The following is a 121896-nucleotide window of genomic DNA, read 5'->3' on the forward strand; positions in this document are numbered from 1 at the left end:
TGCCTAGGAAGTCCCTGGGACTTAGTTCCCAGGACACACACCAGAGCGTTCCACCAGCTTCCCCCATTTCAGCCTGACAGCTTTCTTTTTTTTTTTTTTTTTTGGGGGGGGGGGACAGGGTCTTACTCTGTTGCCCAGGCTGCAGTACATGGCGCGACCTCCACTCACGGCAACCTCTGCCTCCTGGATTCCAGCGATTCTCCTGCCGCAGCCTCCCGAGTAGCTGGGATTACAGGCACCTCTCACCACGCCCAGCTAATGTTTTGTATTTTTAGTAGAGATGGGATTTCACTATGTTGGCCAGGCTGGTCTTGAATTCCTGACCTCATAATCCACCCACCTCAGCCTCCCAAACTGCTGGGATTATAAATGTGAGCCACCGCGCCTGGCTGAGCCTGACGGTTTTCTAAACACCCAGTGGGGGAGGCACAACCTCCAGGAAATCAGGCTGCACATGGTTCAATGTTTGTGACGAGGTCTAATTTCATCAAGGAAATTGGTCAAGACAGATTGCAGGATGTCAGAAAAGTTTCCTCAAAGATCGTGTAGCAAGGGAGGTAGCAACGGGGGCGCTACACCCACCAGAGACAGGGCCTGCAGGAAGGCGGCCGGCAGAGCCAGAGGACCCTGAGTGCAGGAAAATGTTAACACTGCGCTGTTGACGGTCACAGGGAATTTGCACACAGCCCAGCCATGCTACACTCAGCTGACATGGGGATGTACACTTCGGTCGAAGGACAGGTGGAATAATAATAATAGCAATTTATGGTGCCTGTGTTAGCTTCCCATGTCTACTGTAAGAAATCACCACAAAGTAGGTTGCTTGAAACCTATTATCTCACAGTTCTGGAGGCCAGAAGTCCACCATGAAGGTGTAGACAGAGTCACATTCCCTCCAGAGGCTCTTAGGGAGGATCCTTCCTGGGCTCTTCCAGCTTCTGGGGACTCCAGGTGTCCCAGGCTTGTGACCCCATTGCTCCAGTCTCTGCCTGTGACTTCAGTAGGCTGCTCCTGTGTGTGTCTCCTCTTCTCTTCTCTCCTAAGGACACTTGTCATTTGGTCTTGGGGCCACATTACTCCAGGGGAATTTCATCCTGAGATCCTAAATTATATCTGCAAAGACACTTTTCCCAAATACAGTCACATTCGTAGGTTCCAGGGGACCAAAACCAATCCCCATCACCCTCCCTCAGAGTGAACCACAGGGGTCCCTTTGGCGTGGGGACCTCCATGACTCTGAGATTGAGTGAGACAGACTGCAGGGTAGTGCGATGTTACCATCTTACCACATATGATGGCTGAGATACAGATACACATCCCATAAGAAATAAGCAGTACCGCTGATATTTCCAGAATTTCTTAAAAGTAAAAACAAGGCCATGTGGGTATCATGTACCCTCTACTGATACGATGTGACAGAAACCCATCATCCTGGTCTCACCATGATGAAAACATCAGATTGGAGGGCATTTCGCAAAACATCTGAGTTGTACTCCCCAAAACGGTCAAGTTCATCAAAAGCAAGGAATGGTAAGAAAGTCTCACAGACCAGAGCAGCCTAAGAAGACGTGATGACTGAATGGTGTGTGGTGCCTGGGATGGGATCCTGGAACAGAAAGAGGACATTAGGGAGAAACTGGTCAACTCCAGATAAAGTCTGGAATTCAGTGAATCGTAATGTAGCAATGTTGATTTCTTCGTCTGGACAAGCGTACCCTGGTCATCGAGTAGGATGATAACATTGTGGGAAATTCAATGGAAGTGAGGCACAAACGAGGATTCTCTTTACTGCCTTTCGACTCCTCTTCAAAGTTCAAGGTCACCCCTTGAACTGCTCAAGGAGCCCCAGGGCGCTCAGAGATACAGAAGTATAGAAGGCAAAAAATGGAAACTTCCTTTCCAGTCTTTCTTCCCCAAATGCCACTTCTCTGTGACTAAACTGTGGTGTGTGTTTTTCCTCACCTTTGGGGAGCTCTTTTGAAAGCTTCTTCCAGTGTCAGACGGTGTGTCCTTTGGAAGGAGTCCTGAATTGAGGGGTCTCTGGAAAGATCCCAACTTGGCTATATTTCAAGTAACAGAGAAACCCTGAGGTCTGAGCTTCCATGGGCACAGGCCCTCTGCCTCCTCACACCGAGCAAGAACTGTCAGTAGCCCCACTTTCAAGAGGAGAAAGGCAAGGTCCTGCGTCCCAGCCAGAGCAGAGCTAGGATTTGGGCCAGGACTAATCCCCTTCCACTGGGTAAAAACCCTTTCTCTTTCTCTCCCTCTCTTCCTCTCCCTGTCTTCTATCACAAAAGTCATGTACAGTCAGTCCTCACTTACCATCTTTGACAGGTTCTTGGAAACTTGGACTTTAAGTGAAAGACTGGACTCAAGGCCATCTGGGTCTCAGGCCTCAGCCAGGCACTTCATTGGTGTCCTCCTCTTTCCGGACCAGGAAGTGGTTTTAAAAAGCTCCCTTAGAACCCAGCCCTGGGAACCCTGGCACAGTCAGTCCCTCCTGTCCCCAGGGAGGCCAGGAGGGGATGTATGCCAAGGTCCAGGCCAGATCCTGGCACTAACCATGTGTGGTCCCCACCGAGGCATCCCTGTGGATGGCCACCCCCCATCCCAAGCACTTTGGGGACTTATACTGTCTAGGGAGGGGAAGAGGATGTGGGCACAGCACACTCTGTCCTCTCCTTGCCCCCTTAGAAGGAACCTCTGCCCTTTGTGGACTAGGAGGTTCTGGGCTCTGCAGCCTGGGTTCAGGACTGACTCTGAACCAGAATGGATGAACTGCCCCCAGCAGGCCACAACAAGGGGCATCACTTGGGAGAAAACAGACATTCCCGAATTGTGGGGATTCCCGTGGTGGGGGCCGCTCAGGGCCAGGACTGGCTGTGTAATTTGCAGGGCCCAGTGCAAAATGAAAAAGAAAGGCCCCTGTTCAAAGGGAGCCTTAAACCAATAGCGACCAGTAGGGCATTAAACCAGCCATGAGGTCCTTTGGCACGTGGGGCCCTTCTGGAGTGCAGGTGTCTATATGACCACCCAAGTCACATGCCCACAAAGCCGGCCTCACTCAGGCATCTCTTGGCTTTCAGACAGTGCAACCCAGAGATGGCTTTCAACAGATGCCTTCACCCCAGGCCTGGCTTCTCCAGCCTCCCCCGGGGTTCCCCTTTGGTCAAAGTGCAAATCAATCAAGAGGTCAGAGTGACCCACCCCATTGTCAAGAAGGACAGTGGGAGGAGCTCTGGGAAAAGTCAAATTGTCACCAGGCACCTATGGGAGATAAGCTAGTCACTGGCCTGCGGTCAGCACACTGTCAGCCATTCCCCATGGTACTTCTCTGCATCTCGCAGTCCCAGAAGAGAATCAGCTCCCAGCCAGGCCATGTCCACTCTGTTATGGGCAGCAGCTGGGCACGCTGTGCCTTCTACACGCCCATTAACCACGCTGTAGGATGGAACCCAGCACTGGAAGGACCCTGCTGTTCCGGGGACATTCCCAGGACAACCCTGTGACGCCTCTGACCAATGGCGGCCAGGACAGGCCCCTGCCCACAGACTCAGGGATGTGCGCTGGGGAAGGTTCCTGCCCGATTACTCCTGGGGACCCACAGGACGCCTTCAGATTGGGCACATAGGGGAGGGGGAGGTGGCAGGATCCCCCCAGCACAAAGCAAAGGGACCCTGGTGACAGCAGGGAAGCAGTCAGGGGCTGGTGGTGGGGAGGCAGGTGGCAAGAGAAGCGAGGGAACCTAGGGTGGGGGTTTAACTCCTCACCTCACACCGGAGCCAGCCTAGACAGCTGCAGACGAGGACCAGGCCCCATCACAGGGCGCCCAGACTGCAGAGTGATTACAGAGTGGCCGCAACCCCCATGAAGTACACCCAGGCCGTGCAGAAGTTCTCCTAACACCTGGTGGGTGCCAGGCAGCGCCCACCCAATGCTGCTCCACAGGCGGAACAGCTGCTGACCCACAGCAACAGCAGGGTCTGAACCCAGGTTCACGTCCAGCTCAGGTTCGTTTGTCTGAAACGACGGCTTTGGGCTCCTCCTGGCCAGGCCAGCAAGGTTGCGTGTGTCTCCTCTTACCTCAGTGCCAGGAGGGCAGGAGCCCAGGAGAAGTGCCCAGGGTAAAAAGGACACCCCAGTGAGGGCAGGAGTCATCACTTGACTGTTTTTTAAGCCAAATGAAGCTTGATTTCCCACAGGGAAGTGCCAGGCAGCCTCACAGGCCCTGCGCTCAGAGTGCCGCCTTGTTCTGAGGCTCTGCTGCCCCGGCCTCGAAATCCTCCATCGTTTTGAACCAGAGGCTCTGCATTTTCATTCTGCCCTGGGCCTTACAAATCACACAGCCAGGCCTGCCCCACCGCCCCCAGGTAATGTAGAGACTCCCGGTCCTGCCCCAGGTGGAACACTGCAGGTGCTGGCTGGTCTTCAGTTCACACTGTCCACCTTGAAGTGCTCATTGTCAAAGGCTGGTGACCCCCAGACAGGGCGGATCTGCAGCTTCTGGCTGAGCTGAGGCTGGAGAACTTGGTGGTACCCAGAGTCCCTGAGACTGAGGGAAGCCAGTGCCCCTGGGAGACATTGCCCCCGGGAAACAGTCTCCCCAGGCATAGACTCCCTCCTCTTCCCAGTCTTGGGAAGACTCCTTCTTCCCCTGAGACCATTGCATTTCTGTTGCCCCTCCCTCTATTCACCCACCTCAGGGAGGGGCTACTAGTTCCCCCTCCCCGCCCACCCCATCCCCCGCCCACAGCCCCACTAGCTTCATAATCCCCTCAGTCACCTCTGGCCCCTGCATGGTGTGGGATGGGGAGGTGCTTACACCACTCCACTTTCTCGCCATATTGGGGAAGACAACTGTTGTTTCTGTCACCCGCACCCCCAGTATGCATCACCACGTTTTCCGGAAAACAGCACTCAGGATTTTCTGAGAGGACCCCCCACCAACACCACAACTTGAATTCCTGCAGTCTGGGCAGGGAAAACCTCACTCTCAAAGTCCAAGCTAGACATGTGACTCAGTCCTGGCCAATCAGATTATTTCATCCCACAGGCCTCAGTGATTGGCTTAGGGATGGGAACATGACTGACATCAGTCCAACAGGAGTTAATTCTGTGCCCCTATTGGGAAGAAAGAATCTGACTTTCTATTGGAAGGGGAGGTGGGAGGAGGTAAGCCCTGGGCTGCCAGGGGCTGACTGAAAAAGATGGGAGAGTAAGAGATGGAGAAAAATCAAGTCCTGATGACAGCATTTGAGCCCCTGGATCCATCTGTGCCTGAAGCCAGCCAGCACCTAGACCATTTCAGTTACACACAAATCGTTTTTCTTAAGTCAGTTGAGTCTGGTTTTGTGTCACTCAAGACAGAAAGAGCCCTTAGCAGTGTGCTACCTCCCTCTCTTGCAAAGGTTACAGCCACACAGGAGCTGAATCCACACTTGATTGCCAAACACAGTGCCCAAGACTTGGAGAAATTCCCAAAGCCGGCTGAGGGGAGGCTTTGGAAAGGGGCCCATGCCTCTTGCTAACTTACTTTTCTTTCTGAGGCACTGTGGCTGGGAATCCTTCCAGAGAGAACCCTTGTCTTCCTTCACAGCACAGAAAGGCCCCCATCCCTTGTGGGAGGCAGAATTCTAAGATGGCCCAGAATCCCAGCCCCTGCTGTAGTATAACTGCCTTCCCTGAAATGTGGGCCGGACTGTAGATATGGTGGCATATCATGCCATGAGAAAATTACTACTTAGTTGACTTGGAGTTGCTAAAAAGGGAGGTGAACCACCCTTTTTAAGCCAGGGTGGGCCTGGCTTAAGCAGGTGAGGTCTTAAAAGGAACTGAACCTTTCTTGAAGTCAGAGATTGGAAGTGTGAAAGGGTCCCAGGAGGGGTCATGTGATAAGGACCTGTGAGTGGTCTCTGGAAACTGACAGCAGTCCCAGCCAACACTGGACAAACCACAGGGACCTCAGTCCTAAGCTGCAGGGAAATGAACCCTGCCATCAGCCAGAGGGAGCTTGAAAGTGCGTTTTTCCCACTTGAGCCTCCAAATGAGAATGCAGCCCAGCCACCACCTGGACTGCAGCCTTGTCAGGTCCTGGGCAGTGGACCCAGCTAGAACGTGCCAGACTCGTGACTCATTAAAACAGATAACGAATGGGTGTTGTCGAAGCCACTAAGCTTGTGATAATTTGTTACACATCATAGAAACCAATATAACTCTCACCACCAGAACCTAGGAGAGCCTGTCGGCCGGGGTCAGAGGACAGAATAGTCCACTAAACAGCATGGTGCAGTGGTGAGCTCTCGGCTCCTGCAGGCGGGCTTCCTGGGCTCCCATTCCAATCTGACTGCTTGCTAGCCTCAGTTTCCTCATTTGCAAAATGGGATCTGAAAGAGCACTTCTTTCATGGGGTGGTCATCGTGGTTCCCATGGAGCACTTAGGACAATGCCTGGCACACGGCAAACACCCAGTCACTGTTATTTGTCATTGTTGACGTTGTTGTCATGGTTCTAGCAAGAATGTTTTGGTGCTCAGGGTCGAGTATGCCACATGCCTGGGTTGGAGGTTTCGCTCCTCCACTCACTAGCTGTGACCACGGGCATCCCTTTCGCCACGGTGAGCCTTGGTTTCCTCCCTGGAAAATGGGACAATAAAGGGATGTAGTCCCAGAGAACTTGCTGAGTGGAGTCCTGAGCCACTGTGTCATGTGCTGAGCTCACTGCCAACTAGGTCAGTCACTGAACCGAACTGGGTCTATTGCCCACATGCAGTAAAAAGCCAAACACCAAGGCACTGAGTTTTTGCAGCGAGAAAGGTTTATTGTGAGTCCAATGGCAAGGAGACAGGAGGAAACACTCAAATCTGTCTCCCAACTGAGGGTTAGGTCAGGTTTTATAAGCATAGGATAATGAGGTGTGATCTGATTGGTTGTTCCCATCAGGTGATGCCAGGAGGTGTGATCTGACTGGATCCTGCCCTGGGGTGACACCAGGGCTCAATCTGATTGGATCCTGGATCCTGCCATGCAATATCCACTTCTTAATTCCATCCCCGCATCCTGGCTCAAGCACTTAGGTTCCGTCCCTGGCTGCATGCTTGGTTATCTGGGCATGCCCAGGTTATGCGACCTTCAACCTGGGGGTTCACGGCAACTGAAAACAACTCATAACTTTGTTACATAAAAGTTGAACCAGATTGGTCTGGTGCAGTTACAGAGTTACAATCCCAGGATTCAATCTAGGACTTCCAGTTCAAGGAGCTACCCTCTCCCTGGAACATGGCTGGCTGCAATGCAAAGCACCCAGAAAGCCTCAATTCTGTAGAGAATCACAACGAGAGATGAGAAATGACTTTCCACAAGAAATATTGAACTTCATCCCCCTGGAGCATCTGCAGGGAACATGCAGGGACAGAAAGTTCCCATCTGGAAGCTTCATACATTTTTTCCTTTCTAGAATAAAGGGCAAACTCCGCAAACCCATCCACTCTTCCCAGCGGACAAAACACCTTCACCTGCCTTGACCTTAGCCTTGATGACAGCCTCCCACTGTGACCCTGGCTAAATTGGAAACCGGGGCCCCGAGAGAGTCCCTCACCCAGGTCGCACACATAAAAAGTGGCGAGGCTGGGATTTGAACCTAGGTCTCCCAGACTCCACAGACCGTGCTCATGGCCCCTCTTCGAGCCATGTTCCCTATATTCTAGTGAGGAAAGAAAGTCAATCAAGAGTAAGAAAGGGCTGGGCGCAGTGGCTCCCACCAGTAATCTCAGCACTTTGGGAGACCAAGGCAGGAGGATCACACGAGACCAGGAGTTCAGGACCAGCCTGGGCAACACAGTGAGACCCTCCCATCTCTACAAGAAAAAAAAAAAAGAGTCAAGTATGTCAGATGGGGATGCAAATGATGGGGAGAAGTCAAGTGTTCATGGGGGAAAATTAAGTTTATAAGTGGTGGGAGGGGTGGTCAGTGTACACCTCATTGAAAAGAGAACTAATTTGTTTTTCTAAGACCACCAGAGCGGGCACAAAAGAACCAGCAACTAGGCAAGGGTAGGAGCAAAACTGCAAGTTTATTTTGGTCACCTAGCTTCAGGGGAAGAAGGTGGGTAGGGAGAGGTCTGTTGGCCTCCGGCGAATGAGGCCAACAGAGTCACCTGTGGAGCTCTCGGACGGGGTTCCAACAGTCCCGACCGCAGTGGGGAAGCTGGGAAGTCCGTGCGTGGCGTTCATCCGGAGCCGCTTTTCTAGGAGTGGGAGGGCAATAGGCAGGGCACGGGCGTGTCGGGGGGCGTTCCGCAGGTGCGACCAGGTAAATCTTGGTCTCTTCGGATTGACATCACCTGGTGCATGCCTAGTTGGTCTGCACCTTCCCGGGTCGCCGGCTGCATTTTCACACGCACGGGAAAAGTTGGGGGGATGAAGAACCCGGAAGTGCACCATCTTGCCTCCCTTCATCCAAACAAGAACATGAGAACAAAGACCTAGGAGGTGAGGGTGAGAGCCATGCAGCCACGGGAAGAGCCTTCCAGGCAGTGCAAAGGCCCTGGGGCTGCAATGTGCCTGGCATGCCTGGGGAGAACCAAGAAGGTGGCCAACATGTCCTGCCTGGCTTGCCTCTGCCCCAGAAACCGTCAGCGTCACACCCTGCTATCATCTCGTCACCTGCATTCTATTCCCAGGGTTTCTTAAATCCCTAAGAGACTTTGGATTGGCTCAGGTCATCTGTTGGTGCCAATGATTGGCTACCCCTAGGTCAGATGCCCACTCACGGTTCAATATCTGCACCATAGGGGCGGGATTAAGTCTTCACACACATGGCCACCCTGAGTGAGCTGCCCCTCCTGCAATGGCTGTGGACGTGGTGGCAGTGACTGAGATGTCCAGTGGTCCAACTGGCTGGTTTATTTTCTGTATCAGATGCTGCGGCCTCTCTCAAATAGCTGTGCCACGATCAGGAATATCCCCTGACCCCAGGGCACTGAACCAAACCTTCCCCTCCAGCCAGACCCACCCCTCCACCGGGTCTGGATGTTAGTGACCAGCTACTATGAGTCACACCCTATCATAGGTGCTGGGGGCGACATGGCAGGCAAGACAGGCAAGGTCCCTGTATCCTAGCAACAGAGACGTGCAATTGACAAATAACTGCAGAAATAATTATTTAAACAGATTCTGATGTGTGCAATGATGGGAAAGCATTAGAACTATGAGAACTTATAACAGGGGACAAGCCCAAGCTTCAGGGTCAGGGGGAAGAGCAATCACGGAAGGCTTCTTGGAGAAAGTGACAATGAAGCTGAGAACTGACTGGTGGATCCAAGTCAGCCAGAGAGGAATAGGGGAAGAAAACAGGATTCCCAGAAAAAGGAAAGAATGCATTCAAAGGCCACCAAAGTTGAAAGGAGTTCAACATGTTTGAGACAACCCAAGAAAGCCTGTGGCCAAGGTGTTGTGGGGGATGGGGGTGAGGAAGTAGCACAAGGCCAGGCTGGAGGGTAATGGAGGTTCAAAGAACACTTCTCCTTGTCATCTGATTGACAAAGCCCATTCAAGTCAGGGCCCAGCAGCCCTGGTGAGCTGAGAGAACAAATTTGAATGTCAAATTGCTATCCTGCCCATTGTATGCACACACAATCTCTGGCTACCAGGAGTTCCAAGGGCCCTGCCAACAGTGAGGAGATCCAGGAGGCAAGCACAGCCCTGCGAGACCCTGCTCTGAGGAGGAAGAGGCTCATCAGAATCAATGGCAAGAGCCACTCAGGCCTGTCCTTTTGGGAGGCACTGATCTACTTCTATGAAACAGCCATCAGAGCGCCACTGGGTCCCACACACAACCCAGCTTTAATCAGGGGTGCTCATGCAAGTTGCACCCCCACATGCCCTGGGGAGCTCTTACCACCTCAAAATCCCCAGGTGCTTCTGACAGGTGCCTGGGGAGGCCCCGGACTCTAACTTCTTGCCTATTCTCTGTGCACCCTCCCTCCTCGGTGTCACATCCAGGACAGTGGCTAAGACAATGACTCCCAATTTCGATTTCCAGCCTAGACCACCTGCTGACCTCCAGCTCAGGGCCCACCGCCTTCTCAGCAGCGTCAGGCGGGCTCATCCTCGCATCTTAATCTTACCACATCTGCACCGCGTGCAACGGTGTCCCCCAGAATTCATGTTCATCCAGAACCTCCGAATGTGACCTTCTCTGGAAATAGGGGCTTTGCAGATGGAATTAGCTCAGATGAGGTCATATAGGATTAGGTTGGGCACTAAATCCAATAACTGGTATCTTTATAGGAGAAAGAAGAGACTCCGAGACGCAGGGAGAAGGCCGTGTGAAGGCGGCGGCAGGGATTAGAGTGACGCGGCCACAGGCCAAGGAGCTCCAGAGATCTCTGGTGCCCACAGAGGCTGGAAGAGAGGCTGGAACGGATTCTCCCTCAGAGCCTCCAGAAGCAAACAGCCCTGCCCACACCTTGATTTGGGATTTAAATTTCTGCTGCTTTAAGCCGCGCCATTTTCAGGAATTAGCTAGCAGTCTTGCAGACGAATGCAACATCGAAAGCAGGACTCAGAATTCTCTCCCTCATACCTGCTCTTCTCCCATCTCCCATCTCCACAGGTGGGCCCTCCGTGCCCCTCACTGCTCAGGCTGAAATCTTTGCAGCCTACCTGCCTGCCTTCCTCCCTCCCTCCCTTCCTTCCCTTCTCTCTATCTGTTTTTCTTTCTCTCTCTCTCTCTCTCTCTCTTTCTTCTTTATTGATGGGATCTCACTCTGTCCCCCAGCCTGGAGGGCAGTGGCATGATCATGGCTCACTACAGTCTCCACCTCCTGGGCTCAAGTGGAAACAACAACGGGCTGGAGCGGGTGGCGGCAGGGCAGCCTTGGGCATCTGCTGGCATGGAAGAGGGCAGGACAGGAGCTTGGAGGCTGGAGACGCGGCTGCGCAGGTTCTCTTCCAGTCACACTCGTTCGCCTCCTACCCCCCTGGAGTTTTTGGTTCTCCAACCTCTCTGCCAGTCCGATGACCCCATGTCGTCACATGTCACCAACTCCTACCTGACAATCAGCCACTCACCCAAAATCACACTTTGCTTTTTAGACAGAGTCTCGCTCTGTTGCAACCTCTGCTTCCTGGATTCAAGCGATTTTCCTGCCTCAGCCTGGGATTACAGGCACGCACCACCAAGCCCGGCTAATTTTTGTATTTTTAGTAGAGACAGGATTTCACCATGTTGGCCAGGCTAGTCTCAAACTCCTGACCTCAAGTAATCCACCTGCCTCGGCCTCCTAAAGTGCTGGGATTACAGGCGTGAACCACCATGACCGACCTTTTTTTTTTTTAAAGATGGAGTCTTGCTCTGTGGCCCAGGCTGGAGTGCAATGGTGCCATCACAGCTCACTGCAGCCTCGACCTTCTGGACTCAAGTGTTCCTCCCACCTCAGCCTCCTGAGTAGCTGGGACTATAGGTGCAGACTACCATGCCTGCCTAATTTTTTCTTTTTTTGTAGAAACGGGGTCTCACTATGTTGCCCAGGCTGCTCTCAAACTCCTGGGTTCAAGCATTTCTCCCACTTCGGCCTCCCAAAGTGCTGGGATTATAGGCATGACCCACTGCACCCAGCTACTTTATTTTTTAAGTTTTTTTGTAGAGATTGGGTCTCACTGTGTTGCCCAGGCTGGAGAGTCATTTTAACTCCATCAAGTGTCCTGCCTTCCACATGCATTCCTTTGTCAAAGTCAGAATCAAGCCCTGAGGTTGTACCGTCACATCACCCTGCATCTAGTCACTTCTCACAGCCTCCTGCCCCCGTCATGTGAAGCCACTGACGTCTCTCTCCTCCTCACTTCCTCCCTTTTTCTGCCCTTACACCCTAGTCTTTATTTATTTATCGAGACACAGTTTCACTCCTTTTGCCCAGGCTAGAGTGCAATGGCATGATCTCTGCTCACTGCAACCTCCGCCTCCCGGGTTCAAGCAATTCTCCTGCCTCAGCCTCTCCAGCAACTGGGATTACAGGCACACACCACCATGCCCGGCCCCACCCTAGTCTTTAAAACACAAGGCAGAGCAATCTTATGGGCCCTCTTGTCCCCCGTCTCACTCAGTCAAGTCCAAAGCCCTCAGTGCGGCATAGGCCCATCCTGACCTGACCATCCCTCCCCATGACAGCCCCTCCAGCCTCATCCCGCCACACTCCCTCTTGTTCACTGCCTCCAGCCGCACTGGCCGTCCTGCTGCCGCCCCTGCCTCCAGGCCTTTGCACTGATTGTTCCCTCCGTTTGGCACATCCTGCGCCCAGGTCCTGGCTCATTCTCTCCATTCAGATCTCTGCTCAAATGTCACCTCCCCCGAGGCCTTCTCTGACTGCCCTGCCTAAGGCAGGCTCCTGTCCCATCCTCCTCCTGCCCTTTATCCACTTTACCTGTCTCTGGCGTCCTTCCAGTTGGCCCAGCATGGACAGCACATGCGTGTGGGTTTATCTCCAGTGTGGCTGTGCAGCTGGCCCAGAACTTGGTCTCAGAAGGCCTCAATAAACATTGGCTGAACAAACGAAAGAGTCAGTGAATGAATGATTGAGTGAACGAGTAAGCAGATGGATACCCATCCTGAGGACTCAGCCAACCCTAATGGCTCATGAGTGTTGCCAAGCTGCAGCTCTTGTGAGGGGCAGGTAAGAATGTGGTTTCCAAAGTTCCGGTTCCTCTTGAGCCGTGGAAGGGCTCCCCTGTGACCTCTGCAGCGGGGGCAGCAGCATCCCCTCTCACAGCCCCGCAAAGACAAGTCTCGTGGGCCTCCTTCTAAGGGGCAGCGGGACTCGGGGCGCCTGGGGAGGTCAGGCCTGCATCCCAACACCAGCACTGTCCCCACGGGCTGTGTGGCCCCAGGCTGGTTACCTGACCTCTCTGTGCCTTGGTGTTCTTATCTACAAGATGGGTACAGGGAGGATTCACATGGCTGCAAGGCTGTTGTGAGAACTGAATGCATTCATACGCAGCAGACTGAGGATGGCCCCCCGTGAGTGCTCAGTAAGCAAGAGCAAGCGTCACCGCATGGCCCCATGGAGAAGGGTGGTCTTCCATCATCTCCTTCTCCTTCTTGGGACAAGGTGGGGCATGTGATTGTCCCTATCTGGAGCTTGGCCAAGCCAGAGCAGGGACTGTGACAGAGTCCTCAGCATGGTGACATCCCGGAGTTTTGACTATGGGGCTGCAGTAGCCACAAGTGCACGCTGTGCCTTGCGGATGTTTCACCTTCGGGGTCTGCCTGGGACGAGCTGTCATCCCCCTTCCTTTGCTGCTGAGGCAGTCAGACCTGAATTGTCTCCACCTCACCGCCAGCTTCGCTGAGGAGGAAAGAGAAAGAAACGGAATGCCAAGGCCCCCAATCAGGAGGCCAAAGATACACAGCCCTCTGGGAAGGGGGGAGGCAGAGGTCCAGAGGTGAGGAGTGCTGCCCTGGGGGACTCCTTCGGGGGGCTTCTAGCTGTGGGTGCTGGGCCCATCCCTGGGCTTGTGTCCCCACAGGGACTGCACCTTCCCCGTGAGGGGACGTGACCAAGGGGCTGCAATCTCACACCTCCCGGCCGGGGCTCAACAAAGCAAGATGGTCATGCATATTTCTCACAGAACGTGAAATGTGCAAACACAGTGCCATCTCCAGGCCCCTCCAAGTCACCTCCTCCATCCTTTCTCAGGCCGGGTCCACCCTAGAAATCCAGTGTATCGGCAGCAGTTTGCCCCAGATGGTCCCTGCTGCTCCCAGCACCTCAGCTCACCCGGCCACGGCCCAGCCACCAGTGCACCTCATCACCTGCCCTAGAAGCAAAATGCTGAGACCTTGAAGGCTGCGCTCAGCACCCTCAGAGCAAAATACTCGCAACTCATGTGCCAGCAAATTTCCCAAAGCCGAGTAAAACTTAGGAGCCAGCAACCCTCCAGTGACTCCCGAGCAAGGGGTTTGATGATGTGGTTTTGCTCTCCCTCCTCTCAGGCCACTCTGGGCAGGCAGTCTGTCACCAGGAGAGATGACTGCCCCCCGCCAATGGAGCAGGGCTGGTGACCACACTGGCAGCCAGATGTCGGCCCAGCGTCGTAAATGATGCAGGACGGCTTATTGGCCACAGGAAGCTGGAGAGCCAAGCTGCAGCCACACAGAGTGAAGAAACAGGCCTGTGGGAGAGGAAGCTGCCCGGCCTCGGTTATGCAAAACATATGGGGGTGCGGGGTGGTGGGGCCCTCTTCCTTTATTGTGTAATTATCTCTGCATCCCTGCTGGAGAGAGGCTTGCACCTCAGCTGCACTTCCGAGTCACCTGGGGTGTAGAGTGCCACCCTAGAGATTCTGGCACAGTTGGTCTGGAGCATGACCCGGGCAGGAGGATTTTTTAAGCCCTCTGGATGATTCTATGGGCAGCCAAGGTTATAAACACAGGCTCCAGATTTAGAACACAGGCTCAGGTTCAGGAGCAGAGCTTTAGCCTACAGGTCCTGAAGGACCCCACCCAACTGCGAGGATCACAGAGACTAAGGTGCAAATAGTGCCCTGGACTTGTGCAGTTTACAACCTGTGCAACTGGACACAGCAGACCTGATGGGGGTAGGGGAGAAACCGAGCATCCAAACCACTTTGTTGGTGAAGAATGACATGGAGGTGCAGGTTCGGGCCCCAGTGCTGTTACCTATTCAGGGAATTTGTAATCAGTGCCTCCTGTGTATGGGCATTATGTACCCCACTCGAGTCATGCAGATGATATTTATGGGAGGGAGACAGAGAGAAAACAAATAATCCAGCACATGAATATATAATGACACATTTAGTAAGAACAGGTGGCAGGAAAGAGCAAGGGAAGTGTGGTGGGCAGAATAATGCCCTCACCCCAGTCTCAGAACCTGTAACTACTCTAGGCTGCTCGGTGAGGGGGAATTCGGGCAGCAGACGGAACAGAGGTTGCAAAACAGCTGACCTGGAGATGGGGAGATCATCCTGGACCATTGGAGTGGGTCCAGTGTCCTCACAGGAACCCTTCAGAGTGCAAGAGGGAACGGGAAGAGGGGCGGCAGAGGGAAGACTCACCCTGAGGCTGCTGCCTTGGAGAGGGAGGAACCAAGGACCTGGATCCTGCCAACCACACCAATGAGCAGGAAACAGGTGCCCCCCAGAACTTCCAGAAGGGGGCGAGTCTGCTGACACCTTGACTTGGGTTCACTGAGAACCCGGACAGAGGGTCAGTGGAGCCCACCCAGATGCCTGACTCAAGGAGCCAGTGAGCTAATCAAAAGGTGCTTCAGGCCATGGCACTGGGGGTCATGTGTGATACCAGCAAACAGAAAACCTACAGTCAAAGCCTCAAGCGAGAGTATGGTCTAGTTTGGGGGTCAGAGAAACCTTCCTGAAGAAATGGCATTTGGGGTAAGACCACGAAGAAGAAGAGAAATGAACTTGGCGAAGTAGGGAGGCAGAGAGAACAAAGTGGGCCAGGGCCCTGGGGCAGGAAGGAAGCCAGCATGAGCAAGGGAGGCAGAGAAGTCCAGTGTGAGGAGCCATTGCACTCTACCAGCCTCAGCTTCCTCGTGTGTGAAAAGGGATTATAGCAGCATACCCTCACTGGGAGAATGAAGTGGGCTGGGAAGTCGTACAGCAAAGTAGCTACAGTTCCACAGTCAGGGATCAAACCCTAGGTCTTCTGGTTACTGCATGGGTGACCTTGGACAGGCTATTTTCCCTATCCGAGCCTCCATTTCCCGGGAGCCTGCTGTGAGTCTTAGATAAGACTGTATCCACAGCATCCTTAATAAACATGGACTGTTGTTTTTGTTAGGGGAATAAAGTCCAGAGACAGCAAGAGACCTGGTAGTTGAGCCAGGTGAAAAATAAGTCTCCTGTCTCCAGCCTCGACTTCGTGCAGCTTCTCAATTTGCAGGGCCAGGGTCAACTGAGGAAAGCAAACTTCAAGCCAGGTGAGTTGCGGCCCAGGGTGGCTCAGGAGAGGGGTGTGTGTGTGTGCGCGCGCATGCATGTGTGTGTGTGTGTGCATGTGTGTGTGTGTGCATGTGTGGGTGTGAGACTGCAAGAAGTGGCATGCATGATGTAGAAGTGTAGCTGGGCATACTGGCTCACGCCTGAAATCCCAGGACTTTGGGAGGCCAAGGTGGGAGGATGGCTAGAGCCTAGGAGGTCCAGGCTGCAGTGAGAGGTGTTCATGCCACTGCACTCCAGCCTGGTCAATGAGCAAGACCCTGTCTCAAAAGAAAAAAAAAAGAAACAGAAAGAAAGACCTGCCCTGGGGCCAGCATTTAGTAACCACTCAATACAAGTGTGCTATTAAGGACACTTGGATGTTATTATTAGCAACTAGAATATGAGACAGCTTGAGGTTAAGCTCCCCACCCAGCCTAGTGGAATAGGGATCCAATCACAACTCTGTTGATCGTAAGAAAAATAAACCAATGCCATATTTATTGAGTATCTGGATTGTGACCTGAAGTTCTTACCTTATTACAGGGACATAGACCTGAACTGGCGTGTGTTGCTGTCATTAGTTAACTGTTGGCTCCTTGAGAGCAACGACTGTGTTGTCTTTTGCTACCACTGTGTCCTCCGGTACTTAATACAGCACCTGGCACACAGTAGGTGCTTGATGTTGTTGAATGAAAGAGCGAAGACACCTTAATGGCCTGAAGGACAGAAAGACAGCAGTCAGTGTGTCCTTAATGCCTGATAAACTTTGATCCTGCTTAACTGGGACTTTGCATTTCTATCACTGAAGCAGAGAGTGAAAGAAATATTTACCAAAAGGCTCCCGGTCCTGGTGGGTTTCTTGCAACTACAGATTGTCTTTTTAGGCAGTGTTTCTCCAGAGAGCAGCTGATCTCCTAGGTCATGTTTCACAGGGACAGTGGGGTAGGGGGTGACAAGAAGGAATCAACACTTACTCTGCATGAGGCACTATGCAGGCGACTTTACATACCTCACCTTATTTAGTTCTCACAAACATTGATAGCTTATCTTCATAGGGGCAGTCACCCCTGCCTGCCAGACACATATGCGTATCTGATTGCTCCTCTACCCCGTTTTGTCTGTGTTCTCTCATGTAAAAATGCAGATCCCCCCATCTTTCCTTTATCCCTTTTGTTTATGTGAAAACTGTGTGTTTCTCAATATCCCACCCTTTCTCCTTTAAATTTGGAACCCCCAAAATCATCTTCAGAGAAAGGCACAGACCTGTTTCCCAGGTGCGTCCTTAACTTTGGCAAATAAATCTCCAAAAATGATTGAGACTTGTCTCATCGTTTTCTCTGATTGACAAGCCAAATCATTCACATGTCACAATTGAGGAAACTGAGGCTCAGAGAGGTATATAGGTACCCAGTGTGGTACACAGATTTTTATAAAATGACCTCAATTCATCCCTCCTTGTATCCATGTCCTTTGCAAAAAGGTTTTGCAGCTCTTCCCATCAAAAGGCAGAGGTGATTTCCAAACTCTTGAGTTGGGTTGGTCTTGTGACTTACTTTGGCCAAAGAATTGCTGGAAGTGATACTGTGCCAAATCTAAGACCCCAAACTGCCTTGCAGGTTTCTTCTCTCTCTCTCTCGGACCCCTGTCTCCATCAGGAGAATGAGAGACCAGTTGTTCCCATCACCCTAGATGATAGTCAGAACTTCCTGCAGACCTGGCAGCTGACCACAAAAATGCATGAGGGATCCCAGCCCACACCAGAACCATCCATCTGATGGTTCAGACTAAACTGTCAACTCATAGAATCATGTTCTAAGCAACTAGGTTTTGGGATGATTTGTTACATAGCAGTAGCTAACTGATACACTCAAAGTCACACAACTATTAAAGGCTGAGTCAGGACTCAAGGCAGGAGTTGGGTTTGTGGGACACCAGAATCCATGCTCTCAACCTCTGTATTTTACTGCCTCCCAGAAGGAAAATGAGGATAACAGGGCCGGAGCTGCTAAAGATCCCTTCTCTTGCCTCCCAACATTCAGTTACGTCTTCTGGGGAACGTGCCTAATCCCTGCTCTCTCCTGCCCTGGCACCTCCTGTCTGAGCTGTGCTCTTTCATCCCCTACCCTTACAAGGGTCTGGGTGGGCACAAAGCACTGGCTGCCACTTCAGGTTTCCCTGAGCACCTACTTTGATCTGCTCCAACCCTGCTCATTTTCAAGGTTTGTTCAGAATGCTGGCAAGAGCTAATGTTTCTACAAGTACATATCAGCAGCCACGATGAAAACCAGCTGTGAGGTTTAAAAATAACCCCCAAGGGCTGCCAAAAATGCCAGGTCCCTGACTCGGAGAGGAGAAGCCAACCCCAAGGTGGGGCCACCATTGTCAGGGAATAGTCCTAGCCACCACATGCCCAGGAGTCTTAGATGCCAGTCCCACAGGGCTTGCCACAGGAGCTCAACTGAGTCCAAGTCCCTAGGAGCAAAAGCCCCCAGAGAAGTGGGGATGGAGTTCGAGACCAGCCTGGTTGACATGGTGAAACCCCATCTCTACTGAAAATACAAAAATGAGCTAGGTACTCCCAGCTACTCAGGACGATAAGGCAGGAGAATTGCTTGAACCCGGGAGGCAGAGGTGGCAGTGAGCCGAGATCACACCACTGCACTCCAGCCTGGGCAACAGAGCAAGGCTCTGTCTCAGCCGGGCACGGTGGCTCACGCCTGTAATCCCAGCACTTTGGGAGGCTGAGACGGGCGGATCACGAGGTCAGGAGATCGAGACCATCCTGGCTAACACGGTGAAACCCCATCTCTACTAAAAATACAAAAATTAGCTGGGCGCGGTGGCAGACGCCTGTAGTCCCAGCTACACGGGAGGCTGAGGCAGGAGAATGGCATGAACTCGGGAGGCGGAGCTTGCAGTGAGTGGAGATCGAGCCACTGCACTCCAGCCTGGGCGACAGAGCAAGACTCCATCTCTCAAAAAAAAAAAAAAAAAAGACTCTGTCTCAAACAAGAAGGAGGAGGAAGAGGAGAAGAAGGAGGGAGGGAAAAATAAGGCAGGGCCCAGAAAGCCCCCCAAGGGCCACTTCCCCCTCCTGTTTCCCACACTTCCTGTTGCCCCTCCCTCCAGCCCCCTCCCATCGTTCTCTCCCCTTCCTTCTTGTTGCCTCTGAAGGGAAGAGACTGGGCTATCGAGGGAGATTGCCTGGGTCCCCCTCGGGAATTCTGTGATCCTAGGCAAGTGACGTCACCCTTGAGCCTCAGTTTCCTCATCTGTCAAATGGAGGCCTGCCTTGCTGGGTGTCCTAAGGACCTACTAGGACAATGAGTCGGTGAGAGCACGATGCTGTCATTTCTTCTTTGGAGAAGGATGAGGATGAGGAGGGCGCCCTCCTCTCTTCTCCCTCTTTCTCCCTCCTTCCTGCCCCCCATCCTCTTTCGTCTCTCACATGCTCCTGGCCTGGCCCCCATATGATGGCCGCCAGGGCCAGGGATCTGCCAAGCTGAGTCTACCTGCAGTGAGCCCTGTTGCCCTCGCTGAGGGAGCCCAGGCCAGGCCCGCTGCACCACCGCACCAACTCCCACATCAGCCCTGTGCTGGATGTTTGGCTCACAGCTGTATCTCAGTGCCTACAATGCTGCATGGCACATAGTAGGTGCTTAACAAATATTTGTTGAGTGACTGCAGGAACCAGCAGTAATTGTTCCAAATGAGGAACTGAGGCTCCAAGAAGTTGGCTAGCTTGTAGCAGAGCACAGGCCTTAAGGCTTGAGGGACCCACAGAAACAAAAGGGATAAAGGAAAGATGGGGAATCTGCATTTTACATGGGATAATACAGACAAAATGGGATATGGGAACAATCAGATATGCATTTGTGTCAGGCAGGCAGGTCCCACCCAAGTTCCCAGAGGCGGATTTGAACCCAGCTTTGCTGGTGAATGACACCCCATTCTCTCATCTCTTCTAGCCAGCTTTCCTTCCCCTTGTCACACAGGCACTGTGTGGCCTTAGATGGTTCACACACCCTCTCTGAGCCTTGGTTCCTGCATTTGTAAAACAGAAAACTGACCTAGCTGCACTCAGGCAGAATTCCCCTAGGCTCATTTCTCCTCTGTTCTCAGCATCCAGGACAGGCTCTGGCATGAGGTCCACACCAGATAAATCTCTGTTAACTAATTAATGAAAAGGACAAGTTTACTTTAGAGTATAAAAGTCTGCTCCAAAGCTCTCCAGTTAATGTTTCTGGGAGAATATTCCTTCTCTCTTCCATTTCAAAGAAAGAGAAACTGCAAAGGCACAAGATACACTGGAGATGCGGGTGATGCAAGGAAGATGAGGCGACCACCCCCAGCAGCAGAGCCCCCCTCACTCTGAAAGACCTTTTTCCTCCATCAGAAAATAGGTGAATGAATGGAAAATGCCAGTCTTTCCACTGAAATGTAATCTTGAGGGTCAAGTATCTCACAGGTCATGGTCTGGCCTTGGTGCTGACTTTGACTCACACCAGCCGCTGGTCCTGAACGCGTCAGGGGGGAAATGCCCTGCTTCTCCAGCTTTGCAGGATGGTTGTTCACAGCTTTCATGCCAGTGCTGTTCCAGGTTCTGGGAGACCCCGATGAGCAGCCAAACTCCGTCCACCCCCAAGGGAGCGGATGTCATGTGAGGCATCGGAAGGCTCTGAGCAATTCTGCTCAGAATCTCAGAGGTTCCAACAGAACAGCTGCAAGTTCCCAGCTGACACGTTCAAGCACCTGGGTGGGTGGTCAGTTTCTGGAGATCCCAGAGAACTTTCTGGAAATGTGGGGCTGCCTCTAGCAGTGTGTGCCCCTAGGGCAAGAGTCAAAGGTGGTGGTCACCCAGGGAGCCCCAAGGAGAGGTTCTGAGGCTCTCAGGATGTCCAGGCCACAGCAGTCTTCCAGGCAAGCCCCCTCCACTTCCAGGCACACCAGCTGTGCCCAGGCTGTCCATCCCGTATATGTCCCGGTCATGGCCATCGTCACGCACAGCATCACAGGCGTCCTGGCCAGCACCTGCCTCCTGCTAAAATGCTAAAAACAGCTGCATTACCTTACCGGCCTCCAGTCCCTGAGAACAAACTCACCTGGCTTAAATAGAGTGGCTGGAAGAGCACTTTCATTAGGGGCCGTACATCCTGACGTAGGGCTCCTGGCTGCTCCCCAGGCTGGGGGCTGGGGGGGGTGTCACTTTTATAAACTTCCACAGACCCTTCTTGTCAAGCTTACTAAACACCGGAGACTATAATGAATCCAGGCTGACTGGTGGGTCCTGGCACTACTCGCTCCAGAGTCTGAGGCCAGGCTGGAGTGACCAGGCTGGAGTGGCCAGGCCCCGCCCACCTGAGCTGCAGAGCTGGAGAGGGGACAGGGCCGGCTGCATGGGGTGTGACCTGTGCAGTTGCAGAGGGACCCTGACACTCAGAAGGGCCCCCTGTTGGTTTAATGCTCTGCTATTGTCTTGAAAGTCTTCGTCCCTTTTGAATGGGGGGGCCACATCTTTACTTTGCACTGAGCGCCTTGGAGGCACTCGTAAGTGGGCCCCATCCCCCCAGGAGTCCCAGAACTCATGAAGGGGCTTCAGAAATGGGCAGCAGCAGAACCACAGACATCCACAGGCCGGGGCCACCCTCTCGAGTATCCCGTGGGCTGCACGGTCACGTTCCCATGGCTGTGCTGATAGGGGTTGGGAGGGCCCCACATGCGCACACACACAGCCATGTAGTCACATATGCAATAGCTGGTCACCCCACGCCTGCACTTCCAGCATTGGGAGTGGCTGGGAGGCCTCACCATGCCCCCATCACCCCTAAGATAATGAGGAGGAGCTGAGGAGGGGGTGTCAGGGACAGAAGGAGAGCTTTTGCCTCCCCCATCTCCCAGGAAAGGAGAGATCCCTCCCTCGCCCTGCTGTCAACCTTCCAGGAACTCCCTGCAGGGCCCTGTGAGGTGTGCACCTTGTCCCCTTAAACTCCCACTGCCACCCTGAGATAGCGTTTGTATCACACCCATTTTAAGGATGGCAAAACTGAGGCTCCAAGAACCAAAGCTGCTGGCTGGAACCAAGATGAGCAGACACAGGAGCCCCATGCCCCATAGTGGCTCCTGAGAGAGGACCTGCACCCTGGACCCCTGGACCCCTGGGCCCCCAGTCTGCCTGCCCCTCCACCTGCCCATTCCTCTGCCCACACTGGTTCACGGTCATGGGGGTCTTCCCTCCTCAACCAGCACACACGCCCCTTCCTCATCATAGCCACAGTTGGAGAGCAGGACACTGCCCAGGGGCCCTCAGTGTGCTCCTGAGCCCCAGGCCCCCTTCCCAAACCACTCGGCCAGCCTTGCCCTTTGGCCTCAAAGACCAGGCACCAGGAAGGGGCTGAGTGGTGGGACAAGCAACATCCAAATTGGAACAGCCTGGGGGATGTGGTGGGGGGCGGGGTCCTGGGGGAGGGACGGGCCATTTCTTGGCCTGGCTCAGGGCTCCCATTGCAGTAGCGGGAGTCCTGGGAATGTTTCTCCACCTTGCCTTCTCTTAAGGTTCCCGATGGAACTTTCCCAGAGGTTCCGCATGGCAACGCCTCTGGAAGGAGATCTGGGACTGTCCATCCAGGCTTCTTAGGGTAGAGCTCTCCCTTGAGTCGAGGGGACCACAGTTTGCAGAGTCTTTGCTGGGCAGGCAGGGCAGCGCAGGAGGAGGAGGAGACAGGCAGGCCTGCTGCCGCTGGCCCAGCTGCCGGTATCCAAGCCTGGCCAAGCCCCACTGCCCAGGCCTTATTTGGTAAGAGCCTGTGCTGGCCTAGCCGTTCCGGCTGCCAGCCGATGGGACACCCAGAGCCCTGCGCAGGCCTGTGCGCATGCCGGGCCTCTCACCCAGCCCCTTGGCCAGAGATGGCCGCTTGGGAGGCGGGAGATCCCGGGGTCAGGCCAAGGCTGAGGCAGCTTCCATCAGATCCCAGCCCAGGGTGGGACAGGGATTCCCCAGCTTTTGCCTATATAAGGCCGAGGAGAGGCAGCGGACGCTGAGCAGGCCTGCAGGCCCCGGAGGTATCGTCTTAAGAGGGTGTTTGGCATTGGGCGCGAGGCCTTGGATTCTTGCAAAAACCTGGCAGGGAAATTGTTTGACAGCTTTGACAATGTGCTGAAGTCTCCCGAGGGAAGCCCGCCCCCCGGAGAGGGCTGGCCAAGGGCATGTGACGCTTCTGCTGCCTCTAGCCTGAGAGCTTGGGCAGCCAGGCCAGACCTGTGGCCTTAGGAGAGGCCAGCCATGAGCAGTGGTGCCCGGGAGAAGGCACTGGCGGTGGCCCCAAGCTTGACTTCCTGGTCTGTGTGGAGTGTGGAGCAGCGCCCACTGCCAATGAGGTCCTGAGGGCTCAGGGAGGAAACAGTGGGGAGGGGTGACCCCAGGGTGCCATTAGCAGAGTTGCCAGGCCCTGAGCCCTGCTGCGTGCCAAGTGCACGGAACAGATTTTGTCTCTGTTCCCTCATTCATGCCTCACAGAGATCAAGGACTCAGACGCTCCTCTCATGCCTGCTGACAGACGAGGAAACCGAGGTTCAGAAGAGGAAAGGGATTTAAGATGCTGGGGTCTTTCTCCAGCCCACTGGGACCTCTGCAGGCCAATATTCATTTATTCTTCCATTCCATGACCACATCCTGAGCTTTGATCTGGGTGGGGCACCATCCCAGGCCCTGGGCAGCCACTCAACCAGCTAAGAGATGACCAGTCCCCAAGGAGACAGATATTCCTTCAAATAAGAGGGACAGAGAAGGCCTCTCTGTGTAGTGACCTTGAAGCTGAGACCCAAAGATGAGAGGGGAAGAGCATGGTGCTCCAGGCAGAGGAAACAGCGTGTGCAAAGGCCCTGGGGCAGGGCAAGGCCCAGCCCAATCTAGGGCAGCCAGGAGGCCCACGAGGCTAGAGCAGAGTGAGCAGTGGAGTTGGGCGAGATTCGGTCCGAGATTGCAGGAGCTTCCAGGGTCTATGGGGAGTCATGTTTTATTCTGAGCAGCGGGAAGCTGGGTTTGAAGCCGGAGACTTAATAATGTGATCTCCCATGAATCACATGTTTGCATCTGCTAAGTGCTCTAGGCTCATTTTCTCACCTGGTTCCCCATCCCTCATCCCTGTGAGGTGGGGAATCTCTAGCCTCAGTTTACCAAAGAGGAAACTGAGGCTCCCAGAATCAGTGATGTGGGATGGGACAGGGATCCTCCCTTGGTTCTGTCTGGTGCTGGAGGGGCAGCACATCGTCTCGGGTGGCTGATCTTGGCCCTGACCCCCTGCTGTCCCTTCTACTGCCCACCCCCACCCCACTCAGGTTTTCTGCTGCCATGGTGACCAATTCACCCGGCTTTGCCCGGGACTTTCCCAGTTTTAGAACTGAAAGTCAGGCTTCCCAGGAAAGCCCTCAATGCTGGTCAAACTAGATGCTGGCCAGCACCACCGGGAGCTCAGGGAGAGGAGAAAGACAGCCAGGTGCCCTCCCCACCACGCGCCTGGCCCCATGCCACCTCTGCCCAGACCAGGCGGGGCCATGGAGTGGAAGGCAAATAGCAACCAGTGCCCACTGTGCAGCCCGGCCCCAACTCCTGCCAGCGCCTAGGCAACACCTTCTGCGAGGGGCTCAACATGACAAAGCCAGGGCCGAGTCCGGCCGGGGGCGGGGGTGGGGGGCAGGGCAGAGAGGTGGGGGGGCAGGACACAGGGGTCAGGGGGTGGGGGGATGGGGGCAGGGCAGAGGGGTCAGGGGGTGGGAGGGTGGGAGGTGGGGGGCAGGGCACAGGGGTCAGGGGGTGGGAGGGTGGGGGGACAGGACACAGGGGTCAGGGGGTGGGGCAGGGGGCAGCCAGGGAAGCCAGAAGAGTGCAGGAGCTGCCAGGAACTGGCCACACCAGGGGAGCTCTTCCTCCAGCAGGAGACACACATGGGCCTACCTTTGAACCCACAGGCTCTGTGACTGTGAACACCTTCTGGTTGCTCCTTGGTTGCCCACCCTATCACACGGGAGAGCAACAACAGCCAGCAATCGCCAGGCAGCTGCTGGGTGCTAGACTGTTAGGAGCTGTGCTAGCGACCACCTCCTGCAATGCACATGCATCCTTAAGCGGAAAGGCTTGCTTCTCTCTGTGCAGACAAGAAGCAATCCCAGAGAGGGAACTGCCCTGGGTCACACAGCTGGTCACTGCAGAGCAAGAATTTGCGCCTAGAACCACCAACTTCAGCTCCCAGCCTAGCAGGAGAGGCAGAGCTCTGCAGGCCGGAGTGCATGAGCTCCGGGGCCAGCTCCCCAAGGGCTCAACTCTAGGCTGCATCAGTTAGAGGTCCCTGTGTCCCTAGCAAGTTGCCGAACCTTTCTGGGCCTGTTTCACAACTAGAAAGCAGGGCTAACAGGGGTACCCACCTCATAGGGTTGGCCATTTACTCCACAAATACTTATTAGGCATCTACACGGTGCCAGGCAAGGTTGTAGATCTTGAAGATACAGCAGAGAACAAAAGAGACAAAATTTCCTGCCTAGAATGTCTATTCTGAGGGTGGGGGATGCCAACAAAAAAATAAATATCTGTCAGTGGGAGGTGCACAGATTTTTTTTCTTTTTTTCTTTTTTTTTTTTTTGAGATGGAGTCTTGCTCTGTTGCCCAGGCTGGAGTGCAGTGGCACAATCTCGGCTCACTCCAGCCTCCACCTCCTGGGTTCCTGCCTCAGCCTCCCGAGTAGCTAGGATTACAGGCGCCTGCCACCACGCCTGGCTAATTATTGTTATTTTAGTAGAGATGGGGTTTCACTGTGTTGGCCATACTGGTCTTGATTTCCTGACCTCAAGTGATCCACACGCTCCTTGACCCAAAGTTCTGGGATTACAGGCGCGAGCCACCGCGCCTGGCCAGCATATAGATATTTATGTCTCCTTGTCACATTCATTCTTGGCTGCACTCTCAAAAGCTGTTTCTTATTTCTTCCTTTGCTACCAAAATAGCAGTTCTGTTGGGCCAGCCGCATGCCTAGCCCTAAGGATGAATCAGGACGGGCCTAATCACAGGCATCCCACTGCCCTCTGCCCGAGACTTGACTTTCAGCCTTCCTTGCAGCTGGCAGGAGCCATGTGACCCAGTCATAGCCACTGAGATGCAAGCCCTCTCCCTGCTGTCCTGCTGGTGCAGCTGCTGTGATGTCAGGAGCCTCCCAGCAGCCGCAGCCACTTCGTGACCATGAAGCAACTAAAAGACACCACACTGAGGGTGACCGAGCAGAAGTGTGGAAGGAACCTGGGTCCTTCTGGAATGAACCAAGGCGGTAAAGCCAGGGCCCAGGTTTGCGCAGCTGGATGAGAGTCCTTCAGGGAAGCAGAGCTGGGCTTCTATGCTCTGCAGCCATTGTTCATCCACCTGAAAATGAGCCCCAGGGCGACAGGGACAGGGAAACACTCCTCCCATCAGGCCAGGCTCCTTGAAGGAGAGAGTTGTTAGGATGTCCCAGATGGGAGTGACAAATGCCAGCCGGGGACTGTCAGCACCTCCCAATCACACAGTGCGGACTGGGGTTGAAGGAGATCTATTCACAGGAGCAGGGTCCTGGCCAGGAGGAGGGGGAGCCAGACTTCCAGGGGAAGAAGCCAGGGTGGTGCTTTGCCCTTGCCCAGGAAGCCTCCTTCTAGAGGCCTTGAAGGATTTTGAGGAGGAGCAGGGACCCCAGGATCCCCCAAGGAAGACCTTCATCTATTTCTCTTTCTTTTCACATCTCTCCAACCCTTTTCCTCAGGGCCCTTATCCCCTTACCCTAAGCAGATAAACTAAATCATCCAATGAATGAAAAACTTTTTAGCCCTTGTGTTCAACCTTTCATCAACCCTGGGAGGCAGGGACTGTAACAGAGAGAGACTGAGTAGTTCCTTCTAGAACAGCTAAGTGGGGAAACTGAGGCTGAAAGAGCTTCAGTGATGCTGTGGTCAGGTAACATAGATGCTGCAATCACACGAGCTGGGTTTGGGCCCTGGCCTTAGCCTTTGCCGGCTGTGTGGTCTGGGGCAACTGGCTCCCCCTCTCTGATCCCTAGCTTGCTCATATGCATCCCAGGGAAGGCAATCGTGGTCTGCAGCACTGGGCTGCTAAGGGTGGAGAGATGATGCCCCCAAATGCCTACCACAGGAGAGGGTGGTCTATACCAGGGCTCCCTAGACTATGGGCCGATCCTGGCCCGCATCTCAATTTATAAACAAAGTTTTACTAGAACACAGCCAAACCTATCACGTATATGTTGTCTATGTGTACCCTGAATTTACTGTCTGGCTCAAACAGAAGACGTTTGCCAACCACCAGTCTATACTCTCGCCACCCCAAGTATGGTCCATAGACTGGCAGCATTGACACCATGGTTAAAAATGCAGAGTCTGGCCAGGCACGGTGGCTCATGCCTGGAATCCCAGCACTTTGGGAAGCCAAGGCAGGTAGATTGCTTGATCCCAGGAGTTCGAGACCAGCCTGGGCAATATGGCGAAACCTCATCTATACAAAAGATACACAAATTAGCCAGGTGTGGTGGCACATGCCTGTAATCCCAGGTACTTGAGAGGCTGAAGGGAGAGGACTGCCTGACCTTGAGAGGTTGAGACTGCAGTAAGCCATGATTGCACCACTGCACTCCAGCCTAGGCACCAGAGCAAGACCCTGTCTCAAAAAAAAAAAAAAAAAAAAGCAGAGTCTCAGGCCCACCCAGGACTGGCATCAGAGCATTTTAACAAGATGGCCATGGTGGAGGAGACACGGCCAGCTATTGAAGGGTCTGCAGGGGCAGAGTGGAGGAAGCATAGAAAGGTCAAGAGAGGTAGCCCTTGCCTCCACCAGGGATTCCAACTCAACTGGTCAGGTGGTTAGGCCGGCGCATCTTGGAAGAGCCCCTCAGGTGACTCTGATGAGCAGTCTCGGTGCACTGGGCAGATGAAGGAAGATACAAGCAGGATCCAGTGGGGAAGTGGAGACTCCACACTCAGGACAGGCCAACCCTGTCCCATGAGAAAACCCTCAAAGCGAGATGGGATGGGAGGGGTCTGCAGTGGACCTGCTGGGTGCTTCCTGAGCTTGATTGGCGAGGAAGGAGAAGGAGGAACGAGGATAGAAAGAGGGAGAAGCAGAGGGGAGGGCAAAGATCCCAGAGACTCAAGAATCTGCCACCCAGGCCCTGGGGACTAAAACAAGGCCAGGATGAGGAGAGGCTGGTAAGACCCACACCATCTGGAGTGACTTTGCCAGGGGCTAAGGAGGGCCCTTGCCCAGGGTTCCCAAACTTCACACATTCCGAGGCTCCCTCTGTGACCCTGACCATCTCATCTGGTCTATCATTTGTTTCATACTTTTCATACTTTTCTTTGAAATGACTTAGTTGTTTTTTTTTTTTTTTTTCTTAAATGTTTATTTTAGTCCTTTGGGAGGCCAAGGTCAGTGGATCACTTGAGGTTAGGAGTTCGAGACCAGCCTGGCCAACATGGTGAAACCCCATCTCTATCAAAAATACAAAAATTAGCTTGGCATGGTGGCACATGCCTGTAGTCCCAGCTACTTGGGAGGCTGAGGCCAGAGGATCACTTGAACCCGGGAGGTGGAGGTTGCAATGAGCCAAGATTGCACCACTGTACTCCAACTTGGGGGACAGAGTGAGACCCTGTCTCAAAAAAATAAAATAAAATAAATAAATAAATAAATAAATGTTTATTTTAAAAGGAAATTCTGTTGCACCAATGTACATAGAAAATCAGTATCACTTGCTTTGCAGATGACTCTGAAAATAAGCACAGTGGACATCAGTCATGTTTAGCATTGACCAGGATTTCAGATGCCATCACAGTGTGTTCGTGAACTGCCACCTGCACACACCAGGAGCCTGGGGCCTGCTCTCTCAGATGGAGAGGGTAAGCAGGAGTTGGCCAGTATTAAAGACACATGAGCCCCCAGCTCAGCTGAGAAGGAGAGAACAATCACTGGAGAGAAACAGCTATTCCCCTGGGCACTGTGCCTACCACATTGGGCACCCGGTGGACTATGATGGCCGGAGTCCCATTTCTGGCACACTCATCCAGGCCAGCCCCATTCCTTAGAGTTGGGGAGGCTGGACCCCAACAGCAGAGGTCACATCAACACCCACACCAGCCTCAGGTGCGTCCCTTTGCCCCCCTTGTCCTCTCCTCACAGGCAAGAGATCCCCAACCTCTGCCCTGTGCCAAGAGCATCTCTGAAATCTCACAACTGCCTTTAGGTGGCAGGTGCCTGGAGCTGGAGCTATCCTTCCAGCACCTACAACCACGAGGCCCCGGGCGTCTTCCCAGAGGGAAACACTGGGTTTAAGGGCATCCGTTCAACTGTTCAACTCCCACGAAGGCAGCATGAATGGTCTGACTCTGTTCCTGGGCAAGCACAAGAGTATGTGCCAGTTGGGTATGTGGGCCGGCCTGGCCACCAACACAGGTCTCTGGGGACGGTGGCTCGCCCGCATTCCAGAACCACAGGCCGGGGCATGCCTGCCAGGCGGCGGGCTCTCTTTACCGCCAGGCAGAAGGGGAAAGAAGCCCTTTGTCTTCGGGTCACATCCACGTGTTGGCACGTCCCCAGGAGCTGCGGTCACCTCCTCTTTCGTGGACAAGGTTGCCTCATGTTGCTGAGGAACAGCTTGGAGGGAGGGGAACCCAAGCTCCAGGTGGCACTGCCTGGGTTCAAACCTCAGCTCTGAGCCCCTGAGCGGCTGTGGAGGAAGGGCTGGCCTCTGTGTGTCCCCCGCTTATTGTAAAACGGGATGCTCATAAAGCACAAGTCACAGAGCAGTGGAAAGGATCAAAGAGCGAATGCGTGTCCGGCACCTCGAATAGTGTGAGCGCTCCACAACTGCCAGCAAGGGAAGTCTGAGTTTTTTGGGTTTTCTTCCACCTCTCATTTTAAATAACGCCGTTGCGAAAGCTTTTGCTGCTGAGGGTTATTTCCTTGGATACAGAACCCCGCCTCAAGATTACGTTCGAGGTTGGGGGGCCATGTAGCTGCGTGGGGCTTTTTCCATGCAGACAGAAGCATCTTCAAAATCGGAATCTGTGTACAGCAAAGGGATGTTATTTTCCCCGCATCCTTTGCAGCACTGGGCTTTACTGTTTTATCAATTTTTGTTTTTCTCATTTGATCAGCAAGGCTGTGCCGTCTTCCGTGTACCGGTTAACGGTCTATATTTCCTCGGGGATGAATGGTTTGTTCACCACTTTTGATTGTTTTTCAGGTGGTGTCTGGGACAGTGCCTGGTGCTGTCAGCTGGAGCTGGCAGGCCCACACTGGAAGCATCTTCTAAGTAGGAAGGGGAGAGAGGGGCTTGAAGCTGGGGGAGATGGGGAAAGCCTCCTGTCCCATCGACACCATGCCTGCCTTCCCTTCATCCGGGGTATTTTGGAGCCTGACAGCTGAGGGGTGCTCTCCCAGGATCCGGACTGCAGGCGCCTGACAAACTGAAGAGCACTGAAGCTGGAGATGCAGAGAAGAGGGAGCATTGACTATGTTCTTGGAGCAATGAGCAAGTCAGCGAGGCACATGAGTGACAGGTGCCTTTCCTGAACCCAGCAATCCTCCTCCCCTTTCCTTGGCTCTCCTGGGAACCCCTAATGAAGTCAGAATAAGCCACTCCACGAATTTATGATCCCCGTATGACTGTGTCCCTTTGCTCCTTAATCACTCAGGCACCCAGATTCTCTATTAGCAAGAAGCCCAGAACCCCCTTCTCAAATCCTCTCTCATTTTCAATCTTCCAAGGGCACCAAGGTCTTCTTTAACCCACTGCTGGGGATCAACTGCCAAAGGTCACTGCTGCCAGGGCATCTTGCCACCACATGGCACTGCCAAAGATGCATCCAGAATAGTCCTGCAGACACTGCACTTGGCAGGGGAGCCCATGCTAGGCAGACCTTTGCCTGGGTATTGGAGGTCACCCACACTTGAGACTTGAGTTTACAGTTCTCATGGTCACTCTTAAATACTCAGAGCAGAAAGTGACTCCTCATCCATCCTCCATGCACCCTGGATCCCAGAACCTGGCATATCACTCTCCTCCACCACTGTTGCCCTGGTCACTACCACCTCCGCCTGCTAGGCTGGGTGTTTTCAACCGCTGCCCTTTCGACATTTGGGGCTGGATCTTTCTCTGCTGTGGGGACATGGCAGAATGCTCGGCAGCACCCCTGGCCTCTGCCCCTCAGATGCCCATAGCACACCCACCACTATGACAAGAAAAAATGTCTCCAGACATTGCCCAGTGTCCCCTGAGGAGCAGAATGGCCCCAGTGGAGAGCCAGTGCCCTAGACTATTGGGGTACCACCTCTCCACGCTGGCCTGGACCCCATTCACGCTGGCCTGGACTCCCTCCCCTCGCCCCTTGCTTCCTTTTCTTGACATCACAGTAGGGGTGAGCTTTAAAAAAAACCACACAGCTCGTGATGCGTGTCATGCTAGGTTCAAAAGCGCTGGGTGGTTTCTCTTGGTATTTGAGATCCACACCTGTGCCTTGGCCCCTGGGTCCCGCAGGGCCTGACCTCACCCCTGTCTCCAGTTTGCCTGGCTCCCACCACGCCAGGCACAGAGCCCTGCCTCTGACATCAGCACCCTCTGTCCTCCACCTTAAGCTCTGTTCAGTCCACTGCATTCCAGGCCCTTCCACACCCCAGAGGCCCGCAGAGGCCCCGGGACCCTGCCCCTGGTGTTGCCCACTCTCTGCTACGCCTCTCGGTCCACCTGATTTATGCCTTCGTTACCTTTCCTTCGTTATCCGGTTTCTGTTTATTAATTTATTTTTATTGTATTTACTTCTGTCATCCCCACTAGACTGTCAGCTCAGTGAGGGCAGGGGCCTGTCTTGTTCCCTGCCATATCCCCAGAGTCTAGAATGGCACCTGGGTTGTGGGAGGCACCCAGGAAAGACCGGGTTCCTGAAGGAATGAATGAAATGGAAGTGGGCTTCTCTTGTTCTGGAAATGGGCCTTGTCCCCCACATGGCTGCAGAGTTGCAGAGGGGAAGGCTGGAGCTACCCTCCTGTGGGCCCCTGTGGGCTCAAGCATCCTGCACTCAGCCGAGGACCTGCAGACTTCATGCCTCCGGCTCTTGGGAAACAGGTGGAAACTTCCTTCCCGAGGGCCGGAAGCAGCCGCAGGCCCCGCCACACCCAGCCTGGCCCAGCTCAAGGCGAGGTCCCGGGTCTAAATATAGAAAGTGGGTTGTGAGAGGGCGGGTTTCTTCTCTGGTGAGAGGAAGTGGCTGCTCTGATTAAAACCGGGGTTTGTTCACCCCTCATTGAGACAGTTCTCCTCACTGGCCAGGAGAAGGGAAATGTGGCAAACAGAACGCAGCCGATGGGGCCTTCCAAAAAGGCCCGGAGAAAGCACCCGAGGGCAGGTGGTCTCTGGTTCCTCCCTAGGGAATTGCTGGAAACCCTGCACTGAGACACAGGGGCTGCATCTCCCTGAGCCAACCCTACCGCTCTGGGTCTCGGTTTGAAAAAAAAGGGATTGGCCAGATTTGATTTTCAAAGCCGGTGTTACCTGGTATTGCCTGAATCAGGAGCTCTCTGAGTCTCAGTTTCCCCATCTGCAGAATGGGTTGACGATGACCATGCCTGTAACAGAATGGCTGGTAAGATTCAAGGAGGCAATGTGTGTGGCTGGCCTAGGACAGAGCCCAGCACATGACGAGGGCTCCGAAGGCGCTTGCTGTTGTCAGATGTCCACATGAAGTTTGACAAAATGAATGCAGAGCCCCTTGTTGAAACGTTACCAAGAATTTCAAGATGGGCTGGGCACAGTGGTTCAAGCTTATAATCCCAGTACTTTAGGAGACCGAGGCAGGCGGATCGCTTGAGGTCAGGAGTTCGAGACCAGCCTGGCCAACATGGTGAGCCCCCCCCCCCCAATCTGTACTAAAAATTCAAAAATTAACCAGGAATGTGGTGCACGCCTGTAATCCCAGCTACTTGGGAGGCTGAGGCAGGAGAATCACTTGAACCTGGGAGGCGGAGGTTGTAGTGAGTGGAGATCATGCCCTTGGGTGACAGAGTGAAAACTCTGTCTCAAAAAAAAAAAAGAGAGAGAATAATTTCAAGATGGTAACAGCAGAGCATGAAACCCTGTGCGAGGCCCTTCTGAGCCCTGCATGACTGTCCTGGCTGCCATAACTAGGACGACTTCTATCAGAAGAGCCTCGGGGAGCCCACAGAGCAGTGCACAGCCCCCAAACCCACCCCCAGCCCAGGCCCACGCTTCCCCCACCCCTGACCCACTGCCCATGGGTGGGCCCGTTTGAAGAAGGTGATGAAAGTAGCAAAAAGGGGCCGGGCGCGGAGGCTCAAGCCTGTAATCCCAGCACTTTGGGATGCCGAGGCAGGCGGATCACGAGGTCAGGGTTTGAGACCATCCTGGCTAACACGGTGAAACCCTGTCTGTACTAAAAACACAAAAAATTAGCCGGGTGTGGTGGCCGGCGCCTGTAGTCCCAGCTACTCAGGAGGCTGAGGCAGGAGAATGGCGTGAACCCAGGAGGTGGAGCTTGCAGTGAGTCGAGATGGCGCCACTGCACTCCAGCCTGGGTCACAGAGTGAGACTCCGTCTCAAAAAAAAAAAAAAAAAAAGAAAGGAAGAAAGTAGTGAAAAGGTGATGATGCCCAAATGCCAGTCCTCAGGGGACAGGTGTGACAGGGCTGAGCCTGGGGGTGGGGGTGGGGCTGCTCTTCCAAGAATGGGCCTCACCTATACTCCTCCTCCCTGGATCTCAACGTGTCATCAGTGGAAAACACAAAATCGAAGCCCTATGCACAGCACAGATCATTCTCATGGGAGCTGTTTCACTGGCGCACACAAAACTATGGTCCTGCAAACTGCTGTAATCATCATAAACAGGCAGGTGAGGCCGGGCGCGGTGGTTCATGCCTGTAATCCCACTCAAGCCCTGAGCTTGGCTCTAGGGAACCAGGACCACCATCTCCAGAAAGAAAGAAAAGGTGCAAAGGCAGTAAGTACAGAGAGTTCCCAGGCGCCCTTCACCCAACTTCTTTCACATTAGCATTTTACAAAACCACAGGACAATCAGCAACACTAAGGCATTCACATTGATGCATTTTTTTTTTTCTCTTTTTTTTTGAGACTAATTCTTGCTTTGTCATCCAGGCTGGAGTGCAGTGGCACAATCTCGGCTCTCTGCAGCCTTCGCCTCCCAGGTTCAAGCAATTCTCCTGCCTTAGCCTCCCAAGTAGCTGGGATTATAGGCACTTGCCACCACGTCCTCCTAATTTTTTGTATTTTCAGTAGACAGGGTTTTACTATGTTGGCCAGGCTGATCCCAAACTCCTGGCTTCAGATGGTCCACCTGCCTTGGCCTCCCAAAGTGCTGGGATTACAGGCGTGAGCCACCGTGCCCAGCCGATGCAACAATATTAATCAGACCATAGGTCATATTCAGGCCTCACGGCTTCTTCCTGATGTCCATTTTCTGCTCCAGGATCTCACGTCACACTGCAACCACCCAGGAGCCTTTCCTTGGGCTTTGTCTTTTGTGACCTTGACATAGTGAAGAGTATTAAGTATTTTGCAGAGTGTGCCTCAGTTCAGGTTTGCCTGATGTCCCCTTGTGTTTTAAAATAATACGTAATTTGGCCGGGCGCGGTGGCTCAAGCCTGTAATCCCAGCACTTTGGGAGGCCGAGACGGGCAGATCACGAGGTCAGAAGATCGAAACCATCCTGGCTAACACAGTGAAACCCCGTCTCTGCTAAAAAAAAAAATACAAAAAACTAGCCGGGCGAGGTGGTGGGCGCCTATAGTCCCAGCTACTCGGGAGGCTGAGGCAGGAGAATGGCCTAAACCCGGGAGGCGGAGCTTGCAGTGAGCTGAGATCTGGCCACTGCACTCCAGCCTGGGCGACAGAGCGAGACTCTGTCTCAAAAAAAAAAAAAAAAAAAAGTAATTAATATTCCACAAACTCTGCTCTTTTAAAGTATATAAATTAGGCCAGGCACAGTGGCTTATCCCAGCCCTTTGGGAGGTTGAGGCAGGAGGATCACTTGAGCCCAGGAGTTTGAGACCAGCCTGGGTGACACAGGGAGACTCTGTCTCAAGAAAAAAAAAAACGTTTTAGCCAGGCGGCCGGGCGTGGTGGCTCATGCCTATAATCCCAGCACTTTGGGAGGCCAAGGCAGGTGAATCACGAGGTCAGGAGTTCGAGACTAGCCTGGCCAACATAGTGAAACCCTGTCTCTACTAAAAATACAAACAATTAGTTGAGCGTGGTGGCACATGCTTGTAGTCCCAGCTACTCGGGAGGCTGAGGCAGGAGAAACGCTTGAACCCGGGAGGTGGAGGTTGTGGTGAGCGGAGATTGCACCACTGCACGCCAGCCTGGGCAACAAAGCCAGATTTCAACTCAAAAAAAAAAAAAAAAAAAAAATTAGCCAGGCATGGAGGTGAGTGTCTGTGGTCATCAGCTACTTGGGAGGCTGAGGGAGGATAGCTTGAGTGCAGGAGTTTGAGGCTGTAGTGAGCCATGATCACACCACTGCACTCCAGTCTGGGCAACAGAGCGAAACCCCATCTCTAAAACAAATCAATAAACAAAAATACACAATTTAGTGGGTTTTAGTGTGTATGCAAAGTCGTGCAACTGTCACCGTGATCTAACTCCAGAACATTTCCATCACCGCAGAAGGAGACCCTGTCCCTAGACCCCTTCTGTTGACCTCAGTGTCACGCTGTCTCCTGCCTGTCTCCCTCACTCTCTGGTGCCTGCATTTCCGCTTTTCTTTTGGGTTCTGGTGGAGTGACTGCCTGAGTCACAGTGACCACTCCACCTTTGCCTCTCTCTGTACGACTCCCTCCACTTCTCATTTCTTGTTCTGTGTCACTCTTGCTCATCCAGCACACAGCTATTTGTCACTTTTATTCATCCAGCACACAGCTATTGGTCACTTTTATTCATCCAGCATGCAGCTATTGGTCACTTATATTCATCCAGCGCACAGCTATTGGTCACTTGTATTCATCCAGCGCGCAGCTATTGGTCACTTGTATTCATCCAGTGTGCAGCTATTGGTCACTTATATTCATCCAGCGCGCAGCTATTGGCCACTTATATTCATCCAGCGTGCAGCTATCGGTCACTGATATTCATCCAGGGCACAGCTATTGGTCACTTTTATTCATCCACAGCACAGCTACTGGTCACTTCTTAATCTAGCACATAGTTATTGGTCACTTGTTCATCCAGCACACAGCTATTGGTCACTTGTTCATCCAGTATACAGCTATTGGTCACTTATATTCATCCAGCATGCAGCTGTTGGTCACTTATATTCATCCAGCATGCAGCTATTGGTCACTTGTATTCATCCAGGGCACAGCTCTTGGTCACTTATATTCATCCAGCCCACAGCTATTGGTCACTTTTATTCATCCAGAGCACAGCTATTGGTCACTTTTATTCATCCAGAGCACAGCTATTGGTCACTTCTTAATCCAGCACACAGCTATTGGTCACTTGTTCATCCAGTACACAGATATTGGTCACTTATATTCATCCAGCGTGCAGCTATTGGTCACTTATATTCATCCATTGTGCAGCTATTGGTCACTTTTATTCATCCAGCACACAGCTATTGGTCACTTTTATTCATCCAGCATGCAGCTATTGGTCACTTATATTCATCCAGCGCACAGCTATTGGTCACTTATATTCATCCAGCGCACAGCTATTGGTCACTTATATTCATCCAGTGCGCAGCTATTGGCCACTTATATTCATCCAGCGTGCAGCTATTGGTCACTGATATTCATCCAGGGTGCAGCTATCGGTCACTTTTATTAATCCAGGGCACAGCTATTGGTCACTTTTATTCATCCAGAGCACAGCTACTGGTCACTTCTTAATCTAGCACACAGTTATTGGTCACTTGTTCATCCAGCACACAGCTATTGGTCACTTGTTCATCCAGTATACAGCTATTGGTCACTTATATTCATCCAGCGTGCAGCTGTTGGTCACTTATATTCATCCAGCATGCAGCTATTGGTCACTTGTATTCATCCAGGGCACAGCTCTTGGTCACTTATATTCATCCAGCCCACAGCTATTGGTCACTTTTATTCATCCAGAGCACAGCTATTGGTCACTTCTTTTTTTTTTTTTTTTTTTTTTTTTTGAGACGGAGTCTTGCTCTGCCGCCCGGGCTGGAGTGCAGTGGCCGGCTCTCAGCTCACTGCAAGCTCCGCCTCCCGGGTTCACGCCATTCTCCTGTCTCAGCCTCCCGAGTAGCTGGGACTACAGGCGCCCGCCTCGTCGCCCGGCTAGTTTTTTGTATTTTTTAGTAGAGACGGGGTTTCACCGTATTAGCCAGGATGGTCTCGATCTCCTGACCTCATGATCCGCCCGTCTCGGCCTCCCAAAGTGCTGGGATTACAGGCTTGAGCCACCGCGCCCGGACTATTGGTCACTTCTTAATCCAGCACACAGCTATTGGTCACTTGTTCATCCAGTACACAGATATTGGTCACTTATATTCATCCAGCGTGCAGCTATTGGTCACTTATATTCATCCATTGTGCAGCTATTGGTCACTTTTATTCATCCATAGCACAGCTATTGCATGCCCAGGGTAAGCACAGATGGCCCCGGAAGGGACAACTGGTGTTCACAGCACAGTTTCTAGAGTAGAATGACATGAGTTCAAGCCTCATTTCTACCGAGTATAGCTGAGTAGCTGAGTGGCCATGGGCACATCACTCACCTTCTCTGAGCCTCAGTTTCCTCCTCTGTAAAGCAGGCTGCTGTGAAAGCTAACAGAAAGAATGTCTGCCAAGTGCTGAGCTCCTACCTGACACACAGAGCCCTCCTTGCCCGGCGTTGGGTTTATCACCCAGTGGATGGTTGCTCTCCTGGCTGGTGGGGAGAGCCGCCCAGGCCAGGAGGATCCCAGGCAGGCTGGAGACCAGGGCATCCTTCCCCAGCGACACAGTTTAGGCGGCTGGGGGTGGGGCAAGGCAGCACGTTCAGCAGCTGGATCCTGGCCTGTGTCCTTGAGTCACCAAGGGTAGCACCAGGCTAGTGCCCAACAGCACGACTGTGCCTCATTTGTGATGCAAATGGCTGGCAGTGGTCACGGATGGGCGAGGGCACAGCATCCACAGCCAGGACCCTGGGAGCTTTCATTCTGAGCAGAGCTCAGGGAGAGGAGGAGGGGGAGGCTGCCTCCCCAACCAGCCCCAAGGGATCTTTCTGAGTGGGGCAGGGGGCAGCAGGGACCCTGAAGCAGGGGTGACACATTTCTGGCAGCCGAGAGGGAGTGCTGGGACCACCGGAATGAGTAGGAAAACGGCAGCTGGCAGAGGGCTTGGTCCTGCTGGAACCCAAGGGTCATCTTGCCAGTCTTGCCCTCTGGACTCCTGAGAAACAAGGCGTACTATGTCAAGGCAAACTGTCATACCTGCCACTTCCTGATCCGGCCCCGCGGGGCCTCCAGCCTTGCCTGGATCCCCTGCCAAGCTGCAGTCACAGACCTTCTCTCCCAGCTCTTTGCCACCTTGAAGCTTTTCCGCGGCTGTTCCCTCTGCCTGGAAGGCGGTTCCTCTCATCAGTGCCAGTCTTCCTTTCCGTCTTAGCTCACATGGGGTTCACCCTGAGGTTGTCGAAGTTTAGCTTAGGGGAAAGGCCCTGGCCCTAATTCTGCACATGTAACTGTATCTCTTTTTCTTAAAGACTGTGTCCAAAATGGACATAACTTCAGGCTTTGAAAACCCTGAGCCCAGGCCAGGCGCAGTGGCTCGCGCCTATAATCCCAGCACTTTGGGAGGCCGAGGCGGGTGGATCACTTGAGGTCAGGAGTTTGAGACTAGCCTCGCCAACATGGAGAAACCTTGTCTCTACTAAAAATACAAAAAAAAAAAAAAAAAAAAAAAAAATTAGCTGGTGTGGTGATGGGTGCCTGTAATCCCAGCTACTTGGGAGGCTGAGGCACAAGAATCACTTGAACCTGGGAGGCGGAGGTTGCGGTGAGCTGAGATTGCACCACCGCACTCCAGCCTGCGTGACAGAGCAAGACTCCATCTCAAAAAAAATAAATTAATTAAAAAACAAAAACCTGAGTCTGTCCCCAGTGGTGGGAAACTAACTGTCCCCTGACATCTTCCTCCTGAGCTGCTGAATCACTGAACAGGTCACATGCCTTAAGGCGGTTCATTCATTCAGCAGTTATTTACTGAGCAGTTATTATGTATTGAGCACTTGCCTAGGTACTGGGGAAAGAGCTGCAAATAAGACAGACAGAATGCTTGCCACCTGGACTCACATTCCTTGGGGGGACCGGCAATCCACACACACATAAGTGACACGCAAGCAACAAGTGAGCAGCACCTAGAGTGAGCAAAGGCCGGGAGGAATGCCAAGGGCTATGAAGAAAAGTAAAGCAGGCCAGGGAGAGGGGCTGCAACTTGAACCAAGCAATCAGTGAGACGAACAGATCTGCAGGAGGTAAGAGGTGAGCCATGTGGACACCTAGGGGAAGAACATTCAGGTTGAGGGAACAGCACGTGCAAAGGGCCTGAGGCAGGGAGGCTGCCTGGGCAGGCTCAACACTTCACTGTGGCATTTATCAGACTAAAGTGAAACATTATTCCAGAGATTACTTACATGGTTTTTTATTTTTTATTTTTAAGAGATAAGGTCTCACTGTCACCCAGGTTAGAGTGCAGTGGTGCAATCATAGCTCACTGCAGCCTGGAACTCCTAGGCTCCAGTGATCCTCCTGCCTCAGCCTCCTGAGTAGCTAGAACTGCAGGCATCACGATGCCTGGCTAAATGACTTACATCTTTGTCTTCTCACCAGGACCTTGTATTTGGTCAGTGTTCACTAAGTAAATGGGGAAAGATTGGATGAATGAATACGTTTAGAGGGAGAGGCTGGGGCTGGTGAAGTTGTCAGAGGCACCCGCCCTGCAGCATGAGTGGCTCCTGCTGGAACAGATGATGCTGTTTCTAGCCCCTTCCCCCACAGGCCCACTGTCTCCATTCATGCCATGGAGGCCTTGCTGTGGGGTGGGTAGCAGTGAGTGGGTGCTGTGATGGCCAGTAGGGACCCAGGGAGGTGGCTCAGGACTGCACACTGGAAGGAGGATCCCTTCCGCACCTTCCCAGGGGCCGGAGCTCTGCAGCTGCCTGCAGGCAGAGGCCTTGGCGTGGACACTGGTGTCCTGAGATGGGGGCCCCAGGCAGCCTTCCCCAGAGCCTCGGGGTGGCGGGCATGGGCTAGTGAGAGTGGGAAGAGGGCAGGGAAGACCCGCGGTGACTTCCGAGGACCCACAGTGGCTTCTGAGGCTGGTTTGGGGGCCTCGGTGAACCCGTTGGGAGACTCCAGAAATAACAGTGAAACCCTTTCAGGAGGCACAGGTCCTGCTGGGTCACTGAATTTGGGGAAAAATTCAGGAAAGTGTGGCCTGAGATCCGGTGTCTCTGGCCCCCACCATGCCCTCCTGGGAGTGCTGTGGGAGGACTAAGGCGGACTGAGATGAAATGGTGGCCCACAGAGGGGCTCACTGCTGAGGCGATGCTGACAGACCAGCACATGCGACTGTGTTCCAGGTGAGCCTGAAAGTGCTCCTGCGTCCATCACTGGGGATGGGAAAGTCCACCCCACCTGCCCCACCCACGCCGCAGACAGCACGCAGCTGATGGCAAAGAACGAGCAAGCCCTGTGTGTGTGAAGGGGCCTGGTCAAGATGCATTTAGGGGGAAAGAAACGGGGGCTGTGCAGAACAAATGGCCTGTGCTTGACGCGGCGGGGGAGTAAACATCCACCTGTGCAGACCTCAGTGTTCCCAGCTGGAGGTGCTGCACGCCTCGGGAGAAGAGAACTGGAAGGGACAGGATGGGAGGGAGACTTTCCACGAGTCTCCTGGATCCTATCAGTACACAGGGAATCAAAGCTGGGCTCATTCTCTGTGTTGAAATGCCACCACCGGGCCAGGCGCGGTGGCTCATGCCTGTAATCCCAGCTCTTAGGGAGGCAGAAGTGGGAGAACAGCTTGAACCCGGGAGTTCAAAACCTGCCTGGGCAATATAGCGAGACCCCGTTCTAAAAAAAAAAATTGAAATGCCACTGCTGTTAGCAGCAGCAAGCTGATGTCTGAAGGCTGGAGAGCTCAGAGGCTGGGGTGCAAAGCAGGGGATATGGAGTCCATCTCAGTGGGATCTATCAGTCCTCCCCCTTCTCACTAAGCCAACCATCCCAGCACCTGCTTCTCCACCAAGAACAATGGTGCTCCCCCTCCTCTGGGAGCGGAAGGGCGCAGGGTGGGAGGCCGGCTGCCTCCACCACAGGCTGGTGCCAGGGGGGAGCTTCAGGGAGGCCTCAAGCACTCTTTGGAAGGCTGGGTGGAAGTGAGAGTGGAAGTCACGTTGGGATCATCTCCGGGTCAAGTGCAGCGGTGCTGGGGGAGGGGAGGAAACGGCCAGGAGTCAGGGCCCCTGCTCCCAACCCCCAGAGAGTTGCCATTCCAAAGCGGCCAGCAGTGTCTGTGTTGTAAGAGGGCGGGAGAATATGAAGTCATACAGTCCCATCTGGGCCCCTCCCCAGCTGGCAGCCTCAGCCTCCACTCCCTGACCACGCTCCTGCCCTCCCGGCCTCCCTGCCGTTCCTCAGTGTGGCCGAGCATGTCCAACCCCCAGGCATATGCACAGGCCACCACCTCCTCCGCAATGCTCTTCCCCCACTCCTTACTGTGGGACCTCTCCCCAGGTTCTGCTGGCCCTGACTCTCACCTGGCCCCTCCTGACCCTCCAGCATCCCACCTGCCCGTTTCCTTCACAGCCCTCCTCACACTCTAACTCAGTGCTGAGCAGTGAGCTTCCAGAGGGCAGTAGCCATGCCCACCTTCTCACTGCTTCACTGCTGCTTTCTCCCCACCCCAGAGGAGCAGCTCAGGTGTCATTTGTGGAAGGAACAAAAGGAGACTCTTTGGGACTTAATGCACTGTCATTTAGGGGGAAAATATTGAGTGGCTATGAGCCTTATCAAAGGGAGAGCCAGAGTCCAACCCAGGATGGAGAGTTTTAGAATAAAAAAAATAGGCCGGGTGCGGTGGCTCATGCCTGTAATCCCAGCACTTTGGGAGGCCGAGGTGGGAGGATCATGAGGTCAAGAGATCAAGACCAGCCTGGCTAACACGGTGAAACCCCGTTTCTACTAAAAATACAAAAAATTAGCTGGACATGGTGGCGGGCGCCTGTAGTCCCAGCTACTCAGGAGGCTGAGGCAGGAGAATGGCGTGAACTCCGGAGGTGGAGCTTGCAGTGAGCCGAGATTGCGCCACTGCACTCCAGCCTGGGTGACAGAGCAAGACTGTCTCAAAAAAAAAAAAAAAACTGCCCTGCATGATAAAGAGGGTTAAATTTGTTTTAGGGACTAATGGAAGGGAGGTGCATCTTCTTTCCTGTGGACTAACCCAGAGTGGGAACGCCAGGGGCACCTGGAGAGCCTTGGCAAAGAGCCAGCATTGGCTGAGAATGGTGAGGATATAATTCCTTATAACAGTGTTTAAGCTGCTGGATTTGGCCGTTCCTGCCAGAACTTTATAGCTGCATGAGCCAATCCAGTCCAAGCATTCTTCAGGAAGGTGGAGCCAGCCCAGGTGGAGCTGTTCCCAGGTTCCCTACCAAATGACAGAAACCCCAAGTCAAACTACTGGGGTGGGCAGAATAATGACCCCAAGACATCCATGTCCTAATCTCTGGAACTTGTAAATAAGTTATATGGCAAAAGAACTTTGCAGATGTGATTAAGGTTATAAACCTCCAGATAGGGAGATTATTTCTGGATTATACAGGTGGGACCAATCTAATCCCATAAACCCATGAAAGCAGAGAACTTTCTCCAGCTGGAGGCAGAAAGGGGTGGACAGCAAAAAGGAAGCTGCAGAGATTGAGTGTGAGAGGCACTCACCTGTTGTTGCTGGTGGGGCCACATGGAAAGCACAGGCACAGTCCAGGCGCGGTGGCCCACACCTGTAATCCCAGCACTTTGGGAGGCTGAGGTAGGTTAATCACCTGAGGTCAGGAGTTCAAGACCAGCCTGGCCAACACGGCGAAACCCTGTCTACTAAAAATACAAAAATTAGCCAGGCGTGGTGGCGCACACCTTAGTCCCAGCAACTTGGGAGGCTGAGGCAGGATAATCGCTTGAACCCGGGAGGCGGAGGCAGTGAGTCATGGTGGTGCCACTAACCTCCAGCCTGGGTGACAGAGTGAGACTCCGTCTCAAAAAAGAGAAAAATGAAAAAGAAAAAAAGAAAGTGCAGGAAGGAACCTGGCAGCCCCCAGGAGCAAAGACCTGCCCCAGCTCCCAGCCAGCAAGGGAGACCTCAGTCCTCCAAATGCAGGGAACTGAATTCAGCCAGCAACTGAATGACCCTGGAAGTGAATTATTCTCTAGAGCCCCTGGTAAGTAATCCAGCACCACCAACATCTTGATATCAGCCTCGAGAGACCTCAAGCCACGGTCCCATTTGGAGCATGACCTACACATTTGTGACATAATGGGTAAGTGTTGTTTTTGTTTGTTTGTTTTGTTTTGTTTTGAGACGGGTTTTGCTCAAGACAGCGTTTTGCTCTTGTTGCCCAGGCTGCAGTGCAATGGCACGATCTTGGTTCACCACAACCTCTGCCTCCCGGGTTCAGGCAATTCTCCTGCCTCAGCCTCCCGAGTAGCTGGGACTACAGGCATGAGCCACCATGCCCTGCTAATTTTGTATTTTTAGTAGAGATGGGTTTTCTCCATGTTGGTCAGGCTGGTCTCAAACTCGACCTCAGGTGATCTGCCCACCTCGGCCTCCCAAAGTGCTGGGATTACAGGCATGAGCCACTATGCCTGGCCAGATAAGTGTTTTTTAAGCCACTAAGTTGGTGATAAGTTGGTAATAGAAAATCAAGACACTAGTTTAATGAAAAAAGAGAACTGACTTGCTCTCTCACTGGTCTGGCTTCAGGAATGGCTGGATTCAGCAGCTTAAACACTGTCATCAGGACTTAGTTTCTCTGTTTCCCACACCCTGCTACCCCTCAAACTGGCCTCATGCTCAGGCTCCACAGGGTCATCAGACTCTAAACCCCAGGTTAATGTCCATGGAAAAGGGGTCCTGCCTCTCTCCCGGCCACCCGAGCATAAGCTTCATGATATCTCATTAGCTCTAACTGGGTGATGTGCCCATTCCTGAATTCATTACTGAGGCCAGTGGCATCCAATGTTCTTACTGGCCAGGCCTGGGCCTCATGCCCACCCCCATGGGCCAGGGGTAGAACTGGACTCACCTGAGACCCAGGGGCCTGGAGCAGGGAAGGGAGGGTTCCCCTGAGGAAAACCTGGGCACAGTTCCAGGCCCTCTGGTAACTGGCCTTAGAAGCCCCAGGGCAGAGGGCCAGGGAATCTATTCTCGAATTTGCCTTGTCTTACTTTCTGGAGGGAAGGCACTCCGTGAGGTGACTTGGGTGGAGCAGCACCCCAGCACCGCTATTCTTGGACACCCCACCCCATCCCCCACTGTGCCTTTAGCCGAGCCCACCACAGTCTCCTGCCCCAGGGCCACATTTCCAAAATTGTACACTAGCAAGCAGGAAGCCTTTGCTCCTTCGAAGCTTGCTTTGCTGGGAATGAGAGTAAATAAACTGGTATTTATACCACCACCCCACGGGGTGGCCGTTTGTCTCTGAGGCAAATATGGTCAAAATTGAATCTTGTGGCCCTTGAAGGAGAGCGAGGCAGTCCCAGGAGGATCTCGGAGGGAGGCCTCCGCATCCTACCCTCCCACGGGCAGCTCTGAACTCTCCTGGAAGACTCTCCAGGAGCAGGGAACAGGGGAGGGGGCCTGGCTGCACCCCCACAGGCCTTTCCCAGGGCAGCTCCAGGTGGGGGCCCGAGTCTGTGCCTGGGGCATTCCCATCCCCCAGTGCACTGTCTCATGAGGACTCACTCCATGCAGGTGACTGTGGGTGGCAGACACTGCTTTGGATGACTTTGAAGCTTAGAAGGTCTTTTAATTGAAATTCTCTGGAATTCGCATGAGCAACGACTATCGTAAATTCGCTGCTTTGTGCCAGACACTGGATGCGGCAGCTAGGCACTGTCACGGCTGGGTCAGAAACACCTTGCCTCCTGAGTTCACGTTCAGGAAGGAGGGAGATGTTAAAATGAGCAAAAGAATAAATGCACTGAGCGGCACAAACCCTGAGAAGCGCTCGGAGGAGGCAGGCAGTGTCGGAGAGTGGGTGGAGGGCGCTACACCAACACCTGCGGGGAGGCGCTCCAGGCAGTGCACACGGCATGTGCGAAGGCCCCGCGGTGGAAGGAGTTTCAGCAGGGCCACATGTGCACTCAGGACTCCTCATGCATCATTCCTTCCACAGACATTTATTGAGTGCCGAGTGCATGCCAGGCAGCGTGCCAGGCACTGGAGCGACAATGGTGAGCACAGCCTGGCCCAGCCCTGTGCCCCTGGAGCTCACAGTCTAGCAGGGCAGACAGACCCCAATCACATCGCCCTGGAACCTCTTTCGTTTCTGGTGAGTACTGGCTGGAGAAGCGCTGGACATGGCCCTGTGGCAGTTTCCCTGGCCTCTCCACGGCTCCTCCTCTGTCCAAGGAGGTGGCTCCTCCTAAAGGACCAGCTTCAAGGTGATGTTAAGGGCAGCATGGCTCCTGGGCCAACTCCTGCAGGGTGCAACCTGGCTGGGTCAGCAGCTCTGCAAGGAGCTGGGACAGGGCTGTTTCCTCCCCTCCAGAGCCCGGCACAGGGTGGGGCCCAGCCAGGGATCACTGTCATCCTCCCATCTCCTCCACCAGCACTCATTCCACAGGCGGTCTCTACCGGCCGAGGGTGGTGACAGCCTCTGTTTGATGCCTGGAGTGGTCTCTGGGGGCTCTCTCTCCCCTCAGCACACTGGAGGGCTGCACCTCCCACCGTTCGGAGGTGAGGTTTGGCCACATGACTGGCTCTGGTAACACGTGGGCCGAATGACATGAGTGCTTTGCTTCTGGGCAGATGCATGAAGGCCACTGTGCACTTTCCTTCCACCATCATGACCACGTTGTTCCCCTCAGGCCCAGCTCGGCCTGTCCGGGGTCCTGCTCTGAGGGCCACAGTGACATGGAATGGCCGCCAGCTTCCACAGACATGTCCTGAATGAGAACCAGCTTGTGTGCTTTCAGTCACTGGGCCGCAGGGGTTTGCTGGTGGCAGCATCGCCTGTCCATCCCGCCCAATGCAGCGCCCATGGCCCCTGCAGCCTGCATCCTCCCTGAGCCCGGCTCATGCGCCAGGCACCGCCTGCTGCCCACCAGCCCACACTCAGCACAGCACAACGGGACTCCCAGTTTCCAGCCCCCAACACCCTGCTGCTCATGTGAACTTGGCCGAGTTCCTCCCCAGTTTGGTAAAACTGGAAGTCAAGGCTTCTAGTGTAGCCTGGGGGCACCGCCTGGTGGCTTACTCCCTGCTGCGGGATGTGCCTGCCCCTGGTCACCTCCAACCCAGTGTTCCTGCCAAGTGGACACTTTGGAGAAGGAGAAGAATGAGGTGCCCCACCCTGCACACCATCCAAAATAAGAGAGAGATTAAGCTATACATATGCATAGGGAAGGCCCACAAAATTCTGATTTTCGCATGGTGACTTCAGTTGCTTTTTTTTTTGAAATATTCTATGGATTTGCCTATTCTGGACATTTCATAAGAATGTCCATGCAAGAGGTGGTCTCGGGTGTTTGGCTTTGTTTATTTTGCATCAGGTTTTCAAAGTTCATCCATGTGGCATGTGCCGGTCCTTCATTTCTTTTTACAGCTGATAATTTTCCATTGCGTGCATATGCCAGTTTGTGAATCCATTCTTCAAATGAGGAACATTTAGGTTATTTTCACTTTTTGGATATTACAAACAGTGCTGTTAAGAACCTTTGTGTCGGCCGGGCGCGGTGGCTCAAGCCTGTAATCCCAGCACTTTGGGAGGCCGAGACGGGCGGATCACGGGGTCAGGAGATCGAGACCATCCTGGCTAACACGGTGAAACCCCGTCTCTACTAAAAATACAAAAACTACCCGGGCGAGGTGGCGGGCGCCTGTAGTCCCCAGCTACTCGGGAGGCTGAGGCAGGAGAATGGCGTAAACCCAGGAGGCGGAGCTTGCAGTGAGCTGAGATCTGGCCACTGCACTCCAGTCCAGGCGACAGAGCGAGACTCCGCCTCAAAAAAAAAAAAAAAAAAAAAAAAAGAACCTTTGTGTCATCAAAAGCACAATGAGATACCGTCTCACACCAGTTAGAACAGTGATCATTAAAAAGTCAGGAAACAACAGATGCTGGAGAGGATGTGGAGAAACAGGAACGCTTTTACACTGTTGATGGGTGTGTAAATTAGTTTGGTCATTGTGGAAGACAGTGTGGCGATTCCTCAAGGATCTAGAACTAGAAATACCATTTGACCCAGCAATTCCATTACTGGGTATATACCCAAAGGATTATAAATCATGCTACTATAGACACATGCACACGTACGTTTATTGTGGCACTATTCACAATAGCAAAGACTTGGAACCAACCCAAATGTCCATCAATGACAGACTGGATTAAGAAAATGTGGCACACATATACCATGGAATACTATGCAGCCATAAAAAAGGATGAGTTCATGTCCTTTGCAGGGACATGGATGAAGCTGGAAACCATCATTCTGAGCAAACTATCACAAGGACAGAAAACCAAACACCGCATGTTCTCACTCATAGGTGGGAACTGAACAATGAGATCACTTGGACACAGGGCGGGAAACATCACACACCACGGCCTTTCAGGGGGTGGGGGGCTGAGGGAGGGAGAGCATTAGTAGAAATACCTAATGTAAATGATGAGTTGATGGGTGCAGCAAACCAACATGGCACATGTATACGTATGTAACAAACCTGCACGTTGTGTGCAAGTACCCTAGAACTTAAAGTATAATAATAAAAAAAAAGAACCTTTGTGTCCAAGTTTTGGTGTGGAAGCATGCTTCTATTTCTCTTGGGTTTTTCGACGAGTGGAATCTCTGGGTCACATGGTAGCTCTCTCTGTTTAATCATTTGAAGAACCTCCCAGATTGTTTTCTATTTTCCATTCCCACTAGCAGTGTGGGTGGGGGGGTCCAATTCCCCCACATCCTCACCAGCACATGAGTTTCTCTGACTTTTTCATCCCATCCTAGGGGACGTAGAGTGCTAGCTCCTCTCTTTCCTTTGTTTTGTTTAGTGTTATTCTTTTAACCAGTTTACCTTATAATAAAACTCAGCCCCACACTGTACTCTGCGGAGGATTCTGGAGCCCTGTAAAGGAAGAGGAAGGGGCTCCCAACCCCCTACTCTAACCAGCTGTACCCCAAGGGGATTAACAAAAAACATGTTTTACACTGAACAATCAAAACCCTGAAAGGAAAACAAATGTGAATTCTTTATCCAACTACAGAGAGCAGAGTCTGTTTTCACGGCCGAAGAAACTAAAGAGAAAAGTCAAGAAAAAATAGAAACATTTTAGAAAGAAAAGAAAAGAAACTAAATACAGAGCTTCTTTTATTCTAAGGCCAGGCTTTGCCTTAGTATCAATCAGAAGCGCTTAAAAAAAATACCCATGCCAGGCCTTCTCCCAAAGACTGGGTTCCGGGTGGGGCCCAAGCAGTGTTGCTTTTAGCAGCTCCTGGAGCTCAGTTCTCAGGTGCAGCCAGGGCTGGGAGCCCTGATAACAGGGATTGCTCTGGGGTGGGGCTGCAAGGAGGCTTCTCACGGTCATGGTCACGAAGATGTGGCTGTGGCTTTGGGCGGGGTCTGAGAGTCCGGTTGAGGTTGGAGGCAGTGAGCAGCGGATGCTACTGTTATTGATACCAGCCTCCAGCGAGATCCAAGATCCCCAGAGCTGGGGGTGGGGAGGTGGGAAACCCGCTGAGTTTCCCCAGTGATTAACCATCTCAACACAAAGGGCCTGGAAGCAGAAAGGGCACTTTCTCAGGGCAAGGGTGACAGGACCATAGCAGCAGCACTGATCCTAATAAAGCCTGGCCTACCTTCAACTTCTCCCTCAAACCTGGCCCTAAGTGCTTTTTCTACTTCGTGTTCTAGGAGGCACTAGAAGGTATTATTATTTCCTTTCTATTAATGAGGAAACTGAGGATCAGAGAAGGTGAGTGACTTACCTAAGGTTACACAGCTTATCAGGAAAGAAACTCAGATTCACATTCAGGTCTGTCTGATTCCAAACACTTGAATTATTAATCCTCGTACTAGACCATCCCCTGAGGCAAAGCTAACTCTGCTGGAGTAGAAGGACCCGCACACACCACAACATGGATGAACTTTGAGAACCTGATGCAAAATAAAAGAAGCCAAAACCCCAAGATCACATCTTGCATGGACATTCTTATGAAATGTCCAGAATAGGCAAATCCATAGAATATGGATTATTATTCCATTATTGTTATTATCTAGTATTATTTCTTGTCTAATAATGAAGAAATTGAGGATCAGAGAAGGTGAGTGACTTACGTAAAGTCACACAGCTTGTCAGGAAAGAAACTCACATTCACATTCAGGTCTGTCTGATTCCAAACACTTGAATGATTAACCCTTGTACCAGACCATCCCCTGAGGCAAAGCTAACTCGCTGGAGTAGGAACCACGGTTGAAGATATCTCTATCTTTCCATTCATCCCTCCATCCATCCCTTCCTTTATCCATCACTCCCTCCCTCTCTCCGTCTCTCCCTCCATTTCATCTTCCATCAATCCTCCCATTCACCCTCCCTCCCTCCATCCATTTCTCCATTCATCTGTCCATCAATCCTCCCATTCACCCTCCCTTCATCCATCCATTCCCCATCCGTTTCTCCATTCATCTGTCCATCAATCCTCCCATTCACCCTCCCTCCATTCATCCATTCCCCATCCATTTCTCCATTCATGTATCCATCCATCAATCTCTTTTGCATCTACCCATTCCTCCACCCATTCTTTTTCCCTTTCATCAGTCCCTCCCTCCCTCCATCCATCTGTCACATAACTGCATAACTGTCCTCTAGAAAGACATCAAGGGGAATAAAGCACATGTGTATCTGACACGGTTCCTGCTTCCTCCCCTACTTGGCTCTCCCGTGATTCTTAACCAACATATTATTAAAATGCCTGCCAGGGTTCAATAAGAGGCACAGTAAGGATTGGTGGGGACTGCAGCAAACTGGAGAGCATGGGTGTCGTCGCTACTGTGAGGAACTCTGGGCCCGGCGTTGTCAGAGAAGCTTCTGTTCATGGTGCCTTTTTTCTTTCCACCATACTCCGTGGCCATCTCTCTGTGTCGGGAAATAGACCTTCCACAGTCTCATTCTTCGTGGCTCTGTGTCCTTTCTCCCTGTGGCCACACCATAATACTGGTCATTGTGCCCTCCCATGGAGACCCCAGCTGCAGGTTAAGAGGGCAGCTTTGGCATCAGATCCCCCGGGGTTTGGAGCCACCTCTTCCAGCTACTCACGGTGTGGCCCTGGGCAAGCTCCCGGACTAACCTGAGCCTGTGTCTGCATGTCTAAAGTGGGTTGTTGTGTGGATTTGACGAGCTCATGCTGGTGAGTAGTGGACACAGGGCCTGGCACAAGCCCGGTGCTGGATAAGTGCAGGCTTCTCTGCCCTGCCCACCCTGAGAATGAAGACCACAGCTCCCCACGCCCTTGGTTACCTTGCAGGCTTTTGCTAAACCTCAGCTGGAGATTCAGGACTGTGGCCTTCATGGGCCACACCTCCACCTAGGCCTGTGGGAGCCAAGCAGCCTCTGGTGACGTTCCGCTCTCCTGTGGTTCAGGAGGGCTTGTGCTTGCAAGCTGGGCAGAGGCTGTCCACACCTGCTCAGGGCAAGTCATCCAGGGCACGCTGGCTACTGAGGAGCAGGGTCCTGCCACTGCATGGGAGGGTGGGAACTCCAGGCTCAGCCCATTCTCCAGGAGCGAGGTTGTAAGGCTCAGGGACGAGGAGGAAGAGGCAACCCAGACTCATGCCTAGGACACTGTGAGACCAGGCCCTTATCCCAGAGACAGCTGCTTGGAAAGAAAAAAAAAAAGAGAGAGAGAGAGAGAACAAGGATGGGGTTGGAGGTGATAGCTTAGATAGGAGGCCCCAGAAGGCATCTCCGAGGGTGACATTTGAGTTAGGGTTAAGGGACAACCTGATCTCTGGATCAGACAGGTGGCAGGGCCAGTGGCAGGGTCAGTTCACCCTGGCCATGGAGGCTGCACAAGGAAGTGGGATTTAGTGGAGAGTCGCAGAGGGCTTGTATTGTGTGATCGTGTGTGTGCCGGGAAACAGTGTGTTCTGAGTCACACGGTTGAAGACAGAGTGGGTTCCCGTAGACAAGCTCCTGGACCCCATCCCCCACCCCGCTGCAGGCTCAGGCCCATCAGAGAAACCCAGAAAGTCAGCAGAAGAGAGGGGCACAGACACCACCCACCGGAAGCCCTGGAGCCCCTGGAGTGCGCACACACAGATGCAAGGGCACATGACCAAACGCCAAGCCTCATTCGCTAGCTTTCATTTCTCAGCTGTGAAAAATGGAGAGCCGTGTTAAGAAAAAATAAAAGCCTCCTGAGCTCCTACGACCATTAACACCTGGTCTCTTTCCTGCCGCTTCTTTTTATACACATATGTAGATTATTTTAATAAATTAAAGGAAATAGTCACATTTTCCCCCAGTGTTAACTTTATAATTTAGAAAAAAAGATCTTTATTTTAATTTCTCTAAAAACACCCCCACCACTGGGACAGGGAGCCAGCAGGAGGCACCCGGGAACCCTCTGAGTTGTTTCTGCTGCAGCAGGCTCAGCTGTCCAGTGGGCCGGGCTGCGGGTGGAGGGTGGTTCACCCCATCATGATCTCCAGGCCACCGTGCACCCCAATGTGCACACCAGGGCTTGAGGAGGGAGCAGGCAGGGCAACGGGGTTGATAAGCAGAGTCAGGCACTTATCAGCCCCTGCGGGAGGCCCAGGAGGTATCTGGAAGGCCAGGTGCCCACCCCAGGCTGTGCCCTGTGCAACACCCAGCCTCGGGGCACGCTGGGCAGCTGCCCCTGTTATTCTTGCAGCATCTGGAGGGCTCCCAACCTCCTGCCCAGGGGGCTCCTGGTTGGGTGTTTATGTCTCTGGGGAAGAAACACAAGTGTGACTCAGCAGCCAGGGCAGGGGTGGGGAGGACACCCGGCTGACTTCGGGTGAGGAAGGTGGAGGATGGGTGTGGTGGCCAGAACCCAGTCCTCGGGGTATAGTGGCGTATGGCTCCAGGTTCAGGATGCATGGGTCCAACCCCCAGCTCTGCCCTGGCCCTGCCACTTCCCAGCTCTCTGGCCTTGGGCAGGTGGCTAAATCTTCTCAGCCTTGGTTTTCCTGTCTGTGAACTGGGCACAGTCAACTTCCCACAGGCTGCTGGGAGAGTTTAGGGAAATGACAGGTGTAAAGCCATGGCAGACCTCCAGTAAATGCCAGTTTTCACGCGTTCTGGGGCTCAGAGGACAACCTCGGTTCCAGAGGCAGGAGACTGAAGCAGGAGGGTTTGTCTTGTTGGACTGGCAGCATGGGTCTGTCATCCTCAGGCAGCACCCTGAAAAACAGCGGGTGGCCTTCCAGGAATCAGGGGTCTTCTCACACCCACCCTCCATTGCTCAGCTTCCCCTGCTGGCAGTGGGGGCTGAGGGCTCCCTGAGAGGCGCCTACTCCACACCAGGGCTGCACGGGGCATCTTACCTAACTCATCCCCTGTAATCCCGGCCACAGCCCTGGGAGACGGGACCTTGCTTATTCACCGGTTTCTAGGTGATGTAACCGTGGCTCAGTCAATCGCCTGAGGTGGCCGGAACATCTGGGCTCAGTCAATCGCCTGAGTTGGCCCGAGCATCCAGCCCCTCCTGCCGCACCTCGTTGGCCCTGCCTGCAGCTGGCCCAGGCTGGGGGTCTGCACCCCTGAAGGAGGCATGGGTGGGGCTTAGGAGACAGGACTGAGCCCTGGTCAAGGTGTTCCATGCAAGCTCCCTGGAGGCCACATAGCCAAAGACCAACAACACAGGTTTTGGAGGCAGACTGACCCGGGTCCGAAGCTGGATGGGTCAGCTATTCCTCACCAGGCCACCTCCCTGCTGAGCCCATCTTCCCCTCTGTAAAATGGGACCATGACTCCACTCCTCGTGGGAGGATGCTGAGGAGAAGGAACTGAGCCAGGACGCTGGAGCACAACAGAGGGTACCTTCTGGTGGCCCCAGGCCCAGCTCCCACTCAAGGACAATGAATGTGAAGGCACTTTGGGCCTCCAGTCCTGTAGGAACGTGAGCAGCCATGTCTGACGAGAACTGTTTGCCAAAATTCCAACACCTCACTGAGGCAGAAGCTCGAGCTGTCCTCCTGGAACTGCCCCTAAGGAACCAGGTGGCCTCAGGCCATGTGCAGTGAGCGCTCTGAGCCTTGATTTCCCCCTTGGTGAAATGGGCATAAGGATAGACTCAGCGCACCCCACTGGTGTGAAGGTAAAGAGGTAACAGGCTTGGTCAATAACAGTCTCCATAAAGTGCGTGCAAATGGGACATGACTCTCATGGACTCAAAGCTTATTGCTGGAAGGACCTGAGGCAGAAACTGCAAGTTGTCTGCATAAGGACATTCCCGTGTCTGCCTTGGTAGCAGAGGCTTTCTGTGTTCCAGGTAGCTGTATGCCCAGTTAAACACTGACATTCCCCACCCTCCCTTGCAGTTAAGTATGGCCATGTGACTAAGTTCTGGCCAATGAAATAGAAGAGGAATGTTGTGTGCAACTTCTGGGAAGGCTCCTTTAGAAGTCTCAGCTTGAGATACTCTAGCCTTCCCCTTTCTTTCTTCTGCAGTCTGGCATGATGACATGATGGCTGGAGCTCCAGCAGCCATCTTGGTCCCCAAGATGGCCTTAAGGAAGGAAGCCATGCATCGAAATGGTTCACTGGGATGACGGAAGAGGCCTAAGCTCCTGATGACTGTGGAGCTGTCATCCAAGCTCTGGACTGCCTGCCTCAGACTTATTTTACATGAGAAAAATAAACAAATTATAGGTAGCTAAGAACTACCCTAATTTTGGACTTTCTATTGCAGTTGCTGAACCTAATTCTAAGTAATGCCAGCCCTCTGAGGTTGTATATGTCCAGAGTCTTGGTTGCAAGGGACAAAAAAATCAAATCAAATAGGCTTAAGTAAAACGGGGAAAGTATTAGCTCTCAAATTAAAAAGGTCCAGAGTCTAACTTCAGGCATAGCTGGATCAAGGGCCCCCAAAGATGTCTCCAAGACCCTATCTCTGCTCCTCCCTCCTCCTCAGCTCTCCTTTCTCCTGGGCTGGCTTCCTTCTCAGGCAGCCTCTCCATAAGCACAAACTCCTCTCTGCTCCCAGCTGCTCCAGGCTTATCTGCTCCCAGCTTGTCTTCCTCAACAGAAGGACAGCTTTCCTCCCCTAGAACGACTGACTCACATGAACCCACACTGGGTCACACGTCTATCCCTGAACCGTTCTCGGGGTCCAGGGAAGTAGAATATGCTATTTAAGCTGCGGAGGCAGGGGTAGAGGTGGCTCCACTGAACCACCTGGCCTGAGGGTGGTGTGGGGGCAGCTCCCTAAGGAAAACCAGGTGCTGTCACCAGGAAGGGAGTGGATGCTGGGCAGGCAGGACCTGCAGGGCTACCCAGGGGTCAGCTCAATGCATGCAGGGAAGAAGGTGAGGTTGAGAGGATGGCAACCAGGCAAGACCCCAACAGGGCAGGGCAGAGCAAGCTTGGGCTGTGACATGGAGGTGACCTCACCATCATGTGGTTTTTCTGTGGGTTGCGGTGGCTGTGGTTCTCACACCTTGTCCCAGCCCAGTCCCTCTGTGAGTACATCCCTAGAAGGGGAGTGACGGCCCAATGGCCTTGGAGAGCCCCTTTTTCCTCTCTGGGCCTCAGTTTGCTCAACTGGAAAGTGGGATGAAAATGGGGCTCCAATCACTAAGGGAAGCACTTCTCACCCGCCACTGTACCTCCCCAGCAAGCAGTCTCCAAATCAATGCCATGCGGTGCGGTGGGGTCTCAGTACCCTCTGGATCCTGTGTGCCTCTCCCAGCCCCCAGCTGGCTCACACGGCAGCCACATGCCCCAGAAGTCGCACTCGGCCTCTGCTCCCCAGGCCTGGTCCTGCCTGCTTGGAGGGTACAGTTCGGAGGTGACCCAACCTGTGGGCAAAGCCCGGCTGGCGGGGTGGCCCTGGCTGCACTACTCAGGCTCTCTGGGCTTTGTCAGCTCCTTGAAGAGGGGGAAACAGGCGCTTCTTCAGGCCTCACAGGACTTGGGCACCCCACTCCCGAGGACAGTGAGTGCCCGGCCCATGCTGCCATCGTTGTGGTCCCTCACAGCCGTCTCAGCTAGGTGTGCAAACCCCACAGGCAGCTGCTTCAGGAGGGGATCCCCGGAAGCACAGCAGGGGATCAAGGATGTGAGACAGTGAAGAGAAGGGGGAGTCACGGACTCAGGGCACCAGCGCAGGGCATGCACCCCAGAGTGACTGCCGAGGGCGGCGAGGGAGGGGCGTCTATCCCCTAACTCCCTTCCGGCCTGCTGAGGGCTGTCCTGAGGTGTTAGCTCCCCGGCCCTTCCTGCCTGCCTATGCACTGGCTGAGACTGCGCTGATGTCCAGACAGGAAGCCCTCTCGAGGGCGGGGGACTGGCAGTGAGCAGTCTTCCCCTGCGCCGAAGGACACTGGCAGCTACCGTCTGCCACTGCCAGGTGAGCGGCCAGGCACGGCACCTCCCTCACTGTGCCCATCTCTTCTCCCCCCGAGCCCTCCGGCCTAGACCTGCTCCACTTCCCTCTCCCCCAAGTCACTGAACCCTCAAAACCATGGCTGCTGCTCCCCACAACACCCTCACTTGATGTGGAGCCAAACGATGGGGGTGGGTCCTGTACTGTCACTCAACACCATGTGTGCACATGTGTCTGGGTGCACATGTGTGTGTATCTTTGGGTACAAGGGATGTGTGTGCACGTGTCCATCTCCACGTGTGTGCACGTGTGTGCGCCTTGGAAGGTAATTGTGCGTGCATGTCTCCGTGTGCGTATGTGCATGTACTGTGTGGGAGCCAGGGTGTGTACATGTATATGTGTGATGGTGTGTCTGAGAATGAGTGTGTGTCTGTTTCTCTGTGTGCACGTATCCCTGAATACCACTGAGTGGGAGTGTCTGTGTATAGCACATACATATTTATGTGTTAGTGTGTCTGTGGATGCATGTCTGTGTGGATATGTGTATCTATGCATAGGTATGCCTGTATCAGTGTGTGTGTGTGTGTGTGTGTGTGTATGGGGGGCTGGGATAATGTGTGTTAACATGTATATACACACAAGCATACATCTGCAAGCATGTGTGTGTGCACATCTGGCCCTCTGGGCACCAGGCCTGTGCCGGCTGCTAGGAACACAGTGGGTAAGACAGAAAGTCCCTGCCTTGGGAGGGCACTCGCAACCTTCTTGCACAGTGAGGCTCAAGGCCAGGGCGGGCCTGGCTGGGCTCAGCCTGAATGTCTGGGCACAGCCCGGCCACCTCAATCAGGCCCACGCCCTTCAGCTCCAGGCAAACCCCTCACCGCATCTCCTGGGGGTCCAGGCAATGTGGGCTCCACTCCTAAGAATCTTAGTTCATCAGTCTGTTAATGGGGCTACCTGGAAGGTAACTGAGACCATCCATGAAAGCACGTGGCACAGTGTGCCGACCAGTCAGCGGCCACAGATGTTGGTGCCGCAGCGCTGGGGTTGAGGACCCTCGCTGCCAGGGCTGGTGGCCACGCTTTGCATCCCTGCTGCCCTCAGCTGGCTCCTGCTCCCCACTCAGCTTGGGTGACTTAAGAATTCTCTCTCCTGGGTTCGTCACCATCCACAGCCCTCAATCCTGGGACCCAGCAGATGTTTTCAAGGCCTCAAGGCCTTCCCGAAGGCCTGTCCCAGAGGCTGCCACCAGCTGATAGTGACAGGAAACATGCAGGCCACGAATGGCCTTCACGATAACCCTGGCAGTACCCGCAGCCCCCTTCTGTGGTCCCCCAAGTTCTTATCAGCTGCGGCAAGTCTCCTCCTCCAGGCTGGAAGCCCCATGCTGCCCTCCCTGACCCCTCACGGGTGTTTGCAAACTGAGACAGCAGGAGGGAGGGGCTGGGCGGGCCTGAGAGGTGCAGACCCCCACAAAATCTCTATCCCCTCCCCGCAGGAAACCCGTCAGTCTCTGTCACCCCGGGGCACTGTTGTGTCTCCCCTAGCAGATGATAAACCCAAAGGGCAGCTCTGTCTGCTCTATCCCCAGCGCTTTGCACGTGACCCAGCACACATCTTGGGATGACACAATGAGTGAGCAATTCAAGGAAGGAATTAATGGATTCTCCAGCCCTGACACCTCCTCTATGAAGGCCTTGTGATTTCCCCAACTCTGAGTTCTAGATGCTGGGACTATCCAGCCACAGACCAAGGCTTCCCTTCCAACTCTACTCTAAGGGCAGTTGTCCTGGACACCTGCCACTGTCCTCTCAGGAGCCCACATTCAGGGTCTTCTGGTGGCAAACCCCCTTCTCTTGGGGAACTGTCCTCCTATTCCACAGGGATCTGGGGGGCCTGCCAATCACAAACCATGTCCAGGTCCCTCCCTAGCCATAGCGCCAAGAAGTAACCCAAACGCAGTCCTCTCGGGGTCTGAAGCTGATGCTGGATGACGCATGGCGGAGGGGACGACAGGCCTCCCCTGCATTAGTGGGTGGGAAGAGGGGCTGCGTCTGTTCTGCTACTGAGGCTCAGGTGGCCGGCACAGGCCAGGCGCTGTACGCACGGCTGCCAGTGAAATCCTGGGTTCCTGAGCCAGGAGGGCGGGGCATGGGTGATGCCCAGGCACCAGGGGAGCTCTGCGTTTTGAGAAAAATTACAGACCAACTTTTTCTTTAAAGAAAACAAGTTTTATTTTTATCATCAGAACATTCTAATAAAAATATTATTATGAGATTAGCTACCTTTATTCTCTGGGCCTTGACTCTGTCCCAGGCCTGCCCTGGAGCGTCTGCACGCTCAGCTCCCTGAGGTAGGTCCGGAGGGAGATCCCCGCTGCCCCCGCCCTCGGCCAGGATACCTCTCACCTCATGTCCCCTCCTCCAGACCCCACAGCCCTGGACGCCCCATTGCAGCCCTGCCACAGCTGGCAGAACTGCTTCCTCCCTCCACCAATCCCCAAGACAGGCAGGAACCGTCTCGGGCTGGCACACAGCAGGTGGTGCGGGGGTAGAGGGAAGAGGCGCACCCTCCTGCACTCAACTGCTCCAGCAGGCAGAGCTGAGGGCCCTGCCCCCCAGGCTGGCACCGCCGTGGTCTAGACCCTGAGTGGCCTGAATGCTGTGGGTCACTCCCTTCTACCCTTCCACAGTGGTTGGGGAGTTGGGGAGAGAAGCATCAATGTCGCAGTGACGGGGTCCTGAGACAACTCACTCTGCCACCCTGGCAGGCGGCAGCAGACAGTGGCCCGCACGGGCCTGCAGGGCCTCCTGTCTATGGGGCCCATCCCACCGAGAGGATCCTGGCCCGCGAGCCGGCAGACACTTTATTATACAGAAACCCTGTCGTCGTCTCCATGGGCAGGACCAACAAAAGCAAGTCTCTCCAAGTCAAAAATAGGTTTTGGATTCTTGGTGGCGGCAGTATCCGCTGAAAAAATAGACTGAACTTCTGAAATGATCTTAGTAGCAAAACAATTACAAGAAAAAAGTTGCAACTTCAGTGCTGTGACTGGAAAGGGGCCTTTGGCCGGCTGCCCCTGTTACCGGCGGCGGCCCCCGTGTACCTGGGAGCTCCTTTGGGCTTGAGGAAGCCGCCCATGTGCCCTGATGGAGAAAATGCGACTCCAACAGGAGGCCGTGTCCTCATACCTCGACTGCGCTCACAGCTCGTGAGGATCATGTTACAATAAACAGTCCATTAACTTCTTGCTCTCAGGTTTCCCTGGAGTCAGGCATCTCTGCACAGTCCAGGGCAGTCGGGCTGCAGAGGGTCTGTGACACCCCACCACGACGCGGCGGGGGAGACACAAACCTGAGGGCACCTGGAGTGTGGAGAGGCAGGAGAAGGTGCAAGGAGAGGTTGCCATGGTGTGCAAGGAACCTGGGATTGCGTCTTTAAATAGCTCTCGGTCATTCTTAAAGTCCTCCCTCAAGACACAATGGGACCTAGATTTAAAGAGAAGCCCTCTCTCTGCTGTCCCAGGGTGCAGGCGGAGTGCCCGAGCGGTCTTCGGAGGCCTGGGTGCTGGTGGCACCTCACTGAAGCTCAGCCGGGCTGTCGCCGGCCCATCATGGCCTGGCAGCTCTGTCTGCTGTGAAGGTGACAATGCCACAGTCCTCGGGGCAGGAGCACCCCTCACTGCATCCTGTCGGGCTGCAGCTGCGGTGCCTGGTACTGCACGAAGGTGGTGGGGGCTGCGGCTGAGAGGGCCTGGGGCACGGCGGCCGGGTAGCTGTAGCCCACGAAGCTGGCAGCCGTGGCAGGCGAGGCAGCATATGGGTACTGGTCATAGGTGGCCGGTGGGTACTGGGCGTAGGCCGGGCTGGCCGGCGTGTACTCAATGTAGGGCGAGGACAGTGACGGGACAGGGGCGGCCGGGATCACCACGCTGGGCTGCACGATGGCTGGCGGGTAGATGTAGTGCGGGGTCAGCCTGTGGGGCCAAGCAGAGCGGGTCAGGGCCAGGAAAGAGTCGGGGAACAGCTCAGAGAACAGCGGGGTACATCATGAGTGCCCCCCCCCGCCCCCTGAGCCCCGACTTTCCTCATCAGTTAGATGGGCACAGAAACAGCACCGGGCCGGAGTCTGCAGCCTCAAGGCCTTTGCACTGGCTGTTCGCGCCACCCACCAGGCTCCCTCCTCCCCTCCATGTCTCCTTTTCAGCAAGGCCCTTCCCAGACTGCACCCCCACATCCCGGCCCTACACCCCACATCCCCGGGGCTGGTGCAAAAATAACAATCTTGGATGGTTGTTTTCAAATGACTGAGAATTTGAAGCCACGACAGCAGAGCACGAGATCAAGAGCAGGCCCACGTTGCACGTCTGGGAGTCCAGCCCTGTTCCCCTTCCCTGCTCATCTCCCTGACACCCAACACCCACCAAGTGACACTGCACACTCGGCTCGTGTACGTGCCCTCTCCCCCAGCCAACACCTGCTCCTCACAGAGTTTCTTTCTGTCCCTGCCAGCACGGACTCTGGCCTGCAGCAGCTCCGTGAGGATGTGAGAGTGACTGCGTGAATGCTGGAGCAAAGGAGTGCAATGGCAGCGACCACTGAGATGACGGCGCCAGCAGCTGCCATACTCGCCAGCACCCACACTGGGGGAGACCCGTACTGTGACTGTGTGCATCGACCTGTCGGCTCGGTCTTCCCATCATGAGGCCCATTTCACACACGGGGCCAGGTGACTTGCCCAAGGTCCCACAGCTGATGAGGTGGAGGGGCCAGGAGTCAGCTGGCCTCAGAGCTGTGCTCTTAACCCTACCTGAGTAGGCCATTGTGGAAACGTGTCGAGGCCACTACTTCCTGCCTACTGTGGGCTAGCCATGCAACACCATGCCCAGCAATCAGCAAGGGGGAAACGAGGCTCAGGGAGGCAGCTCTCCCGGCATGTGCCTGCTCTGCCAACCAGCTACTGGGTGGCCTGGCGCAAGCCGCTCAGCCTCAGTTTCCCAGGTGGCAACAGAACAGCCACCTCCGCAGCATCAGAAGCTGCTGCAGAGCCTGAGGCACAGAGTAGTCTTGCCAGGGCACGGCACTGCACCCTGGGCATCAGGATCTCCTCTGCCTTGCACGCCTGCGTGTTACACAGGCCAGGCCCGCCTGGGGGGCAACTTGGAAGCTCAGCTTCCTCCTGCACCTGTAGGCAGAGCCCCCACTCAAGGGAAGCAGCTCCGGAGGAAAAGTACAACATCCTTCCCTGCATTCGCCTGCATTCGGCAGGGACAGAAACTGGGCAGCTTTCTGGAGCACGTTTTGGCAACATGTGGGCCACTGAAAACACGTGCTCACTCCCCAGAGCCAGGGACCCTGAGGGTCAGAGAGGAGCCCTGTGTGCTCCCCCCTCCCCAGAGCCAGGGACCCTCAGGGTCAGAGAGGAGTCCTGGCTTCCAGCACAAAGGCAGGTGTGCTCAGTGGATCCTGCAGCCCTACAGGAACAGTGGGAACCAGGAAAACCTGGATGACAGGGGTGCGGGTCCCTGCTCCTCCCACAGACCTGGCAGCAAACAACTGAGGGCACACCTGGCCTGTGCCTGAGGGGGCACCCAGCGCCTCTTGCTCCCCCCACCCCATCTGGGAAGTGTGTGGGAAGTTTCTACACTACTGCTGTTTACCTTCCCAGGTTGAGCCACCCTAATGGCTGCTGTAACCACATCTGCAGCCCACACGGCCAACCCTCCACAGCATCTGTCCAGAGGCCCAGGCAGCTCCTGCCAGGAACCCAGCAGCGACGCCTCCTCTCCCTCTCCCCAGCTTAGAAGGTCTGCTGTCCACCCTGCATCCTCCATGGGAACAGGAGCCTTGCACGGAGCCAGGCCTGGGTTCGAATTCTGGTTCTCGAGCTGTAACGCCCTTCTCACATATCTGCCAGGATGCAGAGGGGAGCAGACCACACAGCCCTGCCCTCGAGGGGCTTAGCCTCTAGGATGGGAGAGGCACTAAAACGCACCAACGCGTAAACCAGAGTCGGTAGGTCGGTGGGGGGCGGCGTCTGGAGAAGTCAAGACAGCAGAGGGCTGTGATGTGTGGACAGCGATAGGGGAGAGGACAGGGTGGCTTCTTGAAGGAGGGGATGCCTGCAGAGACCTAATGATGAGGCAGAGCTGGCCACAGGGGAGCAGCACTGAGGCACAAGGGTGGAGGCAGGCGCCAGTATGAGCATCTGAAGAGTGGATGAGGGCAGCCGGCAGCCTCTGTGCACAACCCTCCGGCCGCACCCCCACCATGGGGGCGGCCAGGCTGGCTGACCCCTGGCTTCCACCGCACATCCAGCTCCCCCCTGGTGCCAGCCCACACCCCGCAGCGCCTCAATCCCTCGCATCCTCCCCACCTGGGCCTGGGACCTGCCAATGCCTCTGCCTGGAGCCCTTGCTCTGGCGAGGCCCCGCGACCCCACATGGAGGCCAGTCCCCCACCTCCCTATGCTGCCTGATGCCCCACTGGACAGCACGCTCTGTCAGAGAGATGGTTCTGTCTGGACCCTCAGCTGCCTGCCAGGGCCAGGCCTGTGGGAGGCACTGGGCACGTGGCGCTGACAGAACAAAGGCCCGGTGGGCGGCACAGACCCCACTGAGAAAGATGAGGAGCTCTGGCCAGCAGAGGCAGGGGGCCCAGTAGGGTCTCAGACGCCTCCTTCGGGAAGGGGGCGAGCGGAGACACAGCAAGGACTGTCTTGGGGCTGTGCCCAGCAGGCTGTCCCTGGCATCACCAGTGCCCCCCCACCCAGCTCTCAGAACCTCAAAAACATTCCTTAGTTGGAGGCTATGGAAGCTTTGAACCCACAGCTTCTCCAAACATGGGCAGTCATGCCCCTGCCTCAGACACCTCCCCCAAATGTGGATCCCATGTGGACTGCAAAGGCAGACGGGGCCCAGAAATCTGCATGAACAGGCCCCAGGGTCCTGATCCACAGCTGCCTTCAAGAACTGCTGCCCAAACCAGGGACACAGAACACAAATGCCTGGGGCTGTGGGGCAGCCAGGTTCCGGCCACACTCACCTCTAGGGCTGCCGTCATTTCTATCGGGTTTCTGATGCCCCACATCATCGGCGCCAGAGCTTTGCGTGGGCCACCAAGGAGCTGCCCTACTCGGGGCGACTCAAATACAAGCGTGGGGGAGGCTGGGAGGAAGGGGGGCTCTCCTGTTTCCTGATCCTTGCAGACACCGCATGTCAGTATCTACTCATCTTTCTGTATGTAAAGGGCCTGGGATAACTTACGAAGCATTTTCAAAGCCACAGAAGGCCGCGCGCAGTGGCTCATGCATGTAATCCCAGCACTTTGGGAGACCAGGGTGGGCAGATCATGAGGTCAGGAGTTCAAGACCAGCCTTTCCAACATGGAGAAACCCCGTTTCTACTAAAAATACAACAATTAGCCAGGCGTTGTGGTGGGAGCCTGTAATCCCAGTGACTCGGGAGGCTGAGGCAGGAGAATTGCTTGAAACCAGAAGGCAGAGGTTGTGGTGAGTGGAGACCACGCCACTGCACCGCACTCCAGGATGGGCGAAAGAGCAAAACTCTGTCTCAAAAAACAAGAACAAAGCCACAGAAAAGATGCTAGTGTTAGCCCATTTCCCAGAGAGGAAATTCAAGGCTCAGAGAGGCCCCAAGCGACTTGCCCCATCACAGAGCAAGGGAGTGGCACAGTGGGGTCTGCTGCTGGTAGCTGTGCCCACAAGGACTGGTTGGGGCACCAGATTCGGCTCAAAATAAAAGGAAGGCACAGCAGGGGCCACACCTCAGGGCCCCAAGGGGGAGTGAGAACACTGGCCGAAGTTAAGGTAGAAGGAGCCACGAAGCCCCGCCAGGCAGGAGCTGGGCTCCAGCTGCTTCTCTCCCTCCTAGGGCTGCACCTTGCCCCTGCACTTGTTTGAGTTACCAAACAGGTTTCAAAACTTCCAAGGTGCAGTTTCCTCATCTGTAAGTTGGGTCCTACAGTGAGCCGAGATCGAGATGACCTCCAGAGCTCGCTGTGAGGCCCTAGAGGCACCACTAGAACAGCGATTCCCAACCAGGACAACTGTGCCCCCAGGCGATGCTGGAAAATGCCTAATGACAGTCCTAGTTGTCGACAGTCCTAGCTGTCACAACTGACAACCAGGCATATGGGGTGGGGGTGGGAGTGCTGCTGACATTAGGGGTCGAGGCCAGGGGTGCTGAATGCTTCCTACAATGTCCAGGGTGCCCCCACCACAAGGAACGATGCCACCCTAAAGGTCTGCAGTGCCGAGGCTGAGACGCCCGACTGTGGAACATCAGAAACCACATGGGGAAGGGCAAAGACAAGGAATCCTCCTGCTGTTCTGACCACAAGTGCCCATGCCGGGGGCGGGCCGCAAAGGAGGCAGGTGGGAACTGAGAGATACAGAGGGGCACACGCAGCCATGCATGCTTGGGCGAACCCACTGAGTGGTCAGGTGAGAAAGAAAACTGCAGCCAAACCACCGGCCCCACACTGTCCAAGGGCAGTCCAGCCCCAGGCCTGCGTACCGGCCGCAGGCCCAAGACTCCACTCCCTGGCGATGGGGAGCAGGTGCGTGCGCCAGGCAGGTTCCTCAGCACCCCCACCCATACTCCAGACTCAGAAAGGTCAGGTGCCACAGCCCTGCACACAAGGGTACGGCCTGGTCGCCACACGCCACCCTACCCACCAAGCTCCAGTCAACACCGTGTCCCCTGGCTGGCTCGCCTGCCAGGGCACATGTCTGCCTGGCCCTGGTGGGACTCTCCTGCCCTCTCCACCTCAGTGAAGAGCCCACCCGGCCACCCAGGCACTGCCCTGCCCACTCCTCCCCACTGCAGCCCATGCCTACACCATCCAACAGGGAGCTCCCTGCTTCCATCCCTCAATTCCCCGATCCTCCCTCTCCTTCATCACCAACTCTCCAGGTGGGTGCAGTGGCACGGCCCTGCCTTGGTGGCGGTGGAGGCCTGCCTCCCATCCCTGAATCCTTCACCCAGCGGAGGCCAGAGCTGTCTTAAAAACATCAAGACCCATGCCTGGAATCCCAGCATTTTGGGTGGCCGAGGCGGGTGTATCAAGAGGTCAGGAGATCGAGACCATCCTGACCAACATGGTGAAACCCCGTCTCTAATAAAAATACAAAAATTAGCTGGGCGTGGTGGTGTGGTGGTGAGTGTCTGTAATCCCACGTACTCAGGAGGCTAAGGCAGGAGAATCGCTTGAACCAGGGAGGTGGAGGTTGCAGTGAGCCGAGATCGAGACACTGCACTCCAGCCTGGCGCCAGAGCGAGACTCCGTCTCAAAAAACAAACAAACAGAAACATCAAGACCCCATCACCTCCAGGAGCAGAACCCTCCAGCTGTCTCCCATTGTACCCAGAAGAAAACCCAAACTGCTCCCTCGTGGCTTCCTGCATTATCAGGCCTCAACCTACCTCTTACAACTCATCTCCACCTGCACTCCCACTGCCCTGGGCTCCTTCTGTTCCCAGATTCGACTCCTTCCCACCACAGGACCTTCGTACCTATGCACTTGCTTCTTCCCATAGCTCAAAGCTCACCCCTCAGGGGCCCACCCTGAGCTGTGGCTCTGTTTCTTATGATCAGAAGCCCCCTTGTCATCTATCTTGCACAATGTCGTCCCCACAAAAGCAGGGTCTCGGCCACTGCATCCCAAGTGCCCCAGCACAGCAGGTGCCCAGTGCTGACGGTCTGAGGCAGGCCCTGGCTTTGCAGGCAGCTGGGAGGCAAAAGAGCCCCCCGCCTTGGAATGGCCACTGCTTCCCAGGCTGAGTCCCTGCCCCAAGAAGGCAGAGAAAGCAGTTCAGCCTTGAGCAGCCAGGGCTGGATAGGCTGGAGGGACAGGCAGGCACGGCTCCACCCAGCAAGTCACAGCTAGACAGGCACAGCCCACCAGCCTCTGCTCCCCAGCCAGGTGCCTGGCGGCCCAGGGTGACCTCATCACTGCCTCTGGGGAACCACACACCCCAGGGGGCTGCTGTGAGGATCTAATGCTCTGTGCACCCCAGAGGCCTCAGCAGCATTGATGCCTCCTTGGGCCTGAGGAATGCTGGGAGGAACAGAGGCCCTCCCTCTCCTAGGACTTTCAGCCCTAGGTCAGGGGGCAGCAGACAAGAACCCTTGGTGAGCAAAACAGACCAGAGGCCAGGTGCAGTCAGGTAGGAGCCCAAAGGTTGGGGGACCCAATGCCCATCAGGGCTGCTCCTGTCTGGCCAGGGCCCACCTGCCTCTTCAGGACAGGGTACTTGCTCCCTCCTTTAGAAGCCACTTTGGAATGGACCCTCTGTACGGCCGCCGCTGGAGTCCCACCCGTTCCCCAGGGATGCAGAGCCACGGCCCAGCTGTTCCCTCACAGGAGAGGGCAGGAGCCTCCTTCCCTTCCAGTTTCCTTACAAGTTCCGGCCTCAGAACAACCGGGCTTCTGTGCCTCCTCATCCTCTGCAGAAAACTTCTATCCTCCCACCAAGACCCCAGAAAAGGGCCTTGCACCAATCAGAGGCGAATCTGTTTCCCAGAGAATTAATCCCACCACTTGTGCAAAGTCCAGGCAGAGCCAAGGAAGAAACCACGGGAATGGGTGGGATAGACCTCCCACATGCCCCTCAAGCCCCTCTGCGACGCTGGACACCGGGCACAGGCAGCTAGCTGGGGTCAGGGGTGTTTGCGGAAGACGACTTAGGGGTTCTCTGCTTCCCTCTAGTGCCAGAGCCTGGCTGGGCAACACCAAACTCTCAAATCATGGAGTCACTGAAACGGGCCACCATTAGGGCTGGAAAGGCCAGGCCATCCGGGGAGGGCTGGGCATGCATGAGGAGCTGGCTCTGCCACAGCCCAGGAGAGGACAGGGGGACCCAGAGCCTGGTCCAGACTGGAAATCTGAAGTGCCTGCCTCCTTTCCCATTCCCATGTGGCCCAGGCAGCATCTGCACCCCAACACACCCAGGGTCAGCACACAGCCAAGAGCACCCCAGCTGACTCAGTCCACGGAGACTCAGGGGTCCAAGGGCAGGAAGAGCCCCAAGTCCAGATCCTGGCCATGCCTGTCCAAGTTGCATGGACCATCACTCAGTCCCTCCGGCCTCTATTTCCCCATCTGTAAACTAAGGATGCTGCAGAGTCCAACACTGCCCCCAAGACAGAGGACTCGGGCCTCTGCAGTCTGAGAACCCCACACCGGCGGGCCGGGTGAGAGAAGTACACATGGTGCCTGGGACACATGCTGCCCACACTCAGAGCAGAACTCTCAGTGAAAATAACTGACCATGGCCCAGGAGGACTCATTTTCTGAACATAAAGTCGCCTCTGAAAATAAAAACGAAAAAGGCAAATGAGTCCATTTCACTTTCCCTGCTCTCCAGGGGCCTTGCCCCACCACGGCAGAGACAGACCGCAGCTCTTACGGTTCTGACTCCAGCCTGGCTGGGTGTGGGAAGGTCCCCAAGGCGCCTGGCAGGCAGGAAGCCAGGCCACGGCTCTGCCTCCCGGGAATCCCCAGTGACTTGTTAGGGGGAGGGCCGCAAGCTGGGGATATTCAGGTTCTGTGGGGCAGCCAGTCACAGGACACAGGTCAAACGTCCTCTCTGTGGGGCAATGCCAGGCCTGGAACAGCATCTCCAGCTGAACCTGCCCAAACTCCAACTCCTGACCTCCCCAAAACTGTACTGCACAGCAGCCTCCACCCCAGTCAGGGCCAAGCCCATCTCCCATTTCATAGGCCCAAAGCTCCAGAATCTTCTTGGACTCCTCTTTCCCAGGTTCTTCAAAATATGTACCCAGAATCTCACTATACCTCACCAGGGCCACTGGTGCAGGCAGCACCCTTGTCTCGTGCCTGGATTACTGGGCATCCTCTAAGGGCCTCCAACCACCACCCTAACCCTCGGCAGTCCAGGCTCAACCCAGCAGCCAGAAACAAAAACACTCTGAAAACAAAAATGCAGACTGACCCATCCCTCCTCCGCTCCGAGCCTGCGTGGCCTGGGAGTCACCTGGAGGAAGGCAGCACTGCCTCCCTGGGTCATCAAAGTCCTCTAGGAGCTGAGGCTACCCTGCTGGGCCCTGAGCCTCCCCGGCTGCTCCCTTCCCCTCCCCAGCTCCTGTCGTCTTCGGAGGCATGCTGACCTCCTTTGTCTCTGTCCTTCTCTTAGCACCTCGCTGCAGGAAACACTGTGAGGTGCTGGGACCGGGTCTCCCCTCACCCCCATGGCAGGCGTCCCCAGCCGGGTACAAAGCAAGCAAAGATCTGTCAGACAAGCTGACCCAGTGCCCAACTCCCTACTCTACCCAAACAAGGTCAGCGGGAAGGTCCTGATGTCCCCAGCACACTGCAGAGTTCTCAGCCTGTCCACCCTGGACACAAGGTGAAACTGAGGCGAAACGAGGAAAGCTCAAGCTTGGGCCTCCACCTCGGTCTGTGATCAGGCCTCTGCCCTGAGACAAAGCTGCCTCCCTTGGCCCAAGGCTTACAGAAGAGGCTCTCCAGGCCCAGCAGGGAGCCAGGGTGAGAACTCATGCTCGGAGAGGAGCCCCCGCCACCCAAAGGCTGCTTTCTGTTTCAGCAGACAGGACAAACAACAGGTGCGGCACGGGCGCCCGCCCAGGAGGGCCACAGCGCAGCCCACGCCTGGCTCCAGATGAGCTGCCAAACAGGAAGCCTTGGGGGGGGCAGCGGGGCCACCACGAGACACCCTCAGGGTGAAAACGTGACGCCACAGTGTGTGGGGGAGTCACTTCCTCCCAGCCCCCATGCCGCCTGGCTCTGACCTCAGCTTCTGCCTCTGCCCTGCGGTGCTCACCCGGTGCCCGCCATGGCGACCTGCAGCTCGCCTGTCACCCTGGGCCTGGGCTGCTTATTCTTCCCCAGACGCCTATAGGGCCCATTTCCCCCATCCTCAGTGGGGCCTTCCCCAGCGCACTCGCACACGTGCGCATGCGTACAGTCACACACACGCCATCACCTGCAAACAGCTCATCTGGATTTGTTTCACTTTGTATTTTAAAATAATAAAAGACTCCCAAGAAGTTGCAAAAACAGTACAGAGAGGTCCTGTGTACCCTGCCTCCTCCATCCCCCAAGGGCACATCAGAGTAACTAAGGACATTAGCAAAACCAGGACACTAACCCAGGCACAGTGCTACGACCTGGACTGCAGGCCTTCAGCACACTGCATCGTCTTCTGCACGCACTAACCTTATATGTCACGTGTAACTACACACGAACTGTGAAGCTTTATCACACACACAGACACATCTCCCCACCACTGTACTCGAGACGTGGGACTGTGAGGTCCCCACACAGGCACTCATTCCGCCAGCTTCCTGTTTAACTGCACGCATCGCCACGCGGGCCCACGAGTACACAAACAGAATGTGAGCACCCTGAGATCGGGGACCGTGTCTTTCTTATTCAAAGGATCCCTGGCACCAGGCCTGGCATACAGCAGGCACTCAATAAACACCTGATGAATGAATGATTCTAGGAGTGGCTGCTGACGCTCTCCCCAGCTTGCACATCCCATGCTCTCAAGGAGACAGACATCTTCCCATCCCTGCCTCCCCAGTCCCTCCTCTTACCCTGGGGACCCAGGTGCTCTGTCCAGGCCCTGTGGCATGCACACACCAAGGCCCCATGATGGCAAGGGCAGCCATCGACTACCCAGCCAACGTGGGCACCGGAGACCTTCACGCGAAGGATGTAGGGGTCCCTGAAACTATACACGCAGTGGGGCAGGCACATGCCTGGGAGTGGGTCTCACGGCCACCATCAGTCTCGGGGCCGTGTGCTCTGATTCATCCAAGAGCTGCCATCTAGCCAGAGGGAGATGCTGAGTCCTTGGGGGAGGGACAAGAGTCTCGCAGCCCCCAGCTCAGGCCCCACCATCCCGGGATGTGTGAACCCAACAAGTCTCTCAGTTGCTCTGAGCCTCGGTTTTGCACAGGCAGTCAATCAACAGACCCTGGAGCAGGGCCGGCAAGAGATGCGTCACTGACAAACTGTGACTTCCCATGGCCAGGCCCTCTATACACAGTCAAGTTGGCCCTGTAGAGAAGGCAGTGTTACTGTTCTCACTCACAGACGGGCAGGAGCCTGCAGAGACGGGCTGGGCCTGGCCTCAAGCCCAGGCAGACCCCAGGGCCCTTGCTCCTGGATACGGCCTGTACCTGACACCCCGGAGTCCCAGGAGCCTGTCTTGTCATATCAGAGCCCCTGTGGTGGCCATGTCCTGTCACCCAGTTGTGGCCAGTGAGGCTTAAGTGGAAGCCTGTGGAGGCCTCTGTGAAAGCTTCCACTTTTCTGCTGAAAGAGACAGAGGCAGTTCGTACTATCCCTTATCGTCCTTTCTGCCCTGAACGTGGGTGCGTTGTCTGGAGCTATGACAGTCATCTTGTGACCATGAAGCAAGGTCGAAGAGACTCACAGATACTCGTCCTCATACCACTAAACCCAGGGCACACTGGCAATGTCTGGAGACATTTTCGGTAGCCATGACTTGGGGGAGGCAATGCTACCGGCTTCTAGGGGTGGAGGCCAGGGATGTTCCACCCCCTTCCAACATTCTAGAATGTACATAGTGAGGCACTCAGTGAACGGGAGTCAAGGCCACAGTCGGGCCCCCTTAACAGGCAAGGAGACCTGCACCAGGGAAGCAGCTGGTCCTTCAAAAATAACCCAAGGAGAGGCTCTGGGCACAGCCAGGCCCAGGACAAACCTCTACTCCCGGTGCCCTCAGCCCAGGAATGGACAGACACCCCCTGACACCAGGGCACCCTTCCAGGCCAGACTAAGCTCTGCCTGGGCACAGACCCTCTCCAGACGGCTGCAGCTCCCCTCCCTCCAGCAGGTGACGGACACGCTCAGCTGGCAGACACCCTTGGCGGGCCAGGGCCACAGGCTCCTGCACTTGCCACCGCAGAGGAAGGCTCCTCCAAACCGCGGACTGCTGGACCCTCTACATACAGTTAGTCAGAAATGCACAGGTGAGTTAGGTCTCACAGAGCCTGTTCAACTTAAAAAAACAAAAGAGGCAAGGAAATCCCGGCAAATAGCATAAAGTGTAAAGTTCTTTGGTAAATCATTCTAAACTAACATTTAAGACCCAGCCAGGCGAAGATTCCACAGGGTCTTGCCTAAAAGCAGAGCAGTGGGATCTTCAGAGTTGTCCAGGGCAAGGCATAAAAGGTTGGGGTCAGAAAGTCGAGGAAGAGTTCAGCCAGGCATGGAAGGGGTTAACTGGTGGACAACCCTCAGTTGCCGGGCTCCTGGCTCCCACCTCCCTCCATGCCCTCAGCCAACAGCAGGGCGGGCCTCGCTGCCAGCCCAAGGCCGACAAAACTGGCCGCTGAGTCAGGCCCGGCTGTGCTCCCGGGGCCTGATTGTTCACAAAGACAAAAGGGACGCTGACGGCCCAGCTCTCCAGTGGGCGGGGGCTGGGGGCAGACAGCTGACCCAGGCAGCCCGCCCCGCTGCACCCGGGAGCTGCACCGGGAGCCTCCCCCCACCCACCTCAGTAAGGCCCAGAGGCAGGGGCAGGAGGCGGTGCAATTCTCAGAAGCTTGAGTTCAGATCTCCCAGGAAACCAAGAGCGGATGGTCCCTCTGACACCGTCCCTGTTTGGGTCTCCACCCTTTGGCAACCAACAAATAGAGTCTGCGGCCTCTTCACCGTCACAGGTATTAACAGCCAGCCAGCAGATTTAGTTACAAAACACCGTCGCCTCAAGTCGGGTGCACACAGTGGCAAACTCTGTGACCGATCCCAACTGCTTCTGGACGGGTGGTGTTCACAGGACTCCAGGATAGCAAGGGAAAGGTCAGGTCGGGGCCCTTCCCACCCTACCCCACCAAGAAAGCATACGTTCAGGCACCCACCACCTGTGTTCTTATCTCCTCCTGGACGTCTATTACCTCGCCCCCTCCCCGGGCCCGGACACGTGGTTAGCCTTTCTCTGCCTCAGTTTCCCCACCTATAAAGTAAGAATAGTTTCAGTCCACTGTTTTAAGCAGTTAATGTTCCTGTTTTCTGGATAAGGAGGATGCCACTGCCAAGACAGACCTAGCTGGTAAGGGGCAAAGTCAGGATTCGAACCCACATCTGCAAGCCCGAGAGGCCAAGCACTGATGGTTATGGAGTCCCAGAGGCAGCTGCGTGGATCAGAGAGAGCCCAGATGCAGGTGGGAAGGCCTCATCCCACTGTAAGCAGAAAAGAGCTGCAGGCACTGGAGGCGCACACCCTCGCCTCTGGGCAGCAGCTCCCGCCCAGCCCATGCCCCCAGGCGCCTGCTGTGGGCCTGGGGAACGGAGCCAAGGTTCTGAAAAACAAGGAACACCCTCTTCTTGTGGCCTGAACCCCAGAGGAAGAATCTTGGTGAAGGCATGAAGGCTGGAGTGTCCCCAAACACCCTCTAAGATGACTCTAGACATCTACAAAACAGATTCCAGGATGAGACGGACAGGGCGGCCTGCTCCCACCACCCTACACACTCCCTTCCCAGGAGGACAGAGGCACCCCGGCAGGAAGCTGAGCTGCCTGGCCACTCACACAGGCTAGGAGGGCCCCGCCACCCTTCAGCACCCCTCAACCAACGGCTCCTCCCATTGCTACACTTGCACACATCCACCAATACACACGGAAGCTGGCAGGGAGCCCCCGAGTAACCCCAAGCGCTCCCAAAAAGTGAGCACAACTTCTGCTGGGGCCTCTGACCCATTCACCTGGGAGCCAGGCTCAGCCCGGTTCCACAGGCCCCTCGTTCACACTGCCCTAGTGAGGCAGGTTACTCCTCAAGCTGTGTGTCTCTCCATGGTATCTACACGGTGCACGTACACGTGTGCACACACATGATCAACTGGCATTAGGGATTCGGATTCAGAAAGCTCATGAAGTGCCAATGCCCTAAAAGGGGTGGTGGTCTCTGAGCTGCCTTCCCCTCCAACTCCAACCCCATCAATATGCCACGGTGCTAGGGCAGACAGCTCCCATCCATCATGGGGGTGGGGAGGCAGGACCCTTTGTATCCCTTAAGTGTGCGTGTCCTTCCCCAAGCAGCTGCCAGGCCTTATCAGATGTTTTAAAAAGGGCAGGAAGGTAGGAGGCATTTTAGGATGGAGAAGAGTGGGATGTGCTGCTTCTAAATGAGTCAGACTAGAAGCCCACAAGCCAGGCCACTCAGGCAGGTGGCCTCCGCCCTGAACACATCGTATCTGCAGCAGCGTTCAAACATCAGACCTTGGAGGCAATGGCCTACTGCCACCACCTGCCCCAGCACTAGAGCAGGTGACAGGAGCGCCTGGGGAAGAGCCCAGCCTGCCAGTCCCTAAGAGTCATCAGCAAACACTTTAATAGGGCATTACCTGCACCAGGCCCACCCTAAACCCTCCATTCAGAGAACTCAGATGTGCTGTGCCCACTCCCATTTTACAGGTGACAAAACTGAGGCCATACACCTAGCAAAGGGAGCTGGGGTGTGCACCAAGGCAGGCAGGCTCCAAGGCTCACGATCCCCTAGGTGGCGCGGCCTCTGCCAGGGATGGAGAAATGCAATCTGCCTTCTCTTCACTCCCTTGGCTTAAACGCAATCACATGTCTGAAAACTGTCATTTCATCAGCCTTCCAGACCCAGGAAGCCCAAGGCCCTCTCCACTTCATCTCCAAGGACTGCCCACCCCAAGCCAGCCACATCCACTCACCCGTAAGTCCGCTGGATCAAGGTGGGGTGCAGCTGCTGCACCCCAATGGCAAAGCCTAAAACGAGAGAACAATCAGGGACTTGGCCTTGCTGCAGGAGCGATGTCTCAGGGGCTGCACACATGGTGGCAGAATCCCACAAGTCACACACCTCTAGTCAAAAGGGATCATCAGCTTCCTCTCCCCTCCCAGGCCTCCCCCTCATGAACCCCAAAGCACACCTCTGAAGTGTGGCAGCCAGTGACGCAGGTGTCAGCAGCCACTGGTGTCGGCACTCCCAACCTCCAGGCCCCTTGGCCACTTCCTCCCTCCTGCGAAGACAGCTGGCAACTGGAATGCTGTACCCTCCCTGCCCCCGCCCCCTTCTGTGGGCCACACGCTGTGAGAAGGGGTCTAGATCCTCCAGGGGGGGATGGCTGCCCTGTGGCGGCTCTGCAGGCACATGATAGCCGACTGCCACTGCTGGAGCGAGGGGGGGGCCTCTTTCCACCCGACAGATACCGACACCCAATATAGAAACCGAGAAGAGCCAAGCAGGAAAACACAAGCTCTCACCCGTCTGGAGGCTCCGGGGCTTGGCGCCCAGATATGCCAGGTTCACGTTGGCCTTGCGGCCGTCGATGATGGGGTTCGGGTCTTTGCAAGCCCTCTCAGCTGCTGCCCGGTCGGCCATGGTCACCTGGAGGAGCCACAGACATATCAGGGGCTGCCGTGAGGGAAACCAGGGGTGAAAGGGGCAGAGGGCTCCGCCCTGGCACTGGATGCTGCCACCCCTCTCTTCCCTTCCTCTGAGGGTGCCTGTAACCCAGGGTCCTTGAGCCAAAGCTCCTCTGACCCCTACCTGGGGCCCTCCCACAAAGATGCCTCTTGGATTCCAGCTCCTCTCCTCAAAGTTCAAGGCCTGGGAAATGTGGCCTTCAAGGACAAAAATAATCCCCTGCGGGGACAGGGCAAAAACGAACCCCGAAGGGAGGTGGGGGGGCTGCCTGGACTGTCCACCAGTGAGGGCCGAGACTTCCCTCTGGGAAGGAGTCTGCGACGTTGCACTTGGAAGGGAAGTAGGAAAGTGTCTTCAAGCCGTTTTTACTTAAGCTGATGTTTATTTGGGGTGGCTGAGGGGGCTGTGGAAAATATGGGGGAGGCCGAAGGGCTCCTAACACCCCGGGGTGGAGTCGTTGCTCCTCACCCGCCGCTGCTTCAGGAAACCCCGAGTACCCTGTGGCTCCAAAACCTCCCCACCAACTTAGGAGTCCTAATTGAACACAGCGGCTCTTCCTTTTAAACCAGGGGTGGGGGTGGGGGTGGGGGTGGGGACGGGGCCCCGGGCCCGGGGTGGTGGGGGCGGGACCGGCAGGAGCGCGCCCGGGGGAGGCGGCAGGTGCGGGCGCCGGCGGGAGGCGCGTGGGACGGGGGCGGCCGCGGGCCGGCTGGGCGTGTGCCCCGGAGTGGACTCGGCGCCCGGGCGGCGATAAGGCGCGCGGCGGGGTGCGGGCCCGGGGGCGGGGGCCACTTACGAAGCCGTAGCCGCGGGACTTGCCCGTCTGGCGATCGGTGATGACCACGGCCTCCTCGATGTCGCCGAAGCCCTCGAAGTACTTCCTGAGCGAGGCGTCGGTGGTGTGGTACGGCAGGCCGCCCACGAAGATCTTCGTGAACGTGGTGTCCTTCTGCGAGCCGTGCATGGCGCCGGGGGCGGCCGGGGGCCGCGGGAAGCCCGCGCTCGGGGCGCACGGCGCGGGCTGCAGCAGCATGGGGGGCGCCCCGCCGCCTACGGACCCGTGCCGCGCGGGGCTGCGCTCATGGGGGGCGGCGGGGAGCGCGCGAGGCAGCGAGGGGCGCCCGTCCAGCCGCCAGGCCCGACCACTTGCGCGCCGCTCCCGCCGTGCGCGCCGACCTGCGCCGCGCTGCGCTCCCGACCGGCGCTGCGGGGACTCTGCGCCCCGGTACCGCCCCCGGGCTTTGTAGCCGGCCCCGCCCCCGGCCGGCTCCGCCCCGCCCCCCGCCGGCTCCGCCCCGCCCCCAGGCGCGCGGGGACCGCCGGGAAGCGTAGTCCCGACCCCGCCCAGCCGCGCCCGGGCGCGCGGAGATCGGGGGGAGGGGCGCGCACGCGGGCTGAGAGCGGATCCGGGCCTGGGGGCGCTGGGCGCGCCTTTCTCTCCAGGCTGCCCCCGCGGGCCCGCCTGGTTGCAGGCACCAAGCACAGCCCTGAACCAGGGGGGCCAGTCCCCTGACCTCGTGGAGCGCACCGTCTGGTGAATTAAATGTAAACGGTTTTTAGCATCTTGTAGAGTCTGTATTTAACCCGGGGCGACTTAGGGAACAGCCACGTGTCGTATTAAAAAAGTGAAATGATTTGTTTTATGTGTAAGATTAGTTCATCCGACCGATATTTACCAGGGCCCCCATGCGTCACTGGGCGCGAGGCGGCAGCGGAGCACAGATCATATTCCCTGGCCTCACGGAGCGTCTAGGACTGAGAAACAATTCCGCCAGTAAACATACAGCATACGACCCCGGAGGGAGCTACACCAGGGTGCAGCCATAGAAGCGGTTGGGCAGAGGAAGCAGTTGTGGGCTCTTTCCAGCTCCACCCCGTTCTGGGCTGGTGTCAGGGACCCTTGGGGGCAAGCTGAGAGCAGACCCCGGTCCCTCATCCCGGCCCCCAGCCATAGAAGGGCGGCCTATACTGGGGCTCTGTGAGCTTCACACCGGGCAGGGCCAGCCACAGAATTTTCGGGGCCCAGTGCAAAATGCAAACGCGGGGCCCCTGATTCAAAACCTAGGAATTTCAAGTTGGCAGTGGTTGAGCATGAAACCCAGCCCCGGGCTTTTCTGAGCGAAGGGAAGGGCCGTGTGACTGCACAGGCCCTGGGATCCTGAACCTGCGGGTCACACTCTCCACCCCTGAAGCCGAGACTGGGGGACCTCAAGCCCGCCTCATCTCCAGAACCCGCGGTTGCGACCTGTGCAGCTGGGAAACAGCAGCTCTAAGCCGGGTCACTGCCGGCCCCAGCCCTGCGGCCTCCCCTCAGCACAGGACGACGCAGGTGGAGTCTGTGGGGACTGGGAGTGGCACTCCGTGGGCTGTGGGGGACCGCGAGGCCGACGAGGAGTTCCCCACGTTTCCTCCAGCACCGAGGAGCTCCCCGCGTTTCCTCCGTCACCCTCTGCCCTGGCTGCCGGCGGGGAGGAGTCTGTCCGCCCCTTCCCCCACTCCACGGCCCATGCTCCACGCGCAGCCTTGACCTCTGACCTCTCCCTCCCCCAGGTCCCGCTCTAGCCCTCTGCTCAATGGGGATGGGACCCCGAGTCTTTCGGAAGCCTCGGCCTCCTTTCCTCCCTTCCCGCTTCGTTCCTCGTTCCTGGCGCTCCTGCCCCTGCTCGCGGACCCCCTTGCCCTTTACCCCGCGTGGTTTCCTCTCCTTCCTTCGCGGAGCTTCCCCCCTCCCCGCCCTGTGTGTTCGCCTGCCTGGAGCCCCTCCCCTGCTATTTGGGCGCCGCGAGAACAGAGACCTGGGATGTTTCGCCCGAGCTGGAGGGCCTGGCAAGGAGAGGGCTCTGGGATATGTTTGTTGAGTGTATCCACGATGGAAGGAAGTGGGGTGGGGAAAGCTCCAGCCCAGCCGGCGGCCCTTCGAAGCGCCTTTGAAAACTTTCATTTAAGTGTGACCTTCACTTGCCCCCTAGAGGCCGGGGGAGGCGGCCACTGCCCGGCTGCGTGCTCTTAGGCCAGCTGGGTCCCTTCACCGGGCCTCAGTTTCCCCTTCAGTTTTTCCGAGGCTGTCCCCCGCCGTCGCGTTACCTGGGCGGGCTGGAGCCCCGTCGATGGCGCGGCCACGCGCTTCAGCCCGGAGGCGCCCGGGCTCCCGGCCTACAAGTCCCAGCGCCGCCCGGGCCCGCCCCGCCCGCGCCCCTCCCGGCAAGACAGCCCCAAGTGGGGGTGCGGCCGCTCGGGTGCTGCCGCGGGGGCCGGGCCCAGGCGGCGGGGCAGCCTCGAGGCCTCTGCCTGCCCCGGAAGGGGGCGAGACAGGACCGTGGAGGCTGGAGACGCGGTTGCCCAGGTGCGGGTCCGGTCGCACTCCTTCGCCCCAGGCCCCCTTGGGTTTCTGGATCACCAATCTCTCCGCCCCTCCGGCGGCCCCGTGTCGCCACGGGTCACCAACTTCTGCCTAACAATCAGTCATTCACCCAAACACACACTTAAAAAAAAATTTTTTTTTGAGACAAGGTCTCGCCGTGTTGCCCAGGCTGGAGTGTAGCGATCATAGCTCATTGCAGCCTCGACCTCTCCGGCTCCAAGCCATCCTCCTGCCTCAGCCTCCCAAGTAACTGGGATTACCGGAGAGTATTACGATGCCAAGATAATTTTATATTTTGTGTAGAGACTGGTCTCGAACTCTTGTGCTTAGGCAATCCTCCTGCCTTGGCCTCCCAAATTGCTGGGATTACAGGCTGAGCCACCGCACCCAGCCTCAAACACACATTTATGAATGACCCCAAACACACACTTACAAATGGCCCGTCACATGTCAGGCCCATGTTCTTGGTCCCAGGGACACAACAAGTAGGAAACAAACATCCCTCTGGAGTTTACATTTTAAGAGGGGACAAGAGACCATGCATGAATGAAAATGTTTAGTATTAGAGTTCTATGTAGGGAAAATTTCCTAGGCAAGTGCTGAGTAGAGCACAAGAGGAGGGGCCCAGGGGAGGCCAAGAGGGCTGGTGTCCACAGGGAAGGCCTCTGGGAGCTATGAGAGAGACAGCCGTTTGCACAGAGGGAACAGTGGAGGGAACAGAATGCAAAGGCTCAGAAGTGAGAAATACAGTTCCTGCCATTTAATGAGGACTTTCTAAGTGCTGGGTCCATTCATGTGGTTAATTCTTTACAAATCACTAATAACAATCAAGGTCAGTTGCCTTGGAATGCCTGTTCTAGGCTAGGACTGGGTGTCTTACATACATTAAGTGATAATCTGGAAACCGCCTTTGTCATACGTAGGTGCTCTTGGCCCAGTTTTAAGAGGGAGAGGGCTGGGCGCGGTGGCTCACGCCTGTAATCTCAGCACTTTGGGAGGCCGAGGTGGGCGGATCACGAGGTCAAGAGACTGAGACCATCCTGGCCAACATGGGGAAACCCCGTCTCTACTAAAAATATAAAAACCAGCTGGGCGTGGTCGTGTGCGCCAGTAGTCCCAGCTACTCAGGAGGCTGAGGCAAGAGAATCACTTGAACCCGGGAGGTGGAGGTTGCAGCGAGCTGAGACGGGCCACTGCACTCCAGCCTGGCAACAGAGCAACACTCTGTCTCAAAAAAAAAAAAAAAAAGGGAACGGACCGAGGCTCAGCGTGGCTTCTCTAATGCCACCAAGGGCAGTTCACAGCAAGCTGGGTCCCTGATCTCATTTTGTTCCCCAACAGCATTTAGAAGACATTGTCTCCCTGCTTTAGGGTGGGGCAAGTACACCTTCAGAGAGGCTAAGTGAAGTGCCCAAGACCACACAGCCAAGTGGGGCAAGGGAAAGTCAGGATTAGAACTTCAGGGAGGAAATGACTCCATTCACCCCAGCTGTCACCTGAGCTGCAATGGGGGTGTTGGCAGTTCTAGCCCTGCTCACCTGATTCATGAATCAATAAGGGCAGTTAGTCCAAACCCCTGTTTCCATAGATGGGCAAGCTCAGGACAGAGCAGGCTCAAGGCTTGACCAGCCCCAGGCTCTCTGAGCCTATGCTGCCTGCAGCCTTGACCAAGGGATAAATGGCAAAGGCCATTTATCAGACAGCTTGCAGAGCCACAACCCACACTGATGTGGTCCTGGATGGTGTGGCCATGAACAGGCTGCCCCAAGGCTGGACAGAGAAGGGACAAGGAGCAGGGCTGGAGCCAGGGGGCCTAGGCTCCCAGCCTTACCCTCACTAGCCGTGTGGCCCTGGCCATCATCCTTAACAAACCTTCTATACATGGGGATAATTATAGCGCTTGCCACACAGTCAGTGGGAGGATCCTGTGATTCCATGGGCAGAGCACAGGGCCTGGCACTGGCCACCGGATCTCGGTCACCCCTGCAGTGCTGTCACTGGGACACTGACTTGGGATCTTCTTTCCATCCCTGGCTAGCCAAAGCTTCCCTAACTTCTCAGTCTGAGGGAAATCATGTCCCAGGAACCCAGGAAAGGCTGGGAAAGTGTGAGTGCATGAGAAAGGGGAAGGAGTGAAGAGGTTATCGAGCCACGGGAGGCAGGCCTGAGATGGAGATATGGAATTTCCAGACAAGTCAGATTTCAAAAGACATTCCCAGGTCCAAGATCTCACCGCTTTTTAAAACCTTCAGCTCAACCCCAGTAAAGTGACATAGTCTTGATGTTTAATAGTGGTGAAGACAGGTGCCCTTGTATAAAAGTCCCAGGATAGTAGCGGGCACTGTGGGCAGCCACTCCCACCCTCTTCTTCCTTACCCATTACCACTAAAGGGTTGGAAAAATATATCATTGCTCTTCCAGCTTCCCTTGCAGCACAGGGTGACCATGTCATGTCACCCAGTTGGGGCCAATGAGACCTAAGTGGAAGCCTGTTGCGGCCTCTGTGAAAACTTCCACTTTTCTGCTAAAAGACACAGAGGCAGCTGGTACCCTTATTGTTCTCTCTGGCCTAAACATGGGTGGGATGTCTGGAGCTGTGGCAGTCATATTGTGACCATGAGGCAAAGTCCAGGAGACTCATAGACACTGTTCCTCATACCGCTAAATCCAGAGGACATTTGGCAATGTCTGCAGACATTTTTGATAGTCCTGACTTGGGGGAGAGAACGCTACTGGCTTCTAGGCAGTGGAGATAGACAACCCCTGTGCTAAACCAGCACCAACAAACAGACTCTTTGTTAATACGAAAAATCAATCCTGAAGTGTTTAAGCTACTGTTAGTTGGGCTTTCCTTGGTGACAACCAAGAGCATTCCCAAATGATGGAGATGCCATTTGGTGACTGCCACTGACAGGGCCAGCGTGGCCTGGAAATGGGTCTTCTCCCCCACTGCCGTCAGTCCCTGTGGCTCAGTGGGTTGGGGGCCAGCCTGGAGTTTGACCTTGGCCCCATGGGTTTGTGAACGTGAGCTGGTGTAGCTCCCTCTAAAGCTTCAGCCCCTTCATCGACAGGAGACAACAGCAAGCCTTCGGCATGGGGGTTGGGAGGCAGCAGTGAAGGCACATGGGGTGGTGGTCTGGCTGGGCCTGCGGGGTGTGCTCCGTCCACCCCAGCTGCCCACTCAAGCCCCACTGCTCACTTGAACCCCGCTGCCCACTCGAGCCCTGCTACCCACTTGAGCCCTGCTGCCCACTCAACCCCCGCTGCCCACTCAAGCCCCGCTGCCCACTCTAGCCCTACTGCCTGCCTTGCGTCCCCTGAGGACAGATTCCCAGGCTCGCTGCTCTGCATGTGGAAGACAAATATGGCAACCCAGGGCTCCCGTAGTTTCAAAGGAGCCGGCCTGCAGGGTAGGGGTGTACAGGCCACTGCACCAACCTCAGCCCAAAGCTGAGTCCCCGAAGAGCCTTGATATAAACACCAACACGACAAACAAAAAGAGGAAGCCCAAGAGCGCGGGGCCTGAAGACTCAAACCAGAGCCCCGCCTGGACGGGGCCCGCGCTGTTTCAGATCGCAGTGGCCGGCCTCACCCGCTCCCCTCTGCCCATCCTCATCAGGGTAAACTCACTCTCCCTCCTCTGCAGGGCAGCTGGAGCCACGGCTGGGAGCAGAGAGCAGGCCTAGGCCAGGCAGTTCTGCATTTGTGCCCTGCACACATCACACATTTGCGAGGGAGGCAGGAGAGGACCTCTCTGAGCATCAGTTTCCTCAGCTATATAATGGGCATCATTGTAGTCATCTCTTCCTAGGGCTTTTGTGAGATGAACTAAGATAACACACAGAAAGTGCTGGGCTCATCCTCACATTGAGCAGGAATTCTGCATTCCAAGCTCCTGCAATTTCTATTTTCTCACCCAGCACACACAGTTGCCAGTCCTCCCTCCCGCGCTCCCCAGTGAGGCCTGAGGGACCCAAGTCACCTCTGCCCAGCCTGGCTCCCAGCCCAGTCTCACAAAACTGTGTTCCCTTTCCAGGGGCCCTTTGTGGGCCATGGAACCCTTGGCAGTCAGCTGATACCTAAGGTAATAGTATTAAACACTTAAAAATAAAATGCTTACCAGCCAGGCGTGGTAGCTCACATTTGTAATCCCAGTACTTTGGGAGGCGGAGGTGGGAGGATTGCTTGAGGCTAGGAGTGTGATGTAGCAATGTGGGCAATAAAGGGAGACCTTGACTCTACAAAGAAATTTAAAAATGTAGCTAGATGCATGCCTGTGGTTCCAGCTACTTGGGAGGCTGAGGCTGGAGGATCACTTGAGCCCAGGAGGCTGAGACTACAGGGAGCTATGATCACACCACTACACTCCAGCCTGGACAACAGAGCAAGATCCTGTCTTTATAAAAAATAGTAATAACAAATAAAATAAAATGCTTAGATTAGCAAAGGAAAACAATCACCTTAAAATATAGGCTGGGTGTGTTGGCATGTGCCTGAAGTCCCAGCTACTCAGGAGGCTGAGGCAAGCGGATCAGTTGAGCCCAGGAGTTCTGTATCAGCCTGGACGACGTAGAGAGACCCCCCTCTCTAATTAAAACAAACAAATATAAACGGCTATGAAAATATTTTTTAAACAATGTGTGATGTAGCAATGTGGGCAAGTAATGTCTTCCTCATCAATGTGTTCAACAACAAGGTCACGTAGTGGTGCTGATGAGACCGTAGTTTTGAAGGATTGATGAGCAAAACTGCTATGTCAAGACGTCAGTGACAGCCGTGTATGTGAGGGTGCATGACCTCTGTGACTTCTTTTTTTTGAGACAGAGCCTCACTCTGTTGCCCAGGCTGGAGTGCAGTGGTTGAATCTCCGCTCACTGCAACCTCCACCTCCTGGGTTCAAGTGATTTTTGTGCCTCAGCCTTCCGAGTAGCTGGAATTACAGGCATGCGCCACCACGCCCTGCTAATTTTTGTATTTTTAGTAGAGACAGAGTTTCGCCATGTTGGCCAGGCTAGTCTCGAACTCCTGACCTCAGGTGATCTGCCTGCCTCGACCTCCCGAAGTGCTGGGATTACAGGTGTGAGCCACCTTGTCCAGCCCCTCTGTGGCTTCTTGTGGCTTCAGAGCAGCAGGTGCTGCTGACAGAGGCAGAGGCCGGCTGCATCTGTGCTCACCGTGGGCCTCACTTCAGCTGAGCTCTGCTTGATGAAGATAAAGATCTTTGTTCTCCATCAGGCTCACAGACCCTGAATTCTATCCCTGGGCCCTGTGGGGTCTGTGGACCCCAGGTCGGCACCCCTGTGTATTGGTTTCCTGAGTTTACTATGACAAATGACCACACATTTAGTGGCTTCAAACACTCCACAAAATTCTCCTCTTCTAGTTCCAGAGGTTGGAAGGCTGAAATGGGTCTCAGTGGGCTAACATCAAGGTGTTGGCAGGGCTGAGTCCCTTCTGGTGGTTCTACAGAGAATCCCTTATTTCCTGGCTTTTCCAGTGTAGACACCACTCACATTCCTAGGCTGGTGGCCTCACTTACTGTCTCCAAAGTCAGTGCTGATGGTGATGGTGACGGGTGGAGTCCTCCTCACTCTGCGTCCCGCCAGTCTCACTCCCATCTGCCCTGATCTTCCACCTTCAACAACGCTGTGATTCCAGTGGGCCCACCAGAGAAAGCCAGGACCATCGCCCTGTCTCAGGGTCCCCAGCCTCAACCACATCTGCACAGCCCCTCTGGCCGTGGAAGGTCGTGGGTGGCCATCGCTGGGGGGTAGGGTTCTTCAGCTCACTTCACTCCTTTCTCCGCCTCTTTCCTGCACTTTTGGGGTGTCTTTCACCCCCCGGGCTTGACAGTGTGCTAGGGTCACATGTGAGCTGAAATTATTTTCTATTTTCCAACCGATTAAAAGAGCTCTTTTTATAAGAGAGTTCGAGTGGCTGAGGTCGGGTCCTCTGGCCGCTAATGCAATCCAAGCTGAAGGTAAAGTATGCCTCTCTCCAGCTCCTCCAGCCAGGCAGGGCCATGGTGGTCTGGCTGCACCCACCTCCCTGGCAGAGCCCACCCACCTTTGCCCATTGCTGTCCTCTGAGCACCTGTCTCTTCATGGGGGTCCAGTTCCCACCCCTCACCACTGCCAACCCCTGCCCCCAACAACTACCTGATAACCCTCCTTGGCAAAGACTGTCACCCCATCTCCAAATCCCCAGGGATGGGCCTTCTCTCTGGGGTGTCACAGCATCTGTGGTTCTGTCCGCCTTTTCCCAGGGATTCTAGGCCCGCCCTCATTCCAACAGGCGACGCTTCCATGGAGGTTGGTGGCAGTTTCCACCATTGCACACTTTGGGGAAAAGGGTAAAACCTCCCAAGAGCTGCTGGCATACCTGAATCTGGGGCTCTGGCAGCCTCCCAGCCCACCTTGGCAGCCTTGGACACTGGGGGCAAGAGCTGGTGACACACGAAAATAGCGGGTCTCAGAGAAAGGTTTCCAGATGAGACCAGGCAGTCCTTCTACTGCTCTGCTGGCCAAGACCTGTCCCAGCATGCACCTGCACAGAGAACAGCAGAAAGGCAGGGAGCCTTGATCCAGAGTGCCTCTCCATTCAGGGCTCTAGCAGAGTGTCAGTGATGCCTATACACCTTCTGTGTACTGCCTTTAAGGTTCCCCAGATTGGCTGGGCACAGTGGCTCATGCCTGTAATCCAAACACTTTGGGAGGCTGAGGCAGGTGGATCACCTAAGGTCAGGAGTTCGAGACCAGCCTGGCCGACATGGTGAAACCCCATCTCTACTAAAAATACAAAATTAGCCGGGTGTAGTGGTGCGTGCCTGCAATCCCAGTTACTTGGGAGGCTGAGGCAGGAGAATCACTTGAACCTGGGAGGTGGAGGTTGCTGCAGTGAGCCAAGATCATGCCACTGCACTCCAGCCTGGGTGACAGAGCAAGGCTCTGTCTCAAAAAAAAAGAAAAAAAGAAAAAAGGTTCAATACTACTGGGCACAGAGGCCAAAATGCACCAGCAGGCACTGGTACTGGGGAGAGGAAAGGCTCAGCTCCTCTCCAGGGGGCACTCACAGGCTCAGTCGATGCTGTCACAGGCCCCCAGCAGCGTTAGTGGACAGTTCCTGGAGCAGCAGAGTGCACACGCCTCAGTTTCAGCTGCAAAGACAGAAAGACACTGGCCTGTGTGCATGGCTGAATCCTGGCCTCTGCATCCTAATCCCTGGAACCTGTAACATGGCACCCTGCCTGGTGACAGGGACTCTGCAGATGTGACTAAGCTAAGGATCTGGAGGTGAGAAGAGTATCCAGGGTCATCCAGATGAACCCATCGAAATCATAAGAGTCTCCATCTGAGGACGGCTCCAGGTGATTTGACTAAGGAACGGGAATAGATGTGAGCCCAGAAGCAGGAGGCTGGAGTGATGCAGCCATAAGCCAAGCGTTGCTGGCAGCCACCAGAGGCCAGGAGAAGCAAGAAATGGGTCCTCCCTTCAGGCCTCCAGAAGGAACCAGCCTTGCCGCCACCTTGATTTTAGTCCCCCAAGAGTCATTTTGGACATCAGGCTTCCAGAACTATAAGAGGATTCATTTCTGTGGTTCTGAGCCAGTAAGTATGTGGCCATTTGTTACTGCAGACTTGGGAAACGAACACAGCTCACGTCGAAAGCTGTGCCCTCATCCCCTAGGGAAAGGAGTGCAATCCAAGTGGCAAATTGGGGGTGCAGCAGAATGAGAAAGTGGGGGAGAGCCTGCTGCTCCCTGTCAATAACCAAATGACCTGATTGGTCTCCTGTGCTAAAAGTTGTTCATTGCCCCAGTATCTTTCTCATGAAGAGGGACGTGGCCTTGCTATGCAGCGTGGACAGGTGTGTCTATGAGGGCAGGGGCTGCATAAGGGCCCAGGCAGGTGCTGGCGCCAGCCTGCATGGTGGCACTTGCCCCTGGGCTCAGTGTCCCCTCATCCTTTGGCTTCAAGATGGTGATGAGAGGCTGGGTGCTGGTGGGTAATCCCAACACTTTGGGAAGCCAAGGCAGGTGGATCCCTTCAGGTCAGGTGTTCAAGACCAACCTGGCTCCCATCTCTACAAAAATTAGCTGAGCATGGTGGCAGGTGCCTGTAATCCCAGCTACGCAGGAGGCTGAGGCAGAAGAATCGCTTGAACCCGGGAGGTGGAGGTTGCAGTGAGCTGAGATCACGCCACTGAGATCACGAAATCATACCACTGCACTCCAGCCTGGGTGACAGACGGAGACTCCATCTCAAAAAAAAATAAAAAGAAAAAAAGAAAAAAAAGGTGGTGAGAAAAGCTCTAGGAAAAGGAAGTGCCACAAAGAACAAGGATTCTCTTGAGCTGAGCTGGGTTGCCGAGACATCAGGTAAGAAGCTGGACAGCCGCAGGCAGCACCTTGATCAAACCAAGGAAAGCAGTCACTGCTGGCAGGAAACGTGGGGCACAAATGCCACAAGTCTCTGAGGGATGCTACCCGCTTCTGGCTTTCTGGCACCTTGCAGGTTAGCAGGTGAAGGGAAGCCTGTAGTGAATCCCCAAGCTGTGAGCTGCACGTGGTGCTGGGGAAGGCTGAGTTTGTTTCCACAGTGGCTGCGAGGGTCGCGCAGGCCGGAGATCCTGCCCCCGCCAGCGTCACTACAGAAAGCTCAGCACTGCCTGCCTGGGAGCCCGGCGCGCGGTGGCTGGTGCTGTGGATCCTGCAGACACCAGGTCATGCAGCCCAAATGCAAGTGGCCACTGGAGAAGACTGTAGTGGTCACCTTGAGCTGCTGTGACACACTACCACAGACTGGGTGACCGAGCGACAGAGGTTTATTCTCTTAGAGTTCTGAGGGCACAAATCTGAGATCCGGATATCTGCAGGGCTGGCTCCTGGCAAGGCCCTTCTCCGTGGCATGCGGACCTCGCCCTCTTCCTGTGTCTTCATGTGGCCCTTCTTCTGTCCTTGTCTGCGTCCAGATTTCCTGGTCTAGGATACCAGACATATTGGATTAGGGCCTCATTTTATCTGAATTATTTAAAGACCATGTCTCCAAAATATGGTCCTAATCTGAGTTACTGGGAGTTAGGACTTCAACATAGGAATCTGGGGGATGACAGCTCAGCCCATAACAAATATTAATACCGATTTTGCTTTTGTAGGCTAAGCAGAACTATGCTTGGGCCTTCCACACCAGTCAAGATGCCCTCACAGCAAAGCCCCACCGAAGGGGCCCACAGGGTGGACTCGAGGTACATGAAGTCCCAAGAGATGACTTGAAGCCCCAAATGGATGCCCTGGGCTCCCCAGCACCAGAGGGAAACACCCCCTCGCCGAAGCCAGTGGCGAGTGCCATGCTTCAAGTAACGCAAGGAGCAGCCTCCAGTGCACCTGTTTTAGAGGCCAGCCCTGGAGGCAGAAAGATTTACAAGGGAGTGGAAAGGCTGGCAAACACAGGACACAAGGAGATGCCCAAAGTCAGTGGGGGTCAGGGTTCAACCTGGAAATGCAGTCTCTTCAGCTGAGGAAGGCAGCGAGTCCTGGCCAGGAAGCCGGTCCAAGCCCCTGCCTCGTCCCCAGTTCACCTCGTGAAAGCTGATGAATGACCAATGCTTACACACGGGTCTGGAGTCACGGTGGCACCGTATTAAGGGGCGATCAGGCTGTATCTTGATACTGGGATTCACAGAGGTGGAAGAAACCCATCATGCTGACGGGTAGTGAAGAAGAGAAATGAAAGACACAGGAGAAGGCCAGGTGCAGTGGCTCACTCCTGTAATCCCAGCTACCCGGGAGGTTGAGACAGGAGAATCGCTTGAACCCGGCAGACAGAGGGCACAGTGAACTGAGATCACGCCACTGCACTGCAGCCTGGGCAACAGAGCGAGACTCAGTCTCAAAAAAAGAAAAAGAAAAAGAAAAAGAAAAAGATATCAGAGAGTGCTGCCGCCAGTGAGCCGACAGAATCCACAGTGTGGATGCGGGCCCGCAGGACGCTGGGGATTGTCAGTTCCTTCTTTGAGCTTTGTCTCCTCCCACACTGCCTCCCCTGGCCCACAATCAGGAGGGAAAAAGAAGAAAAGATGAAGAATGCAGGTCAGTTAGTTTTTGGGAGCTGATTTACATTTTAAGCAAGTATGCAACAGGTGTTTCTTATCTGCTTTGGAAATAGCCCTCACCTTAAAGAATATTTCTCAGTAGATTGATGCAAAATTCACAATAGGCTCTTAGACTGTGGTGATGGTTCCATGGGTGTATGTTTATCGCCAAACACATCAAGTTGTATACATTAAATACGTACAGCCTTTTATGTGTCAGTCACACTTCAATAAAGTGGTGTAAAAACTCACACAGTCAGCTACGAAACTATTTACACTGCCCATATTTGCCTTACAGTGACCTAACACCTGTCATAATAAAACCCTCAAAGTTGCAGCCACAACCTCTCCTGATGTCTCCCATCTCCATGGGATAAATGTGGGCCGTGAAACAGGGGAACCGCAGTTAGCAGGAAGACCTCGCAGAGCTGTGAAACATTGCCAGTCTCTGATTAACAAGACAGTACCTTGCAAGGAAATACAATGCTTGTGTTGAAACTGCCTTTCCTAAACACTATAGCCAGGCCCTGGTGTTGGGGCTTATACAGCTTCTTAAGAGCCTAGGAAAATGTTGAAGGGGAGCAAGGTAGAAAGGGAGAAAGAAAAAGAGAACTAGCTTTAAGATATTTAAAAACAACAACCCCAGGCTGGGTGTGGTGGCTTATGCCTGTAATACCAGCACTTTGGGAGGCCGAGGCAGGAGGACTGCTTGAGCCCAGGAGTTTGAGACCAGCCTGGGCACACATAGCAAAACCCTGTCTCTACCAAAAATACAAAAAAAAAAAAAAAAAAAAAAGAGCCTGGTGTGGTGGCACGCACGCACTTGTAATCTCAGCTACTCAGGAGACTGAGGTGGGAGGATCTCTTGAGCCCGAGAGGCAGAGGCTGCAGTGAGCCGAGATCGCACAACTGCACTCCAGCCTGGGCGATGCAGCAAGATGCTATCCTCCCCCCAAAACACCTACAAACAAACAAGAAAAATCCCCAAATGAATCCGTTTAAGTAAAGGCCTACAAATGTAATAGTGGAGACCTCACGAACTGTTTAGTATTCCAATATCCAATCGATTTGAAAACAATTTGTAGCTTTGTAGGAAATGCTGCACTTTGTGAGAAATTCCCTAGTATTTGAGGTGATGATTAAAAAATCAACATGAAGTATATGCTAACTTACTGCCAAATGATTTCAGAAGTAAAATATGAAATTTTTTTCAAAGAATTTGCCTTTAAAACAATGTGATTTAAAGCAGGATGTGGGTGCATTTTACTATTTGGTGTGGAGTGGTGAGTGACACCTCAGAGGACCTAGTGCAGTGATGTCCCAGAGAAAGATGAATATAACATGAGCCACGAATGTAATCTACAATTTTCCAGTAGCCACATTTTAACATTACAAGCAGGGGAAAGTTAAATTGATTATCCAAAATAGTATCATTTGAATGTGTAATTGGTATGAAAATTAATGGCATTTACATTAATTTCGAGAGCATGTGTTTAGTTCATTTTTTTTTGGCACTAAGCCTTTGACATCTGCTGTTTTAGGTTTACATCTCAATTCCAACAGGCCACAGGGCCTTCAAAGTTACTAACACGCGTCTTAAAGTGACCTGTTTGCCACCACCAGGGATTTGTGTTTCCCAAATCAGGGCAAGGGTGATGCTTTGGAGCACAGGAGTGCTCAGAGGCCCCCACATCGCGGGCGCCAAGGCTTCAGTGTTCCACGAGGAAACCATCGCGGCCGCTAAGTTTGAAACAGAAAAATCAGGGTCTCACCTCTGACAAATTATCTCCTTTAGCATTTTCCAAGGAGGCCTTCAATCTTCCTATAAAGTGTTATTTTTAAGACGATTCTTCTAACAGCAAGAGCAATGTTTTGATTCTACTTCCCAAATATCTTAAAAGCTTAGCAGCAACAGGCAGGGCGCGGTGGCTCAAGCCTGTAATCCCAGCCCTTTGGGAAGCTGAGGAGGGCGGATCACGAGGTCAGGAGATCGAGACCATCCTGGCTAACACAGTGAAACCCCGTCTCTACTAAAAATACAAAAAACTAGCCGGGCGAGGTGGCAGGCGCCTGTAGTCCCAGCTACTGGGAGAGCCTGAGGCAGGAGAATGGCGTAAACCTGGGAGGCGGAGCTTGCAGTGAGCTGAGATCGCGCCACTGCACTCCAGCCTGGGTGACAGAGCGAGACTCCGTCTCAAATTAAAAAAAAAAAAAAAAAAAAAAAAAAAAAAAAAAAAAAAAAAAAAAGTTTAGCAACAGCAAATGGAGGGGGTGGCCAACACTTCGTTTCTTTTAATGAACTAAAGTTTGTGAAATTGAACACAGAGCAAATGCTCCTATGTTGGCACTGGGGCCATTCGCGCCATCTGCTGGCCAGACCTAAGCACAACACGCGGCTCCCGGGGAAAGAACCTTAAGAGACAAGCTGGATCTCCAGTCAGCTTGGTCTCTGGACTTTTTTGTCCCGCCTGTACACCGACAGCACTGCACCACTGAGCAGACTTCTCATGGACGTCATCCTCACTGGCACTTACAGTAGCAGCTACATTTAAAATCTACATCACAGGCCAGCCACAGGGTCACTTTTACGCTTTAACTCTACTCACATAACCATTCTGACAGCAACTTTTAATGTCTCCCATTTTGCAGATGAGGTCACTGAGGCTCAGAGGTTTAAATCACATGCTTAAACAATGGGTAAATCACATGTTAGCAAAGTTGGTGACAGAGTTGGAACTGAAGGTGGGCAGTCCAATTCTAAGCACGTTTGTATTTTGAGACAGGCTCTGTTGTGACTAGGCTCACTGCAACCTCCGCCTTCCAGGCTCAAGCACTCGGGCAATTCTCATGCCTCAGCCTCCCCAGCAGCCGGGATTACAGGCATGTGCCACCATGCCCAGCGAGTTTTTCTATTTTTAGTAGAGCTGGGTTTTGACTTGTTGGCCAGGCTGGTCTGGAACTCCTGGCCTCAAGTGGCCCGCCTGCCTCGGCCTCCCAAAGCGCTGGGATTATAGGCATGAGCCACCGCACCAAGCCCCATGTCAATTGCAATGTTATATGGTTATTTCAAGAGACCTCAAGTGCAGTTATGGCTATTACTTGAAGTCACCGAAGCTAAGAACTCATCCTAAACCACATAAAAAGTGACAGGAACAGAGAAAAATCACACCCCAGGATATTAAAATAGGTAATACATACATATATTCTGTAATTTTTTGTGGCTCCACTAAAAGAAATGCTCATTGTGACAACTACATTCATTTCACAACCTACGAAGGGGTCATGAGTCAATTTGGAAAAGGCTGGCTTAGGTGCTCCTGCGTGTTCAAGAACGTGTTTAGTTCATGTTTTAGAGTCTCTCCTTCAAGAGACTAAAATTTTGGTTGAATGAGAAAAACAAAAATTTCCTACATGACTCAAATAAATTTTTTTGAGACAGGGTCTTGCTTTGTTGCCCAGGCTGGTCTGGAACTCCTGGCCTCGAAGTGATCCTCCCGCCTTGGCCTCCCCAAGTGTTGAGATTCCAGGCGTGAGCCACCGCGCCTGGCCCTTGCTGTTTACTTTCTCTTGGTAGTTATTTTCTGGTGAAAGCCAGCGAGCTCACCGCCAGCAGGCCAAGCACTTGCTGCATCCTTTGTTCTTCCTCTACCAGAGGATCCTCTGGCATGAAGCTAACCCAAAAATGGGGTGAGGCAGGTGGGTTCAGCTGGCCCCTTTGACTGACAGGGTTTTCATAGGCAGGCTTACATGCACACGTGCACACACGTGAGCACAGGCTCACAGACCGGTGTCTCACACACATCCATCACAGCTCCATCCTGCTTCCAACCAAACATGACAGGAACCAAGTGCACCTTCCTGTACCCACGTTAAATCCCTGCCACCTTGTTTCAGCAGCATCTTTATACAAAGTTCTTCCCACCAGGCCCTGTTCCCACAGTGAGGAACCAGGGAAGTGATGTTACACCAAAGAGTCGGAGGAAAGCCAGGCAAAACCAAGCAGAAAATCAAGGGAAAGATCAGTGTTCATGGTGGCATCCTGGTGGCAGGCAGATGGCAGGTGTATGTTCACTGCCAAAACCCTTTCCCCTTTTTTTGTATGTTTTAAAATTTTCATATGTTGGAAAAAACTAAGTGAAAGAACAAAATTTGTCTTCTCCATGAGGTTTATATACCTTACTTTCAATGAAAGCAGCTCTGTTTCTAACAGGGTGTGCAGTAAATATTTAATGGCAGGATGACTTGACATTTATTAAAACAAAGAGCCACGATTACACTAGTATATCTTTGAACTAGAAGATGCCATCAAACTTATGAATACTTAATGAGCACCTACTGCATGCAACTTACAGGTGCCTGTAGAGATGCTGGTTTAAGATGAAGAGTTCCTCTAAGTCTTCATATGCATTTTAGGAAACGTGAAAACAAGTATTTTAAGAAGCTTAATGATCTCAGTGAATATTTCCTAGATCCTCATTAGCAAACATGCAGTGTGCGAAAGCTTTAGGTCCTGGGCAGCAGAAAAATGAGTCTTGGCCTCATCCAAGGCTCACATCCTGGTGGCAGCAAAGAGCTCCCTGACCCCCAGGTTCTGACAGCCCAAGTCCAATCTTGGACTATTTGCCAATCACAAAAACTGTCCCCTTGGGGAGGTGGCAAGGTCCCATCCTGGGAAAGCATACTCTAAAAGGCCTGTGATTGAGACTCAGTTTCCACCCTAGCCTGTCACTAGGGCTGGTAAAAACAATGAAACTCTGGCTAAGCTAAAGCCGACAAGTCTATTCCCCCTCATATGAAAGTTGGCTGCTGAGATAATCAAGCTTCAATCTCCCCTCACAGCAGTCTTAGACTTGCTAGCTAGATCTTCCCCACGTTGATAAGACCACAGGCCTGATTCATAAAGTGAAGAGAAAAATGAGCTGGAAACGGTTAACCTGAAAATTCAGATATTTTTCTAGTGCACCTGCCTTTTTATCTCTAAAAAATAAGTTTTTTAGGCTAAAAAATAGGGCTGGAGAGTGGGTCTGAATTCATTTGTGACCTACCAAAGAATTTAAACCAGAGTGCAGATGGTCTCTTCCAGTAGAAAATTTTATTTTCATTGTTTTTTATGAGTAGGCAAACACATCTTACAACATTATCAATACTAGAATTTCACACTCAGCAAGTCAGACTTCACACATTAGTCCAAACAGGAAGGCCTAAGAAGCATTTGAGATCACAGGTGAAAAATACAGTGACAGACCCAAAAGTCACACGGTAAGCTGAATTTCACTTTGAATACTTACCAACCAGGAATTTTAAATTATACAATACACAAAAGCAACAGCCAAACAACCACTACCGAGGGTATGAGTTCAGGGCAATTCCCATGCAGGGGACCTGGGTTCTAACTTGAAAGTCACACAAGTGTCACCCACAAATGGCCTGTCACCCAGCACAAGTAACAGTCCCCATTTGAGTCACTCGGAAATCTGAGCAGCAGGGCCAGAAAGCACTGGGGATTCTGAAGATGGGAATGAGGGAAGCAAGGAAAAACACATTCAAACTCTTCCCACCAGGGCTCACAGAGGCTGCCGTTCTGCGGGGCAGAAGTGAGCGCAGCTGGGGAACCCCTTTCCCCTAAGGTTGCTGTGTTTCCCAGAGGTTGTCTGAAATCTCAACACAAAACCCCACGCTGATGCTGGGCAGGACGCACGTTCCTGAAGTTACAGGGTGGGAAAGGGGAGAAAAGGACAAAGGAAGCTGGGAAAGCAATCTGCAAAAGACTTTATTACAAAACACAGCACGGGGCTTCCAGACACTTTGCCAATATTCTCTAACACATACACTGAAGCACTGCCAAATCCCTGGCGGTGCCCGCAATCTAACATCTACAGTAACCTCAACCCCCTTAGAGGTACAGAAAAACTCGGCAGCAGGCAGTGGAACGGAGAGACGGCAAGTCGCCGTGGACGCCTGGGCTCTCGGCTGCTCAACAATGACATCGTTTTCTCCGGGGGTTGAAATCCATGTCCATGGCTGACAACCCAACAAGGCTGGGACCCAAATTCGTATAGAGATGAGGCAGAGTGGAGAGAACAACTCTGGCCGGGCCAGAGTCTCCAGCCACTACTTCTTATTCCGGGGCTTTAGCTCTTCGGCTGCATTACGCAGGAAAATGTAATTTTTTTTCTGGGGATTATAAAATTCATGTCCCTAAAGAGAACAAAAAACACCAATGATCTTATTATTCAACAGAAAGCGTTTGTGGGTGCTTTTTCTTTTTTCTTTTTTGAGATGGAGTCTTGCTCTGCCGCCCAGGCTGGAGTGCAGTGGCCGGCTCTCAGCTCACTGCAAGCTCCGCCTCCCGGGTTCATGCCATTCTCCTGTCTCAGCCTCCCGAGTAGCTGGGACTACAGGCGCCCGCCTCGTCGCCCGGCTAGTTTTTTGTTTTTTGTTTTTTTTAGTAGAGACGGGGTTTCACCGTATTAGCCAGGATGGTCTCGATCTCCTGACCTCATGATCCGCCCGTCTCGGCCTCCCAAAGTGCTGGGATTACAGGCTTGAGCCACCGCGCCCGGCCTGTAGGTGCTTTTTCTAGGTGAAGTCCTGTGCTACAATACTGGAAGCATAATCTCTCAGAGAAATAAAAACAACAAAGATAAAGTCAAATGTGAAGCAAAACTTCAGTCCTCAGAGAAAGGCCTAAGGACGTGTTGGTACCAGTGTGTCATCCATGTCCTGCTGAGAGAGTCTTCACAGGTTCGTGTTTTCGACACTGAGCCCCCTTTTAACATCCCAGGACTTTAACACCAAGATAACTGCCTTGGGCCCCTTGGTCAGCATTAGCTCTGACCTGAGAATGTTTCACGGAAAGGAGGACATCTGACCTGCAAGGTATCATGGGGATGAAGGGAGACACCCCGCCCCACACAGAAGGAGCGACAGACACAGAGCGCAGCAGAGGCATGCATGGTGGTGAGCGATCCAGAGGCGTGTGTGGATGTGTGCACGTCTGCCCAGGCCCACACTGGAGGGGATGCAGGGCTACTATAGCATCGAAAGACCCCTGAAATCAGGAAGAGGCCAGACTACAGGGCAGTGAACAGCAGAAGGAGGCCTTTGAATGTTATTCCCCAGGAAAAAGGAGGCCGTAGGCAGGTCAGTGATGTGATCACATTTCAGTTTTAGGAAGAGGCGAGTGGGGTGGGCCAGGCAGATGATCCGGAAGAGAGACAGCAGGCAGGAGCCACAGGTGGGCCAAAGACTTGGAAGAGGGAGGTGGGGCATGGCGCCGGGTGCACTCTGTCACCTGTACTGTGATGACATGTTTTTATTCTCTTCCCAACAGGCACGCCAAGAAAGCTCTAGAAGGTTTGCTCAACAGTGACCACTAATTCTCATAATAAACAAAGTGTAGTTTTTCTGAACAGTTACTCAAGCAGCAAGCTAATAACATCAATCATATGCGATCATGACTTTGCACTAGAGATAACTGTCCTTGAACTAAGAGCAATGAAAAACCCCTGAAGCAAATTTCTCTTTTAAACTAAAGAGATTCTAATTTATGTAACCCCACAATAAGCTGACATTAATTGCTTAAATGAATTAGATTACTTCAATTTTTAAACAGCACTCAAAGCAATTACTTTTCTCACTGCTTTCAATTTATTACTACATTTTTTAATGCTTATAATGTATAGAGTCCCGCGTGTCATTTAAGTTAAAATGCAGAATTTTGATGTAGCTGCTGGGATGAGGACGCAAAGAGAAGATTCAGTAAAGAGCCCAATGTGGGAGTTGAGGCCTTGGGCTCCAAGCATGCCACAGCCTGTCCAACCTCAGCCAGGCAGAACCAAAAAGGTACACTCTTGTCACAAAACTGAGTGCATGGCTTACACAGGTGAATGGATAAACAAATGGCACACCCTACCTAGGAATACTACGCAGCACTGAAAAGTAACGGACGAGCGATTCACTCAACAGCACGGGTGAATTTCAAAATCCTTATGCTGAGGGAAAGAAGCTGGGGCAAGGAGAAAATGTAGTGTGGGGCTCCACTTATAGAAAATTCTAGAATATTCAGACTAGTCCATAATGCCAGAAAACAGATCCATAGTTTTGTGTGTGCATACGGGAAGATTACAGGAATACACACAAAAACCTTTCGGGGAGATAACTGTGGTGATAGTTTCATGGGTATTTACAGATGTTGAAACTGATCAAACTGTACACTTTAAACAATGACTGCATTTCAACTGTACCTCAATAAAGTTGCTTAAAAAAAAAAAATGTAGCTGCATGGCTCACACAGCAAACCCTCAAACAGGGAAACACAGAAGCAGCAGCAGGCCTGGAGGGTCAGAGGGATGGAAGGCAATCAGCTGGACTTCTGTGTCTATGTTCAGGGCCTCAGGGAGACTAAGGTGCAGCCATACTCCTGAGACTGGGAAATACTGAAGGTGGAGTGGGCAGGGCTGGAACCAAGGGACGTCTCCAGTCACTGGCTTGTGTGGCAGCAGGTGTCTTGGGAATGCAAAGCACTGGTTAGAGCCCTGTGGTGGCCCCCCAGGCTGAGATGGCGAGATGTCAGCAAGGCAAGAGGGGCCAAGAGACAGGAGCTGGTAGGAGGATGGAAACCACAGCCCGAAGCAGAATAAACCAGGACGTGACCAAGCAGTAGTGAGGAGAGCTGTGTAGAAGAGGAAGGGACAGGTGAGTGCCTGGCACAGACAGAAAGGAAGCTTCTGGACTGGACGAGGAGGACGTGGCCACGGGGACTCTGAGTACAGCTCTAAGAGGCCAGAAAGTACCTGGCAGTGGACTGAGGAGGGGACCGAGCACAGGGAACCAAGAGGGTAGGTGCTGACACCACTCTCGCGATAGCCTTACCATACAGGGAAACGGTTCCAGGCTTCCGTGCTTAGACAGAGGGGAGGAGCTGGTGAACGGGGACAGAAGACAATGGGAGAAGGCCCAGAAAAGAGCCGTGAGGGTGGAAGGAGGTGGGGTCAGCATAGGTGGACATGAGGTGAGCGGGAAAGACACTGCAGGCCACTAGAAGCCCCTCCTATGTGAAGCAGGCGACCTCCCCATCGGAAGCCAGGGCAGGGTAGGGAAAAGTCTAGAAGGCTGCTGTGGAGCAAAGGGCAGAGTGGGGTGGGAGGAGAATGATGAAAACCACAAATACAATGATGACAACCTCTCCAGAAGAGCTGAGCAGTGGAGAAACACGCAGGCTGGTTGAAGCCAACACACTTCCCACGGGGTTGGGCACTGAGTACTCGACTCTACACATTTCACCATCACTCCCAAAGGCCTCAAAATTGCAGCCCTGCTCCTGCCAGCTCCTAACTCCCCCTGTGCAAACCACCCAGCTAACCAACCAACCAACACCACCCAGGTGAAAGCTCCATGACCCGCCCTGCCACCCCCTTCATAAAGTGCAGCCGCCGGCCTGACTGTGCTTCTGTGCCCAGGAACAGAGCAGCCCATAATGGCTCACACTGGCTGAGTGCTTCCTGTGTGCTGGGTTCTGGCCAAAGGCTGTACTGAATTCCCACAACCATTTGAGGAAGTCCTGCAATTTCCCCTTACAGGGAGGGGACGGTGACCTGCCCAAGGACACATGTGAGTCCGGAGAAGAGTCACAACTCAGGCCTAGGCCTTCTGAACCCAGAACCTGGCTCTACTACCTTGGAGCGCCCAGGAGTTCTCACCTTTGACCAGTCGTAGCTGGAAGCGTATGCAAATATGTTTCCATTGTGATTGAAACAGCAAGCTGAAATGGGCTGATCTAACTGTTCTGAAGTTTTTAGTTTTGTTCTGGCATCTTTGTCCCAGAAGCTGAATCTACCATCAGATCCCACAGTGGCAAGGGTGCCATGAACAGGATGGAACGCGATTCCATTTACCTGCAAGGATTGACATGCACAATAAGAAGCCAGGCAGAGGGGCGCGGAGAAGGTTCCACCCACGCACACTTCCTGCTTGAGTTAGGAAACCAAGCGCACAGGTACATTTCCTTCGAGCTGCTGCCCGCTGATCGCAAAAGAAACTATCCAGACTTCCTCCATCAAATGCCAGCCCAGAACCCAATCTTGCCTCCTGTAAGGCCTTGCACACCAGAGAAAGTGAGCATGTGGACAGCAAGAAACAAGGAACAGACCTCAGGAAAACGTTTCTTTTGAGCAAACAGATTTCTCAGTCTGAGCTCTGTTGTGTGAGCTGTCTACTAGCACTCCTAAGGGAGGGAGAAGACTCTGGCAAAACATCCTAAGCTTGCGTTCAGAAACAAATACACAACGCTGCTAGTCAGGGGGCACATTAACACAGAAAACAAGGCCGGGCGCGGTGGCTCACGCCTGTAATTCCAGCACTCAGGGAGGCCGAGGCAGGCGAATCACAAGGTCAGGAGTTAGAGACCAGCCTGGCCAATATGGTGAAACCCCGTCTCTACTAAAAATACAAAAATTAGCTGGGCGCCTGTAGTCCCAGCTACTTGGGAGGCTGAGGCAGGAGAATCGCTTGAACCCAGGAGGTGGAGGTTGCAGTGAGTTGATACCATGCCACTGCACTCCAGCCTGGGCGACAGAGTGAGACTCTGTCTCAAAAACAGCAACAACAACAACAAAAACCCACAGAAACCTGAAGCCTACAGCATAAGCCACTTATCTCCAGATATGAACACACACAAGCTCTTCAATGATGAGTTTTTTCTGATCCCACAATTCCTCAGCCACCTCCAAGTCTGGTTTCCAGATGTATCACCACGGCTAAAGTGTCTAAAAACGTACCGCATAGATGTCTTGAGGAGCTGAAGTGTTGGTTCCATTAGATCGATGACATTTAAAGGTGAAGTTATCTTTGGCACTGAAAAACAAAGGTTCATGTAAGTCTTCCTTTGTTAATAAAAAAGGTGAAATCTGCAAGCTGACAGAATCACACTTACGGGTTTGGGGGGTTGATATAGTGAATAGCAACTCTCCCCTCGATACTTCCCAGGGCAAAACCAGTAGGCTTGTTCTGTTTGTCTTTAAAAATAGCCACACACCGATGCTACAGTTAAAATAAAACAGAGACATAATCACAGCATAATATAAGATTTCATGACTAACATGAAGGTAAGTCATTTTTACCCCATGTTTAGGTTGTAGAAGAACCAGAAGAACATCACTCAAATACGATACAGCAGTAAGCATTGCTTTCTAACTCCTTAATAACTCCGTCTAAGCCGTGAGCTTATGACCAAACTGCACACCCCGTGCTCCTCCCTGCCTCCGTTGCTCGCTCTCCCTCTGCCACCCTACAAGGCCGCGTTCACGCCAGCAGAGCCCCATGGGCTGTGAGGCAGGCAGCGGCTCTGCCCGCAGGGAATGGAGACGTCCCTGGCTAGGCAGACACCCCTCAGGAGGTCACCTGATGCTTCTGCACCTCTGCCTCCCCAGCTGGAGGAGGGATGCAGGCTCTGCTGCACCCGTCTCACAGGGAAACAGGGTGAAGGGGACAGTGGGTGTAGTGGCCATGCTACACACAAGCAACATGCTGCACTTCGCCCAGTGTTGAGTTTGAGGGCCCAAGGGCGGGTCTCCACTCTACAGAAGAACCCAGAGGTTCTACTACCCAGCCTTCTGGGCAGAGAAGCCGACCACCCTGAGGAGAAGCTAACTTCAGAGATACCATTTCTTCCTTCCAGTCGTGGCAACCTGGCCAAAGCCCGGAGAACCACCCACCCTGCCCGAGCTGGCCATCTGAGCTTCTGTGTGAGTTCAGGGGAAGCCCGGCAGGACCCAGGCAGGGGCTAGGCAAGACGAAGGGAGAAGCAGCCTCTGGCGTTGTGACAGCTACTGGGGATGCACGTTTCCTAAGTATGAAGAAAAACAGCCTGTTCTTTCATTCCTGTACTGTTTGCTCCCCCACCTTTTTAAAAATTGCCAGACCATTACTTTTGTGACTACAAAGAAAAAAAGTAAAGCAAAGTGACAAACATCTGCAAGTTCTTAGACGACAGAAAAGGCCATGGCTGGTCCTCAGCACAGGGTCTACTGTGTGGCACACACCAGGAACTGCACAATGCCAGGGGTGCCACTTGCACCAAGAGCCACACGCATTGGCCCTGTGCAAAGGCCGATGGCAATCAGTCCTCAACAACGGAGAGGCCAGGGCGCTAGCACCAGGTGGCAGGAAGTGAAGCCAGATGGGACCTGTTTTTTTGAGGATTCACCCAAAAGGAAATGGGGAGGCAGGGAAGGGCTTAGGCCGCAGTCCAGCAAGGCCAGTGGTGCCACTTACAAGAGCTGCTGCCTCACCTCGGGAGGATGCCTTGAACGAGAGCCAAGGTCTATGTGCTCGTTTTATTGTGGTAAGAACAGTTAACACGAGAGCCACCCCTTAACACATTTCTAAGTCTACATTATTGTTGACTACAGGTACCATGTTGTACGGCTTATCTCTAGAGCATTCTCATCTTGCTTAATGAAATTTCATCCCATTGATTAAGTAGCTCCCCATTTCCCTCTCCCCCAATCCCCTGATGTCCACCATTCCACCCTTTACTTCCGTGAGTCGACGTTGGATGTCACATTTCAGTGGAATCATGCAGTTTCTTTCTGTGTCTGGCTACTTCACTTTGCATAATCTCCTTCATGGTCACCCACACTGTCACGAGTGGCAGGATTTCCTCCTTCAGGCTGCACAGCATCCTACTGCAGGTATACACCTCATTTTCTTTATCTGTTCACTTGGCTATTGTGAACAGTGCCGCAAGGAACACTAGGAGTACAGGTCTCTCTTCAAAATACCCACTTCGATTCTTTTGAATCAAGACCTGTAAGTGGAACTTCTAGATCATATGGGGATTCTGTTTTTCATGTTTTGAGGCCTCCAGTTTTCTGTAACGGTTGTGGCATTTTGCATTCCCCCAATAGTGCGCGCGAGTTCTAGGTTCCCCACACCCTCCCCAGCACGTGCTATCTTTGGGCTTTCTGGTAACAGTGGTCCTGTCAGGTAGGAGATGGTATCTCATTGTGGTTTTCGTTTGCCTTTCCCTGATGGTTAGTATGTTAAGCACATTTCCATACACCTGCTGGATATTTGTATGTCTTCTTTGGAGACATGTCTATTCAAGTCTTTGGTTCATTTTTCATGTCACCAGTTTTCTTGCTATTGAGTTGCAGGGGTTCCTTATGTATTCTGGAAATCAATCCCTTGTTAGAAAGTCTCCAAATACTTTCTCCCATTCCACAGGCTGCCTTTTCACTCTCTTCGTGGTTCCCCCTGCTGTGCAGGAGCTGTTAGTTTAACACAGTTCCACTTGGCCATTTTTGCTTTTGTTGCCTGTGCTTTTTGGTGTCATAGCCAAGAAATCACTGCCAAGACCAATGTCATAGAGTTCTGATCTAAGTGCTTTCCAATATTTGAATTAGATGTGGCAGGAGGGAGGGAGAAAAATGAACAGATTCCCAAATAATTTCAGGGTGGAGGGGAGGAGATTGAGGATTAGTGAGATAGGAGGGGGAGAGTTCAATCAGGGGTGACCTCAAGATTTCTGGCTCTACCAAAGGAGATGGAGGTCCCATTGAATGGGCTGTGAAGCACATCAGGAGCAACAGGTTGGTGGTGGCCGAGAGGGGCAGGTTCAGATCCAATGTTCACTCTGCAAATATTTACAGAGCACCTTTTACACTTGAGGCCCTGCTCCAAGTGCTGGGAGGTGGCAACAAATACAAACAAAAACTCTGCTCTCATGAGGTTTACATTCTAGTAGGCAAAAGAAGTGAAATATTTAGTATGTATATGACATCCATACGTATGTATAAAATAGATGGTACTGCTGGCAGTGGCAAGGGAGAATCCTGAGGCAAGGGTAACATTTGAATAAAGAGCCACAGAACGTAGTCTTGGGTTTGGCGTGGGATACTGCAGGCTCAGACGCCTGGGAGACACACCAAGGAGCTGTCCGACTGGGTGTCCATGTCAGGAACACAGAAATGAGGTCTGAGTCTCCAGTCCACAGGGCGTGGCTGAGTGACAGTGGATGGGAGATCAGTTGAGCTTGGGTGGAGGAGGCAGCAGCTTAGGGAGACATCTGTGGAACATCCACATTCAGCCAAGAGCCAGCAAAGACAGAGTAGCAGCCACAGAGGTAGCGGGTAAGAGGCTGGCAAAACAGCAGCCAGGGAAATGTGTCTTGTAAGAACAGTGAATGGTGCTCTGTTCCAGTAAGAGGATGGCTGTCCAGTGTCCCCTGGAATTACCAATGAGGATGCCACCGGTGGTCATGCCAAAAACCGTTCTGACGGAACAACAGGGGCAAAGGTCTCACGAGTGAGAAATGAGTGGGAAGTAAGGGAACAAAAGCACACTTCAGGCAAGATGCCCAACTGCGGAAGGAAAAGGGACACAGGCGGTACTGGAGGAGGATGTGGGGGTCAAGGGAGGTGTGTTTTCTAGGATCAACTAGACTTGAGCAAGTGTCAGTGCTAATGGAGAAGTACTACGTGGCAGGAGAGATGGGGGAATGGGAAAGAGGTGATACACTGCATACGGTTCCCGAGAAGGCTGGAGGGCATGGGGTCCCACCACGAAACTGGCCTTAGCAGGACGGTTTCCATCTCATGGGGGAAAAGGCAGGGGAGGAGGCAAGCACAGACAAATTTCTAGATCCGGCAGGAGAAAGAGGAGGAGTTCCCATTAGCTTCTTTTTAATCTGAGCAACAGCTGATCTGATTGGCTGAGACAAAGACTAAAGGATGGAGAAGCTGACAAGAATACAGGCCCAGCAGCCCTGTGGCAAGTGGAGGCCTGAGTGAAGGAGAAAAAGCTAGCAACTGTCTAGGTGTGATGCAGGCTGAGTTGAGGTGGGAAGCTAGGAATTTACAATGGAACCAACCCATCCAGATGTGTAAGTTTATTCTCAAGGAAACCAAAATACTTCGCCCCAAAACAGACTTATCCAACATATTTCAAGATGGCTATTCAGAAGGGCTGGAAATAATAGCTGAAAAGCTATCTTTTGTGGGGAGATTTGCATCTGCAGAGACAAATGGGCATTGGTGCAGCCAGGCTTTCTCCGAGGCCCTTCCCTTGTACTGATTCAGGGAAGATTAACTGCCGTCTGAGGCCGTTATCTCAGTCCTCTCCGAGGGTGCTGCCTGAGGGGCTTCCTCCACATTAACAAGACCACCTTTGCCCCACAGAACTCCTCTTCTCTTCTTCCCATAACCTGTCTTGTCACGAGAACCCGATTTACCATGAGAGCCTGTTTTGGGCCATGCCCTGAGCCCTCTTCTTGCTGTGACCTCTAGATGGTATGAAAGCATCAACCACATTGCCTTTAAGATCTTTGTAAGATGCTGTGCACATCAATAAATTTGTATGCCATTTCTCCTATTAATCTGTCTTTTGCCAGCTGGTTTTCAGTAAACTCCTTCAGAGAGCAAAGGAGCAGCTTTCCCTTGGTTCCTACAATTCAGCTGCACTCAGCCATCCGGGGGCATGTTTGGAGAAGACGTAAGTTCAGTTCATCCAGGGATACCTTAGTATTACTTAGTATTCACTCACTAAGTATTTGTGTTTATATCCTTCAATTCACCCTCCTTTGAACATACTTATAGGCTTTTCAAAATACAACTGTATTCCAGATGTGAGCACAATCTTGCATACAGCAGGTGCTAAATACATGCTTCTTGATTTGACTAATGACGCACCTGATGTTTCAGCGGAGATTCTATCCTCCTGAATTCAGAAGGTTGATTCTCTAGTTGATAGACAATCAGGCCCCTCTCTGCAGTTGCCACCACAGCCATGGGGTATATCTAGGGAATACAGGAAAACAGAGATGCGATTCAGGTGAAGCAGTATGCTGTTTTTATACTAATGTGTTCGATTAAGTTTTGGTTACAAAATTAAGTCTGGATTTTAATAATCCCGTGATTATGTTTCACTAAAACCTAGAGAAACAGTATTTGAAAGTAGAACATTCATATATTTTAAAAAGTCTTGTGTTTTAAAATTAACTATAAAATATTTGGATATTTAGAAAATATACTCAGGAACTAAGAATAAATAAAAATCCCCTACACCACCCCTTCAGTTGCTCTCACTAATTGGTTAACAGTATAGTATATTTTATTTCAGTCTTTGTCCTCAGCATGATACTTGGTATGTAGCATATTTCTGTACAATTCATATCCTTTACTCAAAACATGTTTCATAAGGTCCATGTCACACACTTTTTCAAGTACTACTAGCAGCGGCTGTCTAACGTCCCCTCAAATGAACCTACCAAAGGGTTTATTTATCTGTGTCTTGGTGACCCCTTAGACCACTTCCAATGTTCCACTACATAACATAAAACAAAGACCAGCCAGGCGTGGTGGCTCATGCCTGTAATCACAGCACTTTGGGAGGCCAAGACAGGTGAATCATGAGGTCAAGAGATTGAGACCATCCTGGCCAACATGTGAAACCCTGTCTCTACTAAAAATACAAAAATTAGCCGGGTCTGGTGGCACACACCTGCAGTCCCACTTACATGGGAGGCTGAGGCAGGAGAATCGCTTGAACCTGGAAGGCAAGAGGCTGCAGTGAGCTGAGATCGTGGCACTGCACTCCAGCCTGGCAACAGAGCGAGACTCCGTCTCAAAAAACAAACAAACAAAAAACACACAAAAACAAAGACCATTTCTATCTTTGATTATTTTCTTGTGATAAATTCTTAAAAGTGGAATTACAGGACTGTTGGTACAAAACTTTAAGACATGGCTAAACAGATGGAGAAAGTTCCATTTCTTTATTTCTTTTTTTTCTTTTTTTTCTGAGACGGAATCTCACTCTGGCACCAAGGCTGAAGTGCAATGGCATGATCTCAGCTCACTTCAACCTCTACCTGCTAGGTTCAAGCAATTCTCATGCCTCAGCCTCCCAAATAGCTGGGATTACACACATGTGCCACCATGCCCAGCTAATTTTTATCTTTTTAGAGGGTTTGTATTTTTGTATTTTTTTGGTGTAATTTTCGTATTTTAGATGGGGTTTCACCATGTTGGCCAGGGTGGTCTCAAACTCCAGACCTTAAGCAATCCACCCACCTTGGCCTCCCAAAGTGCTGGGATTATAGGCGTGAGCTACTGTGCCTGGCCGAGAAAGTTCAATTCTATCCCACTCAGAGACAGTCCCCAAAGACCTGGTACCACCTCACAAAGTCACTGCAAGTTTTCCTACTGCCATGGAAAGGACATGATAGATGTCACACTAGAGATGGCACGTAGCTAGCTGCATATGTTCAAACAAGTGGCAGGAAAATTTGACATCCAGTATTAAGTACTTCTAGAAGAAACGCAGTACAAAAATCTCCCAATTGAAGACGACTGAGGCAATCTGAACTCTATCCTTTATATCTATTACTAAAGTCGGTAGGATTTTTACATTACCCGCTAACTGCAAGATACCACAAGGTGAGAAATACTTATTTTGTTTCTTTAAAAGTAAATACATGTTAAGTTAAAATCCCTTACCACATCAGCACAGTAACACCTTTCAGGGAGTTGCAAAACCATCATAGGATTTGAGGATCGAGTATCCCAAAACTAAAAGCAAAAAAGAGAAGCCAGTATGTGACCATTCAGAGCAGAAGTCAAAATGGTGCAAGAATAAATGACAATCCTGACGGGGCCAAACAATGCTTCAATTGCACATTATACCTTTAAAGTCTTATCCCAGCTCCCAGTCATCACACAGCTGTAGTTTGGAGCTTTGATCCAATGGATGGTTTTAACAGGAGCATCATGCTTTCAACAAGACAAAAACAAAACAGGCCAAGGTAAATGTAAGAATGTGCTGAATGGCTTTAGCTGTGGCAATTCAAAGGGAAGAAACTAATTTAAACGCTGAGGTCACACCAAACAAAAATCAAAAGATATTTAGCGCTTTCCCAATCTTTCCTCACTGACATAGTTTGCATGGTCCCCACTAAATCCCATGTTGAGATGTAGTCCCCAGTGTTGAAGGTGAGGCCTGGTGGGAGATGTCTGGGTCATGGGGGAGGATCCCTCCTGTCTTAGTGCCGTCCTCACGACAGTGAGTTCTCACGACGTCTGGCTGTTGTAAGGTGTGGCACCTCCTCTCTCCCACAGCCCTCTCTCTCCTACTTTTGCCATGTGATGTGCCTGCTCCTGCTTCACCTTCCGCCATGAATAAAAGCTCCCTTGGGATTCCCCAGAAGCCAAGCAGATGCCGGCACCATGCTCATACAACCTGCAGAACATGAGCAAACTAAATCTCTTTTCTCTATAAATTACCCAGTCTCAGGAATTTCTTTACAGCAATGCAGGAAGGGACTAATACACTCATGATCAAAATAGTCAATTTAACACAAGAACATATATCCACCTTCCATGCTAGCAAACTTTAATTTTTTTACTTATAAGACCTATGTGCGGCCGGGCGCGGTGGCTCAAGCCTGTAATCCCAGCACTTTGGGAGGCCGAGACGGGCGGATCACGAGGTCAGGAGATCGAGACCATCCTGGCTAACACGGCGAAACCCCGTCTCTACTAAAAATACAAAAAACTAGCCAGGCGAGGTGGGGGGCGCCTGTAGTCCCAGCTACTCGGGAGGCTGAGGCAGGAGAATGGCGTAAACCCGGGAGGCGGAGCTTGCAGTGAGCTGAGATCCGGCCACTGCACTCCAGCCTGGGCGACAGAGCGAGACTCCGTCTCAACAACCAAAAAAAGACATATGTACGAGTGAAAGTAAGCTCCTCCTTAGGGAGATACTCAGAAATAACAAGTAGGGGATTCCACCACAGTTTTACTCACTAAGGTGACATGAATTAAGAGATCAAGGAGATGTTTCTAGTACACAGCACTGTGACCTGAGTATGCAGCGCCTTCCTGAAAACGTTCCAGCATTGTGCTCTTCCTGAAGCCCCCTTAGCAGCTGGACCCTCTGGTTCTACGTTCTCTTATCTTCATTATTACTTCTGCCCTTGGCATTCTTCCCACAGTACCTGCCAGTGGCCCTGAGTAATGGTGAAAGTTCCACATATGTGGGGAAATGCCCCTCTGACTCGCTGCTTTATTACTGGCCCCTAGACAGAGAACACTTGCTGAACAAGTAAGTGACCAAATGCAGTTGGCAGAAGACCAGCCATGCATGAGATCGAAACGTCCAGCCTGTGAATGTCACGAATCACCTATGACCTATCTTTCATAGATTTTAATGTCACTAACTCCTTATGACTCCATCCATACATATATGAAGACCCATGACAAGACAATCTGTGAATACTAGTTAAGAATGAGAATGGTTATAAAATTGTCATTTCTGTACTCAAGACGTTTCTGCTATATTGTCTAATTGATTTGACAGAGTCTAACTGCACCTTTTCTTATTATAATAATTATTTCACTTAGAGAGCCATGAGAGTCCTGGGTACCAGTTGTGCCCAGCCTTTCTGCAGAGGCTTCTGTTACCTGTGCGATCTGTATCGCTTGGTTACTGCTGAGGTCCCACATTTTGGCAGTTTTATCACACGATGCCGTAAACACTTTGCTACCATCCTAAAATAAAACAAACATTTTGCATTTTAAGGAAAACTAAATCTCTATATACATTTAGATACTAAGTTGAATATATTGAGGCAAACTTTGGCAATCTTTATTTTTCCAACTGTTTGGGGACCAGTGTACTGCAAACTACAGTGTCATACAAAAAACTCATTTTCATCTATTTCATTATTGACTTACTTTCTAAGTGAGAACATATAAACAGGATTTTAAAAATCAGAAATCACAAACTAGTGAAAACAAACTCTCTTGTCCCTGATCCCAGGTCTCCTCTCAGCAGGAACCATGGGCCACTTAAAAATTTTTTCTTATTTTGATAAACCTTAAGCCTTCAGAAAAGTTGCAAAAATACAAAAAATACCCATAAGCACTTGACACAGATTCACCAATTGTAAACATTTTGTTACATTTATCTTTCTCTCTACATATAAAACACATAACTCTATAATCACTATTACTTTTGTTCAGTCCCTATCTAATAACACTTCGAAGTACATGCAATAAAGCTATGCCAATTTACAACAGTCACTGGTCCTATCTAATCTGTCAAACAGATTTAAAAATTAGTGGTCACTGTCTGATGGTTTCACAATATCCATACAAATAACTGAAAGTAGGTTTTCTCTGTCACTGCAGCTTGAAAGCAGCCAGACATATTATGTCAATCAATGAGTGTGGCTGCATTCCAATAAAACTTTTATTTACAAGTCAGTGGGTCACGTTTGACTCATGGGCCATAGTTTGCTGAACCTTGGCCTAGTCTATTTATTTCATTTTTGGTTTCAGAGCTCAAAAATTGACCACCATTCTCCTCTAGCAAAAACTTGTTCTACTGAAGTGACTTCATTTGAAAGAAGAGATAAAACTTGCTCCTCATGCTTTTAATGAGGTTGTAATTCTATAAATCCTTGAAAACACAGCAAAGGAAAGGTATGAGTGTATGGAGAGGGCCGCCCTGAATCCAAGTGAACACTGGCCTCTCAATCTCATAACGCCAGCCCCACCACATGTCATCAGCATTGTGGAGCAGAGCATGCCAATCTCAGTGGACACGTGCAGACATAAAGGAGAATCCAGCAAAGCACTGGGAAGAGAAAGAGTATGTGTGTATGCTTCACCAGCTGCTCTAAGTCTACCTGCTTCAGCCACAGAGTTTGAACCATGTCCTTAAAGTACCAAAGATTCAACTTTACCAAGTTTGGCTTGGGAGGAAGGATAGCTTGAGGCCAGGAGTCTGAGACCAGCTTGGGTAACATAAGGAGACCCCGCCTCTACAAAAAATAGAAAAATAAGCCAGGTATGGTGGTGCACACCTGTAGTCCCAGCTACTTCAGAGACTGAGGCGGGAGGATCACTTGATCCCAGGAGATCGAGGCTGCAGTGATCCATGAGGACACCACTGCATTCCAGCCTGGCAGCAACCCTGTCTTTCTAAACAAGAAAACAAATTTAGAAAGATTAAACAACTTGGCAAAGTCAAAAGCCTGGAAGAGACAGAGCTGAAATTTGAACCCAGGCCTCAACTGGATGAGACAATGCTTAAAAAGCTATAGGCATGTGGTTTACTTTTTAAGAATCAGCTCTACTGGCAAGGCGCGGTGGCTCATGTCTGTAATCCCAGAACTTGGGGGAGGCCGAGACAGGTGGATCACTTTGAGCTCAGCAGTTCAAGACCAGCCTCGGCAACATGGCAAAACCCCGTCTCTACTAAAAATACAAAAATCAGCTGGGTGTGGAGGTGGGCGCCTGTAATCCCAGCTACTTGGGAGGCTGAGGCAGGAGAATCACTTGAACCCAGGAGGCGAGGGCTGCAGCGAGCTGAGATCGCACCATTGCACTCCTGGGTGACAGAGCAACAGTGAAAAAAAAAAAAGCTCTATTCTTGTTTTCTGTAAAGTATTCACAGAAGCCTTTCCAAACTTTACAGTTGCCTTCTGTATTCTTTTTCCCACCCAGCACCAGTTCATCTTACCTCCCTCAGAACGTACAACTCTCATTCCTGTCTGATCCTCCCACTAGATGGTATGAAACTTACATTCAGTTTTATAAATTCCAATAGCCATTAGATAACATTTGAGCAAAAGGATTCCTGCATCAGTTAGTTCTATTTCTTGCCATACTTTATAAGAAACTTTCTAATTCTGACCCGTTGCTCAATCAGTAAAGATAGGCAATATACATTAGAAAAGTTTCAAATCTACTCATGCTGCTACTTTTCCATGCGTAAACTAAAAATAAGTTGCATATGAAATGAATGCTTCACTTTTCAAACTTTTCATGTATCTATTAATGTAGTGTCATAACTTGACCAGGTGTGTCAGGAAGACATTTTACAGATGATAAAAATGCCTCAGAGAAGCCTATCCTTGCTAATGAACGAAATGGGAGCAACTGTGGCCCCTAAACTATGTCAAAATGTTTATACACAGAATTATTTCTTATATACGAGCTAAATAAGATCACATTAAAGCAGTAGTCCCCAGCCTTTGTGGCACCAGGGACCGGTTTCATGGAAGACAATTTTTCCAGACTGGGGTGGGGTGAGGGTGTCGTTTCAGGATAAAACTGTTCTACCTCAGATCATCAGGCATTAGATTCTCATAAGGAAGACACAACCTAGATCCCTCACGTGCGCAGTTCACAACAGGGTTCGAGCTCCTATGACAATCTAATGCTGCCGCTGATCTGACGGGCGACGGAGCTCAGGGAGTAAGGCTCACTACTGGCCCACCATTCACCTCCTGCTGGGCAGCTTAGTTCCTAACAGGCCATGGACCTGTTCTGGTCCACAGCCTGGGGGTTGGGGACCCCTGCATTAACGTATGGCCATAAAATTAAGATGGCCCACACATTCCCTTTAAATAAGACATCCTGATGGACTAATGACTAACACCCTATTAGCCAGTCATGGGCGCACTGTCATGTATTTGGTATTTAACTTTGGGGGTGCTGTGACTCAGCATGGCAAGAGCCTGATTCCTGCCAAACCCATTGTAGCTGAACTTATACTGAATATTCCAGACTGACATAACAACCATAGGTGTTAATTCTGGTTGAAGGACATAACAATTAATCAACAGACGCTCACGCTTGCACATATGCTCAATTTCAAGAACTATTTCCGATTGAATCTGCAGCCCTCCCCCAATCTGACTTTACTATCAACCTGGGGAAACACACCTTTGCCAAACCCCAAACACAAGAGACCAAAATGCAACCCAGTCAGAATCCAGACATATTTTAACCACAAACACCCGAACAGCTACTCCTCGATTGATGTAATTTTCTAAAAAATCTTAAGACCCCCCTACCAAATAAATCCTCCATTATGTATAATATATTAACTAAACTTCTGCCCTAATACCAATATAATACCTTAAGCATAGCCCTCTGAAAGTGCTGCCCCAATACACCATAACCCTAAATCAACCATACTCTAATTATGAATAACCCTCTCAGCCAAACCTCTGCCAATTCAACTTTAAAGACCCTGAACTTCCAGAACTGTAAACAACTATTTCTTTCTTTCTTTCTCATACTTTAATTTTCCATTTAAGTATCCTATGCAGTAAATGTAGCTTAACCACTCAAAGCAAGACACTGAAAATGTCTAGATGGGTCCACACAACCCCATAAACAGATAGGTTTGGTCCTGGCCTTTCTATTAATTATTTGTAAGATTACACATGCAAGCATCCCTACCCCAGTGAAAACGCCCTCTAGATCACCCGGATCAAAAGGAGCAGGTATCAAGCACGCACACACAAATGCAGCTCAAAACACTTTGCTCAACCACACCCCCACAGGAAACAGTAGTGTTAAATCTAGTAATAAACAGAAGTTTAACTAAGCTATACTAATACTTAGGGTTGGTTAACTTCGTGCCAGCCACGTGGCCATATGGTTAACCAAAGCTAATAGAACTTGGCATAAAGAGTGTTTAAGGTCTGCCCTCAATAAAGCTAAACTCCATCTAAGTTGTAAAAAACTCCAGTTGAAATAAAATATACTACAAAAGTAGCTTTAATACCCTGAAGACACAGTAGCTAAGACAAGAACTGGGATTAGACATCCCACTATGCTTAGCCCTAAACCCTAATAGTTACATTAACAAAACCATTCGCCAGAGTACTACAAGCAACAGCTTAAAACTCAAAGGACTTGGCAGTGCTTTATATCCCTCCAGAGGAGCCTGTTCTATAATCGATTAACCCTGATACACCTCACCATCTCTTGCCCCCGGCCTATATGCCGCCATCTGCAGCACACCCTTAAAAGGTTATAGAGTAAGCACAAGTACACACATAAAAACGTTGGGTCAAGGTGTAGCCCAGGAGGTGGCAAGAAATAGGCAACATTTTCTATGTCCAGAAAATCTCACGACAGCCTTTATGAAATCTAAGGGCTTAAAGAGGATTGAGTAGTAAACCAAGAGCAGAGTGTTTGGTTGAATAAGGCCATGAAGCATGCACACAAAGCCCATCACCCTCCTTGAATACTACTCTAGAAATCACTGTTACTGATAATTTTCTACACAGGTACAGAGGAGGTAAGTTGTAACATGGTAAGCATACTGGAAAGTGCGCTTGGACAAGCCAAAGTGTAGCTTAACCCAAAGCATCCGGCTTACACTGAGATTTCATCATGACCTGACCACTCTGAGCCAACTCTAGCCCCAAACCTCGCGAAAAACATTATCAAACTATCTTAAACCATTTACCTTAAACAAAAGCATAGGTGAAATTTCTATCCTGGTGCAATAGACAGTACCGTAAGGGAAAGATGAAAGAACTATATCAAGGAATAAAAAGCAAAGACAGGCCGGGCGCGGTGGCTCACACCTGTAATCCCAGCACTTTGGGAGGCCGAGGCAGGCGGATCACGAGGTCAGGAGATCGAGACCATCCTGGCCAACATGGTGAAACCCCGTCTCTACTAAAAAAATACAAAAAACTAGCCGGGCGAGGTGGCGGGCGCCTGTAGTCCCAGCTACTCGGGAGGCTGAGGCAGGAGAATGGCGTAAACCTGGGAGGGGAGCTTGCAGTGAGCTGAGATCTGGCCACTGCACTCCAGCCCGGGCGACAGAGCGAGACTCCGTCTCAAAAAAAAAAAAAAAAAAAAAAAAGCAAAGACAAGCCCTTATACCTTCTGCATAAAGCATTAACTAGAAATAACTTTATATAGAGAACTATGGCCAAGTCCCCTGAAACCAGACAAGCTACCCAAGAATACCTGAAAGAGCACACTCACCTATGTGGCAAAATAGTGGGAAGATTCATGAGTAGCAGTGACAAGCCTGCCGAGCCTGGTGATAGCTGGCTGTCTTAGTTCAACTTTAAACTTACCTATGGAATTACTTAATCTCCCTGTAAGTTTGTTAGTCTAGAGAGAGACAGCTCTTTAGACTCTTCCTACAGAGAGTAAAAAACATTACCACCACAGTTGGTCCAAAGGCAGCCACTAATTAAGAAAGCATTTAAGCTCAGTATCTAACTATCTTAAATTCTAACCAGTCTACTGAACTCCTAACATCACATCGGACTAAACTATTACTTAATAGAAGCAATAATGTTAATATAAGTAACATGAAGACATTCTCCATTGCATAAGCTTACAACAGACCGGAGCAACCCACTGACAGTTAACAGCCCAATACTAATAAATGATATAATAAACACCCTATTATTTGCACTGTTAACCCAACACAGGCATGCTCTAAGGAAACATTACAAAAAGGGTTAACATTACAATAGGGTTTATGACCTCGATGTTGGATCAGGACATCCTAATGGTGTAGCCGCTATTAAGGGTTCATTTGTTCAATGATTAAAGTCCTGTGTGATCTGAGTTCAGACTGGGGTAATCCAGGTCTGTTTCTACCTATTTAACATTCCTCTTAGTAAGAAAGGAACTTGGCAAATCCTACCCTGCCTGTTTACCAAAAACATCACCTCTAGCATTACCAGTATCAGAGGCACGGTCTGCCCAGTGACATATGCTCAACGGCCGTGGTATCCTGACCGTGCAAAGGTAGCATCATCACTTGTTCCCTAAATAGGGACTTGTATGAATGGCCACACGAGAGTTCAGCTGTCTCTTACTTTCAACCAGTGAACTCGACCTATCCGTGAAGAGGCGGATATAAACAAGTAAGACGAGAAGACCTTACGGAGCTTTAATTCATCAATGCAAATAAAAACTCCAACAAGCCTACAGGCCCTAGCCTCCTATCCCTGCATTAAAAATTTTGGTTGGGGTGACCTCGGAGCATAATTCAATCTCTTAACAACCTAAACTAAGACCACACTAGTCTAAGTGAGTTTTTACACACTGAGCCAATAATTTGATCAACGGAATAAGTTACCCTAGGGATAACAGTGCAATCCTATTCTAGAGTCCATATCGACAATAGGGTTTATGACCTCGATGTTGGATCAGGACATCCTAATGGTGTAGCCGCTATTAAGGGTTCATTTGTTCAATGATTAAAGTCCTGTGTGATCTGAGTTCAGACTGGGGTAATCCAGGTCTGTTTCTACCTATTTAACATTCCTCTTAGTAAGAAAGGACAAGAGAAATAGGGCCCACTTCGTAACGTGCCCTCACTCCATAGATGATGCTATCTCAATCTAATAAATCATCACATACTCTACCCAAGAGCAGGGTTTGTTAAGATGGCAGAGCCTGGCAACTGCATAAAACACTTTATAATCAGAAGTTCAATTCCTCTTCTTAACAACATGCCTATAATTAACCTTCTCCTGCTCCTAACATCCCCACTCTCATCGTGATAGCGTTCCTTACACTCATCGAACGAAAAATCTTAGGCTATATACAACGACATGAAGGACTCAACATTGTAGGACCCTACAGACTGCTTCAACCATTCGCTGATGTAATAAAACTTTTTACCAAAGAACCTTTGCGGGCCTTACCATCTACTATCAATCACCCTTTATATTACTGCTCCAACCCTAGCCCTCTCTATCGCTCTCCTCTTATGAACCCCCCTCCCTACACCAGATCCTCTAATTTTGATGTAGGCCTCCTATTTATACTAGCCACATCAAGCCTAGCCGTCTATTCTATGATCAGATGAGCATCTAATTCAAGATATGCACTAATCAGTGCACTATGAGCTGTGGCCCAGACGATTTCATATGAAGTCACCCTAGCTATTATCCTGCTATCAGTTCTACTGATAAGCAGCTCATTTAACTTATACACATTCATCACAAGAATTACTCTGACTGCTCCTACCATCATGGCCCCCAGCCATAATATGATTTATCTCCACACTAGCAGAAACTAACCGAGCTCCTTTTGATTTAACAAAAGTAGAGTCAGAGGTAGCCTCAGGCTTCAACATCGAATATGCCGCAGGCTCATTTGCCCTCTTCTTTATAGAATACATGAATATTATCACAATAAATGCTCTAACTACTACTATTTTCCTAGGAGCACTACACACTGTATATCCACCAGAACTCTATACCACAAATTTCATTATCAAGACCCTTCTAACCACTCTCTTCTTACGAATTCCAACGGCATACCCCCAATACTATGACCAACTTGTACATCTTTTATGAGAAACTCCTACCACTTACACTAGCATTTTGCAGATGATATATCTCAATGACTGTCCTAATTTCCACCATCCCACCCCAAACACAGGAAATACATCTGACAAAACAATCACCATACGTTAATGCAACATGCTGAGTGCAAAGGTTGCACCCTACAGGATTTCACTGAGATGACACTCCTGTAAAGGCAAAACTACAGGGACAAAAACAAACAAACAAACAAAAAAACAGATCAGTGGTTTCCAGGGGCTGGGAGCTGGGAAGAATTTGACGAGAATCTGGAGGCCGATGGATCTGTTCTATATTTTGAACACAACTCTATGCATTTCTTAACACTCACAGAGCTGTACACCAAAAAAGTTCAATTTTACAGCAGGCAAATCAGACTCAATAAACCTGACTAAACGAACAGGTACAAGGCCTTGGAAGGGTCCTCAAGGCTTAGCTTCTTCAGCACTACAGTGTGTCTGCCTGTCACCAGGCCCCTTAACATTCTCACTACTTTTGGGTTCAGCCACCAGGAGCAACGGCAGAACAGAGGAGAGAGGCTGGGGTGTTCAACTCCTGGCTCCCCTCGCCAGGCCAAGGCCCATCTACAGCTGTTCATCCCTTGACTCCCCTGTACCAGGTGGAAGACCTTCCACAGCTGCAGCGCATGATGTACTCCAGGAGCCCCACCCACTGCAGCTCGCCACAGGTGTTTCCCCTTCCCTGCTGGCTTCTTCGTAAATTGCCGCTTAGTCATTCAACTCTCCTTAACCACACACACAAAATTTAATACAAGAAAAGCTTTCAAAGAAAGTGGCTAACTAAAGCCAACATTAAGAACATTAACAAATGACTATATTTATGTTCAGAAACTTAGAATTCTTACAATATGAACACGTATATGCTATTTGTGTTTGGATTATTAAACATTCTCAGTTATTCTGTACTTTACGTAAAAGGGTACATGAGAAATGGAAGGGAACGTACATCACTCCAGCAGACATCCAGCACAGGCCCAGTGTGCATCTGCTGGGCTTTTGGAATGGTCTGTCCACTGTCTTGAACTTCCCAGCAGCGAACCTGTAGTAACAAAAAAATTCAATGCAAACAAAGCAATTTACAATGTATTGCTTGCATTTAACACCTAAAAACTAATGGTGTACACCTTAACCATACATAGACTTCTCATAGCAACCTAATTATCTAACTTCAAGAACAAAGGAATTAAAATACCTGTGAAAACAACTGTTTTCTTATGCCTAAGCTATTAAAATAAACAAATTCTATTGCTTACACATAAAATTGCAGATAATTTGCTCACTGCATCTATGAGACACGTCTTCTAAAGTAGAATATCACTTACCCATTACCATTCTCTGAATGGTAAGACCAAAGTAGAAACTTACCTTTTCTGAATACTTTTTAATATAATCTCCCCTCCGTTAAAAAAGTAATACATTTTAGAGATTTTGTAAATATGGCAAAAAAATAAAAATCACCCTAATCACACCACAGATAACCACAGCTAATGGTTCTGTGTGCTCTTACTTTTCTTTCCATGTACACACATTTTCTGGAAGACACTAGATCACACAGTATCTTCGCTTTTGCAGCTACAGCTTTCCTCCTGCATCACTAGCCTGTTCAACTTTAAACATCCTTTTTTTGAAGCAGCAAATCATCTGAAATCTTTCTAGAAATTACATGTAGAACGCAAGCTTGCTCAACCTTGACTACCATCTTTCCTCCTGTTCTCCTAACCCCTCCTGCCCCTGTGCTGTAGGCTACAGTTTGAAAACTTTTCCAAAAACTTACAATGGTATTCCATCATACAAACACACCATAAATTGCCATTACTATTGGATATTAACATTTTCAAAATTTTCACTAGCATTATGGTTTTCTGAGAGGCAGTACCAGGCACTGGCTAACTAGAAGCGTGGGCCGGAGCCTTACTGTGGGTCTGCAGCCTCTGGCTTTGCCACTCACTCAGATACGTAACCCGAGGCCAGTTATTCTACTTCCCTAAGCTCAGCATCCTGATCCATAAAATAGAGACCAAGTTCACAGTGCTTTGGCTGTTATAAAGGTTAATTTAGACAATGCAGATGAAGTACATTATCAGGTTTCCTACTCAAGTCCCAGAAGAGTATCAATGAGATAAAGGGTATAAGCTTAAGGATTTTTGATAACTATTGCCAATTATCCTGTGGAAAAGCTCTGCCAACTTACATACCTACGAGTCGTACATGTAGGGTTTCAGCTTATCCTTGCTGGCACTATTATTCTTTTAAACTTTTAATTTTGTTAATTTAATAGAAAAAAGAGTCTTAAATTTACATTTTTCTGATTACAAGTATGGATGAATGGTTCAGGTTTATTCTTACTTTTGTGAAGCCCCTCTTTACACACTTTGCTTATTTTTCTACCAGAGTTTTCTTTCTTTTAGTAAATTGTAATTTTTTTGGTCTTTCTTTTTGTACACGATGAGAAAGTATTTAGGCAGATCTATTATTTAATGTTGAAGAAGTTTAACACATGCCTGAGGAACACTGTCAGGATGCCAAAAAGCAGAATTTGTTGATGTGTGCCATTGGGTATAATGTTCACTCTGGATAAATATGACATTTTATTTAGGAATAAACTTCAAGAGATTGAACTACAGTAGAAAATTCCAAGCAATACATTTTTGTGCTTTCCTAACAAAAACCAGTGTAAGAACAAATAATGTCTGCCATTCAGAAGGGTTCACACCCCCAAATTGATTTCTTAAAAAAAGGCCATAAATAAGTCTGATTCATTTACTTGGGAAACAATGGAGCTAAAGCTAACCTTGCCCATACAAAGACAGATGATTTATAGAACACGTATTTAAGGAGTACTTACATCATTAGCCCATGATCCTGCAATAAGAAAGTTCCCCGGCAAGGTTGGTGGGCTAAAAGACAGACAACCGATGCTATCATCAGGAGATGATGTTACTTCAATATCCTGGGGGAAAAAAGTCCATGTTAAAATGTATGCATACTCACAGCTTAATTCAAAATGGTTTTCTTTCTCACTAATTACCTCACGGTGGCCTTTCCTTGTGCTCAAGAACTAACTGAATTAGACCTTTCCTTACTATGATCAAAAAGAGGAGTAAAAAATAAGCTGGAGAAAGCACCAGCACCACCAGGACTAGCGGCAGCAGCTGCTAATGAAATGCCCATGGCCTCGTTTTCTAAATGACCAGTTCACTCTGGCCCCGCAGGGCTAGATCATAGTTTTCACCTGCCCTCCCTTCTCCCCAACCATGGGAATTCTAAGTCAACAGTCCTGGGCCAGGCCCTGGGAATCTGCACTGGAATCTGCACCTTCGGTGATTCTGGAGACCTGGCAGGCCAGGAGGAACAGGACACTAGTAGAGGGGACATATTTTCTGTGCTCCAGTGTTTGAGAAAGATGAGTTAGACAAAATTTCAAAGCTTTTGGCCCAAAGGAGGCTCGCAAGTCATCTCAGGTTCTATCCTTGATGGGAGAAACTCTGGCGAAACTCTTCCTACAAGCCCCAGGAAGCTTTTCATGGTACCTTCATAGGGTTGTGATTGTCTGTGGTTGCGCTGCCAAACATGCTGGTCCCACTGGTTCCAAAACCTGAGGTTGTTCCAAACAGGCTCATTTTGACCCTAAAAAATAATGAAAAATGTTAAGGGTGGGTTTTCTCTTAAGTAATATCACTGAGAGGCAATAGTAAGATAATTAACTGGCAGAAGAGAAATACTCAAAGTGGCTTGAGGCCAGGCTTCACTTTTCAGACAAGATTTATACATGCAATGAGCAGAGTGCTTTCAAAAAATAAACCTTCTATTTTAGAGTAGTTTTAGGTTTCCAGAAATAGTAAAGATAGAATTCCCATACACTCCATATCCAGTTTCCCCTATTATCTCATATTAGTATGGTTCATTTGTTACCATTAATAGACCAATATGGATACATTGCAGATTATTTTGTAGTCACCAGCTAGAAAATAAATTCATTCATTTTTTACATAGAGACACTGAGTTGTGCATCAGAAATATAACAGTAAACAAGATGGCAGGTCCTGTGCTTTCAGGTTTCCACCTAGTGGGCATTCACTTTCTTACTAATTTCTGAATTCTGGTTTACATCCGTATCTGCATGAAACGACCTAGAAGAACCAGTCCGGGCAGCAAATCAGCAATTTCTTGGTAAAAGTTTTAAAAAGGTCTGGCATCGTGTTTTGGACATTCACCCAGCAAGAACCTCTCCCACCCTGGGTTTTTTCCTGGGTATCATAATCTAACAGGCCCAGCAGGGTTTGGCCAGGGCCTCTGCCACTCAGGAGTTGGGACTGTGATCTCACAGTCTTCATCTTCCTGCTCTGCAAACATAGAGAACATTAACACCTTCTCCAGGGCTGGTCTGGGGAATCAAATCAGATTATGTAGAAAATGCAGTGTCTAGTTCAGAGCACGTACAATAAACGACTTTTCCTTTCTTTCTTCCAACTCCCGGAGGAGTTACATACACTGAAGCCACATTTCAATCCTGCTACCCGTTACACTGAGAAGTCCTCCATGCAAGTCACTTCTCCAAAGGGAGACAAATGGCTGAGGGACATCCTTGCTAATAAGACAACACAGAACAGAGAAACTGCAAGGAATTTGGGGAAGGCATTTGAGTTTCCTCAGCTTCATGAAAAATAAGTGCAGAACAAAAGGTGAGTGCAACAGCTACAAGCACATGTATGTTTCAGTGAACGTGAGGGGATGTGGTGCTTGCTGACCACATTTCTGCCCTCAAATGTAGAGGTACTTACAACACCAGTTAACTGTATGAACGAACAAAGGCAAAACAAGGCCTCTGCAATCAGTCCAGGTGCTGGCTACATGGCTTTGAACAGGTCGCTTAACCTTGATTTTCTCATCTGTAAAACAGAGACACTAATATCTACTTCAGAGTTATGAGAACTAACTGAAACCACACACACAGTGCCTAAAACGCTATAGGTTCTTAATAAATGTTACTTTCACTCTATTCCTCTACCTCAACCTTCAAGCTGGGAGAGAACATTTCTGCCATTAGGGACGAACTTAGGGAAAAGAACATGGTACGTGAGAGTCGTTCGTGTTAGCCAGTGTGGACCACACCTTATGCTGAGCACTGGGAAACTTCCAAAGTTCAGAAGGCACAGGCATCTGTGGGACCCACCTAATCTCTTCCCGCTCTCTACTGCCTTGCTGCACCCCAGCCCTTCTAGCTCTGCTGGCTTCCTTTCTCTCCTGAACACAGCAAGTTCATCCCTGCCTTGGAGCAAACCTAGTGCTGTTTCTTCAGCCTGGGATGATTTGTTTCCCCTTCCCCACAGCTGCCTCCGTTTTAATCTTCATATCCCAGTGCAAAAGTTGCCTCCTCCGAACTTTTTGGGGTCATGAAAATGTCCCAAATTTGAAGTTGTGATGTTTACGCAACTGTATAAAATTTCCAGACTCACAATGTACACTTTAAATGGCTAAAAGGTATGTAAGCTATACTTCAAAAAAGCTGTCACAAGTATTCTTGAATTACCTCCTCAGAGGCTTCTCTGCCAACTTTAACATATCTAACCTTCCATCACATCCCCTTGCTTTCGTCACAGCACCAGTCATGACCTGGAATTTCTTGTTTACACTCAATCTCTTCCCCACCAGAATGCAAGCTCCAAAGGGGCAGCCACTTGCCTGGATTCTTCCCCTAATGCATGCTCGGTCCCACAGTACAGTGCCTGGCCCAGGGCGGCTGGTATTTAATAATACTTGCTGGGAGAAGTACTGCCTGTATAGTTGCACCTATATACGTATACAATAAATACTTGGCGGGGTAAGACAGAAACAGACTTAGTTTCAGAGAGTGGTAACTGCTACGAAAGAAAAGAAGCAGGTTGACGTGGAAGAGGCTAAAAGGGGATGCCCTTCTGCAAATCGGGCAGGGAAGCCTTCTCCGAGGAGCTGACATGTATCTGACGAGTGGCCAGACGTGTAAGGGGGAGGGGCGGAGGCGACAGACACTGCATTAACGCAATGTGACCCTTCCCAGGGCCTCAGCTCCCCCACAAGAAAAACGATGGATAAGACCCTAGGTGACCCCTAAGGCGACTTTCAGCTCTGACCTCGCTTCCAGGACCCAGCAACGAAGCTTAGTCAACATTCCCGCTCGCGCCCCAGCATCCCGCAGAAGCGCGCTCCCCGGAGGCAACTCGGCCTCTGCGGGCGCCATGGCGGCGGGTAACGACGGGATGCGCGCGGCACAGGGCCTACCTGGGGGTCTCGCCGCGGCGGAAAGCGGCGGCCGGGAGCAGGAGGGTCTGAGGAGTTTGCGAACCTGCTCCGGCGCGGAGGACGAGGGCGAGGAGCGTGGACAGAAATCCCAGGAGCCCGAAGCCTCCTTAAGCCGGCGGTAGAAACTGCCCTGAGTACCGCGGAAACAACGCGCGTGCGCCCTGGAGCCACTTCCTGCGTCGCCCGGAAATCGTCGCTGAAGAAGGCTCCTTTCCGCAAGGCTACAGCACATGCGCAAAAACGCTTTACACCAGCAGTTTGCGAATTGGTCCAAGGTTGGTGTAGCCACAGCAAGTTGCTAAGGGACTGCTTTTATAAATCCGCAACTGGTCGGGCGCGGTGGCTCACGCCTGTAATCCCAGCACTTTGGGAGGCCGAGGCGGGCTGATCATCTGGGGTCAGGAGTTCGAGACCAGCCTGGCCAATATCGTGACCCGCCACCCCGACCCCGTCAGTACTAAAAATACAAAAATTAGCCGGGCATGGTGGCGGGTGCCTGTAATCCCAGATACTTGGGAGGCTGAGGCAGGAGAATCGCTTGAACCCAGGAGGCGGAGGTTGCAGTGAGCTGAGACCATGCCATTGCACTCCAGCCTGGGCAACAAGAGTGAAACTCCGTCTCAAATCAGTCAATCAGCCTGTAACTAGGGCTAGCGCAAGGTAGCTAGCTGTTTCTCTTGTGAATTAATTATTGCATTTATCATGTATAAACATCTAAAATATTCTGATTGCTGCCAATTCAAGTCCAAGGCCATCCTCTGAGAAGCTGCTCTAA

At 52.2% G+C, this 121896-nt stretch overlaps 3 protein-coding genes and 1 long non-coding RNA gene across 6 annotated transcripts; 2 read left to right on the top strand and 2 right to left on the bottom strand.

Annotated features, from left to right (window-relative positions):
* Window positions 1-57999: 57999 nt before the first annotated feature.
* On the bottom strand, window positions 58000-75449 carry RBM38 (RNA binding motif protein 38). Of its 3 annotated transcripts, none has more exons than XM_030914521.1 (4): window positions 75021-75449; window positions 74062-74185; window positions 73509-73563; window positions 58000-59766 (listed from the first exon to the last, which is right to left on the bottom strand). In XM_030914521.1, exons 1-4 carry the CDS (start codon window positions 75255-75257, stop codon window positions 59469-59471), a joined length of 714 nt encoding a protein of 237 aa, XP_030770381.1. In that variant the 5' UTR covers window positions 75258-75449; the 3' UTR covers window positions 58000-59468. The 3 variants fall into 3 exon arrangements, with proteins under 3 accessions (XP_030770381.1, XP_030770383.1, XP_030770382.1); XM_030914522.1 differs by lacking the exon at window positions 58000-59766 and adding an exon at window positions 65017-72011 and having other exon boundaries at window positions 75021-75436; XM_030914523.1 differs by lacking the exon at window positions 73509-73563 and having other exon boundaries at window positions 75021-75438.
* On the top strand, window positions 73786-87474 carry LOC115892747. The gene is made up of 4 exons (XR_004052629.1): window positions 73786-74564; window positions 75025-75026; window positions 85635-85641; window positions 86739-87474. It is a non-coding gene; the product is annotated as an uncharacterized LOC115892747 (long non-coding RNA).
* Window positions 87475-93426: 5952 nt separating this feature from the next.
* On the bottom strand, window positions 93427-121432 carry RAE1 (ribonucleic acid export 1). Its single transcript, XM_010365115.2, has 12 exons — window positions 121101-121432; window positions 118373-118469; window positions 117688-117792; window positions 115789-115881; window positions 107132-107218; window positions 105359-105445; window positions 105173-105244; window positions 103364-103471; window positions 98608-98714; window positions 98453-98528; window positions 97376-97570; window positions 93427-93872 (listed from the first exon to the last, which is right to left on the bottom strand). Exons 2-12 carry the CDS (start codon window positions 118460-118462, stop codon window positions 93786-93788), a joined length of 1107 nt encoding a protein of 368 aa, XP_010363417.1. The 5' UTR covers window positions 118463-118469; window positions 121101-121432; the 3' UTR covers window positions 93427-93785.
* MTRNR2L3 (MT-RNR2 like 3) lies at window positions 112672-113892 on the top strand. Its single transcript, XM_010365112.2, has 2 exons — window positions 112672-112961; window positions 113125-113892. The coding sequence occupies exon 2, from the start codon at window positions 113295-113297 to the stop codon at window positions 113367-113369; it is 75 nt and encodes a 24-aa protein (XP_010363414.1). The 5' UTR covers window positions 112672-112961; window positions 113125-113294; the 3' UTR covers window positions 113370-113892.
* Window positions 121433-121896: the final 464 nt, after the last annotated feature.

Source organism: Rhinopithecus roxellana, chromosome 13 (assembly GCF_007565055.1).
Source record: "Rhinopithecus roxellana isolate Shanxi Qingling chromosome 13, ASM756505v1, whole genome shotgun sequence".
Taxonomy (NCBI): Eukaryota; Metazoa; Chordata; class Mammalia; order Primates; family Cercopithecidae; genus Rhinopithecus; species Rhinopithecus roxellana.

Coding starts and splice junctions, on each gene's coding strand:
- RBM38 (XM_030914521.1), bottom strand. CDS start 75,257: ATGCTGCTGCAGCCCGCGCCGTGCGCCCCGAGCGCGGGCTTCCCGCGG. Junction 73,564..74,061: donor GCCCCGGAGCCTCCAGACGG/GTGAGAGCTTGT, acceptor CTCTCGTTTTAG/GCTTTGCCATTGGGGTGCAG. Junction 59,767..73,508: donor TTGATCCAGCGGACTTACGG/GTGAGTGGATGT, acceptor TTGGCCCCACAG/GCTGACCCCGCACTACATCT.
- RAE1 (XM_010365115.2), bottom strand. CDS start 118,462: ATGAGCCTGTTTGGAACAACCTCAGGTTTTGGAACCAGTGGGACCAGC. Junction 115,882..117,687: donor CAGGATCATGGGCTAATGAT/GTAAGTACTCCT, acceptor TTGTTACTACAG/GTTCGCTGCTGGGAAGTTCA. Junction 98,529..98,607: donor TATATCAACCCCCCAAACCC/GTAAGTGTGATT, acceptor TTTGTTTTTCAG/TGCCAAAGATAACTTCACCT.